The sequence below is a fragment of the Carica papaya genome, chromosome 7, assembly GCF_054855325.1.
Source record: "Carica papaya isolate Zhongbai chromosome 7, ASM5485532v1, whole genome shotgun sequence".
Taxonomy (NCBI): domain Eukaryota; kingdom Viridiplantae; phylum Streptophyta; class Magnoliopsida; order Brassicales; family Caricaceae; genus Carica; species Carica papaya.
The window spans coordinates 28,378,494-28,488,146 of record NC_142315.1 but is presented as its reverse complement, the minus strand read 5'-3'; the positions used below and the strand labels follow the sequence as shown (position 1 = coordinate 28,488,146).

The following is a 109,653-nucleotide window of genomic DNA, read 5'->3' as shown; positions in this document are numbered from 1 at the left end:
CTCATAACCATCGATAAGACTTTTTAATATATATTGCAACATCTCGACAAAAATTAAAAGGGAAAAAAAAAATAGGATAAAATAAAATCATAATTTAGATACGAAAACGTATAATAACGTTAGTATTTATATTTCTTACACATAAAGTAGCATGTCCAATAAATTTATAAAAATGTGTATTTCACAGCAGTTCAAAAAGTATAATGAATTGCATGTATATTGTTTACTTGGATTTGAATGAGATCATGAAAATGGATAGATGGAATACAAGTGAAATTTGGATGTTACATATATAAACTAAAATTGATACACATTTAAATTTTTACGAAAAAGTTATACTTTTTTACTCAGTCAGCTGATCCCGTCCTAGTAGCCATCAAGAAATATGTAGAATACAGAATTTGTAACGGCCCCGGAAAATATTAAAATGAAATGAGTATTTAAATATATCGAATGCGGAAGCGAGATCAAAATTTCATTTAACATCCCTTACACGAAAAACCAAAAACGTACTTAAAATATAAAAGATTAAACTAACTAAGAAAGAAACTCGAAAATAAAACTATGCGTATGACTACAGAGTCTCTAGGCATCCCCTTCGTCGTCCTCCTGCGGAACGGGCTCGGGAACCATGTCTTCCTGATCTGAAATGGTTAATTAAGGAGTGAGCTACACTAGCCCAGTAAGAACATCACGATATCTCACCGTCACGGAGATAAAGGTGGGTAAAAAACCACAAAAAGACCAATGGAGCATAATTTACAATAAACTCGTTTATTAACAACAAAACCTTTTATCAATAATAAAACTTTGACCATCCACTTACCTTGGTGGAATTTATGAAAACAATATGAGAAAAACAATAACATTATCATAATCATTGAATAATCTAAGCTGTAAAACATAACACTTATCACGCCTCTTGTAATTCAATCATTGTACAACATATCTTTTTCTCATTTACCAGCCTACTAGTATCCGTGGGGGTCCATAGGGGTTCCGCTACCCGTTAACCTTTAACATTCATAATCAGTTTCCAGGGCCGTCCCCATACCCCGTCCGGTATGGGCGCCAAAACCATGAACCTCAATACCCCGTCCGGTATGAGGGTGAAACGGGCCGTCCCCATACCCCGTCCGGTATGGGCGCCAAAACCATAAACCTCAATACCCCGTCCGGTATGAGGGTGAAACGGGCCGTCCCCATACCCCGTCCGGTATGGGCGCCAAAACCATAAGATCTCCATACCCCGTCCGGCATGTGAGACCACAATCCCGGTAGGGTTCCCTACGGACCCGGTCCGTCCACCATCTCCCAGGATATCTAGTCAGGCTGACCCCCATAATACAATTATCAGTTTACACAATCTTTCATTTTTCCTTTTCCCCAATCAGCATCATCAATTCACATTTAAACAAGCAAATCGTAATTCATACCAAACAGACAACATACAGTATCAGTTTTTCAGTCATTCAACCCATAATTAATAAAAACGTAGTGCATGCACACAAATCTGTAAAATGAACACATCAAACCTCATTTTGCATTTAAAGCTGTAAACAGGCCAAATAACAGTAAATCATCAATCACACTAGACTCGGGCTCCATTAGCAACCTTAAGCAATTTCACACATGCGTTAATTCAAGAAATACTGTTTTATCATTTTGAACTTTAATACCGTGATAGGAAATAGGGTGAGGGGTCCTTACTTGTTTTCGGGATCCGAATACGATTCACAGTGCGCCTGCAGGCTGTCCCTAATTTTCCCCTGAATTTTTCCCGGGGAACTGAAACACGCTCACAGTACCTGCACGGGTTCTAAAAAAATCCAAATTAGGCCCAGGGCCTCTTTCGGCCCAAATCGCAACTCCGGCACGGCGGCTCCGCCGTGCTCCGGCGACGGCGCCGCCGCTGGCGGCGGCGAGTCGCCTCGGGTTGACTGTTTTCGGCCGTTTTTGGCCGAATTCGGCCACACTCGCATTGGTCCTTGTCAGAAAACAACCCTAGGGCCCTCGGGGGGCCAAAAAATCACGGAAAAACGGAGCTTACCGGCGGCGGCGCTCTCGGGTACGGCGACTCTCCGGCGAAGTTTGTGTTTTGGTGATTTGGCTTCGGTCAACCTGTAGAGAAAAGAATGGTGATCACGGTGATATAAAAATTGCATCGAACGGAGGCCGGGAAGGGCCTCGTCGGAGGCAAAAACCGAGAGGGGGCGCGGCGGTGCCGCTGGGCTTCGGCCGCGTATTCCGGCCGTTTGGCCGGGATTTCGGCTTCGATTTGGCCATAGGAGGAATCAGTGGGGAAAAACGAGTCGGGGGTATGAAATTTACCTCGATCGGCGGTCGGAAATTTCCCCGGTGCGGCGGCGAGTGGCGGCGGGTGGCGGCGGTCGGCCTCTGGTTCGTCTTCTCCGGCGAGCGGCTGGCGGCTAGGGTTTGTGGTCTGGTGTGGAGGTTCTATTTATAACCCCTTGCCTTTTGATCACAGCCGTTCATTTTGTTTTAATCTGGGCCGTTCGTTTTTGATTGAATCTGGGCCGTCCGTGCGATTGAATCTGGGCCGTCCGATCGCGTGATTGATCTGGGCCGTCGGATCGCACCCACGCGGATCGCCAGCGTGGCTCCTTTTGGAGTGACGCGGTCTTGCCACGTGGCAGGCCCTGGTTGGCCGGGACTGCTGACCGGGCCTGCTGACGTGGCTGCTGACGTGGCCGCCCTTTTTTTTTTTTTTTTTTTTTTTTTTCTCCTCCTTTCCGGGTGCTACAGAATTAGCTTAGAATTCTGAGACTCTGCCGATGGGTTGCTCAAATTCTAAGACATGGTGTATGTTACAGGTGACAGTGAGTTAAAGAGATACATAATGACAGAGGCTCATATCTCAAAGTTTGTTATGCATCTCGAAAGCATTAAAATGTACCAAAGTATGCGACTCTGATTTTGGTGGAACGAAATGAATATTATTTTAAATATTTTTCAAGTATTCATAAAATTCATCAATCAAATTAATTTTTTTATTGTACTATTAATCAAAGCATAGTAAATTATCAGCATATATCAATTACAAAAAAAAAAAAAAAAAAAAAAAACCCTAAAAATAGAGAAAACTAATCTGTACAAAATTTGGATTTATTCACATAATTTTCTGGCGTAATTGATGGCTCCAAAAATTTCCCAAAGAAAGGAAAAAAGCCTTGTGGTGGCTACCAAATTCATATATATATATATATATATATATGTGTGTGTGCTAAACTATACAGAAAATTCATCATTCAAAAACCCTAAGAAGTCAAACAATAAATTGAAAAATTATTTAAAAAACAATAAATTGAAAAATAAAAGAGGAAGAAGAAAAAGAAAAAAATTTCTAAACCAAAAAGGTTGAATTCCCTACGATGAACATGAAGAAAAAGAAACAACCCTTTTATTAGGCAAGAGAAATGAAAAGCAATTTGCATAATTTGCAGCAAAAAAGATGATCTACACCCGACGAAGAGAAACCATTGAATGCCCGTCAACAAAAAACTGATAAATTCACCAACCCAAATTGATATTTTCAATTCTATAATTATATATATATATATATGCACAAACACATATATTATCCCTTCATTTATGAAGCTCAACTCCTGACAGACCCAACAAGCAAAGCTGTAAACTTTGCTCCCCTGTTATAATTTTCCTTGTAGCCTTCCCTTCCTTCCTCTCTTCTCCCTCTTCCCTTTGTTTTCTTCTCTGTAATTGTTGATTAAGAAAGAAAACAGTTCATGAAGCTAGAAAACAGTGAAGGGTTTCATGCTGTGATGAATTTTGCTTCTTCCCTTGGCTTATTGTTTCTTTTGTTTTGTCGGTTTTCATAAACCTGCAAAGCAAAGACAAGGTTTGTTCACATTCTCTTCTTGAAACGCTGGGCTCTTCTCAGTCCTCAAATCAAACCCACCCATTTTTTATCCGAACTCCACTGTTCAAATTTTGAGGGATTCTTTTGGGTATTATAATTTTTTCTGTAATGGGTGTTTTGATATGGTGGTGGATTTGGTAATGGTGTTGCAGAAGTTGGAGTAGGAGTGTGTTAGATTGAAATAGTTGGTGGTGGGATTGGGGGTGGGGTTCTCAACTTTTTGCAGCTTCTAGAGCTTCTTTTTGCAGCTTTTCTCAAATGGGTTTTCATTTTTTTGGTTCTGTATTGATTCTCTCACTGGTTTTCAAGCATTTTGCTTGTCAACAACCCAACACAGATGAGTTCTATGTCTCTGAGTTTTTGAAGAACATGAGCTTAAACTCCTCTCAAGCTTACAACTTTTCAGCCCCTTTCTGTTCATGGCAAGGATTATTCTGTGATGCCAAAAAAGAGCATGTCATTGAGTTAATGGTTTCTGGTTTAGGTCTCTCCGGTTCAATTCCTGATACTACCATTGGCAAACTAAGCAAGGTCCAATCTTTGGATCTTAGCAACAACAAAATCACTGCTTTACCCTCTGATTTTTGGAGTCTAGGTTCACTAAAAAGTCTCAATCTTTCTTCCAATCACTTATCTGGGTCTCTGCCTAGCAACATTGGCAACTTTGGCCTGCTCGAATCCATCGATCTCTCTGGTAATGATTTCTCTGGAGAAATCCCTGCAGCTATAAGCTCTCTTGTGAGCTTAAGATTTCTTAAGCTCGACAGAAATGGGTTTCAGTGGAGTATCCCATCAGGAATTCTAAATTGTCAATCTTTGGTGTTGATGGATCTTTCTTCAAATAAGCTAAATGGGTCTTTGCCAGATGGTTTTGGTGGTGCACTTCCCAAGCTCAAGACTTTGAATCTTGCAGGAAACAGGATTTCTGGCCGGGATGCAGATTTTGCTGATATGAAATCCATTACTAGCCTTAACATTTCAGATAACTTGTTTCAGGGTTCAGTAATGGGTGTGTTCCAGGAGAAGTTAGAGGTGATTGACCTGAGAAGGAACCAATTTGAGGGTCATATTTCTCAGGTACAATTCAATTCTACCTATAATTGGTCTCGTTTGGTTTATCTAGACTTGTCTGAGAATCACCTTAGTGGAGAAATCTTTCATAATTTGAATTCAGCCCAGAATCTTAAACACCTTAATCTTGCATGCAATAGATTTAGCAGACAAGAATTCCCAAGAATCCAAGTACTTTCTCGTTTAGAATATCTTAATTTGTCTAGGACTGGTTTGTACGATCAAATTCCTAGTGAAATCTCTCGACTGGGTAATCTGAAAACACTTGATCTTTCCATAAACCATCTCAATGGAAGAATCCCATTTCTGAATGTCAAAAACCTCCAAACCCTTGATGTTTCAAACAACAATTTGAGTGGAGAAATCCCAGTTTCTATCTTACAGAAGCTGCCCTGGATGGAGAAGTTCAACTTCTCCCACAACAACTTGACCCTCTGTGCTTCAGGAATCTCTGCTGAAACACTGGAAAAATCCTTCTTTGGAGCGTTAAATAGCTGCCCTATAGCTGCCAACCCTAGTCTCTTTCAGAAAAGAATCACTAGAGACAAGGGTCTTAAGCTTGCTTTGGCTTTAACTTTCTCAATGATCTGTTTGCTCGCGGCTTTGCTATTTCTAGCAGTTGGTTGTAGACGAAAATCCAAAAGGTGGGCAGTGAAGCAAACATCATATAAAGAAGAACAAAATATCTCTGGCCCTTTCTCATTCCAAACTGATTCCACCACATGGGTGGCTGATGTCAAACAAGCTGTATTGGTTCCTGTAGTAATTTTTGAGAAGCCATTGCTGAATATCACCTTTGCTGACCTCTTATCTGCAACTTCGAATTTTGATCGAGGAACCCTTTTGGCTGAAGGAAAATTCGGGCCTGTTTACCGAGGATTTCTGCCTGGTGGAATTCATGTGGCTGTAAAAGTTTTGGTCCACGGATCAACATTGACAGAACAGGAAGCTGCAAGAGAACTTGAGTACCTAGGCCGGATCAAACACCCTAATCTTGTTCCACTTACTGGATATTGCTTAGCTGGTGATCAAAGGATTGCCATCTATGATTACATGGAAAATGGTAACTTGCAGAATCTGCTTCATGATTTGCCACTTGGGGTACAAACAACGGATGATTGGAGCACAGATACATGGGAAGAAGATGAAACTAATGGGATTCAAAATGTTGGCTCTGAGGGACTGTTAACAACATGGAGATTTAGACACAAGATAGCTCTGGGAACTGCACGAGCATTGGCATTTCTTCACCATGGCTGCTCACCTCCAATAATTCACAGAGATGTCAAAGCTAGCAGTGTTTATCTTGATCTGAATTTGGAACCTAGATTATCCGATTTTGGGTTGGCTAAGATTTTTGGAAACGGTTTGGATGAAGAGATTGCTCGTGGGTCACCTGGCTATATGCCACCAGAGTTTTCTCAGCCCGAGTTTGACTCTCCAACACCAAAATCGGATGTCTATTGCTTTGGTGTAGTTCTATTTGAGCTAATTACTGGGAAAAAACCGATTGGAGATGAATACCCAGAGGAGAAAGATGCAAACTTGGTAAGTTGGGTTAGAGGATTGGCAAGAAAGAATCAAATTTCAAGAGCTATTGACCCAAAAATTCGTGACACAGGACCAGAAGGCCAGATGGAAGAGGCCCTCAAGATTGGCTACCTATGCACAGCTGATCTTCCATCGAAGCGACCAACTATGCAACAAATAGTTGGTCTTCTTAAAGATATTGAACCAAAACCTCATCAATGAAGAACATAGCGAAAATGATCAATACAAGTTTCTTTCTCTATCTTTTTATTTGGTCTGCTAATCTCTCATCTCTCTCTGTTTGGAGTTTTTTCTCTGATGTTTTTCTTGCTTTTTCTTTGGGGGTTGAAAGGAGGAGAGATGTATAGTAGTCCTGAAATCATGCTTTCAAATTTGATGCCTTGGTTTTTTAAAATTTTCTGATGGCATAACAAGTTCATTTTTTCTCTGTATCTTCCCATGCCAATTTTATCAGTTTTCTCATCCTTTCTAGGAATCTTAGATGCCCCCAACTCAATTTTTCTACTTTTACATATGTTAATCTTCTCCGGACAAGTATGAAAACCCGTAAGGGTTTATACATTTATTAGGTTTCGAGATGGAATTTTGACAAAATATCATAGTTGTTTTATATCTATCTCATAATTTAATTCTGTCTGGTGTGTTCTCTCTGTCCTTATATATATATATATGCGTGTATGTGTTGTAATAATCTGTGTTACAGTGGGAGAAATGAATAGAAGTATATATTTTGGTTAAAGGAAGAAGGTAGGGAGAAAGAGAAGGGTGAATGGTAACAAAATTTGATGAGTTGTTTATGAATGGCGTGTGATTGAGGGAAGCATGTTGTAGACATTGTGGGTAGTTGAGTTAGAGCAGCCATGAATATGAAAGCTTCTGCTGAAAACCCTGGACCACCGCATGACATCCAGGACCATTTATGGAGCAAATGTGGTTTATTGCAGACAAATATATACACACACACACACACACATCATATACATATGATATCATATTTGCAGTAGTATCAATTATAAATTAATATTTTAAAATAACTTTTTATTTAATTTTATTAGTTATTGAACTTAAATTTGAAAAACCTAAGATGTTTATAGGGAAAAATTCTCCCTCATGGGCAAAAATTTCTTTTCCCTCTTACCCATAAGGGAGAAATGCAATAGAAGATTTGTTACTTTAAAAAAATTAAGAAACACCCAACACTATTTAACTTTTTTCTTTTGTTTTTTCTTCCCACTTCATATAGATTGGCAGAGAATCTAGACAAACATCCAAATTATTTATAACTCTATATATATATATATATATATATGTATATATGTATGTATGTATGTATGTATGTATGTGTGTGTGTGTGTGTGAGAATTCCTAGCCCATATTGTGGAATATGTGCACAGAGAATTTCCATAAAAAGAAACAGACTTCAAGAAAACACCAAACCCTTGACTTCAAAGCTATTTTTGGCAAATTGCCTTTTGGAGAGACAGAAAAGCCAGAGGATATATAATATATTTCAAAAAAAAATACCCACACCGAATGCCAATAAGCTAATGCTCTCGAGTTTGAATTGAACTCGGTGTCATCATATCAGCACTAATGTATCAAATTTTATTATAATTTTATAATTAAACGTACTCAGACGATAATAATATTATAATTAGTGGGCTCCGGAAAAATTTTTATGTTGTACTTAATTTTTAATTATTTTTATAAATTTAAATTGAATTATATTGTCTATGTCTATAAAGTTGATTGTGATATTATATAAGTGATATTTAATTAATAACATATATATATATATATATACTCAAAAGTATATTTCCAACATATTTAAATAGATAAATAGAATAACAATCACACATATCAAACCACAATAAAAAATAATAATATAAAATATAGTTAAATAATAATTAAATATAATTAAAAAAAATTCATTCTATATATATAATATAACGAAAATGTATATGGGCTTTTCTTAATTTAAAACAAGAAGGTGTATTGAGACATATGGTTTCAATGTTTATGGGCTTTTTTGCCTTCGACTCAAAGGAGGCAAAATGGACCATGCCCTAAGTTAATAAATGGTCCAATTTGATTTTAGGACTTACTATATTTATATATATATATATAACATATATATATTTCTTGAGAAAATATATAATATATATTTGAGAAAATTAACCTATGCTAGTTGAAGTAGCTCGAAAATGGATATACTCACAATTCACAATAATTTTCATACTTTTATTTCTATATAAAAATTATAGATTCGAATTAAATTGTACTTTAATGTATAATTCACAATTTATAATAATGTATATATTTTCGATGTAAGATTAAAATATTTCAATTTAACACGAGCTTTAATTATTATTATTACTCAAAAATTTAATTTTAAATTATTATTAATATGATACATGAATTTATTTATATAAATTTTAATAATAACATTTTTTTATATGAGATTAAGATATTATAATTTGACTTGGGCTTTAATTATGACTAATGGTTAAATTTAAGTTTAAATTATTGATAGTATGATATTTGAATTTTTATATAAATTTCAATAATCACATATTTTCTGATGTAAGGTTGAAATATTATAATATGACACATACTTTGTAATACCCTTAATTTATTTTAACATAATTAAAATTAAATGTATAAATTTTTTTTATTTAATATAATAATGAAAACAAATAAGTGAATGATGAAATTGAAAATAATTTTGAGAAAAATGGGTGAAAATTTAGATTTTGAATGTGTTTTTGAAAGAAAAACGGAAACTGATAGTCAAAACGTAATTTAAAAAATTTGTAGCACATAGGACGTCCAGTCAGCAATCCCGACGAACTAGAGGGTGTTGCGTGACAAGGTACGCTGACGCGGTGCCACGCAGGAGGCCATGTTGGCGATCCGCGTGTCTCCAATCGGACGGTCTAGATTTGTTCTCGCTCGCACAGACAGTCCAAATCTGCTATCCCTTTAAAATATGATCAGACGGTTCAGATCAAATTGCGATGAACGGTTCAGATCTACTTCTTATTTAAACGCGATCGGACGATCCAGATCAAATCGCGATGAACGGTTCAGATTCACTTATTATTTAAACGCGATCGGATGATTCAGATCAAACGTGATGGACGACCCAAATTAAAATGAGACGGATATAAATAAACCTCTTCACATCAAATCCTAACCCTAACTGCCAGATCCCTCCGTCGGAGAAGAAGAGCCAGTCGCTGGGAAAAGAGTCAATCGCCGTCTGCTGTCGTGCTAGAGCCACTTCTGACTGCCAAAATAGGTAAAAAAAATTTAATTCGCTCAAAATTCAATTCTGAACACCCCCATGGCCAAATTGAAGCAAAAGAATCGGCGGATGAGTCGAAAATTGGGGGGCAAAGCCCGACGGCACCGCCACAGAAAAAAAAAAAAATCGCATATGATGAGACCCTTTCTGATTTCCTTTTCATGTAATTTTTCTACTATTATAATCACCATTCATTTTTCTACAGGTTGACTGAAGTAAAACACTCAATCGTGAAAATAAGCCGGCGGAGCTGCCGTACCGAAAAACTTCGCCACTAGTAAGCTTCAGTTTTTCAACTTTTTTCGACCAACCGATGCCCCTTAACGTGTTTTCTCGCTGGAATAGATACAAAATTGCCCAAAATAGACCGAAAACGGCCAACCCGAAGTAAACCGCTGCCGTGGATGGTAGTGCCGTCGTTGGAACACGGCAGAACCAACATGCCAGAATTTTGAAATTGGCCAAAAAGAGTTTTAAAGACTGATTTTGGATTTTTTAGAATATGTTTAGATACTTAAAGTATGTTTTAATCCCCGAAAGAAAATTCAGAGAACTCCGGGGACCATCAGTAGGCACGATTTAAAGTTTAGCATATCAGACATCAATTTGCGTAAGAATCTCTTACCTTATTTTATGTTATGGAATTGAAGTTTAATTAATAATAATACGGTATTTTGTATAATTTAGAAAATATTCATAATTAATTACAGGTCACTGATAGAGACGAAATCAGTTAGTTATTACTGTTTGCCGTGTTTAGCTGATTGGTTGATTTTACAGTTTTTTGAATGCATGATAATATATTGGAATTGGTATGATGATGCGATTGTGTTTTCTTGATACATGTATTGATTGTTTTATATAATTACAGTTAAAGTGAAAAACTGAAAATTAAAAGTAAACAGAAAATTATTTGATTAAGTAAATAGATGAACGGTAACCTTATTGAATATCCTAGGAGATGGTAGACGGATCAGGTACATAAGGAACCCTACCGTGAACGTTTCATAATACCGGACAGGGTATCGAGGATTAGTATTTTGACGCTCATACTTGATGGGGTATGGGAACAGCCCGTTTCACCCTCATGTCGGACAGAGCATTGATGGATGGTATTTTGATGCTCATACCAGACAGGGTATGGGGACCGTCTGTTAATTGAAAATGTTAAAAAAAAAAAAGTTCACGTGTAGTGGAGACATCCCTATGAACCCCAATGGATACCAGTAGGCGAATAAAAGAGAAAGTCATTGTTGCCGACTGATTACATATGAGATTATAATATTATTTATGTTACTAACTCTATAGGTTAGTTTTGAAAATCTCGCTACGATAAGTATACAGTAAATGATTTTATTTATGATAAACGAATTTACTTAAATTAAAAGCTCCATTAGTTATTTTCATAATTTTTACTAATTTTCATTTCTGTGTCGGTAAGTAGCGTGATATTCTTACTGAGTCAGTGTAATTTACTATTTCATTAACCATTTCAGATCAAAATAATCAAAACTCAGAGCCCGATCCACAAGAGAGTTGCGAGTATGATGCCTAGTTGTTTATTATTTATTTATTTTTTTAATTTTTCGTTATTTTATATAAGAGGGTTATTCCCGTAACCCTATTGGATAATTTGAATTATTGTGTAAGGAGTGTAAATCTTAATTATTTATTTCACTTTCGCATTCAATTCATATTTATTTCCTTTCAAGTTCACGAGTCGTTACATACTTTGATACTACGAATCTAATAATTTTTAAATTAAAATAATTAGATATTAAAAAGTAAAATTAAAATTATTGATAGTATAATAATATTTAAATTTTATATAAAATTCAACAATTATATAAATAACTTATCATAATTTAAATTTATATTCTGAAAATTAGAACATAGGTTATGTTCTATGCATTCATGGCGGCCACTAGCTTCGGCATCAGATGCTCATCTGGAAATTGGGAGAATTTTGTTTCATGCACATATATATATATATATGTATTTAAAAAAAAAAATAAATTTGATATTATTTATTTATCATTTTCCAAAAAAGAAGAAGTTAATTTTTTTAAATAAAAAAATAATTAAAAAAGAACGGGAAAAAGTCAACATATGGATAAATAAAATGGATTTTGAGATATATTATTTACAAATAGCTGTATTTATTATTTTTCCTTTAAAAAGTATTGATTAATATATTATTTTAATTTATTGGCCGTCAGATCAAGAATCTAAGAGATCCAACGGTGAGGATTCGATCAAGCAACTAATCATGGCTAAGAACAAGTGTGGGTCCATCACATCAGAATAGAAGAAAGTTAGAAACCAACAAAAGGTGGGATTTTCTGGAGGAGCTAAACTAGAGATTACACAAGAAAGGCGTCTTCTTCTTCTTCTTCCTCTTCAGTCTACAGAGAGAAAATCCAGAGAGATGTCGGACGAGGAACATCACTTCGACTCGAAGGCCGATGCAGGAGCCTCCAAGACTTATCCTCAGCAAGCTGGAACCATCCGCAAGAATGGCTATATAGTTATCAAAGGCCGCGCTTGCAAGGTCTCATCTCCTCTTCTCCTTCTCTATCTGCGTATATATTTATAAATTTGTGTAAAGTATTGTTTTCTCTAGTCTGATTTTTCTCGATTGTTATCTCGTTTTTGTTTCTGTTTAAGTTTGTTTGCGTTGGATTTGTTGTTTAGCGAGCGTACCTTTTTTGGGATGACACTGTTGATTTTTTGGGTATGTGTAAAGATATCTCACTATGGTTTGATATCGTAATAATCGGAAAGCATATAAGTGTAGCTATATATATGTATATTTATATAAATATAGGTCTTCCCTAAATATGATACCGATTTGTTTGCTTAAAGTTCTAATTGATACACCGGCTTTCTCAAGTTTGGGAATCTTCTTTGGCTAAGCTCCTTCTGTTTCGAACGAGTATGAGCCCTATCCTGTGTTATGGAACGAATCTAGATTTTATGTGGAATTCATTTGGAAGTGTATAATTAGTTTAACTAGAAGGCCGGGAAATCTTGATTTTTTTAGGTTATGCAGGAAGATGGTGTTTGGTAGAACTTGCCTGTGACTTAACTCATTTAGCCTTGCAGGTGCAGGTTATCGACGCCAAAACGAGGAGATTGTAGAATTAGTTCTGTATATATATACCTAATTTATTTAAAATATTTTTTTAAAAAAATCTATTTAAACTCAGATCATTAAGTTGTCAGATTCCATGAGCTGCCCTCTTCGGTTAAAATTTGCTTCTGATATTTAATTGTGTGTTGTTTTTCTGTTTGTTTGCCTTTCTGATTAAGTAGCAGGCTCGATGCGAGCTTTTGCTGTTTTAACAGGTCTATGTCCTGATATGAACTAGTAGAAGTTCTAAACTTTTTAAAGTGAGTTTGTACCTGTATGTCCTCCACGGCCTTTAAATAACTATCTAATGTTGTTGATTAAAAGATTTGGCATGTAAGGATGTTGCTTGCATAACGCAAATGGGCATAGTAGATCACCTTTACAGGAAATAATGGGCACAACTTCTTTAAACGTTCTCAGTTTTGAGAAAAGCTATCCTGTGCCTATGGCCTCAGGTTTTTAATGTACCTGTGCAGCAACTCCTCTCTATCAGGATTCCACACTTGAAATTTTGTTTATCTCATGGCATGTGAGAATACTGTTATTGTAACCGCGATTCGTTATTGTTTCTTTACCAAGAGAAACCGTGATCCATTCTTGTGTGGCAGCGCAATCTCATTTCTTATGTTTGTACTATTTCTGGCTTGTTTCAGTTTCATGATCTTTAAATTTCTTGTGTTCTTTTTTCTCATAATGGGCAGGTTGTGGAAGTTTCAACTTCAAAAACTGGCAAGCACGGACATGCAAAGTGCCACTTTGTGGGTATTGATATATTCAATGGGAAGAAACTTGAAGATATTGTTCCTTCATCCCACAACTGTGATGTACTGCTCTTCCTTGATATATTATTTGTAGCCCTTTGCTGTCTTTCTCGTTAGGTTGGAGGCTCGGTGGTCTGGTTAATTGTTGCAGTGAATTTCTTGTTACTTTTGCAGGTCCCCCATGTCAATCGCACTGATTACCAGCTGATTGATATATCTGAGGATGGATTTGTAAGCTTCTGTATTCTGTTATCTAATACTATTTCTTTTAATATACATATGTTTTAGCTTCAGGGAAACTCTATCAAATTGTTTTACTGATTGTGTTAACCTTGATACTGTAATGATATAAATTGCTGTTTCAACAATTTACCAGTGTTTCTCCATCTTCTCTCTCTCTCTGGATAAAAGCATTTCTATCATGCTTTTATGTCCTCCAGCTTCATTGGCTATTCTGTTTTCTAATGTGAACAATGCATTTGTTTTTTTTAATTAAAATACTTTCTAGCCTGTTAAACCTCTTTTTTCCCTCTCATAAGGCAAGCTGCATTTAAAAAAAAAAAAAAAAAAAAATTTAGGCGACTCTGTCTTTCTCATGATCTATGAATTTCTTCTCAAGGTGATGATACATTGACCTGAACAAAAATATAAGAAATTTAAAGAATAAAGACATTTGTGGAACTAACTAGGTGATTTTTAGGTGAGTCTGTTGACTGATAATGGAAACACCAAGGATGATCTGAGGCTTCCCACCGATGACAATCTGCTTACCCAGGTATTACTCTAACTCTAAGAATCTTTTCTCCCTTAATATCTGAAGATGTTAATGGTACCTAAAATTATTATCGTTCTTTCCTGTAGATTAAAGATGGGTTTGCCGAAGGAAAGGATCTTGTGGTTTCTGTCATGTCTGCAATGGGAGAGGAGCAGATCTGTGCCCTTAAGGACATTGGCCCTAAGAATTAATCATGTTGCTCTAGCTTTACCTATAAAGCATTGGACTCCTTTTTTTTCCTTTCTATTTATGTTGCTGAGTTTTCTCTGCTTTGTTTGGGCAGCAAACTGATCTATAAAGCTCATATAGTAGCTCTTTAATCCTTGGAATTGTGGGCGTGATGGAATTTATTATATAAAATTAGATGATGATATTTTTATTTGATTTAGCAACACCCATCAACTTCTGGTTTTAGCCAGGGACGTTATGCTATTTTTACTCTAATTTAGGTCATCATAGACAGCATGAGAGTTTATTGTGCACCTTATGAGCAGATTGACTCGGATGATATTATTGAACAATCGATTTGCTATTTATAATTGCATTGTGCAAAGATGTATTCGGGATATGTCAGGACCGTAGAGGAAGAGAATTGGCTCAGACATGAAGCGCGAGAAGAACAGACAACTGCAGAGGAAATTCCAGGATTTCATCAAAGAAAAGGGGGTACTTTGACATTTCTTTTAGTTCGAATTTGTTATTCTGTCACTTGTACTCTTGTCGGCTTCCTAGAATCTTGTTAGACCTTGCTAGGGTTTTGGATTGCTGAGTAGAAACAGGGGAAGAATGGACGAAGAAACTAGCTTTTCCCTTTGGAGATTGAAATTGAATCTAGTCAGAAATGCCCTTTTCTCTGTAAATTCTTATCTCAATCTATTCCTAACATCTCTCGATCTTATTCTGACCGTCTCCTCTTTCGAGCAAACGAATCCGGGTTTATCATAAGAATCAAACGGTGAGGATTCAATCAAGCAACTAATTATGATTAGAAAGAAGTCGGTTGATCTTCTGGTTTGTATTAAAAGTTTAAGTTTATCTTGTAAAGACGAAAAACAGTAAGTGAATCATAAATATTAAGAACTAATTCGGAGTTTAAAATATTAGTATTAAAATGTTAAACAATTTAAAAAATATTTTAAAAATAATAAAAAATTAAACTATATAATATTACATAAAATTTAAAAAATTTTAATGCAATCAGCCAATTAAATGCAAATAAATTTTTTTAAAAAATTAAAAATATTTTCTCTACGATCAAACAGGATGGGAGTATTTATTATCCAAAGTAAACGCTTAATGGGTTTAGATATCGGTGGCCTACAAATAAATTTAATGGGCGACTTTATGGTGTAATCTAACGTCCACGATCTGGGCTCTTTAAAACCCGACCCGAAACTAACTGTTTACGAATAGCCGGGCTATTGTTAACCCGACCCGCGTTCCTCATCATCTCTGTTTCTAAAAACCCTAATAAAAGACCCATCGATACGAACTTCAATGCAACTCACTGTTGGAGTAATTTCTTCGATATTTTGAAAGTATCGAAACTGAACTTACATGTATGTTCAGGTACAGTTAGTTTGAATATCCTATCTTCTATTGTTTTTTCTGGAAGTAGGCTGTTTGGTTGCTGGGAAAGTGTAGTAAAATGGATGATAACTAATGCTTCAGATATTCTCAACTCACCTTTCACTTTGAAATACCTAAGTTATACACCTTAATGATATATATATATATATAGGTATATGTATAAATACGAATCTCGTAAGAATATTACTTAAAGTTTGCCTCTGTACTCTCATCTATAATTAATTTGCTCATTCTTCTAACTACTCGCCGATTGTGTCCTCAGATTGGTACCGACCTGCAAAGGTAGGAATATTAACAAATTTCTTCCATCACTTGGATCACATTGGCAAAATTTTTCAGCAGCTGTTAATTCTTTGCAAGTTGCACCAAATGGAACTGAAAATGAGAGTAAAGGGATTGACTTCGATCTTCTTTTCCAATCGTGCACTAAGTTGCACCTTGCTAAGTGTGTTCATGCCCTTCTTGTGGTGTCAGGAAGAGCTCAAAACGTTTGTCTTTCCACCAGGCTTGTCAATCTTTATGCCTATCTTGGTAACGTCTCATTGTCTCGACAGACATTTGATCAACTCCCTGAGAAGGATATTTATATCTGGAATTTAATGGTTTCTGCTTATGTTCGCCGTGGTCGATTCCATGAAGCTCTAAATTGTTTTTATCAGTTTATGTTGGTTTCTGGACTTCAGCCTGATTTCTACACGTTTCCTCCCGTGTTGAAAGCCTGCAAGAATCTATATGATGGGAGGAAGATACACTGCTTGGTTTTTAAACTTGGTTTTGAGTGGGACGTCTTCGTGGCAGCTTCTTTAGTCCATATGTATTGCAGGTTTGGCCTTGTAGGTATTGCCCGCAAATTGTTTGATAATATGCCTGTACGAGATAGAGGATCTTGGAATGCTATGATTTCTGGTTATTGTCAAAGTGGGAAGGCCTCGGAGGCTTTAGATGTCTTGGATGAGATGAGATCAGAAGGAGTTAAGATGGATCCAGTTACCATTGCTAGTATTCTTCCTGTCTGTGCACAATCAGATGACATTTTAAGTGGGATGCTGTATCATTTGTATGCTATAAAACATGGATTGGATTTTGATCTGTTTGTAGCAAATGCATTGATTAACATGTATGCCAAATTCGGTAACTTGGGGGATGCTCAGAGTGTGTTTGATCTCATGATGGAGAGGGATGTGGTTTCATGGAACTCAATAATTGCTGCATATGAGCAGAATGAGGATCCAAATAGAGCACTTGAGCTGTTCAAGGAGATGCAACTAAGTGGAATTGAGCCTGATTTATTGACACTGGTGAGTTTGGCTTCTATTGTTGCTCAGTTAAGTGACCATCAAAATAGTGGGTCTATTCATGGATTCATCATTAGGAGAGATTTGTGGATGGAAGATGTTATAATCGGAAATGCAGTTGTGGATATGTATGCAAAATTAGGTATTATAGATTCTGCTAGAACAGTATTTGAAGGATTGCCTGTTAAAGATGTCATATCATGGAACACCCTGATCACTGGTTATGCTCAAAACGGGCTTGCAACTGAGGCTATTGAGGTATATCATATGATGGAACAGTACACCGGCATTATCCCAAATCAAGGGACCTGGGTAAGCATACTACCTGCTTATTCTCACGTTGGAGCCTTGCGACAAGGAATGAAAATTCACGGGCGAGTGACTAAGGACTGTCTTTACTTGGATGTCTTTGTCGGAACCTGCCTCATAGACATGTATGGAAAATGTGGGCGACTAGATGATGCATTGTCCTTATTTTACCAACTGCCAAGAAGGAGCTCTGTTCCCTGGAATGCTGTGATAGCTTGTCACGGTGTTCATGGTTATGGTGAGAAGGCTTTGCGGTTGTTTGAGGAAATGCTAGGTGAGGGCGTGAAGCCAGATCATATAACATTTGTATCTTTATTGTCAGCTTGCAGCCATTCAGGTTTAGTTGATGAGGGTCAATGGTGTTTCAATGTGATGCAGGAAGAGCATGGAATCAGGCCTAGCTTGAAGCACTATGGTTGCATGGTTGATTTGTTTGGTAGATCTGGATATTTAGAAAGGGCATATAATTTCATAAAGAGTATGCCGCTAAAGCCCGATGCTTCTATTTGGGGCGCTCTTCTTGGTTCATGCAGAATACATGGAAACATTGATTTAGGAAAATTTGCCTCAGATCGCTTGTTTGAGGTTGATCAACAGAATGTTGGATACTATGTTCTTTTGTCAAACATTTATGCAAATGTGGGGAAGTGGGAAGGAGTGGATGAAGTAAGATCACTGGCTAGAGAAAAGGGATTGAAGAAGACTCCTGGATGGAGCTCAATCGAAGCGAATAATAAGGTTGATGTCTTCTATACTGGCAATAAATCCCACCCAAAATATGAGCAGATTTACAAGGAGTTAAGAATGTTGAATGCAAAAATGAAGAGCCTTGGCTATGTTCCGGATTACAGTTTTGTATTACAGGATGTTGAGGAGGATGAGAAAGAGCATATCCTGACTAGTCATAGTGAGAGGTTGGCAATTGCATTCGGTATCATTAGCACTCCTCCTAAAACTACAATCCGGGTTTTCAAAAATCTGCGTGTTTGTGGTGATTGCCACAACGCAACTAAATATATTTCCATAATTACTGAGAGAGAGATCATTGTTAGGGATGCAAACCGGTTTCATCACTTCAAGAATGGAATTTGCTCTTGCGGGGACTATTGGTGAAATGAAGCAAAGATAAGTTATCAACCAAGTAAATTCAGTGAGTTGAACTATATACAGAATGATATCTTGTGAACACATTGCTAAGATTTGATTGGATCAATTAAAAAGTTAATCACTTTTCCCTGCATTCTTTGATTCAATGTATTAAGCAGTAATATGATTAATTGTACTACTAAATTGATGCTTAATGATATTATACTTAGATATTCAATAAATTTGCTTAGCGATACTTGATGACCTCTAGCAATATGGTTTCAGCTTACAGTAATAACAATTATAATGATACTTCTAATTCAATATTCTTAGTTAAATGTTGATATGATGACATTTAATTTTAAATCGATTTGTTTGATGGCATGTACTACTAAATCGCTCTGTGTAATGACGTGATATACTTTTATGTTACGAGAATAACAATTATGATGGTATTTTTGGTTCAATATATTCAAATAGTCATTAATATGATGATAAGTAATTTTAAATAGATTTGTGTTTATATGTATATTTAATGATTTATAGATGAACCTTAAAGCATATATAAACTGTAATACCTGAACAATTATGATGGTATTTTTGGTTCAATATATTCAAATAGTCATTAATATGATGATAAGTAATTTTAAATAGATTTGTGTTTATATGTATATTTAATGATTTATAGATGAACCTTAAAGCATATATAAACTGTAATACCTGATTAATTTTTGTCCACAAATACTACTATATCTACAGTTCCTTGAAGGATATTATATTTAGTTAGTGTTAAATATCACTAAACAATTATATCTATCTGTATATATTAATTTGAGTACTATGCTCTCAGAGATCAGCCAGCAGCATTTTTATTTGGAGCTGGGGCAGGTAGAAACAAAGAACACTCATCAGTAGAACTATATTGGGTTTGTTACCGTGACTTCTATTCTTTAATTTTTTTTTAAAATAAGGCTTTTATTCTTTAATGTAGATTAATTGCAGTAATTTTTAAATTCTATTTGTAATATCCTAATTTTTTTTTAGATAAATAATATCCTAATTTATATGAGAAAGAAATGTGATAATTGAACTTATACAAATGTTCAAATCACATATTACCAACATTTTGAGTTCAAATTATATTTTACTGATAATTTTTAATTTTGAAGATAAATGATTTAGATTTGAAAGTTAGTGAATAAGTGGCTTTTTTTAGTCAAGATTTTACATTATTTTTTAATTAATATAGTTGTAGACAGGATAGGAGTTACTGGTGTTAAAATTATGCTATTTGCGAGCAAATTGACTGGGATGATATTATTAAACAATTAGTATGCTATTTATCGAAGCATCGTGCAATAGATGTATTTGGGATACAATACAAAAACCTAATAACATAAGTTGAATATGATAATAGTTATGTACGGATTAAGTATGTGAATCTTTCTCTCTTTATGAAGATACATCAAGGATTTTATTAACTAGTGGAGAAGACCAACTCGAAGCTCAAAGCAAAGCTATACTCTGATATATAGGTCCTATATGAATTATACAAACAAACCCAGAAGCTAATCCCTAGAAAAGGAAAACCTAAAGCACTAGGATTACACAGAATGATTCAAAATCCAAAACATTACAGTTCAAAGAATTCAGACCTTGTAGAGCCCAGCACAAACTAAAAGACAGATAAACCAATCCAAAAAACTAGCTATAGAGGCTGAACTGTGATTGGCAGGAGGTGCTGAAACAGAGCTTTAAACAACTACAAACTTAAACCAGAGAAGTCCATTTAACACACCAAGCTGAATAAGAAACAGAGCTGGCAAAAGAGGCTGGAGCAGAATAGCAAGAAAAAAACAGTGATGAATCACAAAATCTTGTGAAGAAGGCATAGATGATCACATTTGCAACTTCCTCATGACAGCAGCAGACAGTGAAACTGGAACATAATGTGCTGAAGCATGATGGCGGAGGTAGTTTTGAAACAGAAAGAAGCTGTTAACATCAGAAACTAGAAGATAACCGGCTGGAGCATGACCTAATACAGTTTGAAACAGAAAAGAGCTGAACGATATAGATGCAGTCATTGAAACTAAAGTGTTGAGTGTAGTACACTTACTTAGGCCAATAAACTTCCTGGAGTCCAAAATCAAATATCAGATAAACCATGCAGGGTGTGGTACGTTTACAAAATCAGAAAGCAGCAAAATTGAGGGAAATTTTCGGATATAAAATTAAAGTCCAGGCTGAAAGACTAATGTTATTTTACATAAAAAAGACTCTTGGTTCTAACTTTCACAATACAAATATGCAACAATACTATATTGCTTGATTGATAGCAGTATTTGAGAAGGTGGTACCTTTAATTGTGGAAAATATGCTGAAAATATTCTATCATCAATTTCTAGACATAGGTCTCGTCTAGAAGATGTTTGGAGATGTTTGGATCATGGAGCTTGTAAGACAAACCTCCTTCTCTGACCATGTAGATGAAAAGGACAAGTGGTATATGCTTGACTTTACAATAGTCTCGGCCTCCATCAGGTAACATTGTCTGCACAAATTCTCTTGGCATGTCCCTAACTTCTAAACGTTCAAGATTTTGCAAATGGCCAATGCCAGAGGGTAGCACCTTTAGCTGTGGGCAAGGCCCAATTCGAAGGCTCTTGAGAAGGGGCAATGCCCCTTCCTCTATGATTATCTCAGTCAGTGATTTCAAGTTCCAAAGACTTAACACCTGCAGCTTTCCAAATGAGTAGTCCTTCTTGAAGTGCAAACAGTCTCCATCATATGCTTTGTTCAGGGTAAGTTTTGACAAATTAGGAAGAGTTCCAAGAGAGGTCAAAGGATCAAGCGTCAATCCTGAAGACAATAAGACAATTCTTTGTAGATTCTTGAGTTTGGGAATCCAATCTGGCAATGATTCTAGTCGCCCTAATATCCCCAGAGATTCAAGGAAAGAGGGGCAAGGCATTGATTTCAAGTCAAGAAATTCCTTCTTTTCGAGTAAGTATATACCCAATGACCGTAGGTTGCTCATATTTTGTAGCGCACTCCACAAAGTGGTAACATTCTCTGTTTTTAACCTCACAATCCCTAATTTTCTCAACTGCTTCAACTTTCCCAACTCCGTAATAAAACCACTGCCAAGGTTTGCTTCCACATAGCACAACTTTAATAAGGAATCTAGGTTCCCAATACCATCCACTGGCTTCATCCCTAGCATGCCATTTTGACCTTTGGGGTGGACAAGAAGAGTACGCAACCTACGGAGCTTGTTGATTTCAGTTGGCAACATAACCACCTGGGATCGTTTCAAATCCAAAGTCTCCAAGTTTTTCAGCTTTCCTATGGATTTGGGAATCTCTTTCACCTTTGTGTCCCTTGCACTCAAATACCTCAACTGCAAGACATTTCCGACCTCCTTTGGTATGTAATCTATAGCACAACCTTCAAAACTTAGCACTGTCAAGAACTTGAAGTTTGCAAAGATTGCTTTCATCAAGGGCATTGATAGCTCATTGGTCTCAACAAAATAAACTGTACGTGTACGACAGTCACTAATTCTCTTTGCAGCATCGCTTCTTTTGCTATAGATTGAGAGGCGTCGAGCAAACCCTTCGAGATTTGCACAAGCTGTGATTGGAACGTGTTGGAAGCTTAATTCCTCGGATCTCGAAAGAATAAGTTCGTGGATTAAATCATGAACACGACATATCTTTCTAGCTCTACCAGTAGGGTGAAATCGTGTGACTTGAACTAAGCTCCTACGAACTAGCTCAGTCAAGTATTCTTCTGCTACCTCTTCTAATGTCATACCTCCTCTTTCTCTTATAAACCCTTCAGCTACCCATAGTCGCAGCAAGGATGCATAATTGAACTCATAGTCCTCTGGCAAAATGCCAAAATACAAGAAGCAGGGCTTGAGGTAGTGTGGCAGATTACGGTAACTGAGTGATAGAATGCTTAAGATTGGTTTAAGACGTGAGTTGCATACCAGAGCTGAACCAAGACTGTCATGCAGTTTTTGCCATTCGGAGACAGTCTTGGCTTTGGTTGACAATAGACCACCAATTGTTACTATTGCTAGTGGTAATCCTTCGCATCTATAAACAATATCCTCTGAAAGCTCCTTCAACTCCTCTGGACAACTGCCTCCTTGACACTTGAATACCCTCCTGCAGAATAGCTCCCAGGCTTTGTCTTTTGGTAGGGGCGAGAGGTTGTGTACATGATAAAAAGGAGATTCTTCAGAAGAAGGAGCAACATCTTCACTGCGTGTGGTGATCAATACTCTACCACCTCTACCATTATTAAGTGGTAGAACATGATTTATGTCCTGTTCCCAAAATTCTTCACTCCACACGTCATCAAACACAACCAAATACTTCTTTTGTGCCAAATATTCCTTTAGAAATTTGATTAGCATCTCCAATTCCATTGTCTCAAGTCCATCTGGTACAGATTCCTTCCTCGCTTCATGAAATTGCTTGATCATAGTCTTCAAGAGCTCCTCCTTCTCATACGACTGAGACACAGTAATCCAAGCCTGGCAATCAAAATCTGTTATCACTCTCTGGTCACAGAATACTTTCCTGACAACAGTGGTCTTACCCAAGCCCCCCATGCCAACAACTGAAACCACACCGCGATGGGGTTCTCCATCAACCAACTTGTTTATAAGCTCATCTATGGGCATTTCAATTCCCACAAGCTCAGCTTCCTCGAGAAACAGAGAACCTATAACTGGGTCTTGGTCTTTCTTGGCTCTTCCGGAACTGCCCGATCCTCCTCCCTCTAGGGAAGTGAAGCTATATCTTTCACCTCTTTCATTGACTTCACGGACCGATCTTTTGATGTCTAGAATCTCTGTGACTAAGTTATGCCGGGCTCTCAGATTCTTGACCAAGCCAGAGATTTTACCAATGACTGCCTTGAATCCTCGTTGATCATAGTTTTTAGCCACACGAAGAATGTACTGATCAACTGCATCTTCCATTCGCCATGCTACTCTCCTTACCTGTTTCACCCAAGTTTCCAGTCCGTGGTTATTGTCTTCTTCATTCTCCATCTTTGTGTCTGCATCTCTGAGGAACGATCTGATGCTCTCCAGTTCATCTTTGATGTCAGCAACTTCTCTATGGACGCTGCCTAGTAGATTCACTTCTTGGGTTAGTAAGGGAATTAACTTTTCAAGAACTAAGTTCACTGCTGTCTCAGCCATTTTTACCTCTCTGGATCTTCTGCTAATCACAAACACCAGCTCTTCTATTTAACAATTCTGCCGGATCCCTTTACTTGTCTCTACGTTCTAAACTTTTGAGTATCTGATGCCAAAACCCTTATATTATTTCAACCATGTCGGTGTGGATGGTAAAGTAGATAAAATAATGCATCAAATCAAAAGACAAAAGACGTGATTCTCGTTGGGCGGACTGGAAAAGCAAACATGATTAAGACCTTAGGGAGCCTTATAGTCGACACCTCATTGAAAATGCTAGATCATTAGTTAATTAAAAAGTAAACTACATGGACTTTAAATAAAATTAAAAAAAAAAAAAGTGCCAGTTCTCATAATATCTCCAACTAAGGATATTAACATTGTTGACTCAGGAAGCATTATCTCTCACTATAATTTTCTAACATTTTAATGTAATTTAGTAATTTTATGAAGTAATTATGGCATTACTTACTAGATTTAATATGAAATATCAGAAAACTATTAAGGAGATATGATGCCTCCGAGAGAACATGAAAATTTTCAGCAACCAAAGTAAAGCTGTGTATCTGTGAACATGTTGTGTTCGATCATTTGCGATAAACACCATAAGTAGGAAGCTATAACAGTCTAGCTACTAGTAAATAATTGAATAATCTGGTTTCTTCCGGAATAAGAATCAATCGAAGACTTCGCTGAGGAGGAAGATTATCATGAGTGGCCTTGCTAACGGAAGAGCTGCCATAGATGTAGGAACCAAATCCCCAAAAGGTAATAATTAGGGAGAGGATCTTGAAGCCGCTCATCGGATCATGCAGCAATATGACAGCAGCGATGCTCGTGAGTGGCACTCTCACTGCATTAACGACACCTGCCATCACAGTGGAAGACAAATAAAGGACACCGGTGCCTCCCAGCACACCTAGCTGAAATGTAATTGCACCCCAGATGAGAACCTGGTAGTATGATGCTTTACCGCCCTTAAAAGTTTTAGCTTCAGATACCATTCCATGGAAATCCCTATTCACTGTGACTCCAATAGTGGTAAATACAAAGGCAAAGAAAGATACCATAACTTGTTGCTCTAGAACAACATGAAACGACCTTCTACCAAGTAACTTGACAAAAACTAACTCCGAAAGAGCAAAGATGAGCCCGTGGAGTGCAGATCCTAGGATATCCCACACAAAACCCATGATATATTGCTTGTTACTGACATAACTGTATCTATCGGAGTCAGAATCTAGTGCAATTATAGTCATGGCAGCTGTTATAATTACAAGAGCATTAAGCATAGAAGCATTCAGTTGGTTCTTCACAATAATATATCCAAATAAAGCAGAAAACACCAAGGAGGATGATGCTAGAAGAGAAGCAGTCGATGCAGGGAGGTAAGCATATGCATATGCATACATAAGGTTGTCAGCAGCACTTAGGAAACCCAGGAGGAGATAAGAAAGGATGAGTTTAAAGGTTAGAGGAGTTGGAAGAGTTTTGCGAAACAAGTATGTAAGAAATAGTATTAGAGCAGTTAAAGGCCAGCCAGCAACAGCCACCCATGAAATGATCCATTTGCTTGTGCCCCCATCAGCAAAATAAACACGGGATAGGAGGCTTGAAGCAGGAAATGCTACAAGCATTGCTCCACTACTGAAAACCAGAAGTATCCAATGAGATATTGGCTTCCTTTTGTATGCTTCCCATGCCATAGCCTTAACCTTAGAAACCCAGTCTGCCACCGGAAAAGATGGCTTGGATGGTGCCTCCTCCATATTTCCCCTGACATGAACAAAGATCACTTAAAGTCAAGGAAAAATATCAACATAAACTGTCCCAAAAAGATGTCTCCCGCAACCAAAAATGGAGTAACCTTCGACGCTCCAGTTAGAAAAAGCTATAACACAATCACTTCAGGAAAACAGATACTTATAATATAGCCAAGCTTCACTAATTAGCCAACTCAAGACATATGAATGGAATAAAAATAAACCAAGGAAAAGGAGTGTCGAATGCATTTTCTCCATTTTTCCCAAGATTGATGTTAGGCAAGACAAAAATCAGCAAACAGTGGGACCGATTAACAAAAAATGAAGCAACCACACATGAATATGTGAAACTCGTGCTAGAAGCATTATCAAAGCTATTAAAAAGTGATAAGCTGCAACTTAAATCCCACTAATTTCTATAATGGCAAACAACAATCCACTTTCAAAGGTTTATCCAACTGAGGCCGCCCTTACTTTTTAAAGTCTCTAACAGGAAACATTTTGACTTCTGAAATTTCGCCAGTCTCCTCTGGGCCCCTATTAAAATGGTGCCTAACAGCGTCTCATTCTCCCTTCTCTGCAGAGAAATTATATAATGAGCCAGGCTCGTGCTAATGTCTCCGCCAAACCGCTTAGAACATGTCATATAAGCACCACTAACAATGAGCTCTGTATCAGAGTTCCTTCATGGATGAATTAAATTTTAGACAACCCTTCACCAGACACTTTTTCATTTTCTTTTCTTTTTGTGCTTTATGATCTAGAGTTAAACTCTGTTGTAGAACACAAGTAGGAAATTTCCAGCAGACGTTGACAGTATAACTCTTCATTTCCGTCACGGGGAAAATGTATGTTAAAGAAAACTTCAAACATGAAAACTTCATTTCCGTCACCGTAGTTCGCTTTTAGTCCAGAACTTTTTCTCAAGAAATCAAGTTACCTCTAAATTTATTTCCTGAACCAATAATTTTCCAGAATCAAAGGAGAGCTTCAGTTTTCTTCTTCCTAAAATAGAAACTTATGACCTAACACTTTCTCAGCAACCAAACAGAAAGCTAATCACGCAGAAAACTAAAAACTCCCTCTAATACAACTATTCATAAACCTAACAGAACTACATGAAAACGAAGACGGCCTCAAATAATCAAGGCTAATTTAGAGCAACCATGGAAATTAAACTAAGGACAAAACCTGGTTAAAATGATAAATCAGAGGCTGCGAGAGGAACCGGACGAGCAACAATCGCAGTGAAAGAGATGCAACGAGCTCCCTACACACACAGCAATACAGTGTCAGTAATCGCTCTCGCAACTTTCCAATCTCATTCCCCATTGCTGTACCTGCTTTACATATACCTCTACATGTAGTAATATATATATACATATACATATAGTATTATATAATATGTTGACTGTATTTCTTACTTTCTTGTGTCTTATTCTAGTGGAGAACATTGAACTGTGTGATCTTCCGTCGACCACGAATTTTTCTCTTCCACTCTGATTCAGCGTTGAAAGAAAGAGATATAAACTTATTAATTACTCCATTTTTATTAATAATTTAAATAAATTAATATATAATATTTTTTACGCAATTTTATTAATATTACATCATCTTTGAATTTCCCAAATAAAAACAAAAATGAAAATGATCTCTATTTTTTTAGAAAATAAAATTATTAATAAAAAAAATTAGTGGGTGAAACGTTTCTAAAAAATGATATTTAATATTAATGAATATAATTATGTTCACATGGGTGATTTTAAATATATCTCACTAAATAATTTCATACTATAAAATATAATTTAAATAAATAATTTATTTTTTACTAAATAAGCAAAATCTCGTGCATTTATTTATTCGTATCAATCTCAAATAATTATGTAAAATACAAAAATATATAAAAATTCAAATAAATAATCATTAAATTATTAAATTTATGAATTCGGGTTATGTTTTAAAAAAGTTCGAAATTTATATTAATTTTATTGGTAAATTTATATTTGTTTTAATTATCATATGGACTTATAAAAAAAATTAATAATTGAGCATAATATAAAAATTATTTATTTTGATTTTGGATTTGTGTATTATATATTCTACCAAATTTAATAAAATTTAAAACATATTTGATTAAATTTCATATAAAGTTATATATATATATACATATATATATATAAACCCAATTTTTATTATTTTAAATAATTTTTTTTTGTTGTTAAGTATTATTTTGGTGAATATAAATTTCATATAAATTTTATATTTATTTTCAATGTATTTGAAAAAAATAATATTTAGAAATTTAAAACTTGGCTTTTTCCTCAAAAGAATATATAGCCCACAATTAAATGGATTAAATCCAAATTAATTATGGGCTTTTCCTTTTAAATGAATAACTCAAATTAAAAGGTAATAAAGTCCAATTCAATAATGGGCTTTTTGTTCACAAACCCAATTGCCTAATTAAATTACTTTACCTTAAATTGTGTATTATTAGAAACTATCAACAAATTACTAAATTAATCTCTAAAATTTATTATTTCTTATAATTTAATTTATAATATTTTTAGTACAATTTAGTATTGATATTTTACATTTTTTATTTATTTCAAAAATGTAATTTTTAAAGAAAACTTAAAATAATTAATTTATTTTGAGATGTTTTAAGAATGATTCAAAAAAAGAAAAATGGAATCATAATTTAATAACGTATTAATTTAATTAATTAAATAATTTTTTTTTTCTAATTTTTTAAATATTTAAATATAACACAATTATTTTACTTACTAATTTAATAATTTAAGCAAAATTTTAATCTTAGCACCGAATTCTCGTGAAGCAAAATATTGCAATTAATAATACATTTAATAAATTAAATTTTTTTAAAAAAATGAGAGAGAGGTCAGTGTGTCCGAGTCAAATCTGCGGAAACAAACGGCCACCTTCACCGTTACGGAACTCGTCAAGTCAACAGAACCAACGGTGATCCCCGCCCCGCAATTAACGGAATAACAACGGAAGTTTGTTACACAGAGAAACCACCTGAGTCAATTCCAGTCAAAGACACATATACCCCCCAATACGACACAACGTGCTCGCTCTCTCTCTCTTCGCTTTAAAGCAACCTTCCACTCTCTCTCTTTCTCTGTGTGTCCCCCCCCCCCCCCCCCCCCCCCCAATCTATTTTCTCTTGGATTCACTTTAAAATCAGAAAAATTTCGGTCGCTGCGGATTTCCTCTGTCTCCAAAAATCGGACTCGTATAAGTATCCGGAAACTGTTACTTACTTTACTCTCTGTCTCTTCGCGAGAAGAAAATTGGTCATGGCTGAGGCCGAGACCTGTAAAGCTGTTCAAGTGGAACGCCGGGAACGACACGAGCAGGAACCAAACGACGAGTTTGAAGAATTAGGAAATGAAGCGAGTCAACTCGGTCAGATATCACGGAGAGGTGAGTTTCCGACATCCGTGCCTCATAATGAAGCCGAGGTTGGAGACGCCTCGCTGGAAACCCTAGAGAAGGATCAGCCTGGAGGTAGGTTTTGGTTTTTGTTTTCTTATGCCGAATTTGTTTTCACGGTGACTTTGTTGTGAAAATGGTTTCTCGTTGCTGGGGTGATCTGCCAGGGTTGCAGAAGAATTCTGATGCGGAATCTAATGGAGAAGCTGAGTTGAAGGTTAGTAGCTCGAGTTCGCTCCCGCTTAGTGTTTTATTTTTGTTGTTTTTTCTTTTTTTGCACTTTTAGTTGTTTCCTTGGTTTAATATTTAAGTGCTGCTTTTTTGTTTTAATATCAGAGGAGCTTCTTTTATCTTTAAAAAGAAAAAAGAAAAACGAAAAAACAAGGTGGAAGAGCTTATTAAGTGTTCGGAATTCGTTGGTAATTCTCTTCTGTTCTCTTTACAGATATATTTGATGTTAGGGTTTTAGTGGTTCATGAGTGGAGGTTTATCAAGGGTTTATCCGTAACAATTCGTATATATATTTATTAATTCATAGCGTGGCTTCTTTTCTTAGTTTTATGGATTGTATTTAGAGTTCTATGTAAACCTTAGTATTAATCTACAATGGAATTTGTATAAGTAGATAGTTAGGGCATTTCCTGGAAGTTTGAGGGATATCATGTACCAAACAATGTTTCACTTCAGTTATATGGGTTATCTAAGAACTAAGGATATTGGAAAACCACAGAAACTTTGAGAGTAATATCGCATAAGAGTGTTTTCTGCATCCTACTACATTTAATAGAGAATTAAAAGCAGTAATTCGCAATTGGAAAAAGATGATCTCATTTGTTCATAAGGAAGCTTTAGAAAATATGAAATTCGTAATGACAGGAATTCCTTTTGAATCTGTCATAATAATTGAATTAACATCTTAGAACTGCCTTCTGAACAACACAGTGAGGAGGGATCAATATGTTGATCTTAATTGTTGAGGTAGCTAATAAGGATATTCTAGATCCCGAGGCTGGCTTTCCGAAAGAAGATTATTAGGGACTGATGAAATATTTAAGATGCTTAAATGTGAATGTAAAGGCAAATTCTGACATCTAACAAATATTTTAATATCTTGCATTGAGTGGATAGAGTGAAAAGAATGGCAAAATGCTAGAATGCTCTAGTTCAAGTTAGTGTATCTTAATTTTTTTTTTAAAAAAGGATTCTTGTTCAATTATATTTTATTTCCTGCTTTTCTATGTAAGTTGGGGAAATCTTGTAGCTCACAACTGTTTAGTACTAGACAATTGAATTTGCTTTGCTTGCTTGATACAGTATGAATAAGCAGCCTACAAAAAAGGGCAAATACATATGAAAATGACCATTAGTTTTTAATTTCTGATGTCCCAAGTATTAAAATAGTTTGATTGGGATATTGGAGGTCTCAAACAGATCGCTCATGTGAAATGTTGGAAAGGTTAATGCCTTTCATGAGCAATGGAGCTCGTCAACGAGGCAAGGAGCTTGATTGTGTTAGATAGGAATATCTCCAACTTTTCTTTTGTCATTTTCGCATAGTATTTGACTTTTGATGATATCTCAGATTCAGGAAAACATTATTCTATAAGATTATCTACCATATATAATCTTCTCCAAAAATTGTTATCTACCATTTACATCACAATGCCTTCTGTGGAAAACCATTAATAGTTGTCGAATATAAAAGCATACAGTATGCATGATGCCAATTTGGTACTGAATCTGGTTTCCTTGAAATAAGACCCAACTACTTCCTAGTTTTCAAGCTCCACTTCAGTTTTTTACAGTTGGTTGGTACATAATGTTGGTCTTTAGAAATTTAACTGGAGGTTTTTCTCCGGTAAAACCATTCTAGTGGTCTGCTATAAATCTTCTGGTAATAGTTCTCATTTTCTGAACTTCTAAATATTGGAATTGGTGGAGTTGCTATAACATGTCAGTTACCGAAGTCGTATCTGGGCTCGACGGAAGGTCCCCTAAATGAGATTGTGATCTTGAGAGGACATAATAAAAGAAAGTATGATGGTTAAAAAACTCCACTCTTGCCATTTTGGCCTAGATTAAGATGTTACTTCTCCAGGAGGAAACGGGCCATATATGCTCTTCTGAGAGTGAAATAGCATCCAATCAAAACGTAAAATGGTCCTGAAAAATTCTGCTTGGTAATAAAGGAAGTACATTTGTGGCCTCAGATCCTGTTTAAATACGCTTTTGTGGACTTTCTTGTGATGTAAGGAACTATAAGCACATATGGTATATTGTCTGAATTGGCAGTCGCTTTCTGAAAAATTTGCCAGTTACAAGTTTTTTCTGTTGCACCAATAGTTACCAAATATTTAGTACGGAATGTGGTACAGGGTACAGGGATGAAATATGATGTATGCTAAATTTATTGTTTGCAGAGGGATGGATTTCCTTGGTACATTCTTGATTCAAACATTTAGTATGTTCATCACTTGGATCATAAGTAGTAATTTAGTAATCCATTCTGCTCTAAAGGTTCTTGTTCTTTTTCTATGAGAAGAATTCTAGGATTCAAATCCTTTTTCATAGCTACAACAAAAATAGCAATGCTTCTGTTACAATTCTTAAATAATTGAGTTATGTATTATAGATTTTCAAAGAAGGTAATCAATATTCATTTAAGCTCCAAGAAAGAAAATGTTGTTTGACGGACTTTTGTTCCTCATTTGGACACCTACCTTTTCCCTTTTACCTGTGAGTAATCTCAATTTGGGAGGAAGTGCTTGTTATAATGTAAACTTTTCACTCTCTCTCTGTACCTTTTTCCTCACTATCTTAGAATCCTACTCCACCAACTTGTCCCAGTTCTTCTTAATTCAGGGTCCCTACTTTTTAGATCTGGATTGAGAACCAAAATGAATCCAAGCAAACCCATACGAGAACCAGTTCAAATAATTTGCTACGTAGATTTGTAGGGGTGGCGCTTCCATCTAATCAATTTTTTTACTGCATATACTGTTTCTTGGTTATCAGACTGCTTTTTCTATATGATCAATATTTTGTTTCTTATGTCTCTTTTAGCTATTTGGTATTTTGTCGAAAAGTTATCAATGTTTTAAAGGTATTTTAAACTCAGGATAACTAATTTGTTGTTTGTGTTCAAACCTATTTATTAGTCATGTATGCATCAGGCCTGCACTCACTCAGCTAGTTTGAGAGATGAGGTTAGGCCCTTACAGTTGGTATCCTGTAGGCCAATCCTGTATTTGATTGGTATACAGTTAACATCCTGTTGAAAGCCTGGTTAATTTTCACCAAAGCTATAATATTGTTTGTTGGGAAATAATGATTCCATGGTTTTGAATCTTTTCACTTCATTTTTGTTTATTTATTTCAGGAGAGAGCCAGGGAAATTCACCAGGAAGATTTAGCGGGTGCAACACCTCAGGGTGGTGAAGCACAGCCAGAAAATCAACTACAGTCCTCTATCTGTACAACTTCCTTGTCTGAATTATCACCAACTTCTGTTACACAATCTATATCATCTGCTCCAAGTCCAACTGTACAAGAACAAAGATTGGCCCCCCAGAAAGCTAACAGTGTATGCATGCCAGAAGATGACCAGCTAAATTCTTCAAAAGTTAAAACTCTTACTGTTGTTCCTATAATTAAGACGCCTAGCTCTGATGGTTATAACTGGAGAAAATATGGTCAGAAACAAGTGAAAAGTCCAAAGGGTTCCCGAAGCTATTACAAATGCACATATTCCAATTGCTCAGCTAAAAAAATTGAGTGCTCTGATCATTCAGGCCATGTCATAGAGGTTGTTAATAAAGGGATGCATAGTCATGATCCACCTCGAAAGAATAACTGCATGAAAGAAAATAGGCTTTTGTCATCTGCCGCGCCTGCTTTAGGGGATACTGCAACGGAACAGCCTATTAGGTTGCTTAGTGATTCAGATCCATCCACATCGACAAAAGTACCTATGCATGAAATCCCTATAATTCCTGAAAGGAAAAGGCAGAATTCGAGTGGATCTGATGGGAGTGGTGAAATAGAAGTCAAGGAGGAGCAGATTAATGAACTAGAAGCCAAAAAAAGGCAAGTTGGCCCATTATTTTAGCTCTGTGGAACTGATCCTATATTTCTTAATTTCATTGTGGAATATAATCTGACTCAACATTCTTTTCTTCTTCGTGACCAGACTGAAAAAGGGTAACTCAGCATGCCCGGATCTCTTGAAACCTGGGAAGAAGCCAAAATTTGTTGTGCATGCAGCTGGTGATGTGGGAATTTCTGGTGATGGATACAGATGGCGCAAGTACGGACAGAAGATGGTTAAGGGAAATCCTAACCCCAGGTGATTTGACTGTCTTGGTCTTTTTAATTGTAAGTTTGATGTTTTAGCCCAACAAAAAATTATTATACTTGTTCGTTTTTAGGGTTTTATTTTTCAACCATGTCTACAAGATTTTAGTTGGTTTATGTTGGAATTGTAAACTGCATGGGTTTACCTCTTATCATGTAAACTTGCATTTCTGAAAGAGGTTAGGTGGAAATGGCGGAGTATGTTTATCCACCTCAAGATGGAACTAGAACAAGATGTATACCACTTGCTTTTATGGTCTATTCATCTTTTTGCTCTTTCTGTCAAGGGTAAAATATTGCAGAACAATAAAACACTGAAATGGAAGGATTACAACTTTAAGAAATAATCATGTAATTTTGGTCTTCATATATTATTAGGCATGTTTTGCTTGCTTAGGAATTATCAAGTAGTTTAGCAGTTTATGAATTAATTAGAAACTTCATTTAGTTTTTGTTACGGCATTGATTTCCTAGACTGTTCATTTCCTTTTTGATGTTTTAGCTATACCATAAGAGTTTAGTTATCTAGAGACACTATAAATATATGGGCGATGGCCTATTTATATTCAGACTGATTATGGATAGACTTTTGTTCCCCCTCTGGAAGTGCTTATGGAGAGAATTGTCTGCGTGTTATCTCGGTATGAATTGTATGTGCATTATCTCATGGTTGGCTGCTTCACAACCCTGTGATTTTGTTTTTCTTTTGGGTCCTGTGAATCTCTTATTGGGGATTAGCATTTTAATTTTAATTTTTATCTCTTTTTTTTTTAATTTTCTATTCTGCTGAGTGCCGTGCTACATCACAGAAGGATCTGCCTAAAAATTTTCTCATCCTCATGTTATCAATTAATTTTCTGTCACTAAATTATTTAAAGTGTAATTTGGTTGAAGTAGAATTTAGGAAAAATATTAGAGCACTACAAATGACAAGTTTAAGTGGCAATGTACTATCAGTTCTGAAAATGCCAAACAAGAGGCAAAGGTCATTTGCAGCCAACCCATGTAAATTTAGTTTTGAAACATGGTTAAGTTAGATCAAATTCTATGTTCATATTTGTAAACAAGGATTTGCTTTTATGGAATGCAGTTGGAAATTTTACTTATGTGAAGTACTTTTAGCATTACACAAGATGCTTTCCTAAGCTAGAAACTAAACCCTAAATAGCTATCTTTTAAATCATCATAATTCATTTCCAAGTTCCATTAATTCTGGTGAAACTTGAAATGTGTTGTTTCATTTCTTTTTTGGAACTGAATTGCTATGTTTTCATATTTGACCAAGTATAAAAAATAAAATTCCAAACAAGTTCATAAGGTAATTCATTTTTCCAAACAAAGAATTGATTAGAAATAAATTTTTTAGCTGTAGAGCCTACCTCTTCCCTTCTTTGAGCACCTTTAGATGTCATTCATGTCACTCTTAGAAGTTTGCTGTAACTCTAGCCAAATTTTGAAGGTTGTCTTTTCTTTTCAGCTGTTTGCTACTGCACAAGCTTAAGAACGACTTTGAAAGAACATAGTGTCGTTAAAAGAGTCAGACCTTGACTACATCTCTCTGTAGTGGCAAAGGTCTCCATATGTGGAATTTAATTATGGGGTTCAAATCCTTTACTAGTGATGATAATCCTCAGATAATAGTCATGCAATATGCTTTACTTTTCTCCTAACCCGAACTTTTGGAGCTGCATGTTTATTCTTTCATGTGAGTTTTACCTTCCAATTCTGACCCTATCCATGTAAAACCTCTTCTCTCTGTTTTGATTTGCAAATTGAATGAATTTTCAGGAATTACTACAGATGCACCTCTGCTGGATGTCCGGTCCGTAAACACATTGAGACAGCTGTAGATAACACAAGTGCTGTTATTATAACATACAAGGGTGTACATGACCATGACATGCCTGTACCAAAGAAGCGACATGGTTTGCCTAGTGCTCCTCTTGTTGCTGCGGCTGCTCCTGTTTCCATGAATAACCTGCCATTTAAAAAAACTGATACAGCCCAGAACCAAAAATCATCAACCCAGTGGTCACTGGGCACAGAAGGTGAATTGACCGGTGAGGCCTTGGACCTTGGAGGTGAGAAAGCAATTGAATCAGCTCGAACTCTGCTCAGCATTGGATTCGAAATCAAGCCCTGCTGAAAACTATTACCTCACACAGAGTATCATAAAATTATCACTCGTGGGCCTTGTATGAAAACGATGCAGCTGTTCTATAAAATGATTTGGTTGTCAGGTTTGATTTTTTTTCCTTTTTGTATCTTTATTCTCTGTAGCTTCTAGTAAACAGTTGTATAATAGGTATTTGTACACCTTCTTGACTTTGTTTGGAGCAGAGTAATAGTAGAACAATAGAGAAGTTCTTGGCTCTTGGTTTCTCTACGGTTCATTAATTCTTTGATTAAAAAATAAAGAGAAATGAACCAAAATGACCCACCCTTCAAGCATTCAGACCAACTCTCAACAGTCAAACATGCAATTTGGGATAAGTTCTATATGTCCGGGATCTCAAACAAGAACGGTGAACGGATGTGAGAACCAGTAACCAGTTTATGGATCTTGCTTTTTATGTTTCTATAAGTTGACTTATATTTCACACATGAATGGAATTCAGTAGCAATTTCGAACTTATTCAATTACAGAATCCCTTTACCAGACTTGGAATAGAATCTGTATCATTGTAAACTCAGAGCATCTTGTGAGGCAGCAAAATTCAACTTCCGGGCAGTTGAGTTGCAATTCTGCTTTGATTTAACAAGGTAAGTCTTTCTGTTTACTTCTATTTTACGAGTTGTTAATTCAAGCCTATGAATTCTACTGGTCCTATTCTAAGGAAATAGCTTCTGCTTGTGCAGGGATCTACAGACATTTCGTTCCAAGTTGCTTCTCTGTTTGGTAAGAATGTAGAGACAGTGCCTAGATATTTTCCAAGACAGAGCACAGGAGACAGGGAATACCCTACACCATCTGTCAATGAGGGTCCAACTCCACAAATGTGTCTTATGATTAAGAGTCCTACTCCATCCTATGGGGACAAGACAATTGAACATTGTGCCCCCACTCCATTACTGTCAACCATTAAAAGCACAAAAATAAGACTGGTAATACCCATTTCAGCTCTAGCTGTCCAGCAAATTCTGGGGTTTGTTTTCCCCCATCGACAAGCCCCACTCCATAACTTTAAAGGCCTGTGAAACCTGATGGCGATAGATCCTACAGCAAATTTTGCTTCTCCTAATGCCCTTGTTTAGATCATTTCTACCCACTGACCGTTTCAACAACTCTGCAAAAAATTGTACATCAACCGCCTCGTTTTCAAAGGGTCCCCATCACAAGCACAAATCACCAGTTAATTTTAATTCATTTTCAGTAATCTACAGTCTAATAATCCACTACAAGTAGCAACTTCATCGAGTTTTATACACAAAATAACACATTTAGTAACGACCAAAAAGTAACCCTGAACCAGGTAGATCTGATGACTGAAACCTGGAGCTCCATCAGGCGATAACCAAGACTGTCCTTGATTCATCATTCCGAGGAGAAAGTCAGTTTGTCAATGGATATCGATAATTCTGATTCATTTGTGTCATCGTTTTTCTTATCCGCAGACTTATCCTTGATCCCATTTTCTTCCTTCCGTTCTGCGGCGGTTATACACTCCTGGAATCTAAAGCAACTGATGAGATGGTCGTTTGTTAGCCCAGCCACCTGCATGAAAGAGTAGATGACTGTAGGCCCAACACTCCGGAATCCTCTTTTTACCAAATCTTTGCTAATGACATCTGCTTTCGGAGTTTTAACAGGTACTTGCCGAGGATATCGGAATCTGCTAACTATAGGCTTGTGGTTTACAAAGCTCCAGATATACTTGTCAAATGAACCAAACTCGTCTACGACCTGGCATCAGCAAAACCTGCAAAAAGTTAGTTGCAATCATAATCAAAGCAACTAAGGAGTGTATATTTTCTCTCATTCTATATAAAACCATTAGCTTCAACTCATTATCTCAACCTTTTTCTTCTCTCTAATTTTGATTTTTCTTTAAAGTTTGAACTTCCAAAATTTCATGCCTAAAAGTTTAGATACCTACAGTGCCATCTAAAAAATCAAAATTTTACAGAAAACAAAGAACTCTACAAGGATTTAATGGCAATAAGACCAAACACAGGGCATAAAAATGTAGAATGTAGTTTACCCATTTTCTTTATCAAAAGAGAAGGCCGGTGGTCAACTTGTGAAATTGACTAATTGAGCTGGCATCCAGAGGAAAGGAATAATTAAGTCAATGCTAAAAATAGCCACAAGGACATCAAGTCACACTGCTGTTGTATTATGGTTTATATGGTTCATACAAAATACTTAAGTTTCAGGACCACAATTTTTTTTTTTACCGAACCAACCTGATCAAAATGATTGTTGATTATCGTCTTATGTGTCATTAAGTTTCCAGTACAATCAAGATAAAATAGCTCAATTAATCTTCGAACTAAATTAAGGGTATAATGATCCAACCAGGTACTATGCATCAGAAAATTTACACAAAGTGATCCTACTTGCAAATGAATTATTTTTACGGGTTCTATCATTTTGCAATACAGCAAAATGCTATAAAAAAATTTAACCTTTCAATTCAACCAGGTTTACTTTGACAAGATTCATTGTATGTTGATGTAAATATTCTGCCGTTAGCATCCAGATAATGGAAGAAATCATTGAGAACTATGAACCAAAAGTTCTTATAATACAAGGTAAACACTGTTTTTCTACCTCTTGTTCTCCATCTTTTGGTGGGGACGTGAAGAAAAAGTTAATTCAAACAAGGGTTCAGAAGGGAGTTAGAAAAAATCAAAGAAAAAGAAAGAAAGATCCTACCTTACAAATTCGGCGTGCATTCTCAATGACCGCGCGCAACTTAAGTTCGGATAACAAGGATGAGGCAACAGTCCCGGGTGCTACTATTTTCTTTTCATTAAATTTTGAGACTGCAACGGGATCAAAATCGGCAAAAACTTCCCTGAATAAGAGCACACTTGTCATACAACAACACTAACTGAAGACATCAAGAAAGGGGAAAGTAATAATGATTGTGACTTTAACATAGTAAATACACTCTTGAGAGATGGGTCTGCATAAACAAAGAACAAGATGGGAATTTGACAGAAATAATACCTAAAAATGTGCCTTTTGCTTAGAATTGTAGGCCATGTGAGTTCAGCCAAAGCACCAGAAAGTACGAGAAGCTCAAATAATCCCCTGCATAAACATGAACATAGTTCAAACAGTGTTCCGAGTGGAATTCTAAATCAGGAAACTATTTCCTTTTCAATGCAAACAAATAGGGTGGCATACTTGTCATCGTGCACTGGAACTCCCCATTCTTTGTCATGGAAAGCAGCATAACATGGATCTGATTTCAACATACAACAAATAGTCAACGCCTTATTCAAACAAGCCTCAACCAACCGTTAACACCTTGAATCAGTTTCCTCGATGAAGTTGTAACAAAGTGGTGAGCACAATTAACTTACGTATGCAACTCAGCATTTTGTGCATTAATACGTATTCCTTCATTTCAAGATTTGAATGTATGAGGGGATGTAATTTTAGATTTACGATAAACATATCTCTAGTTTTCACCAGCAAGAAGAAAAGAAACATGGATCAAATGCATGATACACAAAGTGCAATTGGCTCAAAATATCCAAATTATTGAGAAACAAAATTGAAATAAGGAGAAAATATGTTCTTTACTAACAAATATGATGCTAAAATAAAACAGTTTTGTACATACTTTTTACATTTGCATGCATATGCCATACATGCCTGGAAAAATTAATCATTGCAAGCGACAAGACAGATGTCCTTTCAGTGGGTTCCTATGGTGAAAAATTAAAATGATAACATTGGTTTCAAAATGCATATGGATCTTGCAACCAACAATAAAAAGCTTGAGGTTCCCATTTCATAACTCATTGCAACTACCCAGTTTCATATTAACACACATTATGCTCCTCATACTGTAGATAAAAAAATTTAGGCCCTCAGTAATCCTACAAGTTTTGGAAGCCATGAACCTGTCTGAACCACACTAAGTTGGATCAGGTTTGGCAAAAATGTACAAGATATCAATTTATTTGAACTCATTACTCAACACCTACTAGTCCCAAAACAGGCTGTACGGAAAGACTCAATCCAGTAAAAAGATACTCAAGAACCCGACTTTCATTTTCATAAATTATATTTTCATTTCAGAAATGGTACAACCATATTAACAACAAATCCATTTCTGGTTAGCTTTAAATGACTATTATTTCTGTTGAACATTAACCAATGAACAAGATTCATTTTATATCTGCACTCAACAATAACAAATCATTTCAAGACCAATGGATAAGAACGCACCAATATTTGGCGTAACCCATGCACATCTCTTCTCATTCTGTGAACCATTGGGTGGAGATTCCAAGCCACCTTCAGAAACAACACTTCTTGGCTTTGATGGACATAGCTTCCTCCTACTCCCAACACTATATGACCGGGTTAACCGACCAGTGGATGCTCGACTATGAAATGAATCTGTAGAGGCATCGGATGAACACGAAGCATTTAAGGATAAATTAGAGTGCAATAACTGTTCATGGCGCCGCAGCACTGAAGGAACACTAACGGAGTGCTTTTTAGGAGAAAATGCAGTAACAGTAGATGATGGATGAGCTTTCTTCTCCTCAGCAACTGTTACTTCCATGGGTGATTTCTCAACCGTTCTTAAAGGCTTCGAGGCCGGTTTAAGCATAGTCAATGACCCAGCCTTGTTCCCAGCAGGTCCCAAGACATGTCTTCCCTCTGAGTCAGCCACATTCATAGACCTCACCCTCGGACCACCAGACATGGATTACAATTCTCTTCAAATAAGCAAATATTACAGGAGATCAGCCTTCTTCCCTCAAAACCCCCAAAATTTCCAGTTCACCTACTCGTCCGCTAGATTGAATCCATAACATTACCAGAAATAGCTTTAAAAATCATCCCAAACCAACATATAATCTCAATCGAACCCCACATTTTTCCCTTCACAATACGCTGAAATTAGCTAAAAGCAGCTTAAATCTCAAATATTATTTATCTAACAGCAATACATCATCAAATAGCCTCTTGGAGCTCCTAGGAAAATATCCACGTTTTCTACCTCAAACTCTATAAATTTACACTTACACCACTGGTTTTCACCTGAAGCTTGAAGAACCGACCAACTAATCCTCAAAATCAAGCAACACCCACCTCACAGAGACCCCTAAAACCCCCCATTTTACCGTATCGTCAAGCTCCAGCCAAGCTCCAGTACCCTAGAAAAGCAGGAAGAAAACTAAATTCAATAAAATATTTCACTTTCTTTCGCAAAGCTAGCCTACATGCTTTATATACAGCTGATAGCAAAAAGACTTTTCATTGTATATTCACTGGAAGCAATTCAAACGAGCCTCGAAACACAGAGATTCCACTCTGCATTGTGTAAAACGAGAGAGAGAAAGAGAGAGAGAGAGAGAGAGAGAGAGAGAGAGAGAGATGTACTTACCTCAAAAGAAAAGTGGGTGTTTGAAACTGTATCGTTTCAGTGACTCCACATGGAGGAAAAAGCTGACACAATCCTTTACAATTCCCATGCTTCTTTTTCCCGAGAAAATGGAATATAAAATACGAAAGAAAATGCAAGAAAATGGACAGTGTGAATTCAACAGAACACTGAAGAACAATGTCGATCTAAAACTAGATAGTGAATTTCCTATCAGGAACGCGAGAGAGAGAGAGAGAGAGAGAGAGAGAGAGAGAGAGAGAGAGAGAAGTAAAGATCGAATCAGTGAAAGCGAGGGAGAAGAAGATTGGGGGGCCTTCTTTACTTATTTCGAATAACCGGAAGAACTGGTTTCCAAGAGTATATTTACCGGCTGTAGCCAGTTGATTCTGGTGGTGATTTCTTTTCTCTTTCTTTGTCTTCCGGTCGGCACGGGATTTTCAAATTACTTGATGATTTTGCTTTCACCCATTTCTTATTTGATAATTTCTTATTTATTTATTTTTCTGTAGATAAAGACCGAGAAATTAGGTGGCAGATTGGCTTTAAAGTTTAATCATACTTTTATTTATTACAAAAAATTAAATAAATAAATACTGCGAACAAAATTACAAAATAATTATTATAATTATATAAAAAACATTAAATTTTAAAAATTAATCATATAACTCTATCAATATAATAGTAAAATAAATTTTGTATCATAATTAAATATTATAAATTAATTAATTTATAATATATATATAAACTAGAAAGTATTTCACCGTCAGTAAAATTTAAATTTGTAATTTTTATATAAAATAAAAGAGTTTTGATTATTAAATTATCTTATTATTAGTAGGTTATATATATATATATATTTTTTTTGAATTAATTTATATAATCTTATGATAATATAGCTAAGATAAATAGTAATTTTAATTACATTATTATTAAGATAATAACAAAAGTTTAGGGAGTTTAAATATGATATAAATAATAAATTACCAATATTAAGTTTTAATAATCTAAATATTTAACCACTAATTATGACAAATTAACAAGAAGTTTAAAGCTAATCTTGCATGTAAGTGTGATTGATGAGGAATCTGATGATGGAGACAAATATATTTTGCATATAATTATGTGGGTTTTGTTACGTTAATTATATAAAAATAATTACAAATAATTAATTTTTAAATTTGCAAATAAATTCAAAATAAAAAGTATGAGAGGATAATAATTGAAAGCCCAAAAAAAAAAACAATTACTTTATATAAAAAATAAATTTAATTAATCATATGTGATAATTAATAAATTAATTAATTAAAAAAATTAAACATACAAACTTAATTTTTAATATAATAAAATATTGCATGAAATATTATTGGAATATTTTTTTTCTTAATTTATATTTACATATGAAAGTTATATAAGTTTTAAAACAAGTAAAAATATAATAGAAAAAAAAAAAACCAATATTATATAACTTTATCAAGAATATATACAATAAGTACGAATTATATTTAAAAATAATTAGAAATTGAGTTTTCATGTAAAATATCAAGAACACATACAAAATTAACTCAAAAATAATAAAATTTAAAATATTTTATTTCAATTAATTGCATATAAATTTAATGTTTATTATTTAAATAAAAAACTCTAGCAATTTTTTAATTAAAACAAGTATAAATTTACAAATAAAATCTATACATTTCAAATTTGCAATTTAAAAAAAAAAACCCTTTATTAATTGCTTGAAGTCTTCAAAATTTGCTAGCCTATAATGAGAATTTATCAAAAATTAAAATTAAAAATCAGACATTATATATATATGTATATGATATATCCATGACATGTGCCGGGGGTCATAGATGAAAATTGTTATAATTATAAATATATACGTACCCCCTAAATGATTGGTACGGTGCATGTAAGTCTGTGAATATTATAGCAAGAGCTTTAGTGTATATAAACTATACATTTTATATTCAATTATGGAGTGTACGAAATCAATTATTAAAAAAAAAATAACACGGGTTGTTATAATTAAATCAATTATTATAAAATAAATAAATAAATAGGTCAAATTATGTGATATATCTTTACAAAATTAATAATTATGTCAATTAATTTGATGCACATAGTTTTAATCTAAATTTTTCCAAGTAAAAAATAATAATAATAATAATAAATGCGAGATTAGAGACAAATAATTTTCTAAAGTGGTATTATTTTGTGACAATATAATATATATATAATTTAAATCAATTAATTATAAAAATTAAAAAATAAAAAACCAATTAAGCTTAAAACTATAATTAAATATTTTTAAAAACCAATTTTTTTTAAAAAAAATAAATAAATCAAATCGAACCCTTTTCCTAATTTGGTTTATGTGAATTCTTAGTCTCCTAATTAACTTAATTTTATTTAATAAAAGTATAATTAGCCATTAATTAGGTGAGTCATCTACTCTAAGTGTCATATCCATGCACCTTTCTTTGAGTCTCCTCGCAAGTGTTCGTTCTTGTCATTGCCTTTTGTAAATTAGATTAGGTAAAAGGGGTGTATTCTAACATTTCACATCTAATTACTTGCTTAATTTGTTTGTGTTTTAGATCACGATTAGAGAAATTTTATTAACTTAATGAGCTTATCTTAGTATAATTAATTAGTATTTTAGAGAGAAATATTTGGTAATAAAATATAATTTGCTAGTTCTTAAAATTTTACATTTATTACAATTTGATTATCGATAATTTCTATTTATTTCAAATACTAATAATTATTAATTTTAACAAAAAAAGTTAAAATAATTAATTTATGTTTAAGTATTTAAAAAATAATTCAAAATTTTAACTAATTAATTAAATTAACAATAATAAAAAATATATATATCTCTAATATATTATTAAAAATAAATAAATAAATAAATAAAACTCATGGTGAGTCACGTGTCAGATTGACTCCGACCCAAATATGGAATCCAAGGTTGACAGGGGAAGCATCGAAGCTACCAACCCAGTAACACGTGTAATTCTTCTGATTTACATGATGCGACGTCGTTTGTACTTCGACGAAGAGAATAACGCCATCCTCATTTATAAATGAAGATGTTAAAAACTTTACAAATATAATTGTTGGGTTTTAATTTTTTTTTTTTTTGTAATTAAAAAAAATTTTGATAACTATTAAATAATATAAAACTATGAGTGGAGCTGACAAAAAAACGAGTTTTAGAAAAAAGAGTTCGAAGGCGAACTTGGGGGGGATCAGGACCCGAGCTTAACGGGATTTGGTTGAAAATTAAGGAGATCACTTTCGATCTCAACGAGAATTTAATTAAACCAGGAGTCTAAAAAGTACAAGAGAATTGAATTTCAATTCTCCATTTCCAATCTCTGCCTCCTGCTTTTTACACTCCAGTTTGGGTCAGTATCAAATCAGTGTTTTTTTTGTTTTAAGTTGACATCAAAATCAGAGTTTGAAAACGTGTTGGTAAAGGGTTTTGGTTTTTTTTAAAAAAATAAAATAAAATACCATGAAACACCAGTGAAATGTAATTTTAATTTCAATTAAATTTTGATTAATTTTAAATTTAATGTAATTTCTAATTATAGTTTGAATATTATCGGCATTGAACCAAATCAGATTCGTCGTTATATGAGGTCTAACTTTTCTCATGTCAAAGTTCATAAGATCCTTTATCCGATTCTGAAATGCTCCGAACATAAGAAACCAAACAATGGCTCCCTTTGATTCTGCTGCACAAGAAATAGATTCACACCAAGAAAATTAGAGTCAAGCGAAACAGGTGCACATATCGAAAATGGACATGTTCGCCTAATCAACCAAGCACGGGAGAGTATTGGTGAACACAGAAAATGCATAGTACATCCATCCTGAGGAAGAAGCAGCACCGAATTAAAATGGGATGAGAATTGCCTGGCAACTGATTTGCCAAGTTACTCACCAAGTCATACGCAACTGATTGATTTGCCAAGTCATCCGCAAGGGAAACCGATCATAAGAGCCGGAGATGACATCTGCAAACATTCAAAAAGAACACGAATATAAGCAGAATATAAAAAGCCTAAATTGTCCATTCCATTTGGCTTAGAACTGACTTGCAATTATTTTGTCCCATATTTTTATTCTATATGGTATTATATTCTCACTCCTATTACATGAAATTGAAATTTGAATCCAAGTCAACTTAAATGTACATGTAAATACTGTTATGATCACATGTTTTTATACCAATAATTATATGAAAGATTTCAGAGCAACTATGATAATGAAAATGCACCGGAACACTCTTCTGTCCTTTTTTATTGTTAACTTCATTTGATTAAATAGCTAGCCTCACCTTTTGATGTCAATTCAGACAAAAAGTTTGAAACAAATGCTTAGAGAGAAGGAACAAAGATTGGTAGTTGGAAGACAATAGATCTTAACGAAAACTGATACGCACAGTTGTCTCCATTGGACAAGAAGAAAATTAGTTGAAAATGATAGACATACCCTAGTAGACCTCTGCCTTCCCAAATCCTTGGTGTCACTGTTAAATTGATCAGTGAACCTTGCCTCATGACAACAACAGAGACTCCCCTGCCTTGATTTGAATAGGCTTCAACAGCAAGCCTTTCCTGCAAATTCTCACCAGCTTCTACACTGCCAAATTTCACAATCTGATCTCCGAGTTGTAAACCATCTTCTGCTGCAGGGGATGTATTAGTTATTTCATCAACCATTGCAAAGGGCATGCGGTCAATCACATCCACGTCCATGGAACTGGAAGATTCGCTTAAAAAGTTATGTAAGGTCACATATAGAGAGCCATTGCCAGCTGCCATGTTTTGACTATTCAATCCTCCATCATTACCTGTACAATGAACAAACAAACATAGTCAATTTGTTGCATAAAAAATTGTCAGTTCAGTTTATTTCCAGAAAATATTTATAGCATCAGTTCGAGCACAGTCGTGATGTTCTTCTAACATGATGTCAACTCATCCACAGATCACAATAGATAGGCATCTGCACAACTCTCTCTCTCTAGCAAACATACAGACGGACAGGGTTAAAGTAGACAGCAATTACATCGACAAACTAAAAGAACGGCTTTTCTCCAGAAGGCAGAAGTAGAAAATGTGTGCCTTGAGCACAATGCCGGGCATATTTACTTGGACCACATAAGCAATTTTGTCATGCCATGTTATATCTTATCTAACCCAAAAATCAGCCAATCTCCTACTGCGGATGTTTCAGATCATTTTTCTCTAAAAAAAGTTCCAAATCATTTTTCATCCAGGACCAGGCAACAATTTTCCCAAAGAAGAGTCCATATTCTTTTCCATCTTAAAGTGAAACCATGGGCACGGTTGTTAAAGTTCAAAAGAAAGTTCTACTTAACAAGTTACAATCAGCGCTTCTTTACCTGACTGCAACTGCAAAAAGCATATTCGGCACCGTGCACAAATCAAGCAGCACATATCTCTAACAGGCCAAGCTTATATTGTCCAGGATATCCTTAAGGCAGCAACAAGTCATCTCGCTTCAAGGATGCGCTTGTCAAAGAGTTCATTCTTAGTTTCTAGGGGGAACGAGGTGTCGTCAGTTGAGTTAGTTAGAAATTTAAATGACTAGGAGATCCATGAGTACTCGAGGCTGTTGAAGTTATGTATGTGACACAAGCATATAGAGACGAGCCAATTTCAAAGCTGAATTCTGCATGTGTCTTCTTGGTGAAATCATTTTATTGGCATCTAAATAGGGAGATGGTGCCACAAGAAGATTTACCAGCCAACTTGATTTGAAAGGTTAGGACAACTCCGGGGGTGCTTTCTTCACCTTGGAAGTGGCAAGAGAAAGTTATTTGACTCTGGAAAAGTTGATTACACCAGAAAAATCATACAATCACATACTTCTGTGGGGTCCACATACTTGATAGGATTAGGGTGTTGACCTTGGGCGTGAGTTGAGTGATAGCAGGTTCACTAAAGGAGGAATTATGGGCTTAAAGAGGCATCCAAAGTGAAAAGAGATTAAGAGTTATGCATTTGGCTTCTTTTTGGCCTACTGAAAAGAGATTAATAATAGGGATTTTGAGGGGACATTCTAATTTTGATAAGTCCAAGGATTTTTAGTCTACCTGAGTTTTTTCTTCAGGGATTACCTACTTTGTTGTAGTGAGGATTTGGGTGATCAAAATGATATCCTGTTAGAATTGTAAATACTTTTTTGTATGGGTTTTGCACATATGTGTGTTTTTCTGAAAAAAAAATAACAACAACCTGTAAATGGACAAAGAGATTATATAAAAAATCCTTTACTCCCCCAACTTGCAGTCATACAATTTGTTCTGTCTCTTAACGGCAAAACCATAACCTAGGGTGGGAAAAAATATACTTATTAGTCCTTTTTCGTTCGACAGCTTCTGCGAATCAAATTAATTATGTGGACTACCCACAGTTTTGGCATAAACTCGAGAGAATCCAACTTCTTCGGTCGTATAAATTCAATTGCCTATCAATTTAAGGACATTTATTTATTAAAAAAAATCAACCCATACCTGGATCTCTGGATGTTGTAGAAAGCCTGGCAGAATGCAGAACTTGTATGTTTGCTTCTATCTTATCTGTTATCTCTTTATGATCATTCCGCAGCTCTGTGGATAGGGAATCAAGTTTGAGGAGAGTCAAGAAACAAAATTGTGGCTACAATGGAGCACATATAGCATTTACAAAAGCTACTTTGAAAAAATAGCATTTCTAAATGCTACTTTAAGAATATATAATTTATAAAAGTATGGCACCATCCAAGGGCCTGATAAGCATAAGTATGCACTGGATAAATTATTCTCATAACGTTTACTTTTTCCTCCCTTTTTTATATACGAAATGTTAGGTTTATATCGCGGTTGAAGCTTGAAAATAAACGCCTCCTCCTCTTCCCCAGGCATTACTAGGGAAAGGGAATTGAACTTGGAAGAACATGTGAACCTCTTTTGAACCAGGAAAACAAAATGAAACAAAATAAGCACCATCAAGAAATTCACATTGCTCTACTTCTACCATTTTCATTTTCCACTGTAACGAAAAAGACAGAAAATTTTGGTCACAGACAGGTTTACATCCATTACGAAATTCTAATGTTATGTTTGTATCCCCACCTATACAGAGAAGGATCACATCAGCACCTATAACAAACTCAAAACAGCTAATTTAAATTGAACATGAATTTAAACTGCTTATCTTCATTCAAATTCCTATTGTATTTCTATTGTCTTCCCATTCTTATTTCATAAAATTTAAATTTAAATCAAACTCAACCTAAGACAGCAAGACCATTGTTAGCGAGCACCTTCATCCCTTTCGCAACTGAGCTTAATGCATAAAAACCTATAAGCTATACAAAAGTTTTTTAAACAAGTTTAGAGCGAATTTTCACTTCATTGTGTTGAACACCACAATACCCCACCATTTCCATCATCTTTCCCCCAAACACTCGTAACAGAATCCAATCACCAAAATGAAAGTGAAGGACTAACCAGAAAGACGACGACGTTCTGCTCTCACAACTGGAATATCAATATCCGCCCGAGGAAATCCCTAACAGCAGCAAACCAGTGAATTTTAGATAATAACTAAAATTCATAACTACGCAACACCTAGGTCTCCTCGCAATTGAATAATTCTTCGAAAAATAATGTAATCAATACATTAATTGTAATTGAAAATTATTACACCTCGGCGTCAACAAGGTTTCCAGTGAGGCCAGGGCCTCCCGGTTGCCAGAGACGGTCGATGATGGAGTTCATTTCGGCCTCCAATGCGGCCCTCTTCTCCATCAAAACCATCGTCTCTGCTTTGATATCCTTTCCCACCATCGATCCTCTTATTTTTTTCGTCACAGCAAGGTGAGACTATCAACACGATCTTCGCCTCTCCTCTCTTCTCCCGAATCGGAGAGGGATTCTTTGATCTGTTCTCTGCTTCCCGATATCGTGTGTAGAAATTGTGAACCCGGCGGAGAGGAGGAGTAACCGTACAGGTGAGAATTTAAAATGTGATTTTCCACGCCAGTGGGCCGAGTTTATGTTAAAGGCCCGTTTGCCTTTTGAATTTCTACTAAAGGGCCCACTCCAATTCATAATTATTCGTAAAAATATAAATATTTGTTTTTTAAAATAAAATTTTAAAAAAATATAAATATTAGATATGTTCATCAATATATATATATATATTATTTAACAATTTTTATATTTAACATAATTAAATAAAAAATGTTGAGCATTAAATTGTGTTGACTATTCAAATTAAAATAAATTAAATGTCACAAAACGTTCATTTAATCATAAACTATCGACATAATATCTAACGGTCCATAAAATAATCTACATGTTTATGCATATATGAAAGTTAATTGGATCAATTATCATTATTGACCAATTAATTTTTGCAATTAGTTTTATCATACAAAAAAACTGCATATATAGAGCAAAGTATTAAAATTTTTAATATATTATTTTAAAATATTTAAATTAATCATTGTATTATTTTTTTATAATTATAATCTCTATACTTTTTTAAAAAAATCTTTAATTTAATATATGACATACTAATATTGTAAATGAAAATTTTACACAAATTTATATTAGACACGTGATATTTCATAATTAGATAATTATATACAATAAATAGTTAAATGTCATAATGACATAATATCTTATGTATTATATATTTTTGAAATCTATGGAATAAAAATATATATATATATATAGCGTTAATTTAAGTGAACTGACATAAAAAATAATTTTTAATATTTATGTAAATCGAATTGGTAAAGTTATTGTTGACCTTGCCTCACTAGCGTTGTGATATAATTGAGGACAATAGTTTATTGTTCGTTGAAAAAATAATTATAATTTTTATCATTTTGATTGATCTTGATTATTCTCCCAAACATATTGAATAAATATACGAAGAAATGTAACTCTCGAGCCAATCAATCGGAATTAATTCTTTTCCAAAGTGTTATAGAAAAAATAATAGTAGTGATAAGAACTTTCTCGTGCAAAAAAAAAAGTAATAGCATAAAGGAAACATCGTATTAATAAAAAAGAATAAAGAGAAAGAAAAAAAAGTATAATGTAGTCGAGGTATTCGAATAATCATTTATGCTCATTTTATTATTATGCTTTATTGTTATATTCTGCTAGATTTATTAGACTAAATTTTTCTCTATAGGTCGTGAATAATATTAAAATTAAATTAGTTTATAGTATTTATTTTAATTAATTTAATTTTACTTTATATATTGAATAAATATTTAAACATATTATTCAAAATAAATTATTAAATTAGTTCATAAATTTTGGTATTTATTATAAGTTAATTTTGATTGTAATTTCATTAAAATTCAATATCGACATTATTTATTTATTTTTAACGTATAGTTTCATTCAATTTTTAGTATAAAATTTTAAAATTATTAGGTCAAAATTGCCGTATAACATCAAATTTATATATATATATATATATTCGTATTGAACACATAACACTATGTAATTGAAAAATTTTACTAGCTGCAAGTTATATGTCAAAATAACATAACATATGGCGTATCATATTTTTTAAAATCAGCCTAATAAGAAAATAGAAAAAATATAATATAAAAAGTATAATATATTCGAGTTATACGAACGATCATTTATGCTCATTTTATTATTATGCTATATTATTATCTTATGTTATATTCATTATATTAAACTTTTATCTATTTTTTAAAAATTTGAAGAATATTATAATTAAATTAGTTTATAACACTAATTTCAATTAATTTAATTTTATTTTATACATTAAACAAATATTTAACTGTTTCAGATTAAAATAATATAGTTTCATAATTCAATCTATAAAAAGATTGTGAGTAAATATTAGATATTTTATATTTTTTATTATTTTTCTAATTTTTTGTATTTATTTCAGAGAATTCATTCCGTAATATTTGTTTAGTACTTTTAAATTATTATGTAAAGGACGTAAAACTTAAATTTTTATTTTACTTATATACTTAAATTATTATATATATATTTTTTAGATTTATGAGTTCGTTATAAAACAAACATTTAAATATTTTATTTATATTGATTTTCTTTGACATTCTTTTTTAAAAAAAATTATTTTTATGTTATTAAATCCAATAAGGTCTTTTGTTATATATCATATATATATGTACGTACATATAAATAATTACATCTACCAGCATAAAATTGTTACTAATACAACGAGAGGAAGTAAAAATATATTAATTAAAATAAATTACATACAAATTTATAAAATTTTCAATTTTATATTTTAATAAAAAAGTAAATATTATTCAATTCAGTTCAAATAAGTTCATTAAAGAATAAATAAAATATAAAATAAGACCCAATAAATTTATAAAAAATTGAAAAAAGAAATTAAATATAAAAAATAAAAATAGTAGATATTATTTTTAGTATGTAAAAAAAAATATAATTATATAGAAATAAATAAAAAATATTTAACTGCCTGCAACACAAATGGCAAGTCCACGTTTGCTTCGACCTTCCCTATGGATTGACATCGTCATCATCACCATCATCAGCATCTTGTCAAACGATTCTTCCTTTGGCCTATAAATAGCTTGAGTCTCGCTCACCCTAAAATGGCCGCTGCCATTGTAGGGTCTTTAGCCGCTTCCTTAGTAGTCATTTCTTCTTCGTCTTCTTCGTCTTCTTCATCTTCTTCTTCTCGTTGCTCATTTCACAATTCTACTGCGTCTGGATATATCAGAAGCTTGCGGTGGTCACCGGAACAGAGATATTCTTTTGCAATTTCACGCCTTTGTTACAATCGCAGAGCCAAGTTCATGGCCCACACGCTTGCTCGAGCCACTCTAGGCCTCACTTGTCCCAACTCGCTCGAAGCACCCAAGGTCATCTCCTCCCTTCTCTAAATACTTTTATGTCTGTGTTTAATTTGATATATATATGTGTATATATATATATATAGATTGATGGATTGATTGGGTATCGGGATTCTCGCCTTGTGTTTGATCTCTACCATTGATTGGGGTTAAATTTTTGTTATTGTTAAATGTTTTTGGTCCGATTTTGGGTGACTGAGATATATGCTATGTGTTTGTGAAAATGCCTGATAGATCTCCTTCGCCGCAAAGGAGACTGACGTGACAGAATGGAAAGGCGACATTATCGCAGTGGGTGTGACAGAGAAAGACATGGTGAAAGACGAGAACTCGAAGTTTGAGAACTCGATCTTGAAAAAGCTAGATGCCCACTTAGGTGGTCTCCTTGCCGAGGTCTCATCCGAGGAGGATTTCACTGGAAAAGCTGGTCAGTCGACAGTTTTGAGGCTCCCTGGTCTGGGTTCCAAAAGGGTCGGCTTGATTGGGCTTGGACAGTCAGCTTCTTCCACTGCAGCTTTTCGGGGTCTGGGCGAGGCTGTTGCAGCAGCGGCAAAGGCTTCTCAAGCAAGCAATGCTGCTATTGTGCTTGCATCTCATGAGAGTCTCTCAGATGAATCAAAGCTCAACACTGCTTCAGCGATAGCATCTGGTATTCATATTCTCATTTTGAGGGCATTGCTGTTGTACTGTTTGGTTATTCCTAAAATTTTGAACTCATCCAATGGAATCGTTTAATTGTTTTAGGGACTGTGCTGGGAGTATATGAAGATAATAGGTACAAGTCAGAGTCAAAGAAACCAGTTCTTAAATCTGTGGATATTCTTGGTCTTGGAACTGGACCAGAACTGGAGAAGAAGCTCAAGTATGCTGAAGATGTTTCTTCTGCAGTGATTTTTGGAAAAGAGCTTGTAAATTCACCTGCCAATGTACTTACCCCTGGTATATATTTAGTTCTATTGTTATTTCTCTTGATTATTGTTCCTTTTTTCATATTATACATTGATTGTCACGCGCATTAGCTTTAGCCTTGTGTCAGCAATGCATCTCCTGATGAAATATTATCTTTATGGCCTTTAGATCCTTTTCATTTTGGCAAACATGATAATTCACAGTCTAACAACTGCTCGGTTGCTTTTATATTGCAGCTGCTCTAGCGGGGGAGGCTTTAAAGATTGCTTCCCTGCATCGTGATGTCATTTCCGCGACGATCTTGAATGAGGAGCAATGCAAAGAGTTGAAAATGGGCTCCTATTTGGGTGTTGCTGCTGCCTCTGCTAATCCTCCTCATTTCATCCATTTGTGCTACAAACCTTCAAGTGGACCTGTTAAAGCCAAGTTGGCATTAGTTGGAAAAGGATTGACATTTGACAGGTGAAGGCATTTGTTGATTATTCAAGAGTGAACTGTGTTTCCTAACTCTGTTAGTATTTAGTAAAAGAGAACATATTCAAGGCTTAATGCTTGTAACTGGTTGGCGTGTTATTTGTTTTTCTCTCTTGTTGTCTGTTTCAGCTGCTTGTGGTCGAGTTTATTGAATGTTTGCCTTTTGTTATTAGTGGTGGCTACAACATTAAGACTGGACCTGGCTGTTCTATTGAGCTCATGAAATTTGATATGGGAGGTTCAGCAGCAGTTCTAGGTGCTGCAAAGGCCATTGGTCAAATTAAACCTCATGGAGTTGAGGTAAGCCATTGGTTTTGTCACTATGATTTTTCATGGCATTGGAAGATATTCGTATCTATGTTATGTTTGGTTATTTTTTTCTCTTCCATTATCGTCATTGTTACTGCTTTTTTTAAAATGTTTTTAAGTTTTGAATGTAAATGTGTAGTAAGTATGTTGTCTTTGCATATGCAGGTTCATTTCATTGTTGCAGCTTGTGAGAATATGATTAGTGGGACAGGTATGAGGCCTGGAGACATCGTTACCGCTTCAAATGGGAAGACAATTGAGGTATAGTTTCTTTGATTTACTGGAATAAATATCCATTTCCAAATCACAAGGGGTTATTTATTCAGTTGTACATGTAAGGTTTTCTGTGCCTGATGAATATTGCTATTGTTCTCAGGTAGTTGACAGAGGAATGACTAATGTCCTGAGCTTTTATCATCTGTTTTCTCGTAAATTCAAAACGTTCCTATTTTCACTTTGTTCTTCTAATTCAGGTCAACAACACTGATGCTGAGGGTAGACTTACACTTGCCGATGCTCTGGTTTATGCTTGTAACCAAGGTGTAGAGAAGGTACTACCTTTATTTAATTTTTCGTTTTTTACATTTATTTCTCCTATTTTTTGGTTTCAAAGAGCAAAAAAGGAGACCTTAGTGAAATGGGTAAACGGGAAAAGGAAAAAAATGCATAAGCAAGAGCAGAAGTACTTCAAATCTATATTCATGTTCAGTTTATATTTTAGTATTATGCCATAACACCATGTAAACTATCTTGCAGATAATTGACCTGGCAACCTTGACTGGGGCCTGTGTTGTTGCTCTTGGGCCATCAATTGCTGGTAAATTCATGCTGCGGTTTGCGGGTTTTTAAGATTTTGAATAAATATTACTAATCGGATAATTTATTTCTGAATATTTTACTGGTTGGAACATGGTTGGATGCCTATATGCGGCCACGAGAGGGGAAGGGAAGGGGGGTACTAGGGGGAATGATTTCATTTACTTGTCAATGAGACACAAGAACACAATAAGCATATTTTTGTAATGAGTGTTTTTGGTTGGAGCAGAGGTAAGTCTGAATGACTTTGCACATAAAGCATATATATGGGAATATATCAGGAATCCATGGAATTGTGGATGAGGTTACACGCCCGGTTTGGTTTTGTCCTGGCTGTAAAAAAATGGAAAATGAGAAATTGCCAAGCTCTTTTCTAATTTGTACCCTCTATAATTCGTTGCAATTAATGATGGTTGTTTACTCTTCTTTGTTAGGTGCCTTTACACCTAGTGATGACCTGGCAAAGGAGGTTTTTGCAGCCTCAGAGGTCACTGGAGAAAAATTTTGGAGGTTGCCATTGGAGGACAGTTACTGGGAATCAATGAAATCTGGAGTGGCTGATATGGTCAACACTGGTGGCCGTCAGGGTGGTGCTATTACTGCAGCTCTGTTCTTGAAACAGGTATATACTGCTCAAAATTTCTCAACTCTATTTCTTGGATTTCAATTGTCTACATATTCTGCTTGTTCTTTCCCTCTCATATATATATGTATGTATGAAGTACCGAATCAAACATTTGTAGTAACTTACTAGACTGATCAAATGATTGTCAGTGAGGCTGTTGACACATTCACTTATCTACAATTTATGACCTATCCTAAAACTGCATTCAGCAATGTTCTCCCACTTTTATGTAGCATGTTACAGGAATATGGGCGTGTATTAATAATACATTTACATATACATCTATTCATATGTGTGTTCTCTTCCCTTGTACATGGAGTTATCAGCTGATTCTAAAACTTATTAACCATGCTTTCGCAGTTTGTTGATGAAAAGGTTCAATGGATGCACATTGACTTAGCCGGCCCTGTGTGGAATGAGAAGAAGCGTTCAGCAACAGGTTTCGGAATTGCAACTCTTGTGGAGTGGGTTCTGAAGAACTCTTCATCGTAAGAGTACAGGTGATAGTTGTTGTGAAATAAATCCCCTTACCATAATAAATTTATTTGAGGGAAAAGTAGATAGCACGAGTCGGGGCGGATTTGTTTGCCAGTTGTTACTCCAAATTAGAAGAACTTGCTATTCAGCTGTGAACAAAACCTGAAACTTGGCTTTTCATTTATGCAATCTTCGGTATGCTTTTGAATCTTCGATTCAATGGTTGTTACAGTAATGCCTACCAAAATTCACACTCGGCAGTAATCCGATAACTACGCAATGTTTGATTTCTGTATAGAGTGACTGAATTGCCATAGAATAGTGTAGAAAATGGCATGGTAATTTAGAGAAGCTGTAGAATTTCTGGTGATATCATGTTGGGAAATATAACCAGAGGACATGAAAACAGGCTGCAAAAGGACTTACTGGCTTTTAAGCTGAATTGTTGTTTGAGCTTTTATTTCACGTTTCTTTTTCCAGATCAATTTTGTTGGGTGAAGCCAACAACGTAGTATGTCAACTGAAACAGGGCAGTGGGTCCCACAATTTTTGTCCTTTTCTTTCTAATTTTATTATTAGCTGTCTACTATGATTTCTTTTTGAAAAAAAAATTAAAAATTTATATTAGAAATTCATGATCTCTTATAAAATAAAAAATAATTAAATATATAAATTAATTAATTAATTAATAATTTGATCATAAATAAGATGTGTATTTTTTAAAAAGTGAAATTTATAAATTCATGAGATTTATATTTTTATTTTAAAAATAAACGAAATATATATAAATAGTGGAATTTTATTTTATTTAATAAAAAATGAGTGTTTCGTAAAAATTTGGTTGTATTTTGAAATGTTTGGTAAAATTATAAAAAAAATGAGAAATGCACAAAAATTTAGTTTTTTTTTAGTAAGCATATATATATATATTAAAAAATATAAAAAATTATATTTTATTGCATTCAATGAAAATCAATATATTTTAATCCAACGGTTATTTATATTAATATATATTATATTATATTAAAATGATATTTCGACAAATAAAAAATATATAATTTGAATTAAATATAAAATTTACTCTAAATTATAATATTCTTTTTTAATTTTATCTATTTTATATTATATATTAATTATGCGATATAAAACTAAACCTATTGGGTTTCAAACCCAAAACATACATGGGCCGAAAGTACGAGCAAAAAGACCAAAAAACCCAAGCCCCAAACTCACTTCGTGCCTGCACATCCTTAAAGTAGTCACGTTGTTTGACCTCGCACGTGCGCGGTCAAAACCCACCGTAAAGATTAAAAATAATATTTAAAAAAATTTCTTCACACGTGCGCGATTTCAGAGTTCAGACATCTACTGCCATAGTTGGAAGACCCCCGTCTTCCCTCTTTTTTCTGCTCATGTTTCTCCAAATACAAAATCTCCCTGGCACATCACTGGCTTCCATTTTCGCCTTAGTATTAAGCTGACAAGGTTAGAATATACCATTACTGTTTCTCAAGATTTTTTCCTTCCTAATGCACTCTCTGATCAATGGACGATGATCATGCGGTCTTCTCTACTGCTTTCTGAAGACACAAGTGTTTAAGAGTGGAGATTTGGGGGGAGAGAGAAAATGAGTGTTTCTTTGACTGTGATGACTTTCAATCTTCATGAAGATCAACCGGAAGATAGCCCGAATTCATGGGAGAAGAGGAGGGATTTGTGTCTCAGTGTCATCACCAGCTACTCCCCTATCATCCTCTGTACTCAACAAGGTGTCTTGCTCTATCGATTTTATATGTTTTTTGTTCGTGCATATGCAAATTTCTATGGATCTTAGGTTTATCATAGTTTGTTTATCTCAAATTGGTGATCCGAGTCTCTCTTGATTTTTTGCTTTGGAGGTGGTTTTTTTTTCTTCTTTTGAGGAGTAATGAAGTTTTGTGGTTAATTTTTTGGCAAGTGATCTGGAAATTTTTCTAAACTTGGTTTGAGGTTTTAAGAGTGGTTACTGTGCTTCGGAATAGTCTTTTGAAGAGTGTTGAGATCGGTTCAAGTTTTTTTCGTGCTCTTAAGCAACTTGTTTTCCTCTAGATATTTGCATTGGATGTGTTTAAAGTAAGACTAGCATAGGCTTTTGGTCCTCTTGATTTTGATATTCTGTTTCTCTGGTTCAGGCGTAAAATCACAACTGGATTTTCTTCAGCAGGGTTTGCCAGGTGAAGTAATCTGATGTTTATTTATTATAATTATTTGTTCTTTAACAAGAACTAAAAACTCTAAATTGAATGATCTCTGAATTGTCAAACCTAAAGCAAGAAGGTTTTTAGCTTTAACCGTTGTTTGAATGTAGACTTTGATTCTTAAAACATTCTTGATCTTAAATTTTTCCAGGCTTAGATGGGTCTAAGTTTTGGATTTGTCCATTTTGTTGTATGTAGCTAGTCATGAATTTTCCGAAAGAGAAATCTCTATTGCAGTATATGCTCAGTTTTTATCTTATTATGGTAATTTCAACTATCCGTTCCTCAAACAGTTTCAGCCATCTGTTTTTGTTCAGGTTAAGAATCTTCACTACCTACCACAAGGTTAAAAAAGTTTACAAACTAGTGGATGCTTTTTCTTTGAATTGTGAGAGATTGGATTTTGTTTTGATAACTTTTATCAATTAAATAGAGTAGTTAGGATAGTTCTAATGTGCTTAAATGAATAAACTACGGAACACAATCCAGTCCCCTACCTTAACCCTCCCAGTCAGGTGTAAGCAAGATTGAATGTTACATCCTCGTATACTACAAATGACAAGAAGTGATTTTATCAGGCAAGCTAATTAATGATAAATACAACATATTTTAGTTAAATAAATGGACATTTTTTTGTTTGCAGCAAAGGCCTGGGACTATGACTTCTTCAAACTATCCCGGGCTTTGTTATTCAAATCATACAATTTTAAAGAGAGAAGAATGAGATTATAGTGCTCAAGAAGAATGGGGAATTCCATGACTATTTGAGACTCATTTATTACATGGCAAAATGAGTGGGATATAAGGGCAAAATGTTTGGGGGAGAAAAATCGCACTTTACTTGATTACCATAAGTAGCTTGACTATTATTCTTCTGGGGCCTACATGCCGGTAATTTCTGTTTTTCCCTTTCTTTGAATATCTAATCGAAGCTGTGAATTCTGGAAGATGATGTCTGCATATTTGAGAATGAATGGTGACATACATCTATCAAGTTTTAGGAAACCTAAGTATCTAATAAGTACCATAACATTTAGGGATGTAACAGCTGAACAACAAAGGTTGTTTGCAGTCTATGAGGGAAGAAACTGACTTCATAGGGCTTTCACTTCTCTCTATTACACCCATAAAAATAAGCAGATATCAGACTCTAAGATCGGTCCAGATAATTGCTAATATGTTTACCGAGTGAATAATTGTATACTAGCAACGGCATTATGATGTTTCTTTTGTGAGAAGAAAAAGGGAATCATGTTTTAGGTATCTTACAGAAGCCTGAGAGTTACTTGGTTGCTTGATTAGGAGGCTTTGGTGGTCTTAATTTTTTCACTTAGGCTTTGTCCAATTTCTTTGGTACACTGTGTCTATGGTAAATGAATTACAAAGGAAAACAAATAAATTCATTTGCAAATCACATTTTTACGTATAGAATGTCGATTAAAGTATGTATTTGCAATGGAAATCCATACTTTTTTTGTGGAATTCGTCTGTTCCAAAGACAGTTTCTGTAACTTTTCTTTTAACTTTTTTTCCTTTAAAATAAACCTCTCATTTCTGACTATTGTATGTCTGCTGCAAAAGGGATATGAAATGAAATGTTACTAATTTTATGTTTATTTCACATGTTTCGATGAGGTTGATTTATTAGTTTTTATGAGAAGATGGTTTTATTGTTCTCCTATGATATTTTTCCAGATTTTGGGTTCTTGAATATGTTGGTATTAGAAAGGAAATCCTTTTATTTCCAGATGAAATGCTGGCTCGATGGGTCTTCTGGTCTTGGCAGGGTAATAAGCATAGGAAAAAGCGCATCTCTCTCATCTCCTTGGCTACTATTTGGGTCATTGGGATGGAACAAATAGAAGGGCCTTCAGGGACTTGATTTCTCATTTTAGTAGAGTTAGGGATCAATTGTTTCAGACAAGTGATTTTTTGCTTTAAGGGAAAGTCTTTTCTTTCAATGAGGATTTGGGGGGACCTAATCGATATTTTAACTAATTTGTTGAGCTTTTGTATCCGGGTGATATTCTCTTGGTACTCTGATGATATGTCTTTTCCTTTTTCTTCTCAAAAAATTTACTGAATATGGAATTTTCTTCTGACTGGTTCTTTTGAATCCTCAAGGTTATAATCAGTTTGGAATATCAAGAAAAGGATCCCAAGATATTTCTGATGAACATTGCACAATCTTCTATGACAAGGAAAAGGTATCATATTAGTTCTTACATTCTATCTGTAAGTGCTTTCAATCTTTCTGAGGTTAACAAATATGGGCGCAATGCCCTGATCTAATAGCAATTTCTTACTAATGAAGGTAGAGCTGATAGAGGGTGGAACTTTTTGGTTGTCGGAGTCTCCTTCTGTCCCTGGAAGCACAGCATGGGGTTCTGTAGTTCCATGTATTGCAACATGGGCGATATCCTTCATATCTTGCTTGACAAACTAAAATTGTTCTTGTGGATTCTTTATTGTTGTTGCTCTATTATGATTTAGTTTCTTTGACACAATGCCCACACATTTCAACTAAAAGGAGTTGAGCCACCAGGTTTCTCATTTCAGATAGTGAATACAAACATGGATGAATTTAGTCCTCGTGCCCGTAGACGAAGTGCTTTACTCACATGGCAACACATTGCTTCCTTACCTCCTAGCTTGCCTGTTGTATATTGCGGAGGATTCAACGCCCAAAAGGAATCAACCACGGGCCGCTTTCTACTTGGAAGATCAAGGTATTCTTCAAAAGAATATTATTTAAGTACTTGTTATAATTAGTTCTTTGTTGGGTGTCATTGAAATACCATGTTCATATTTCCTGCTTGGAATTTGGTTCATAAATTTATTAGGTTGAATTAGTTGGCTATTACAAAGAGATAAAATGGCAGGAAATTTAGAACAGGATTTCACAAAATGATTTTTTGGTCTCGTTTTTCTTATGCTCAGAGTGATTTTATTTTTGTCTATGAATTAGTGTAATGATTGTCCGAAAAACTTCCTTTTCCATTTTTTTATTCTCAGTTTTTGATATGCTATTTTGTTCTGGTCCTTGTCATATTCACCTCACCGGCTCAGTGCAAAATGAAACGAACTTCAACGATTCTAAAATTTTAGGGAACTTAAATGCCTCGTAGAGAGAGCAGTCATGTTATCTTGCAGTTACCCTGAAAAGTGAAGTAGAGCAAAGATATTTTCCTCCTTGTTGAGTCTGTCTTCATCTAAAAACTACCTTATCAGTCGTTCCTTGACAGAATTGCCCTTTTTTTTCTGCCAAGTTTCCGGAATATTATCTCTCTTCATCTCTTCCTTGTAGATCAAAATCAGAATCCAATTCCGTTCCTGTTCAAAGATTTCTTGTACTTGCTCATTTTGTAACTCCGCCTTTTTTAACATTTCTCATTTTATCAAGAAGAATAATATGGTTTAGGAATTATACTTTTTGAAGTTGGGCTGCTCACAAGTGGCTGACTAGATGCCTCTTGGTTGTTATCCATACATGCCTGCAGGGAACACGGTGTGATAGGAGACATGAGGGATGCATGGCCCAGTGCACGAGTGAGGAAAAACGTTTCCCTAATACGCACTTATCATGGATTTAAAGGTATTCTTTTTACCATGTCTACAGGGTTACGATATGTGATGTTCCCATTCTCATATATTTGTCTGTTAATTTCCAGGTGACAAGCAGGGAGCCATTGAATTTTTAAAATTGATTCTCAGAGCACTCTGCCTCTGCTGGGACCGTCAGACGCAGGATCTACACGTAGATTGGGTTCTTTTCAGAGGCAGATCTCTGATTCCCGTTTTGTGTGAAGTTGTGAGTGATAACATTGATGGGTTCTATCCTTCCTCTCATTATCCTCTATTTGCCGAGTTTATGCTTCCTCGCACAGTGAGAATGCTCGAACCACCTAGTCACACACAAGAGGAAAACTAGCATGCCGATTTTTGTTCACCCTCTTCTTGTTTTCCCTTCTTGAAAGTTTTGGGTATATTTGCTTGGTGGTTTAATTGTTGTTTGTGGGAATGGCTGTTAGGCAGGAGGATCCTTCGCCTGGGAAGAAGGTTTTCATTCCTCAGCATATAAAAAGCCGATTACAAAAAAGAATAGAGGCATTTAAAAACCGATACCCATTTGTTTTAAACTTACTGCATTTGGAATTTATTTTGTCATGGCTATTTCCCAATAAGGTTTTTGTGTAAAAGGGAAATATCTGCTTGCAATAATGTTTTCGTGATTGGTGATCCGTTGGTTTTGATTAGAGAAAGGAGAAGGTGGGAGAGTGAGTGGCAAAAGAGTATTTTTTGCCTGTTGTGACATCAAAACAGATTACTGATTGGTAAGAAACTACTCTGTAATCCACCATGTGATTTTTGATTTTGTTGCTCGGATGATAATGGTAAAAGTTTGTGCTTTACATTTTCAAGATCAGTAGTATTTTAGCAGCTCTGTATCAAATTCTATCAATCGAATCACTTTTTCAAGAAGAATGCAGGTGGAATTCTTAGACTTGATTGTTCCATTCATTGCAGATTTATAACCTCTCACTTTTCTCTTGGACTAGTCTGTTCAGGTCAACTCTTTTCTTGAATTCTTCTGAACAGAGGATTGGTTTTTTAGTCTTTTTTTTTTTTGAATTGGCATTAGTGGGTGAAATGTATTATCACGCCAAATTTTTACAAATTTACAATTTTAACTAGCAGTAAATTGCAAGGCAAGACTGACATTTTATATATATATATATATATATATTTATTCAATACATTGCCGGTAATTATGCATGAGTGCTTATACAGGAGTGCCTCCGGCAGGTCCTCGTAGGGATTGATATAATACGGCCCACTTTGATCTTGCAAGCTGTGGTGGTGTGTCACTCTCAGTCTCATCTCACCCCTCCATCACATTGTTTGGTATGCCATTTTCAATCCACCGCCAACTATAGAACACATAAATACACTTTTGTTTCTGGTTGATCTGTGATATCTTTTATATATATATATATATGTATATATATATACATATATATATATATATATAGACACACACACACACACACACACAAAGCAAATACTTTTACATATAAAATATTACGTGTATCACTTAGAAATATATAGTAAATATATATACATGGATATGTCATAATTTTTGAGGTACCATAATTTTTATTCCATAAATTATGTTTTATATGTGAGACACGTTTTCTCTTATGAGGTGTACCGACGAATATGGAATTATATATACACATATATATATGTATATATACAATGATGATGATTATGATTATTATCATGGTTGTAATTAATGCTTTATAAATATTTTGGGCTTGTATATATATATATATGTTGACACTTTATATTTATTGTAAGGTATAATTAATTTATTATATAGAAAAATAAAATTCAATGGTATAATAATGGGCCCTCATTAAATTATTATTATTATTATTATTTAAATTTAAATTAGGTGCTAGACCATAAATTTCTAGCACCTAATTTAAATTAAATTCTCGAATTATTTTATTTAATTTACATTATTTTATATAGTATAAATGCGTTGTAACAAAATATTTTAAGTTTATATATTACGAATTGATACTTTATGCTAAAATTAAAGTTTTTTAAAATTGAAATTAAAATTAACAAAGATTATCAGTGGAAGATTTTATAATTATTGTGTGATTAAACTAAATTAGTCAGAGTAATTATTTTATTTTTATGGGGATTGAAATCTAAAAAGTAAGAAACCAAAACAGAAAAATTAAAATAAAATAAATACAAAGTTGAAAGTTGACTCACCGAGTCACTGGTATTTACTTTTTTACCCTCCGATGGAAAGAAAAAAAAGTTGGTCATCATTCGACGCATGGTCAAAACATACGATCTAAGGATTTCTAAAGATCGGACGGCAGAGAATGGTTCTGATCAGTCGAAAGAGAGGTCCGGGAAATTCCCAGATCGCAAATGTATGTGAATGCGAGCGCTTTCTTATTAAAGAAAGAAAACCCAACCTCCTCGCAAACCATTACCAGAGAGGGAAGAAGAGAGAGGAGAAGAGAAGAGAAGAGAAAGTGGGATAGTCGGATCTAGATCCTGAAAAGGTTATGGCGGGTCGGAGAGGGCCAGTTTCTTTCCACATTTGGATATCTGTTTGTGCTTTACTCTTCCTCAATGCTTATTGCTTCTATCTCCCTGGTGTTGCACCTGAAGATTTCCAAAAGGTAGGTTATACGTATACGTGTAGATGATTCATATCTATGTGTATGTAAAAGTGAGCTCTGTTCATGCATGTCTCGGCAGGTTAAATTATTTAGGGGCTAGATCATTTATGATTTTTTCGTAATTTGACCTATTTCTGGTGAAAATGGTTCAGATCTGAGTTGAGTATCGCATTTGATATGCCGGAGTTTTTTTTTTCTGATTCTTTTTCTCGTTTAGCTTCGGTTTGTTACTCTGCAACTGCATGGTTTCTTGGTTAGGTTGGGGTGATTGAGATCTACGCCATGGTTATTGGCTTCATTTCTGATGTGGTCGAAACCGCGTTCTTTTGGTGCATCGTGAGCTTAGCCAGATTATAATTTGAAGTGCGTTTTTTTTGGTTGCTTCATTTTCTTAATTTGATTTTGCTTCAAATCGAGTTCGATGTCGATGGTTGCTCTGTAATAATTCCTTTATGGTAATGCTTAAGTGTACTGATAATGTCTAGGAAGGAGATCATCTTGACACCCACGAGATCACAGAGTTTCTACCTTGACATTTTGAGAAGCATTCAATAAATCTGAAACCCTTAGAAGAAAATTGTTTTCCTGCCTTTTAGTTTTTGGAAGTGAACCTTAGATGATAATATGGAAGTTTATCTTGCTCGGTATAGCAGAAACTGATGTTTTGTTTGGTCATCTTGTATGCTTCTGAGAGATTTTGCATATTTTGTTAGCTAAAAGCTCGAGGGGCGAGGAATTAATATGAAATCTTGATTCAAGCTTTATCCTCCTCAAAGTTACCCTCTGTGGCCTGTAACATAATATGCTTAATTTAAGGCTGCAAAGTCTGCTCCAACCTAATGATAAGTTGTCCTAAAATTGATAGGTTAAGGTCGGTGCAAGTGAATCTGCTCTAGATCAATTCTTTTATTCATATGCGTTTATCTTTTAAGCATTGATCTCTTCATTCTTAGACCAACAAGTAAAAACTTGAGGAGTCTGAGTGTCAAAGCCTCATTCTTTTTTCACTCATTGAAGGTAAGTTACTTTCAAAAGCAATGATGAACTTAAGAGATTTGGAAGAACTTTCTTTGCTAATAGATTTACATTACACCAGTTACATGTCATAGAATTATAGATTAAGTAAGGGCTTGAGCAAAATCTCTTTCATGTAATGGAGTTTGCTTGACATCAAAAGCAGTCATGAAATAGAGGATAATAGTAGAATTTAATTTGTTCATAGTTTTGCATATCATAGACTTAATACACAGGTCATTGATGCTACCTATGAAAGTGTTATAGTGGTCTGCGCCTCTTTGATAATCTTGTGTTTTATAAGTGCCCTTGTTACATTAGCGACCTGGTTGGGAGGTGCACTTAAAGCAGTTTCTTGAGGAACTTTGTTGACAGGTGGTTCTATAAATGCATAAAGAATTAGAGTTTCCTCCTTTTTATCATATGCTTCACATGTTTTTCTAAGTATTTTGTTGCTTTGTATATATCATGCTACCTCATACTATAGTTGGGCTTAAAATTTTTTTCTTATTATTGCAGGGTGATCCGTTGATGGTAAAAGTGAACAAATTAACCTCAACAAAAACACAACTTCCCTACTCCTACTATTCCCTGCCTTACTGTCGTCCAGGGAAAATACTTGACAGTGCAGAGAATCTCGGGGAAGTTCTTCGCGGTGATCGCATTGAAAACTCTCCGTATGTGGTACGATGGAATTCTTGTATAATTCCTTGGTCCTTCTATGTTTGTTATTCTTTAGTTGACAGAAGTTGTTTATCGCAGTTCAAAATGAGAGAACCGCAAATGTGCAGTGTTGTATGTCAGATAACACTTGATAAGAAAACTGCTAGGGCATTCAAGGAAAAAATAGATGACGAGTATCGGGTCAACATGTGAGACATCAATTCAGATGAAGTTCCTTACATACCTACTTATTTTTGTTATACATGTTTGACACGTGATCTGTTTCTGACAGGATTTTGGATAATCTTCCTCTTGTTGTTCCCATACGAAGACCTGATCAGGAAAATTCTATAATGTATCAACATGGTTTCCATGTTGGTCTCAGGGGACAATATGCTGGAGTAAGTGCAGTTCTGTTACTGTCCTTTTTAGTGTCATAGGGAAAAGTGCTATGCGCTTGTGTGGCTTATATTTTTAATCTTTAATACCACACTTGTTTGCAGACCAAAGGAGAGAAACATTTTATCCATAACCACTTAACATTTACTGTTAAGTTTCACAAAGACACACAGACTGATTCAGCCAGGATTGTAGGATTTGAAGTCAAACCATTCAGGTGATATTTTGTGATTCTTCTGTCTCATTTATGAAAATTTGTTCAAATTTTGCCCTTCAATGTCATCTAAGCCTGTAAACTAATACCATTATGATTTCAGTGTTAAACATGAGTATGATGGTCAGTGGAATGGAAAGAACCGTTTGACAACCTGTGATCCCCATGCAAAACGTGCAGTCACCAATTCTGAATCTCCTCAGGAGGTTGAAGAGGGAAAAGAAGTCATATTTACGTATGATGTTGAGTTCCAGGTCTGGTCCCTTATCTATTTGAAACAACGAGCTTGTTGCTTGCTGCCATGTGGTTGGGCCTAGGAGTGTTTTTACTTTCTTGATTTGCTTATCATTGTTTCAACTTGCAGGAAAGTGATGTGAAGTGGGCATCTCGTTGGGATACTTATCTTCTGATGGCTGATGATCAGATTCATTGGTTCTCAATTGTCAATTCTTTGATGATTGTTCTTTTCCTCTCGGGAATGGTGGCCATGATCATGTTGCGAACACTCTACCGTGATATTTCTAAGTACAACCAATTAGAGACTCAAGAAGAAGCACAGGAAGAGACAGGGTGGAAACTTGTCCATGGGGATGTTTTCAGGCCTCCAACAAACTCAGATTTACTCTGTGTCTATGCTGGGACTGGGGTTCAGTTTTTTGGAATGATTCTCGTCACCATGATCTTTGCCGTACTTGGGTTCCTCTCTCCTTCAAACAGAGGTGGTTTGATGACGGCCATGCTTTTACTATGGGTCTTCATGGGCCTGTTAGCGGGATATGCTTCCGCCCGTCTTTATAAGATGTTCAAGGGAACAGAATGGAAGAAAATCACCCTCAAAACAGCTTTCATGTTCCCAGCTAGTGTCTTTGCGATCTTCTTTGTCTTGAATGCTTTAATATGGGGAGAAAAATCCTCTGGGGCAGTGCCATTTGGGACAATGTTTGCCCTGGTATTTTTATGGTTTGGCATCTCTGTTCCACTTGTTTTCATTGGTGGTTATGTTGGATTCAAGAAGCCAGCCATGGAGGATCCTGTGAAAACTAACAAGATACCAAGGCAGATCCCGGAGCAGGCCTGGTACATGAACCCGGCCTTTTCCATCTTAATTGGAGGCATCCTTCCATTTGGTGCTGTCTTTATCGAGCTCTTTTTCATCCTGACATCAATATGGTTGCATCAATTCTACTACATATTTGGGTTCCTCTTCATTGTCTTCCTTATTCTTGTTGTCACTTGCGCTGAGATCACAGTTGTACTCTGCTACTTCCAGCTTTGCAGCGAGGACTACTTGTGGTGGTGGAGGTCCTATTTGACTTCAGGTTCTTCTGCGCTCTACCTATTCCTCTATGCTGCTTTCTACTTCTTCACAAAGCTTGAGATCACAAAGCCAGTATCTGGGATTTTGTACTTCGGATACATGCTAATTGTGTCTTACGCATTCTTTGTACTGACTGGTACAATTGGCTTCTACGCTTGTTTCTGGTTTACACGGCTTATCTACTCATCGGTTAAGATTGATTAATCAGTTGCAGTCTGAAGAAGAATTGATACCATAAATTCAACATGGGGATGGAACAAACTATCCCAGAAATGAGACTGGACCTGCAGCATGTTTTTCCGGGAAAGCATATATAATTTTGGATTCAGTTCTGGAGTCTTTGATGATAGAAATTTTTATTCTTAGTTACTTCGACACAGGTTGTTTGGCAGTTGTAGTTTCTTTTTCTTTCTTGTTGATTGTATTCTTCTCACTACATTTGCTTACTGTTCTATATGTTGAGACGATTTAGGGGATCGATAACTTCCCTATCATCAATGCCTATTCTAGAAAGTGAAAGAAAATTCGTGTATGTTTAATCCTGTTTTGTTTATGGTTTCCAGGAAAGCCTGTTTATAAAAGATGTTAATTTGATATTTGTTTTTAAGTAACGGCTTGTAATCACAAATCTTTGTTCTATTATCTTTCATGGGAAAATGAAACTTACCAAGCAAAATGTAAAATGGTGAAGTTCTTGCTATACCGAAGGCTCCGACTTCCAAATTATTTATCACGTTTCTGTTTGTGTAATCTTTTATTTAAGGTAGTTTATAGAAATTAGTAGTATTAGCAGCAGCAGCAGCAGTGTAATAGTTAACTTCTCTCTTTTGCGGAACAAAAACAAGCCATTCTAATTTATTGTTGATGTTGGAATCTTTTGTCAAATAAGTATGCTACTTTTTGCTACGGGGGATACTGAATTAAGGAGAAGAAGGTTTTGTGATCTTTTGGAATTTTGGGACGAAAAAGAAGATGTAAATTTAGAAAGAAATAATATTTTTACATAACTACACAATGTTAATATACAGTGTTCGGCTTTAAGTAAATATTCTCTGTAGATTACTGTTAAAAAGAAAAAAAACTTTCAAACAATCTGGTAATTCTTGAGGGGTTGAACCCGACGTGAATCGAACACGCAACCTTCTGATCTGGAGTCAGACGCGCTACCATTGCGCCACGGATCCCACGTTGCTGCTACCCTGTCATTATTATAAATATTATAATAATGATATCAATATATGAAAAAGCATAATCAGGAATTGAACCCGACGTGAATCGAACACGCAACCTTCTGATCTGGAGTCAGACGCGCTACCATTGCGCCACGGATCCGTTGGATGATGCTGTCCGTACAAATATAATCATAGTTGCTTCAAAATATTAAAATTTGAACTCTAATCGCGTCTTAATATACCTGTATAAAAATTCTCTTATACCTTTAGAGAAATTAGATTGTCGTGCATATACATTTAAAGAAAATGTAAATTAGTTAATAGGAAATAAAAGAAACACAAACATTTCAACTTTAGGTTCTGCTAAAAATGGGTGGATCTCACTCTGACAATATATCCTTTGTTAACAATGCAAAATACTTGCCGAAAATGTCACCTGTAGAAATATATAATGTTTTTGTCAGCTTCGAAATTCCCAATTGACTTTTACGTTTATGAAAGGCCTCTGGCCTACTTTATGCGGCTACGTTAAACATGGAGACGCAACTGCAACAAGCCAAGCTTATATAGTCTTTGTTTTTTTTTAACGTTACAACTATAGTATCAAGCTGGACAGTCTGTGTGTATTATACACTTCTCAGCTATTTTGGGAGAAAATATAATGACAAAATATTTTTTAAGTAATTGTAGTATCATACATCTGAAATTAGTCAGCATCTTCGGCGGTAAAATCAGGCTCCGGAGGCTTCTGTAATTTCACCAAGTCCCTAGCGCTTTTGGCATTCCGATTCCTATGAATGCCTCGAAGAGCATTTGCTGCAAACCTTGAAGCCAAGAATGTGGCACCGATACTGTAAGATCCTCCTCCAGTAGAGCTGCGGAGACCATCTGAACCTTCTGCTTCATCTTCTTCTTTCCGTCGAAGCTCCAAGCTTTTCCTCTTGGAATAACGACGCCATGCAGCTTGGATAAAACAAGCAGCCCAGGTACGCCATTGCTGTGAGTAAAACCGGAAGGTATGCTGGACCTGTCGACTATGAAGACGCCTGAATTGACTTGCCACAAATTTTAACTCTTCTGCTTGCAAGGCAAAGCCCTCGACCTCTGATAAAGCCTGAACTGTTCGCGTAGATGATGGGAGGTTAACACCGGATTTGGGATCCAATGCCCAGGTTAAAAGCTCTTCGCCGCAGAAATCTCCTTCTTTGAGGAGGCTGCGGTTGAAAAATCCACTCCTTCCACCATCTGTGGTAACACTTTCCAGGCGACCTCGAAGTATAAAGAGCATTTCATCAACTGGATCTCCCTCTCGAACAATGTAAGTTTGCTCCGTAAATAAACAGGGTTTCAGCCGCTCACAAATGGCGTCAAGCAATCTTTCATCCATACTCTCAAATAAAGGAACCTATTGACACCATACAAGGCATTCATAATATTGAAACAAAGTGAAATCGGACATTGTCAGTTAGAGACCGATTAAGCAGTATATAATGTAAAAAATGATAAGACAAAATAGAGATCCAATCCGTGCAAGGAGATAAAAATTCCATGTAGAAAAGCCACGGACTTCAGTGCAAAACAAATGAAACAAAAATTATTCGTCCTAAACCATGCCATGCTTGAAAATGATGCTTAAAAATCCTTGCACTATGTTCCAACCAGATGATCCATAAACAACAAAATATAGCCCCTCACCATAAGCCCTGTGCTCCTTGGTTCTCCTTATATCCCTATAGGTAGATACGATAAAATTCTCAAGAATAGGGAGGACACTAACTAATCCAGTTCACAAAATTTCGGCTCAAAAACACTAGAGAAAAAGGTTACAATTGTTCTCTAAACTATAATAACATATCAAATAAATGTCAGGAGGCAGAGCTCTATGTGATGTAAAATGGAGTAGCTATAGATTACATATATACACTAGAAATCATAATTATATAAATAAACTACTAATATTATCTAAGAGTCTATTATTATAGCTTAGTAACTTTAAAACTTATTAATATTTAGCTTCCTATTTGTATTAGTAATATTTCCTAATTCTATTAGTAGTAGTATTCCTAATTTTAGTAGTATTAATTTCTTACTTTATTAAGAGTAGTATTTCCAATCTTATTAGTTTTAGTATTTTTTAATTAATCCTATTTTGTAAAGGTTACTTAAGAAACATTGTAAATATCACTGTAATTTCACTTCCTAAAACATTTCAATTCTTCAGTTACATATTTTTGAGAAATTCCCAATGGTATGATCAATCAAATCTAACGGTAATAACTAAGAACAATAAAAGCGATATCTAGGTTTCACCCAAATAACTAAACAGACAAATTAACTCTAACTTGTACAACATCACTATGAGATCTGTCGACTTTGGATAATATCATTATTTTGATTTCAGACCTCAAGTACTCGGGTTAGAAATTAAAGGTCTACCCTTGATTTGGTTGTCTTTAGTTGCACCTCCTACAGCTTGCACAAAATGATCTTTTTTTTTCATTGTATATTACTGTAAAAAAGCTGTTCAATTCATTTAGGAAACTAGCTGTACAGTTTTACACCAAAAACTTGTGATGAAATGTATCATTCACTGTGTAAGCTGCTTTCTATATCAACCAACAGAATGTCATCTTGCTGCCAGAAAAAAGTATAGCAGGGACCAGAACAAAAAAGAATAAAGAAGTCTTACCCTTCGCACCAAAGCAAGGCAGAGATGCCGCTTAATATCTCTTCTAAGGTCCTTTGGAAGGCTCTGGACCAAATTCTCTTCATCCACCCCACGTGTTTCTAGCCACTTATACTGGTCATAACGTCTGACTCGTTCTCTAAGGTCTGGTGGCAGCATGCGATGATGCATCCACTGTTCTGAGTCACGCCTTTTGACTCTCATTTCTTCAAGCCGAATAGTAAGTGATTGAAGATAAGTCTGTAACAACAACATAGCAATCACAATTTATCAGATAATCATATCACCCAGATTTCAGCATTGATGATGGTTATAACTCAGTTTTTTTATTGACCTAAGCAATCCCTATTCAAGCACACAACAGTATGAGCTTAAGCCTGCTACTCTCCCTGCATTGTCTTCTGAAATAGGCAATTGTCAAAACTAAGGAAATAGTATCCCTCTTTTGTTTCTCCCTTTCTGATAAGCCAGCAAATGTTTTCTAAATTCCTCCACATGTTGAACAAAATATAAACTTTTGGCTTTCTGGGTATCGGAAATTGAATCTAGGCAGCATATCCGAATAGCCAGAGATGTTCTCTCCTTTTTTCGGTATTGAATGAAGGGGCAAGCTTCTACAATTTAGAGCTGAAACAAGATGCCAGGAAGTGCTAAAAACAATACAAAGGCAAGCCAGGCTTTGTTCTATACCACCAAATCCGACTAAGGCACCTTATACCACTAAACCTATGTTCCAAGTTTGGGTCCCCTCTTAAACTCATACTTCAGGAAAACAATGCCACTAATAAGAAAAATAGCATTTTTCAACATTCTAAAGCTGGTCTTACATATACCACCACTCTCACAAACCTGAGAAAAACCTTTTCCCATTTTAACTACATCTCAAGCTGTGAGTTTATTCCTTCCAGCACCGGCATGCATGATGGATCTATTGGTTTCTAATATAAATGAGAGTTGCTGAAACAAAATTTAACTATATCTGAAAGAGAATATTTTTTCTAATGCATTTGGGCACATATTTTTTAGCCAAATATCAGGCTCTGGATGCTGATGTTGCTTCTTCTGCCAGTACATCACAGATCACACACCAAACTGCCACCAGTTTGCCTTTCCAACTATTCCTTTACTGCAACAAGATCTAAATGTAATAACAAGAAACCAAAACATGCTAGTTCTGGATTACTATACGTTCTAGAGCCTAGGCCACTTTTTTTCATAACCGGAACACTGAAGGCAGAGCCACATTTTACCCAACCATGCATGGTAAACCTGGAAATTGATGCCTTAGCCCCAGAAGACACCTTCATGTTACAAAAAGTAGTGTCCACCACAAGGTATCAAACCCAAATCAGCTTATAATTGATCCAAGATTCACCCTTGACTGTGAAAGCAATTTAGACCACAAGATATAGGCCACCGTTGTTATAAGTAGATAAAAAAATTATTAAAAAGGTCTTAGCTTAAGAAAAATCAATTAGCTCCAGTTACCTGCATGTTCCCAATCAGAAGGGCAAAGAGGATAAGCCCTAAAATGGCAAGTAATATGGAGAAAATGACCTCCCCAGGATAGGTGCTCGTTTGAAGCCCCTGGCCAAGGGTGCTGCAACAAAGTTGAGAAATAGGAAGACTTCAATAGTTGAAGCATGTAGTGAAAGTCCAACTTTATAGTTGATAAACAAGAGCGAGATTAATCAAATTCGATTAACTTTTTATCCATAAATCAGTTACTATTCTCGTAAATTTGTTTTCAAACCAGCATCCATATGTCAGAAATTATTGAATAAGTGAAATCAGCTTGCAAACATTATTAGAAGATACAAGTCTCCAATATAAGAACATGTGTTCTGAGAACTATCTTCAGGTTGGGAAAAACAAACCGCAAGCAATCAAGTGACTCATGTTATTGCTACAGTAGGAAAAAAATCTTTAAAAGATACCTTAAATTCTGCAGTCCCCACCACAAACAATAGCAATATTTAGAAAGGAACTTCGTAGATGAAACAATCCCAGACGACAAAGCCTGTGTGAATATTCCAAAATCAAATGGAGGATCATCATCATCCTCATCAGCTCCGCACTTTGTTTTGAGAATAGAATCCATGATGCCACTCCATTTATCAAAACCTGGTTGATTTTCATTGCCACAGTATAAGAAACTTGTACTGCAGTTTCCAGTTCCACTCTGAAGACAAGCCCTCTGCCAACATGTATCATTACGTTCTACAGATAACAAATACCAGAATGCCCCGACTATCTGAAAGAAACACCAACAGAGAAAGAAAAGGATCGACATCAAAAAACAAAGTAACCGAATTATACACATCATGTATGTATGAATGTATTTGAATCTCCTTAAATATGTGAAGGTTCATATCAAGACATAAAAAGATTGCAGATACCTTCAAAAAGAGAAATTTTGAGAGAAGCTCTTAAACTCAACTATGCATTAAAGCCAGGATAGGAAAAAAGTGGCACACTAGAGAAAGAAGAAGCTAATTTGTCACTTCCAAAGGATAAATGACTTTCAAACAGAGAACATGATTGCTATAAATGCAAATTTAAGCAACTGAAACAGAAATTGACAAGAGCAGATCAACCAGCATTTGAATGTAAAAAAAGATAACAGAAACAAACAGGCACTTACATGACTTGCAAGCATGTACAATAGCAAATAACACACAGCACCTGCCCAAGCAGTTTCAGCAAAAACACCCGTTGTTCTTTTCAGTTCTGAAGACAAAGGTATGGTTCGAAGAAATCTAGGGATGTATTGAAACAAGACAATGTAAAACAAGGCCAGTTTTGTTGCCTGTACATCCGAACCATTTGACCTTTGAAGAAATCTCCAAACCACAATCTGCAAATAGGGACAAAAAAAAAATATAAAACAGTTATGGTTCCTAGTCTATTAAAAAAGGATGTTCAGTAACCAGCAAGTTTTCAACCAGGTTGTGAGAATGCTAGAACACTCAAAATTATTTTCCTTGTCTACCTTCCAGAGGTAATTTAGACGTCTTCACATCAAGGTCATATCTGTTTTTATCATGATAGTAAGTACACAAGTTAGCACTGCTATTACTATCTTAAAAGTCCTAGGACAAGAAGAAATAAGTTAACATGTTATGCCAGTTCGCTTCTTTAGTTTGAATATTGATGACAAATCACTCGATCGATGTCAGAAAAATCCCAACAACTAAGAGATCTCAGGAAAATCACGTGCAGATGAGAAGTGATATCTTAAACAGAGGCTTTAAGGTAAGAGAAGAAAAATTTTCTATTTATCATGTATCAAAGAGACTAGTAGAAGTTTTGGAATAAATAAATAAATAAACAACAAGTAAAATGGATTTTCATTTCAAATGGTTGAGGGGAGGAGGGTTTGGAACCTCTGTGAACAGGCTAGAAAGAAAAGCTTCAGTATTCTTTTAATATTTGGCTGAAAAAGAAATTACTTTATCAAAAATTTGATAGACCTACAACTATGTTTTCTGGATAGGCCAAAGGAAAGATACTGAGACACATAAGCGTCTTTACTTCAATTGTGAATATAGAAAACTGTTCTTAACTCAAATACAGTATCTATTAGACAAAATAAAACCTAATATTTTATCATCAGATAAATTTTGCACGTTTGAAAAACAGACACACACACTAACAGAAAACACATTATTGTCCCTTTATAAAAGAAACAAAAGAAGGAAGAACTCAGAATATCAGAAGAAGAGCCAAGCATGCAGTCCTAGATAAACAAATAAAGTCCTGGAATAAGGAAATTGTTAAACCTGTGGGAGTGGAAACACAGCAAGGAAGTCAATGATGAAATATCGCAGCAAGTATCGCTTCGCTATTTGTGCAGGATCTATCACAAGTTCACCTCGCCCAAAAACCCGAGACGAAGGGGCAATATAGGCTGTTCGGAACTGTAGGGCCATGTGAATAAGATAGAAAGCATCAACGATAGTCCGCAGTGTTGTTGCTATGATTGCTAATTTTCGATCAATATCAAGACATTTTGAGTTTGGAGAATCATTTATCACAGGAAGATAGAAAAATAGAGGGTCCACAGACACAGCCAGAATACATGATATGACAAATAGTCTATTGCACAATAAGAGGAATTTATCCTGAGGATCAAATATCTTCTTCTCTGATGCTTTAAGATCTTCTGGAAATACTGCTCGGGAAACACCAAATCTAAGAGACCGGCCAATTGACTTAAGTCCTTCAGATCCCTTTTTAATTCCCCTCTTAAAGGACCTAGAGGGTGTATTACTTCCATGACCAGAACGGCTTAATCCGTCGACACTAAACCCACATCTTTTAATACCTGTATCAGAAGAGGATGATAATCTAGAGTCCAAGTCATCCAACCTGAAAAGAATAGAAAAGTAAAAAAATGAAAAAAGAAAATTAGATGCACTTATAATACAGAATCCATGAAGCAGTAGTGCATTCATAGAAGTAATTATCAGCTTTAAATTTTCATCGCAAGAAATGAACAGCCACAAAAGGGTGCAATATTTTGAGAATGTAGACATGATAACAAGTACTTATTAGAATGATGAAGCCAAAAAGAAAACCTTTAACTAAGTCATATGCATTTACCTGTCAAGCAACCAGAATCAATGAAAACAATGAATTATATAATTACATTCTATTTTTTTTTTTTAAGAAAAGTATGATTATATATTCACGGGCACCAGGGGGATGTAACCCGAAACAAATTTACAAGTCAATTAAAATATCAATCAAGTCTCCAAAATCCTCCATAGTGTAAAGAGGAACATTAGACTAGACATCCTCAAAATCTCTCCTATTTCATTTTCCAAATGGACCAAAATGTAGCCAAAGGAATAAGGCTTGCCCTCTTATTCCTCTTGCCTCCACGTCAAGCCCTAATCTCATTGACTGAGCCAGCAATCACCCAATTGATGCCCAGCACACCATAGACTAGAGACCACAAACAGTGGGCAAAGGGACACCACAACAAGATAAGATTACACGACTCTGCATTCCTCTTACATAGATTACAAGAGTTAACCAAGATTCTACCCCTCTTGATTAACTTGTCCAGGGTGAGAATGCATTCTCTAGGGGCTTCCCAAGCGAACCCTTGGCGGTGCCATGACTTTCCATATAAGCCTGGCAGGCAGATTCAGATTGTTATCCTGCTTCTTGTTCAGGTAAATATAGAAGGACTTTACAATGAACACTCCTTTATGGTTGAGCTTCTAGATAGATTGATCGATTACAGTCCAAAATTTTATGCAGATGTTAATATGGTTATCTCTCTCTCTCTCTCTCTCACTCTCTCTCTTTTTTTTCCTGAACACCCTTTTACATTTTTTTTTTCCTGGACACATCTTACTTACCTGTGAAACACATTGGATTGAAAGCCCCAACTAGCGTCAGTTTCAATCATTCCAATGGGTGCACAAGGATTAGTAAATTTTTTTTAAGAAAACTGAAATCCCTTATGTTGAACCTTAAAAGTGGTAAAGAAAAAGAAGTGCAACATCCTAAAATTTCAAGATTTCACCAAAGATTAAACACCTTCCAAAGGAACTGCAAAGAGATTTTATCAAACTGTGTAAGCGTTACAGGCTGTTCAAAAGAATGATACTTAACCATGAAGATACATCATTATACACACTGAAAGCTTTTACTTTATAACAAAATGGAGAAACAATAAGTCGACTATACACCACAAAGTAAATATTCTTTCCCAAGTCAATATTCATACTCCATATCTTAAACTATTGGAGCATAAACTTGAGATAATAAGACACTAAGAAACAAGGGAGCAAACGGACTTAAAACACAGTTCTTATTAAAATCTACAAATTGATTTTGACATCTAAGGCAGGTTATTACAAAACTATGACTCAACTTTTTCATGCACTCTGGAAAATTTTTTAATCCCTTTATTCTCCTTAAAATAGAGGGGAAAAACTCTTCATATTTAATCAATTATCACTTTCAAAATTTAAAGCCAATGGTTTTTCTACATAAGTGCTAAGACCAGAGTCCAGTAGACACAACTCATATTTCTTTTCAGAAAAGTGAAGTCGTGATTGATGTATAAGGTCTGCATTAAATCATTATCCTTAAAGTTATATAAGCATAATGACTTAATGCAGACATTTTTCTTATTTCCTTTGGAGAAAAATTTCGTTCTACTTAAATTTACACTTGCAAATCCAGCAACACTTAGTAGAAACACATCAATCAGATGTATATGTGTACCTAACAAACTTCTCCCGCTGGCCACCCACGTACTGCGCTTTGTAACCACAATCGAACATCCTTTCATAGAAAACACATAAATGTCGCCTGATTAGAAAAAATAAAACATGAGTTAGAATTCAAAGTGCCAACAGTCGAGAACTAGATGAACCAATAAACTTCCTCTCTCCCTCCACACAACTGACAACAGCAAATAGCACTTCAAAACTTTCTTCTAGAGCAAAGAATAACTTCTATTAGGCCTGAAAAAAAATGTGTATTTCCATATGGAATTATCATATAAAGTTTGAGAGGTATTCTCATCAAAAGATAACAGGAAATATCTACAGATCATACAACTCATCAGATTGGTTACTCTCTAAATACTTAACTAGATTTCAAACTAAAGGCAACAAAAACAATATCATGTGGCTTGGGATTGTCCTCTAATGATGCTAATAACGGGTGCAGCCTTAGTAAAATTATTACAGATGACAGATAATTTCGCTCTTCTTTTACTCTAAAAAGTATTCAATATAATCAGTTCAACGATCCTTGCTATTAACTTTTCTTAAGATGTAATGAATTCCCGAACATGATTGCAAAAAGACAGATCACTTTGCATAATTCAATTGAAGCATTGGCAACGCGTACACGCTGGTTTCCTTACTCACTTTAATTTTCCAGCGTTGACCACCAAAATTCACGAACAACAAGTTGAAACGAAAATCAAAAGTTTCCTCCAAAAGAAGCCGAGATACATGTAAAAGGAATCACTATAAAGAAACATCACTGCATATTTAGAGATTGATTACCTTACGCGCTCCCCCCTCCCCCCAAAAAAAAGCCACTGTAGTCAATACATAATCCAACATTTCACAGAACAATATACACAGTAAATAAAGCATTTGATACAAATTACAAATAAAGATTAACTAAAACTTCAGAAAACTGCCAATAATAGATGCAATTACACATGCTTAAGCACATACATATCCATTAACACACTGATTTTGAAGTAAAATCATATCAGGTAGGAGAGGAGATGGATAGAGATAGAAATGAACTTACAGCGAAACCCTTGGGGTTCAGTTCATAAATCAGAGCAGTAGTAACATGAGCAGAAGGAACTTCGGGGATTACCAAAAGCGAAATAGAGATTCAGATATCAAACGCGTCCGCAGAGGAAGACAACGGAGGAGGACCAAACGAAGAAGAGAGAGAAAGAGAGAGACAGTGAAATATCTGTCTGTTACGGCACTGGGAAAGAACAAAAAGCAGTAGTCAAAAACTGAAATGACCTTTTTGACCTCGGGTTTTACTAGGTGCTTGCCGATTCTCTCGTCTCCTCCTCCCGTGACGCTGAGAACTAAGAGTTTAATCGAATAGATATTTTTCGTATTTAATCTGAAAGCGAGCTTAATAAATTTAATTAAAAAATAAACAATAATTGATACAATAAAATAAAAATATAAAAATATTTTATAATAACAACCATTTTAAAAGTTATTTATTACTTGATATATATATTTCTTTAGGAAGATTAAAAACAAATTATATATATATATATATTCATTTTCCAAAAGTAAGTAACTAATGATGTTCCCCTTTTTCAAAACATTTTTAAATTTGAGCAAAAATAATTAAAATTAAATTACTTATCTTGGAATATATTGATATTTTATTTTAATAAAATTTTATTTTATAAAATGTGATTAATGAATAGCAATATATTTACATTTAAATAACAAATAACTATTATGAATTGTTCAGATAGACATCAAATATTCAGATCATATGGATTCGATAGAACTGTAATCGAGTAACACACGAACCAACCAAACTCGTTAAAACGAAAGGATTATTAGCTAGGCTTCATTTTTGAGATGTGTTACATACTCATATTCTTGTATTATTTCAATAATTAATGTTATTTACCTTTTTAAAAAAAAAAACTATTATGTATTATAAAAGTATAGATGAGTTAGAGAAATTTTATAATTATGATTAATTTATTTATCAATTATATTTATAAGCAATGTCAATTTTAAACATTTAGTAAATTTTTCTCAATAACCGTAAGTATTCATTTTGTGAGTAATTAATGCAAAATTTATACTTCCTACATAGTTTTTGTATGTATGACATATTCAATTTGAAAGAAATTTCTAATTTTAGTGTACAATTTTTAATTTGTTTAAATCTAACTACGAAGTAAATATATATATATATATATATATATATAATACCCAAATGTTGACTTGGGTATTAAATTTATTATTTTAAAAATATGTATAAGAATTATCAAACTATTAGATATTATAATTTTTAAAATTTATGGGCAAACATAGTAGGTAATAATCTTATTTAGATTTAAAACCCTATAATTCTTATAATAACATTTTAGTACTATCAAACATTAATTATTGCATATATTTATTTAATTAGAGGGTAAATGGTTAAAAATAAAAGTAGAAAAAAGATCTTTGCCTATATTTATTTTAAGCTTCAAGAAGGTTAAAGCAATTTTACTTGCTGGAATTGGGTTTTAACCCTGATGAAAAGGCGTCCGTATGATTTGACCAGTGCAATGAATCTCGAACATGTTACGTGCTCCAAACCTCGTGTAGGTACATAATGTGGTCCACTAAATCTTGCCAACCATGCTTAGACGACTTCTTCCCTTTTGGGGGCTTCTGGCTTTCTGCTCTAATAACATTGGTTTCATGTCACTAAAAATTCTGATTGACCCAGTCATTCAGTTCATTCGCTGTTGGAGTCCCTGGTAAGAGAAAATTTACAGTGGCATGTGTGGTAACTTGATGAGATTTGAAAGGAATTCAACAACTTTGTATGGTAACTAATTAGTATTTCACAACTGGATTCCTGTATGAAATTATGAAATTACTGTAAAATGTTAGAAAATTATCAAAATCATACGCGTACAACAATGGAACCCTGTATGTAGATAGCTCCTTCGAGGTATCACAAAGGAACCATGTTCTAAATCAAAATCATACTGTCGTAGAAATCGCAAGATGCAAAGTTCAAAAACAATGGAATCCTATGGCAAAACAAAACCTGGCAGAGCGAAGAGTTTCCTCGTATGCATTAAAAGTAGGAAGCAATGGAATCCTTATTTTCTAGCTAGATGATTTGATTCTAATTATCTTTTTCTTAAATAAAATTGGGAAAAACTCTATGGGTAAGTTGTCTAGATTCTAAGCACAATATGAAAATAGAAGCCGCAACAAGCGAGCCAAAGACCACACATTTGGACAGCAGTTGTAAGTGATCAAATTGCAGAAAGAACAGCAGTCATAAACTCGATAAATGAATCCAATGCTTCCAGAAGAAATCCCAGCTACAAACATGATCCATGTGAATGAGCAATACTACTGCAATAATCTACCCGCAAGAGTGGGATCCGTTTGTTTTGTTCAAAACTGTGACAGTATCAGCTTTAAGTGAGTTAAATCTGACAGAGAGATGACAAGCTAGAAAACTGCTCATGAGTGCAGAAAGCATATTTTTGGAAAGAGCCGACAGCAAATAAACAAGCAACAAGCACAATGCTTTTAAATATGCATCTATGCAAATCCAGATCTCCAAGATTTTCCACTGACAGTTTAAATAGAACAGAATCGGAAGAAAGCAAAGTAGGCACTAAAAACCAGGAAGATCTATCTGTTGATTGGTGGTTCCCCCCCTACCCCTTTTTAACTTTTAACACTACAATAAAGATGTAAACAATCAGGTCAGGTTTTCTGGATAAAAGAAAATATATATATTAGAAAAGAAGTACGAAGATGAAAACAGAAACAAGGAACCAGGCAGAACAACTTAAAGATAGTACTTTATTCTCTTCGCAAGGTGCCAAAGAGACTTCCTGGAAAAACCATAAACCTTAAACCAAAACAAAGCCAAAATACCAATCTGTCCAAGGTAAAGAAGGGAGACTGAAGGTGAATTTAGAAACTATGATTCCTTTCCAGCCACAGAATACATAATACACATAATACAACAAATATAAAATTCCCCATAACATTTTATATTCCTTGTTCTTACCAAATCTGCATAGAGCAGATATGATAAAAACTTCAAGGGAAGGGGACAAACCCACCAAACACCAAAGATATCAAAGAGCCTATTCCAAAGCCTAATCCAGAGTAATGTAAGTACATTGCACCAATTTCTGAAGATAAAACTTGATTAAATCTACATCCCTGGTTAAATTTATGAAGGGCACAATCCAATGGGTTTGAAGAATCTGAATTAACTAGGCAGTGATTAGAAGAATTCAGATTTAGCAAAATGACAAAGCCCTAGATCTTTTTCCCTAATTCCAATCATGCAATAGGAAACTAATCAGTTTAGATCAGCATATAAAGAAACTGAGAATTCCAGAGAGAACTTTTAGCATGCTTTTTCTCAAATAAAAAAAAATCCCAGGATATGGGGAGAGAGAATAAATTAATCTATTTACCTTGCATCCAATCTACACAGTTTACTCTTTTCTTACAAAAAAGAAAAAGTATGTATATCCCAAAGGAATTAAGGAGATGCAACCCATAAACAAAAGAATTTATTAAGCTTATCAAAACATCGATATGGTCTTCTAAATCCTCGTTAGAGTACAGTAGTTGAGCCATAATAAAAAAACTCAGGGTCTGGAATCATGAATCATTAAATCAAACAAAACTAGGAACTGCCTCCTCAAAATCCCTTTTATTACTCTCTTTCCAAATGTCCCAAAAAATAGCCAAAGGGCTAAGCTTAACAGATTGTTTATTTCTCTGAGCACCTTTCCAAGCCTAGAGCTCCTCTCTCACTATACCTGCCACTACCCAACTCAACCCAAGAAGGTATATGCCAAAGACCAAAGGCTGTGAGCAAAGGACACCACAGTAAATGTGATTGCACGATTCAGCCCTGCTCCTACATAACAACCATTAACCAGCATCTTTTCCATTCTGATCAATTTATCCAAAGTGAGAATGCATTCCAAAACTGCTTTCTGTACAAAAAAGCCACTCTGGATATGTCCTTTACCTAGGCAGTTTATCTTGTTTTAGAACTTTAAGTGAACAAGGAGACACATAGTTCATGTTTGTGCTAGACTGAAAAGTTCATTTTAGGGCAATAGAGAAGCCTCTAAGCATTCACATTTACTGCCTCAAGTTCCAAAAGAATATATTAGTATGCATCAAATTCCCAAGGTTCCACGGGTATGGATAAAGAAGGACAGTAGGAGGCAAACTTGCTATGAAGAAAGACATATAGGTAGCTTACATGTCACGGGAAGATTTGCAATCTTGAAGAAGCGAAACTCATTAGTGACCATGCACCTATTCCTTCCAACTGGAAAAATGCAACCAAAACATAAGAGAATGTATTGAAAGGTGAAGAGATGACAGATAAGTGAAGAAATCATGGTATTTTACGATAGTGCTCAACTTATTACCAATGAACTATCATATAAAAGAAAAAACATTCTATCAATGAACTACAAACCAGAATTAATAATTAAATACACTGAACAGTTACTCATACCTTTTGGATTATGTTTCTTCAACACCGGATTAAGTATAAACATTGAAGTAGGCAGAGTTAGTAGCATTAGATTTCTCAGGATTGATGATTTAGCACATCAGCAATTGTGTTTCTAGCTTCTCTACATAATACATCTGCATTACTTCCTTCTATGGGCTTATGAACAACAACTTTTACTAACCCTGGATTCAAAATACCCTCCATTCCTGCAGGCATTATTTTGCCAGTTCCCATAAGAGTAATAGGTACCACAGGTACTCCAGTTTTTGCTGCTACACTGAATGCACCTTTCTGCACATGATTTCAAGATAAAATAGTGATTTCCAATAGTATTCTATTGTTTGATGTTTTTGACGGCAATCTAAAAATCACAGAAACATCAAGGAGAGATAGAGTGAAGGAGAGTGGGGAAAAGAAAGAAGCTATGCCCGCAGAGTTAGATACCCTCTGGATCTATTGTTCTAACTCTGCATAAAATTTCATAAAATTAAATTTTTTTAGTAGAATTTATACCTCTTCTTATTTGAACTAAGTGTAGATTTATAAATGACTTCTAGAAAAATTTTGGATTTGTCTGAAACATAGCCTTAAACATTAGTTCTTATATCCCTTCTCAAAAAAAAAAGTTCTTACAAGCACAGTGAGTTGCCCTATTAGTCACTTTAAATGCTCAAGTCTGTATGAGTCAAAAGGAAACCAGAAAATCTGAATGAAGCGTTGGCAAATTATGCATGTTTGTGAAGAGGTATAAATCCAAGGTCCTGTTGTTAAGAGTAGAGAAGACACCATTACCAAATTTTCTTCCACCATAAGACAGAATTTTTAATAATTTCAATTTCTATCCAATCAGCCTGAGCTATTATGAAAACCTTGGTATGAGGTTATGAGTTCACCTTAAATGGATGAAGTTCTCCATCTTTACTCCTTGTTCCCTCTGGGAAGAAGAAGACAGAGGCCCCCTTCCTGACAAGATCCATGCACCGTTTCAAGCACTCCTAAATGGGAAAAAACAAAGATAATGTCAATCCACAGAACATGCAAGAAAACAAGCCTGCCTAAATGAGGAAAATGGATAACAAATAAATTACTATAACATAATGTAGACCAAGAAACAGCAACAACAACAGTTGTGAAATTAGTATTTCAAGAAAAAGAACAACAAACATGAAATTAGGAAAGAAATGGAAATACCAACTGGCTTCTGCTATCCATGCGTTTCAAAGGAATGAGACCCATCATAAACATTGCCCACCCAATTATGGGGAAAAGAAAAATTCCAGTCTTGCTGATGAACTTGAAGGTTCTCCCAAGAGTAAGAAGTGTATATATGTCCAGAAAACTCTGGTGGTTAGATACATACACAGCAGGAGTATCTGGTGGAGGCAGATTCTCCAATCCCTCAAATTCAATTTTGAAAAAAGGAGTAACAGTTGCTGTTGCCCAAATTTTAGCAATAAAATGATGAAATTTTCTTCTATATCGATCAAACAACAGGACAAAGGGATGTCCAATTAGCATCAGCACAAAGAAAAAAATAGCTGCGACAGCAGTAATAGCATAAAAGCATATTCCTCTAATCTTGCTGCCCAATTTAAGTTCTGCATTTCAACGTTAAGAACAGAATAACTGGGGTTATAAAGCTCGATGAAACAGAAAGAACAAAATGTAGAAAAGGTTATCCAAAGGTTTGAAGAAAACCTGATAATGGATTGACAGATTCAGGAATCCCAGTTCCTGCAAGTTCAGATCTTACAATAGTTCTGGACAAGCCATTTCGGTTAGGTAATGTCTTATTATGTAATGGTCTGTTGATATCCACTTTTAGATTATGACAATACCACGACCCACCAGCACACTCCCTTCGAATCCAGAAAATGCTATTTTCAGCAGCTACAGAAGAGAAGCAGCTAACCAAAATGATTTATGGAATTCAACCCTATCTGGCTAATAAGCAGAATGCTCTATGAAAGGTGGCATTATGTAAATCCAAAATTTTCCATCTAAAGATACCAAAATTTTTCTTTTTGCTTGGAAACGGGTCAGGGACAAGAAAATTTCTAAAAATCATTATACAACATCAAACAAATAAAAAACTAACAAATGAATCATAAATCTAATACCAATTTCCCTATTCAATTAAAGAGAGGCTGAGCAATAACTGCATGGAGATTCTCTTCTTGATTTACTTATAACTTTCTCTTGTGCAGAGTTACAAAGTATCATGAACATGCAAACAATAGATCCTTAACCTTATTATATGCATGAACAAATAAACAGATATAAATAAGAACTTCATTTCTTACCATTATATGAACCCCTCAATGTTGCCCATTCATATGAAGAGAAGCCAAAATGAAGTCCCTTGAAAGCGAACAACTGCAATTTGATTTAAATCATGACCAACGTTAGAGCAATAATACTGAATATATCCTTGATAAAGAAATATTTAAAATAAATAAGCTGTAGGTCCAATTGCATTGCTCTCAGCCTTTCCCATCTGGGCATATGAGAGGAGTTCAAACAAGTGACTAGTGAATATTAAATCCTTTACTGCACGGAAAAATTCACTCCGCACTACTAATGGCACAAATAACAACGATTGAAGCTACAATCAAGGCTTTGAACGAGTTTATTGTTCAAAGTTCAATTAGAAAGGAAAACAATGTTACAGGAATTGGAAAACAATCTGTATAATTCAACTAGATCCTTCATCTTTACAACACGCTAACTACTACCGCTGGTTGCCATCAACTTGAAAATTTCCTGAAAACGATTTAATTTTATCCCGTCTTCTGTTCGGTTCCTGACAAATTAAGAGGAAATAGAGTCGTAATATCCCCGAATTTTTTACATGTTTTCCGCTTACGAAACAAACATATAATCAAAAAACAAAACTATCTTGAATCTTCTACTTCCATAGTTTTCTCTGATTTCCCCCATAACCAAACAAACAACAAGTAAATTTTAATCCACATAGGTTAAACGAAAAAAAGAGCAAAAGCGAGAAGAATAAAGACGGCAGTCACCGGCAACAAAGACGACGTAGCAGAATTCCTCGGTATTCTATAGCCTGGAAGATATAAAGGATTACGCAATCAACAATCTCAGCGAAAAAAGGTAGATAATCAATTTCTTAACTGCATATGCAAGTACATATACACATAAATCCATACAGAGCATATGATTCGTATATAAACACTGTAAATATAGACAGAGATACAGAGACGGAGAGCATACGAGGCGTAAGCGAAGAGATGCGAGGAGGAGAAGCGATTTCCATATATAAACTGCAACAATTTCACCCCAAGTCCCACTGGCCGATCCCTCTCGGTCCCGGTTATTTTATCTGCAGTTCACTATGACTTTCTATCTCCACTTCCTCCTAATCTCAGAGCAAATTGCTAGATGATAACCTTCAAAGTTCAACCTCTTTTATTCACATTTTTCAAATTTTATATACCATTTCCCGGACAACAACCGAATAATGAATTTAAAAAATATATAATTAAAAAAATGAGGAATAAACTATTATTTATGGAAAAGAATTGTCTATTTATTATTATAGTATTTGTAAAATAATATATTTATTTTTTTAATAGACGTCTTTGTTCTCGGAAAATATGTCTTTGAACTTATAGACATGATTGCGACATTTTGTTGGTAAAAATATCAGAGTCTTTAAAAGAGTCACACGTGATTATAAATTTGAACTTATCGTCATTTCTTGTAGAATTATTTAGTTCTTGAAGTGTTTTACAGTATGTTATCTCTTGCGTTCAAGACCCATAAATTATAAAAATTGATGTACAACATGTGAAGATGATTTTACTATTAACTATATCATATCAATCTGAATATACTTTCATCATTGAGGATTGTCGAATGTTGTTGGTTACAAGACCTGATGTTGTCACTGTATGGATACGTAGGCAAGGAAATAGAGTGCGAGATATATTTGTTTTAAACCTTGTTTTTATATATTGGAACGGATTTCTTTATCGATGTATTAATTGACTAAATTTTAATGAAATTGATTGTTTTTTTTTTTTAAATTATTTAAAATTAAATTATTAAAAAAAAATTATTTAAATTTAAAAAATAAATATTTATAAGCGATAAATGTAGTATTTTGGAATATAAATCTCTCACAAATTACATTAAATTTTCATTGTTTAGTAATTCGATGAACATAACCTACAAAAATATAAAAGTTAATCTTTCTACAAGTTTATTAAATTAAAAGATTAATTATTAAATTAATTTTTAGAATTTGGTACCTATTAAAATTTAATTTCTAATAATTTTTCTTTTATAATTTAATTTTTCAAAACAATTTTAAAATTATATGCTTATAGTATAAACTAAAATTTAAACTCGATGTGCAAATATTAATTAATTATTTTAGTATTTTTTTACTAAAGAATACAAAAGAATTATACATTTTGAAATAAATTAAAAACATTAAAATTTTATTATGACAAAAAAAATATCAAACTTTATTCTAACCTCGATGATATGTTAATTTATTCTGAAAGAAAAATAAGAATTTCAGAAACACGAGAGTGGACTAGTTGCGAGGATGGGTGTTGTCAGGATGAGCGACACCGGCTGTGACTTTAGCCACATCGAGAGCCGAGGCCTCCGGCTTCTTCTTTGAGTACAAGACAAAGTAGCCAATGGTAGCGGCGACCGCCAGCCCGCCCATTACCGCTCTTACCGGACAAACCCGCATCTTTCCGCGCTGGTGAAGCACCTCCGTCGACTGCTGCGCTGCTTGATCGGCTCCTGCCATTTTCTCTCTCGCTTTCTTCTTCACGTTTCTTCTTCTCCCCGAGCTTTTCCTTGATCTGTCTACCCGTGTTTTCTTTTGCGTTTCAATGGAGCCGGTTGCCTTCTGATATCGTTTGACGGGGGAAAGGAAATCGGAGGGGAAGTGTGTTGTTGTCCGACACGTGGCGGATGAAGAACGAGATTTCATCAGGTGACGACACGTGGTTATTAACACTGGAAGGAATCCCAACCTCGTACTGCTCCGCCATCGACGGGTAGCGAAGACTCATTGGTTAGGCCCAACCCGGGCCCGGCCTTTTCTTGTTTAGATAAATTATTATATTAAAATTATAATTTTATTATTTAATTTTTATAAATATTTGAATTTAAATATATAAATAATTAATTAATGAATATATAAATTTATTCAGAAAATTTATATATATTAATGAATATAATTACCATTTTATTATTATAATGATGTAAAGAAACCCAAGTTTCACGTACAATTAACTAAACACAAAACAATGGTGAAAACTGAAAAATAAAAAAATAAAATAAAATAAAAAATAAAACTTTGCTCCCAAGTAGACTGAAATTAAAATTAAATTAAATTAAAAACAAACATTAATCCTTCATTAAATCCTATAATTAACCAATAAATCAAAACCATAATCAATGAACACTTTAAAAATACTCAATAATAATACACCATTCGTCTCTCACTCCTCCACATAATAACCATGAACTCACATTACCAAAACCAGACCCGACCCGATCGCTAACCCGAAGAGACCCGCCAACCCAGCTCTCAATCCGCCGGCAGCGACATTATTATCGTCAGCGGGTGTCGGCGCCGGAGTAGTGATCGCCTGAGAATCGCTGCCACCGCCGGGTTGCTGGCGACTTTCGTGCAAGACCACTATGACCATCTTCTCACCCTTGGCGCAGTTTCCATCGGCTCCGCTGATGAAGAAATGGGGGCCGGAGTCGTCGATCTGGATCTTGGTTTTGCCGTCGTTGAACTGTTTTATGGGGTTCGATGTGCTGCAGCTGTCGTACGCCTCCTTCGTCACTTGCAGAACGGAGTCTTTGCTCGCATCGTATTCAAATACTGTGTAAAAAATTGGATTGTTTAATTATTAATTATCTGCTTAGTTTAATTAATTATGCATGATATCTACCTCGAGTTTAAATTTAAAAGGTTTAAATTTGATCCATCGTTACGCGCTTTTTGTATTGGTTGATTTAGTTGTATGACAACCAAAGATTTTAAATAAAGTTTATCGTCCAAAATATGCTGAAATACACGATACTTAATGATTGCAGAACAGTGGAAAGTAAAAGAGTATAGAGAAAATGCATGCATGAAGAAAGTTATATATATATACTATAAATCCCCAAAAAGCATATACGCAGAGATTTTTTATAATGCATGTGTGTACATACATTTATACACACACATCATGAAAAAATCAAGAGAAAATTAATCTTGCAGGAAGAAGATCAAAGCTTCAAGATAAACATGCATCAAATGCATAAGAATGAAGTGAACTAAACACACACACAAAGACATAATATAATGTGTGTGTGCATACATATATATATATATATATATATATGAAAGTAGATGAGATTGAGGAAATGGATAGAAAATCTTCCAATAGAAGAGATAAATTTTAGCTTCGACATAAACATGCATAAGAACTAAATGAAGTAAACCCATTCATATATATATACATATATATACTTACGTGCTTGAAAAAATGGCAAGAAAACCTTGCGGGAGAAAATGGATATGTATATATGAGCATGCATTATAAAATATGCAGAAGAACTAAACGAAGTAAACCCAAACGAGTAATGGACGAAGAAAATTACAGAGAACATCGCCAACTTGGAACCGTGATTTCTCAGCCCACTGATTGAGAGAATACCCAGAAGGAATTTTCCATCCAGTTTCCTTCCCGCCAACCCGAATCTCCGACGCCTGAGACGAGCAGGTGAAAAAAACCAACACTACCAGAGGCAGTAAGATTCTCAGAGAAGAAGAAGAAGAAGAAGAAGAAGAAGAAGAAGAAGAAGCCATTGATTTTGTTTTTTCAGAATTCTATAGCGTTGTTGGCGTAGGGGTTTGTGCCTTTAAATAGCCGCTCTCTTTAGTTCGGGACTCTAGGTTCGGACATTGGTTTGGATCGAACGAAGCTGGTCATGATTGACACGTGGCATTACGGCTGTTGAACGGTGTAGATTCCCTAATCTTTTATTTAGTTGACTAAATTAGCCTTCGTGCTCTTGATGCGTTTCTGTTCATTTAACGCTTTACGTACTTCTGGAATTAAGGGAATCTTAAGGGTTATTTTGGGAATTTCACAAAGGGCAAAGCCAAAAGCTCTGGACTACGTCGGTAATGATGTAAGCACGCGGAAATGCATTGAGTGTTTCACATCATCCCGAGCAAATTTAACTCCATAAATGACGTTTGGTTTGTTTTATATTTTTAATTATTGAAAATATAGTGTATATATATATATATATGTATTTTTTTTAATTTTAAAATTATACACAAAGTCTTTTTTATAATTGATAAAATCAATTAAGTTGAGATATAAATTTTAGTATTTTTAAATTACAAATTTAATTAATTTATTACTAAAAGAATAAAAAAAATTACTATATACATTTATATTAAAATATATAATTATTAAATTTTATAATTTGATTAGATAATTAGTAGTCATTTTAATTCGTATAAAAATATGAAGTACAATAATTTTTTAAGTGCAATTTTCGGTAATTTAAAATATATTTTGTTATTATTTTATAATTTTAATATTTTATAAGAGATAAGGAAGAAAGATCTTCTATAATCTTATCACATATCATTAGCAAAACTAATTAACTAAAAAGACTAATGACCTGCAATTAGGGCTTCCCTTAATCCTTGAAACAGGTTAATTACTAGTTAATTTTTCTATTCAAATTAATTAAGATAGTTACATGCATATATATATATATATACACACACACACACAGAGTTATATACAGAACTAGATGGATGGCGAACTGGGTAATCATCGAATAAGTTGTAAGGAAAAGTATTGCTTAATTAAGTTCAATTAATGAATTAATTAGCTTAATCACGTAATTAAACACTTTACTCAATTATCTCAATTGTTTCATTGTATGATCAAATCAATAATTTATAAATTCAAATCATGTTGCCTTCATCTTTTTTAAAGTACGAATTCAAACCAAGTTTACATTTTCTTTTTTCAACTTTTACTACTCATTTACAATATATATATATATATATATATATATATTAAATTCCATGCATCTATCTATTTTTAAAGTCAATTATGTAACTTTCACATTTTGGAAAGTAAAAGTTTAGATCTTATTGCATTGTTTTTTAATTTTTTTACTACTCATTTGCATAATGTACATTCTATATACATGTATACACCTATTTGTTTAAGATAATAATATCCAATATATTATATATTTTAAAAAACTACATTAGGGTTTTCTCATATTATAAAATTTGAGATAATTAACTACAAATATACCAATCAATATACAACATAAAATAACATTTAAAAAGATGATATATACAAAATCAAAATCTGATTTGAACTCATAATTATTTAAAAATAAATAAATGTATTATCGTTTAATTAATTAATTAATAGTAAAATAAATGATATATAAATATTTATCATAACACGATACAATATAATTTTAAATGGGTACGTATAAAAAAATATAATTTAAATTTATAATCTCTTTTTTTTTTTTACAAAAAATTAAAGATACTAATTATTTAACTAATTAACCAATGTAGATAATTAAATAATAATAATAATTTAAATTACTTTATTTGACAATTTATATACATACACACATACGTATATATGTATGTATAAGATCTAAATGATACCCAATAGTGGATACACCTCATCTAAGTTGGCAATATTGATTTAATTGGAGGGCTACATACATGTTTATATATCGAACTTCATGTTTTTATAAAAGATAATAATGAAGGTTTTGACTTTTGAGATTTTCAAAAGATGAATGAATCTCTGTTAATGTTTATTAATTTATTTAAGTGCATGCTCGATTAACAGGAATATCATCAATTAAACTTTTTGGTGAATTAATTATCAATTTTTGTTTTTTAAAAAAAGTGATGAGTGTTCGTAAAAAAAAAGTTTTACAGTAATTAATTATCTGGAGTAAATTAAATATTTACTATTTTTAATTATTATATACCATTTTCAAATTTTAAATATAATATATATATATATATATACACACACTATATTTTACTATACATCTTAATTATTTTAGGTACTATTATTATCTCACTAACTAGGAAGTTATCCCATAAATTTTGTTAGTAATTTGCTTATTAATTATTTATATATTTTAATATAATTATTAATTTCAACAGTAATATTGCGATATTAATAATTATAATACGATACGATAAGATATTTTACTAATGATAATTAATTAATTACTAATAGCATAATAACCGTGATAATTAATGTTTGTACATAACAAGTATTAGTTGTAGCATAGTAAACATTAATAATGATATAGTACAAACTTATAATTTACAAGATTTAAATATACACCATTGACTGTTTTTTTTTTTTTTGGTTTAGATCTCTATAGTGTATATATATATATATATGTATGTATATATATATATATGTTTGTTTTAAATTAGGTTTTATATTTTTTAAAAAAATTATTCAAAAAACCTAACCCTAATTATATAATGCTTGAAATTAGCATTGTTAAATAATTTCTTACAACACATTAATAATAAAATTAAAAAGGTTAAACGAGTTTTTCTCTTGCTAATTTTAGACATTAGAAATTAACAATAAAATGTTGATAATAAGATACAAAATTTTATTCTCACAATTTTTTTTTTTTTTTTAGAGCAAATTTTCACATCGTTCTTAGATTGCCATGTAGTTGTTGACACGAGCTTGACTTAATAAAAAAATATAGTTACTAGGGGTGAGTATTTTTTTGGAAATATTTCAGAATTATATGCATAAAATGTTACAAAATATAATATATGTAATACCCATTAATTTTAATGTATTTAAAATTAATTTATAAATATAATTTTTTTAATTTTTAAATTTTAATTTAATGTAAAAATAAAAAAAAATATGTGAAAAATGAAATTGAAAACAATTTTAGAAAAAAATGGTGAAAATTTAGGTTTTGAAAGTATTTTTGAAAGAAAAATAAAAAACTGGGGGTCAAAATGCAATTTAAAAAAGTTGAGCCACGTAGGATGCTCAGTCAACAGCTCCGACGAACCAGAACGCGCCACGTGGCATGTAACGCCCCATTTTTTTTTTTCTTAATAGCATAAGGTACGACAATTCTACGGCCACATATGAACGCGTCATTCCAAATCCACCACAAATATAGAAACCTTACCGCAATCTATTATTCAGAGTCACAGTAAACCTGCAACCCTGCATGTAATATCACAGTGAAAAAGAATCTCACAGACTCCCAGCAGACACACTATCTACCCTACTACTAGTTATTACACACTCAATCATGCCAAATAACGAAAACATTATTGCCCTGTTTCTCTATCCGCTAGGCTCGAAAATCAGCAACTCCGATCCCGACTCCATCTGTAAATAATAAGGAGTGCGTATATACAACTCAGTACAGTAAAAACTAAGTTACAAGTATCATATACAATAATAGGAAACTCAGGGGTCCTATATGTACTCCACCTACTCAACCTAATACCTACCCTTGATAATTTAAAAAAAAAACATGCATGTTAATTGTGACCGCCCCTCGATGTCCTCTAACCATACAAATACTTTCTCCCGTCACCCGTATCAGCGATCACCAATAAACCGCTTATCTCCCGACCCCTAATAGGCCACACACACACACAGATACTATTCTCACCCGCCACCAGTATCGGCGCCCACCAATAAACCTCCTATCTCTCGACCCCTAATAAGCCACAGACACACACATATTCCATTCTCACCCGTCACTAGTATCGGCGACCACCAATAAACTGCCTATTCCTCGACCCCTAATAAGCCACACACACACACACAGATTCCATTCTCACCCGTCACTAGTATCAACGACCACCAATAAACCACCTATCTCTCGACCCCTAATAGGTCACACACACACAGATTCCCTTCTCACACATCACCAGTATCGGCGACTCCCAATAAACCACCTATCCCTCGACCCCTAATAGGCCACGCTGTAGCACCCGGAAAGGAGAAGAAAAAAAAAAAAAAAAAAAAAAAGGGCGGCCACGTCAGCAGCCACGTCAGCAGGCCCGGTCAGCAGTCCCGGCCAACCAGGGCCTGCCACGTGGCAAGACCGCGTCACTCCAAAAGGAGCCACGTTGGCGATCCGCGTGGGTGCGATCCGACGGCCCAGATCAATCACGCGATCGGACGGCCCAGATTCAATCGCACGGACGGCCCAGATTCAATCAAAATGAACGGCTGTGATCAAAAGACAAGGGGTTATAAATAGAACCTCCACACCAGACCACAAACCCTAGCCGCCAGCCGCTCGCCGGAGAAGACGAACCAGAGGCCGACCGCCGCCACCCGCCGCCACTCGCCGCCGCACCGGGGAAATTTCCGACCGCCGATCGAGGTAAATTTCATACCCCCGACTCGTTTTTCCCCACTGATTCCTCATATGGCCAAATCGAAGCCGAAATCCCGGCCAAACGGCCGGAATACGCGGCCGAAGCCCAGCGGCACCGCCGCGCCCCCTCTCGGTTTTTGCCTCCGACGAGGCCCTTCCCGGCCTCCGTTCGATGCAATTTTTATATCACCGTGATCACCATTCTTTTCTCTACAGGTTGACCGAAGCCAAATCACCAAAACACGAACTTCGCCGGAGAGTCGCCGTACTCGAGAGCGCCGCCGCCGGTAAGCTCCGCTTTTCCGTGATTTTTTGGCCCCCCGAGGGTCCTAGGGTTGTTTTCTGACAAGGATCAATGCGAGTGTGGCCGAATTCGGCCAAAAGCGGCCGAAAACAGTCAACCCGAGGCGACTCGCCGCCGCCAGCGGCGGCGCCGTCGCCGGAGCACGGCGGAGCCGCCGTGCCGGAGTTGCGATTTGGGCCGAAAGAGGCCCTGGGCCTAATTTGGATTTTTTTTGGAACCCGTGCAGGTACTGTTAGCGTGTTTCAGTTCCCCGGGAAAAATTCAGGGGAAAATTAGGGACAGCCTGCAGGCGCACTGTGAATCGTATTCGGATCCCGAAAACAAGTAAGGACCCCTCACCCTATTTCCTATCACGGTATTAAAGTTCAAAATGATAAAACAGTATTTCTTGAATTAACGCATGTGTGAAATTGCTTAAGGTTGCTGATGGAGCCCGAGTCTAGTGTGATTGATGATTTACTGTTATTTGGCCTGTTTACAGCTTTAAATGCAAAATGAGGTTTGATGTGTTCATTTTACAGATTTGTGTGCATGCACTACGTTTTTATTAATTATGGGTTGAATGACTGAAAAACTGATACTGTATGTTGTCTGTTTGGTATGAATTACGATTTGCTTGTTTAAATGTGAATTGATGATGCTGATTGAGGAAAAGGAAAAATGAAAGATTGTGTAAACTGATAATTGTATTATGGGGGTCAGCCTGACTAGATATCCTGGGAGATGGTGGACGGACCGGGTCCGTAGGGAACCCTACCGGGATTGTGGTCTCACATGCCGGACGGGGTATGGAGATCTTATGGTTTTGGCGCCCATACCGGACGGGGTATGGGGACGGCCCGTTTCACCCTCATACCGGACGGGGTATTGAGGTTTATGGTTTTGGCGCCCATACCGGACGGGGTATGGGGACGGCCCGTTTCACCCTCATACCGGACGGGGTATTGAGGTTCATGGTTTTGGCGCCCATACCGGACGGGGTATGGGGACGGCCCTGGAAACTGATTATGAATGTTAAAGGTTAACGGGTAGCGGAACCCCTATGGACCCCCACGGATACTAGTAGGCTGGTAAATGAAAAAAAAAGATATGTTGTACAATGATTGAATTACAAGAGGCATGATAAGTGTTATGTTTCACAGCTTAGATTATTCAATGATTATGATAATGTTATTGTTTTTCTCATATTGTTTTTCATAAATTCCACCAAGGTAAGTGGATGGTAAAAGTTTTATTATTGATAAAAGGTTTTGTTGTTAATAAACGAGTTTATTGTAAATTATGCTCCATTGGTCTTTTTGTGGTTTTCTACCCACCTTTATCTCCGTGACGGTGAGATATCGTGATGTTCTTACTGGGCTAGTGTAGCTCACTCCTTAATTAACCATTTCAGATCAGGAAGACATGGTTCCCGAGCCCGTTCCGCAGGAGGACGACGAAGGGGATGCCTAGAGACTCTGTAGTCATACGCATAGTTTATTTTCGAGTTTTCTTTCTTAGTTAGTTTAACCTTTTATATTTTAAGTACGTTTTTTGGGTTTTTTTTCGTGTAAGGGATGTTAAATGAAATTTTGATCTCGCTTCCGCATTCGATATATTTAAATACTCATTTCATTTTAATATTTTCCGGGGCCGTTACAGTTGGTATCAATTTGGGCCGAAAGAGGCCCTGGGCCTAATTTGGATTTTTTTTGGAACCCGTGCAGGTACTGTTAGCGTGTTTCAGTTCCCCGGGAAAAATTCAGGGGAAAATTAGGGACAGCCTGCAGGCGCACTGTGAATCGTATTCGGATCCCGAAAACAAGTAAGGACCCCTCACCCTATTTCCTATCACGGTATTAAAGTTCAAAATGATAAAACAGTATTTCTTGAATTAACGCATGTGTGAAATTGCTTAAGGTTGCTGATGGAGCCCGAGTCTAGTGTGATTGATGATTTACTGTTATTTGGCCTGTTTACAGCTTTAAATGCAAAATGAGGTTTGATGTGTTCATTTTACAGATTTGTGTGCATGCACTACGTTTTTATTAATTATGGGTTGAATGACTGAAAAACTGATACTGTATGTTGTCTGTTTGGTATGAATTACGATTTGCTTGTTTAAATGTGAATTGATGATGCTGATTGAGGAAAAGGAAAAATGAAAGATTGTGTAAACTGATAATTGTATTATGGGGGTCAGCCTGACTAGATATCCTGGGAGATGGTGGACGGACCGGGTCCGTAGGGAACCCTACCGGGATTGTGGTCTCACGTGCCGGACGGGGTATGGAGATCTTATGGTTTTGGCGCCCATACCGGACGGGGTATGGGGACGGCCCGTTTCACCCTCATACCGGACGGGGTATTGAGGTTTATGGTTTTGGCGCCCATACCGGACGGGGTATGGGGACGGCCCGTTTCACCCTCATACCGGACGGGGTATTGAGGTTCATGGTTTTGGCGCCCATACCGGACGGGGTATGGGGACGGCCCTGGAAACTGATTATGAATGTTAAAGGTTAACGGGTAGCGGAACCCCTATGGACCCCCACGGATACTAGTAGGCTGGTAAATGAAAAAAAAAGATATGTTGTACAATGATTGAATTACAAGAGGCGTGATAAGTGTTATGTTTCACAGCTTAGATTATTCAATGATTATGATAATGTTATTGTTTTTCTCATATTGTTTTTCATAAATTCCACCAAGGTATGTGGATGGTAAAAGTTTTATTATTGATAAAAGGTTTTGTTGTTAATAAACGAGTTTATTGTAAATTATGCTCCATTGGTCTTTTTGTGGTTTTCTACCCACCTTTATCTCCGTGACGGTGAGATATCGTGATGTTCTTACTGGGCTAGTGTAGCTCACTCCTTAATTAACCATTTCAGATCAGGAAGACATGGTTCCCGAGCCCGTTCCGCAGGAGGACGACGAAGGGGATGCCTAGAGACTCTGTAGTCATACGCATAGTTTATTTTCGAGTTTTCTTTCTTAGTTAGTTTAACCTTTTATATTTTAAGTACGTTTTTTGGGTTTTTTTTCGTGTAAGGGATGTTAACTGAAATTTTGATCTCGCTTCCGCATTCGATATATTTAAATACTCATTTCTTTTTTAATACTTTCCGGGGCCGTTACAGTTGGTATCAGAGCCGCATTTCCTCGGACCCATCCCTTACACTATAGTCCTTTAAAGAAATACTCACCGATTGGTCGTTACTCAACCATTCCTTGTAAATGCAGGTACACAGAAATGAGGAGAGGAAGGCCCCCACTAAACTGAGCGGCCCAAGATAATTCGCTTCGGGAGGATTTGGACAGATTATATGAGATGGTGGAAGCTCTCGTAGCTGCTCAGCGAAGGCAAGAGGAGAGAAGGGAGTTACCCGGACCTCCTCCGCTAGCGCAGGTTGAGCCCCCGTTACAGCAGGCTGATCCCGAGCCACCCCGGCAGGAGCCTGTTCCTCCACAGTACCACCCGGCACCACAGCCGCGGTACGACCCGGTACCACAGCCACGGTACCAACAGGTACCGCCACAGCACATTCCAGTGCCCCCACCCCATCAGCAGGCGCCACCACAGGGTCCCCCAGTTCACCCTCAGCCGGCCCCAGTTCCTTTACCTCGGGACCCCGCTCCCTCCTTGATCGACCCTGGCTTCATAGAGAGGTACAGGAGACTGAACCCTTCTACTTTTTCGGGGGAATCCTCTTTTGAAGAGGCCCAATACTGGCTGGCGGAGACTGAGCGAGCCTTTGAGACCTTGGGAGTAATTCCTGAGCAGAGGGCTGCCATTGCCTCCTACATGCTGGTAGGGGAAGCAGTACGCTGGTGGGAGCTCAAGCGGGCCACCCTGCCTGTACCAGTTACTTGGGAGCAGTTCCTAGCGGCTTTCCATGCGGAGTATCTCCCTAAGCACATCCAACATTTAAAGGAAATTGAATTTGCTCAGTTGGTCCAGGGTAATATGACAGTGTCGGAGTATGCCCGCAAGTTCCTGGAGCTGGGCCGACATGCCCCGGAGACATTGTTGGATGAGGGCCGAAAGGCCAGGAAATTCCAGTGGGGTCTCCGCCCGGCGATCAGACAGCACTTGTTGGTGATGGAGCTCGAGACATATTCGGCAGTCCTGGCAAAGGCGCAGATCATAGAAAGGAGCTTCGACACCCGCCCTCAGCTAGCGGGAAGTTCCCGACCTTCAGCCCCGCTCCGCAGGCCAGCGCCTACCATGCCGGTCCAACCCAGCAAGAGACCCAGGCCTGCCGCTCAGGGCCCTCCTCAGGCTATGGGGGCAGCTCGTGGGAAGATCTGCCAGTACTGCGGCAGGGATCATGGGGACCGACCCTGCTACCGCCTCAACAACACCTGTCGCATATGCGGCAGTGCCCAGCACTATGCGAGGGAGTGTCCTAGGAACCAGAATCAAGGGAGACCTCCAATCCAGGGCAGAGTTTACAACCTTACCCAGAAGGATGCCGATGCAGACCCGGACGTGGTACATGGTAAACCCAAGAAGGAAGTTTGTATCCAAGAGATTCCAGTAGTCCGAGACTTTCCAGACGTATTTCCGGATGAACTGCCCGGTCTACCAGGGGACAGAGAGGTCGAGTTCACCATAGACTTACAGCCAGGAACCCAACCCATCTCGGTAGCTCCTTACCGAATGAGCCGCATCGAGATGGAAGAGCTAAGGAAACAAATCACTAGCTACAAAACAGTGGCTTCATTAGACACAGCATTTCCCCATGGGGTGCCGGGGTTACTTTTGCAAAGAAAGGAGATGGAACGTTGAGACTGTGTATTGATTATAGAAGGATAAACAAGGTAACAATTAAAAACAAGTACCCTCTCCCCCGGATTGATGACCTTTTCGATCAGTTGCAGGGTGCACAGGTCTTTTCTAAAATAGATCTACGATCAGGTTACCATCAGGTAAGAGTGAGAGCAGAAGACATCCCCAAGACGGCATTCCGAACCAGGTACGGACACTATGAGTTCCTGGTTATGCCGTTTGGGCTAACCAACGCCCCGGCCATCTTTATGGATCTAATGAACAGAATCTTCAGAGAGTTCTTGGATAAATTTGTCATCGTATTCATCGATGATATCTTAGTCTACTCAAAAAGTAGAGAAGAACATGCTCATCATCTTGCTCAAGTCCTCCAGGTACTCAGGGAAAAGAAGTTGTATGCAAAGTTGAGCAAGTGTGGATTTTGGCTCGAGCAAACCGCCTTCCTAGGACATGTTATATCGAAGGAAGGGGTGTCGGTGAACCCCGAAAAGGTTGAAGCGGTACTTGGTTGGAAAAGGCTGACAACAGTTAAGGAAATTCGCAGTTTCCTAGGGATGGCGGGTTATTACCGCCGGTTTGTCGAAGGGTTCTCCAGTCTAGCGGCCCCTCTAACCCGACTCACAAAGAAGAATGCAAAGTTTGATTGGAATGAGAACTGCGAAAGGAGTTTTTCAGAATTGAAGAAGCGACTGACTACTGCACCCGTGCTGGCTCTACCGAGTGGATCAGGAGGGTATACAGTTTATAGTGATGCCTCCTATCTGGGCCTGGGTTGTGTCCTGATGCAGCATGGAAATGTTATAGCATATGGGTCTAGACAGCTAAAGAATCATGAGAAGAACTATCCTACCCATGATTTGGAGCTTGCCGCAATCATACACGCCTTGAAAATCTGGCGCCATTATTTGTATGGAGAGACCTTTCAGATCTACACCGATCATAAGAGCTTGAAGCACATCTTCACTCAGAAGGATCTCAACATGCGTCAGAGAAGGTGGATGGAACTCCTCAAGGACTATGATTGTGACATCCTATACCATCCAGGTAAGGGCAACGTAGTAGCCGATGCCCTCAGTAGGAAGAGTGCAGGCACCCTAGCCCATCTGATGGTTTCGGAATGCAGGTCCATTGGGGCTACGCAGCAGGTTCGACTGCAAGATCTGAAGAGGGCCACATGTTTGAGCCACCTAGCAGTCCAACCCGAGCTAATCCAAAGAATAAAGGAAGCCCAGTCAATCGACTCCGCCCTAGTAAACCGCAAGAAGGATGCAAAACAGGGAGTGAACTCAGAATTTCAGATCTCTGCCGAATTAAAAAGAGACATCATGACAGAGTCCCATAGTTCAAGGTTCGCCATGCATCCAGGAAGTACAAAAATGTACCAAACTATGCGACCCCGATTCTGGTGGAATGGGATGAAGAGAGATATAGCCGACTTTGTATCTAAGTGCTTGGTATGTCAGCAGGTCAAAGCAGAACATCAACGCCCAGGGGGGTTGCTTCAGCCTTTACCGATTCCAGAATGGAAGTGGGAACACATCACCATGGACTTCGTATCGGGACTACCCAAGGCACGATCGGGACACGATGCCATATGGGTAATTGTTGACCGACTCACTAAGTCTTCTCACTTCCTGGCCATCAGAATGACTGATTCGTTGGACAAGTTGGCAAGAATGTATGTCCGGGAAATAGTCAGACTGCATGGGGTCCCAGTAACAGTGGTATCCGACAGGGATCCCAGATTCACTTCTCGGTTTTGGAATAGTTTCCAGCAAGCTATGGGAACAAAGCTGTCCCTCAGTACTGCCTTCCACCCCCAAACCGATGGACAATCAGAGAGGACAATCCGTACGCTGGAGGATATGCTCCGAGCTTGTGTCCTTGACTCCGGAGGCCATTGGGACGACCATCTACCCCTGATAGAGTTTGCCTACAACAACAGTTACCAAGCAAGCATCGGCATGGCCCCATACGAGGCGCTATACGGGCGTCCGTGCAGGTCACCGATTTGTTGGGAGGAAGTGGGCGATAGAAGATTGTTTGGCCCGGATTTAGTGGAAGAAACCACGTCCAAGATAGTTAAGATCAAGAAGAACATCCAGACAGCTCAGAGTAGGCAAAAGAGCTATGCTGATACCCGAAGGAGGGACCTGGCCTTTGAGAAAGGTGACCGGGTGTTTCTTAAAGTCACCCCCTTCAAGGGAATTAGTAGGTTCGGCAGAAGGGGAAAATTAAACCCCAGATACATTGGACCCTTTGAAATCTTAGACAAGATTGGTACCACTGCCTACAGACTTGCACTGCCCCCTGAGCTCTCCCGGGTTCACAATGTGTTTCATGTATCTATGCTGCGCAAGTACAATCCGGACCCTTCTCATGTCGTGGCTCATGAACCGCTCTCACTCCGAGAGGACTTCTCTTATGAAGAAGTACCGGTCAGTATCACGGACCGAGAAAGCAGAATACTCCGTAACCGGGAAAATATCATTTGTAAAAGTCTTGTGGCAGAACCACACGCCTAGGGAGGCGACTTGGGAGCTGGAATCAGAATTTAGGGCCCAATATCCTCATCTGTTTGATCAAGAGTAATGAGGCAAATTTGGGGACCAAATTTCTTTATGGGGGGGAGAGTTGTAGCACCCGGAAAGGAGAAGAAAAAAAAAAAAAAAAAAAAAAAAGGGCGGCCACGTCAGCAGCCACGTCAGCAGGCCCGGTCAGCAGTCCCGGCCAACCAGGGCCTGCCACGTGGCAAGACCGCGTCACTCCAAAAGGAGCCACGTTGGCGATCCGCGTGGGTGCGATCCGACGGCCCAGATCAATCACGCGATCGGACGGCCCAGATTCAATCGCACGGACGGCCCAGATTCAATCAAAATGAACGGCTGTGATCAAAAGGCAAGGGGTTATAAATAGAACCTCCACACCAGACCACAAACCCTAGCCGCCAGCCGCTCGCCGGAGAAGACGAACCAGAGGCCGACCGCCGCCACCCGCCGCCACTCGCCGCCGCACCGGGGAAATTTCCGACCGCCGATCGAGGTAAATTTCATACCCCCGACTCGTTTTTCCCCACTGATTCCTCATATGGCCAAATCGAAGCCGAAATCCCGGCCAAACGGCCGGAATACGCGGCCGAAGCCCAGCGGCACCGCCGCGCCCCCTCTCGGTTTTTGCCTCTGACGAGGCCCTTCCCGGCCTCCGTTCGATGCAATTTTTATATCACCGTGATCACCATTCTTTTCTCTACAGGTTGACCGAAGCCAAATCACCAAAACACGAACTTCGCCGGAGAGTCGCCGTACCCGAGAGCGCCGCCGCCGGTAAGCTCCGCTTTTCCGTGATTTTTTGGCCCCCCGAGGGTCCTAGGGTTGTTTTCTGACAAGGACCAATGCGAGTGTGGCCGAATTCGGCCAAAAGCGGCCGAAAACAGTCAACCCGAGGCGACTCGCCGCCGCCAGCGGCGGCGCCGTCGCCGGAGCACGGCGGAGCCGCCGTGCCGGAGTTGCGATTTGGGCCGAAAGAGGCCCTGGGCCTAATTTGGATTTTTTTTGGAACCCGTGCAGGTACTGTTAGCGTGTTTCAGTTCCCCGGGAAAAATTCAGGGGAAAATTAGGGACAGCCTGCAGGCGCACTGTGAATCGTATTCGGATCCCGAAAACAAGTAAGGACCCCTCACCCTATTTCCTATCACGGTATTAAAGTTCAAAATGATAAAACAGTATTTCTTGAATTAACGCATGTGTGAAATTGCTTAAGGTTGCTGATGGAGCCCGAGTCTAGTGTGATTGATGATTTACTGTTATTTGGCCTGTTTACAGCTTTAAATGCAAAATGAGGTTTGATGTGTTCATTTTACAGATTTGTGTGCATGCACTACGTTTTTATTAATTATGGGTTGAATGACTGAAAAACTGATACTGTATGTTGTCTGTTTGGTATGAATTACGATTTGCTTGTTTAAATGTGAATTGATGATGCTGATTGAGGAAAAGGAAAAATGAAAGATTGTGTAAACTGATAATTGTATTATGGGGGTCAGCCTGACTAGATATCCTGGGAGATGGTGGACGGACCGGGTCCGTAGGGAACCCTACCGGGATTGTGGTCTCACATGCCGGACGGGGTATGGAGATCTTATGGTTTTGGCGCCCATACCGGACGGGGTATGGGGACGGCCCGTTTCACCCTCATACCGGACGGAGTATTGAGGTTTATGGTTTTGGCGCCCATACCGGACGGGGTATGGGGACGGCCCGTTTCACCCTCATACCGGACGGGGTATTGAGGTTCATGGTTTTGGCGCCCATACCGGACGGGGTATGGGGACGGCCCTGGAAACTGATTATGAATGTTAAAGGTTAACGGGTAGCGGAACCCCTATGGACCCCCACGGATACTAGTAGGCTGGTAAATGAAAAAAAAAGATATGTTGTACAATGATTGAATTACAAGAGGCGTGATAAGTGTTATGTTTCACAGCTTAGATTATTCAATGATTATGATAATGTTATTGTTTTTCTCATATTGTTTTTCATAAATTCCACCAAGGTAAGTGGATGGTAAAAGTTTTATTATTGATAAAAGGTTTTGTTGTTAATAAACGAGTTTATTGTAAATTATGCTCCATTGGTCTTTTTGTGGTTTTCTACCCACCTTTATCTCCGTGACGGTGAGATATCGTGATGTTCTTACTGGGCTAGTGTAGCTCACTCCTTAATTAACCATTTCAGATCAGGAAGACATGGTTCCCGAGCCCGTTCCGCAGGAGGACGACGAAGGGGATGCCTAGAGACTCTGTAGTCATACGCATAGTTTATTTTCGAGTTTTCTTTCTTAGTTAGTTTAACCTTTTATATTTTAAGTACGTTTTTTGGGTTTTTTTTCGTGTAAGGGATGTTAACTGAAATTTTGATCTCGCTTCCGCATTCGATATATTTAAATACTCATTTCTTTTTTAATACTTTCCGGGGCCGTTACAACGCACACACCCAAATACCGTTCTTTCTCGTCACCAATATCGGGAACCAAACCCCTTCCGGTCAGAGTCTCTCGACCATCACCACCATCGGCGATCAACTTACTTCTTCTAAGTATCGACAACCAATATCGGCATCCCCTAATGCTACCAACCCAAAAATAATATCATTCTGTCCTTACTCCACTACCTTATCTTGAAACTCTCCTATACCTTTAACCTGTATACCTAAACCACACGCGTCTTCCCATAAGACACACACTAATACTTAACACATCCACACCAGTAATGTTCCCTTACCAACTACCTAATTTACAGTAGCTATACCAACCTATATACAACCTCTACCCTCACACCACACAACTACACCACTCATCCCCTCGCCCTACACAACTACACCCACACACCTCTAGTTCGACACTTCAAACCCACGCTATATGGCCTCTCTTTATTCCTCCTAAATTTTTTACATCCACACACTACTTCCTCTCTTACAAATATCCACCTCACTCATCAAATCCCTTCATCTCTCTCCCTCTACGGCCTACTCTAGATACTCCACTCTCAAATCCCCAAATCACCTCTCTCTCTCACGGACCTCACTCACACACTGCATTCCTCCCTCTCACTCCTCCCGTGGACTTCTCCTCATACCTCCCCTAATACTCACACAGAATCCTCTCTCCCACACGGACCTCACTCACATACCACGTTCATTCCTCTATTTCCTCTCGCGGTCCCCTCCATAAACCTCCATTCGTGCTCACACAAATCTCCTCCCTCTTACAAACCTCACTCACACGCTCCACACCTTCCTTTCGCTCCTTCCGCAGCCTCCTCCATAAGCCTCCATTCACGCTCACACACGATCTCCTTCCTCTCACGAACCTCACTCCCACACCGCACTCCTTCTTTTCTCCTCCCTCGAGGCTTAGCCTCCTCCATATACCCTGCTCATACTCTCCTTCACGGACCTCCCTCACGCTCCATATTCCTTCTTCTTTCTCCTTCCGCGGCCTCCTCCACATACCTCCACTCTTACTCACACAAAATCCTCCACCTACGGTCAAAATTTCAAATTACATCAACCAATGCATGAAACTTGGAGTTTACTGTATCTCCCGTTTCCATTTTCCTCTTTCGTTTGGCTTGCTCTGTCACCGTCCTCTGTTTCCTCCTTTCTCTCTCTTCTCGCTCCTCTCCGCCTCCCGTCTCCATTTTTCTCCTTCCTTTGGCTTGCTCTGTCACCATCCTCTGTCTCCTCCTCTCTCTTTCTTCTCACTTCTCTCCGCTCCGACTCTTCTCTCTCTCTCTCTCTCTCTCTTTCTCACCTTCTTTTTCCCTTGATCTCTCTTCTCTCTTTTCTTTCCTTTCCTCCTTTTTCTTCTTTTCTCTTTTCTCTTTTCTTTTCTTTCTTCCATTTTTTCTTTTCCTCTTTTCTCTTTTTTTTTCTTTTTTTTCTCTCATCCTGCCTGTCCATCTCAAAATGACGTCGTTTCTTTCTTTTTTTTTCCCCGTTACTACATGGCAAGGGACGATGACGAGAGGCCACGCGGGCAATCCGCGTGTCCGCGATTGGACGACCCAAATTCACTCACGCGCACACGAACGGTCCGAATGCATTTCCTCCCCAGACGTGATCGGACGGTCAGATTTAAATGCGATCAACGGTCCAAATCCACTTCCTATTTAAATATGATCGGACAGTTCAGATCAGATCTCGATGAACGACTCAGATTCACTCCCTATTTAATCGCAATTTGACAGTATAAATCAAACGCGATGGACGGCCCAGATAAAAAAAGGATGAATATAAATAACTCTCTTCACACCAAACCCTAACCCTAGCCGCCAGACTCCCCCGCCGGAGAAGAAGACCCAGCTGCCACCACCCGTCGCTGCGCCAGAGCCACTTTCGACTGCCAAAAGAGATAAAAATTTCCTTCATTGCTCGAAATTCAAATTTAAACACCCCATAACCAAATCGGAGCAAAAAGATCAGCGGATTAGTCCAAAACTGCGACAAAGTCCGGCAGTGCCGCAACGAAAAATTGTAAAAATTGCCTCCGATGAGGCCTTCCCGATTCCTGTTCTCCGTCATTCTTCCACCATTGTAATCACCGTTTCTTTCTTTACAGGTTGACCAAAGCAAAACACCCAACCGCAAAGGTGAGCTGGCAGAGTCGTCGCGCCAGAAAACTCCGCTGCCAGTGAGTTCGATTTTTTATTTTTTCAGCCAACCGATGTCCCTTAACGTGTTTTCTTGCAGGAATTGATGCAAAATCGGACGAAAATAGCTGACTTGAGGCAAACCACCACTGCAGGCGGCGGTGCTGTCGCCAGAGCACGGCGGATCCGCCATGACGGAATTCCAAAATTAGCTAAAAAGAGGTCCTGAGACTGATTTTGAGTTTTTTTTTTTTTTTAATATTTATAAGTATTTGTAGCGCATTTTAATCCCTGAAGAAAAATTTAGAGAACTAAGGGACTGCAAGTAAGCGCAGTCAATAAGTTTAACATTTCAGGCATCAATTCGAGTAAAAATCGCTAACTCTATTTTCTATTATAGAATTGAAGTCAAATTGACAATAGTACGGTGTTTCATGCAATTTAAAAAATATTTATAATTAATTATGGGTTTCTAATGGAGATAAAACTGAAAATTATTCACTATTGATTATGTTGATTAATTTTAGAGTTTGAATGCATGATAGTATCTGATTGATCGATTTTATAGTTTTGAATGCATGTATTGTTTATTTTATGTTATTACGGTTCAATTGGAAAACTGAAAATTAAAGGTAAACAAAAAATTATGTGATTAAGTGAATTGATGAAACAATAGCCTTACTGGATATCCTGAGAGATGGCGGACGGACCAGATATATAAGGAATCCTACAGTGAATGTTGACTCATACCGGACGGAGTATCGAGATTTGGTAATTTAGCACTCATACCGAACGGGGTATGGGGACGGCCCGTTTCACCCTCATGTCGGACGGGGTATTGAAGTTTAATAGTTTGACGCTCATACCGGACGAGTTATGGGGACGACTCGTTAATTGAAAATGTTAAAGAAAATAGTTTACGTATTGTGGGGACATCCCTATAAACCCCCACAAATATCAGTAGGTTAATAAAAGAGAAAATTATTATGCCAACCAATTGCATAAGAAATTATAAAATATGCTATGTCATAGATTCCATAGGTTGTTCTTGTAAATCTCGCTACGGTAAGTAGACGGTAAATGATTTTATTTATGATAAACGATTTTGTTAAATTAGGAGTCCCATTAGTCGTTTTCATTATTTCTACAAACCTTCATTTCTGTGTCGGAGAGTAGCGTGATATTCTTACTGAACTAGTGTAACTCATTCATCTATTAACAATTTCATATCAAGAAAATCAGAACCTAGAGCCCGATCTGCAAGAGGCTTGCGAGTAGAATACCAATTTTATTTATTTTCTGATTATTTCTTTAATTTTTCGTATTTTTTTGAAAAAGATCATTTCCGTATTCATACTTCGATACTTTAAGTTATTGCGTAAAAAATATAAACCCTAACTATTAATTTTCATTTTCGCACTTAATTTACGATTTATTTCATTTGAAATTTTCGGAGTTATTTTGTGACAATTTATGCAAGTAAGCTTTATCTTCTTTTTTTTCACTTATATCTTATCAGAATTTAATGAAATTGTTAATTTAATCATTAAATATTTTTCATAGAGAAAGCGTAACATCACAAATTTATTCATGACTTTATAGGCACAAGAAAAACGTTATAATTGCCACACACACTAATTTTTTTTTTGAAGCCACACTGTTCGTGCAACACTAATTGAAAGATTTAAAACGAATTTAATTAAAAAAAATCAAAGATGTTTAAAACATGATTTACAATAAGAAATCAAAAGCAATAATTTGTCAACAGACTTTTAAGTAATTTACGAATAATTACATAAGATTGTCATAAAGAAAAAATATAATCACTCGGAATATTTTATGGAGTTAGTAGATTCACAGTTTTACTTTTCTCCCTTTCTTAAAAAAATCTTTTCACTTTTTTACTTTTGTACTTTTTTACCTTTTGTTTTTAAGGTGAAAACAGAGACGGTATTTTGTAGATCAGTACAACTTCTATACGTTTTCTCGAAACCAACTGTATTTAGATACTTAGAATTTGATCAACAATAATATAACTCGGTCCAAAATAATAAGTAACTTGGAAATTACATAATCCAATATGTTTGACACGATTAAATGAAAGATCACCATAAAGATTATAAAGAGACAAAAACCAGAATCAAATAATGAAATACATGAACTTACACTGTAACTAATATTGGATTAAATAGTTATAACCCATTGCTCTTAATTATTGATTTTTTGGTAATATTATGTAGTTTAGGTTTAATGTCATCCAATAATGCCAACATGGTACCCAGTTCTAAATGATATTCTCAGGATCAACACAGTAATTACACCATGCTAATGACTTAAACTTAATGGATATATGTAAAGCATGCAATTAATGGTGTTGCTGTTACAACAAGAAGTGAGAACAGATAATGTACATATACAAACACATATATATTAGATATATCCACTAATCTGGAGATCTACAAGCACAGCTGATCAAATAATCGAAGTTCAGCAACAAACAAAATGACATCGTTGATAGTTCGGTACCAATTTCAGAAATGAAAAATTGACGCACAGAATAAATGTAGTGTACATGCAC

At 36.1% G+C, this 109,653-nt stretch overlaps 14 protein-coding genes, 1 long non-coding RNA gene and 2 other non-coding genes across 30 annotated transcripts; 7 read left to right on the top strand and 10 right to left on the bottom strand.

Annotated features, from left to right (window-relative positions):
• Window positions 1–420: 420 nt before the first annotated feature.
• LOC148253128 (uncharacterized) lies at window positions 421–2,733 on the bottom strand. The gene is made up of 2 exons (XR_015813632.1): window positions 2,051–2,733; window positions 421–1,808 (listed from the first exon to the last, which is right to left on the bottom strand). It is a non-coding gene; the product is annotated as an uncharacterized LOC148253128 (long non-coding RNA).
• Window positions 2,734–3,387: 654 nt separating this feature from the next.
• Window positions 3,388–7,152, top strand: LOC110811205 (Leucine-rich repeat protein kinase family protein). Its single transcript, XM_022037625.2, has one exon. The coding sequence runs from the start codon at window positions 4,157–4,159 to the stop codon at window positions 6,719–6,721; it is 2,565 nt and encodes an 854-aa protein (XP_021893317.1). The 5' UTR covers window positions 3,388–4,156; the 3' UTR covers window positions 6,722–7,152.
• Window positions 7,153–12,159: 5,007 nt separating this feature from the next.
• Window positions 12,160–14,875, top strand: LOC110811212 (eukaryotic translation initiation factor 5A-2-like). The gene is made up of 5 exons (XM_022037637.2): window positions 12,160–12,378; window positions 13,662–13,784; window positions 13,896–13,952; window positions 14,422–14,496; window positions 14,583–14,875. Exons 1-5 carry the CDS (start codon window positions 12,256–12,258, stop codon window positions 14,685–14,687), a joined length of 483 nt encoding a protein of 160 aa, XP_021893329.1. The 5' UTR covers window positions 12,160–12,255; the 3' UTR covers window positions 14,688–14,875.
• A 1,047-nt stretch (window positions 14,876–15,922) lies between these two features.
• On the top strand, window positions 15,923–19,913 carry EMB2758 (Tetratricopeptide repeat (TPR)-like superfamily protein). Of its 2 annotated transcripts, XM_088208054.1 has the most exons (3): window positions 15,923–16,065; window positions 16,349–18,840; window positions 19,627–19,913. In XM_088208054.1, the coding sequence occupies exons 1-2, from the start codon at window positions 16,058–16,060 to the stop codon at window positions 18,801–18,803; spliced, it is 2,463 nt and encodes an 820-aa protein (XP_088064180.1). In that variant the 5' UTR covers window positions 15,923–16,057; the 3' UTR covers window positions 18,804–18,840; window positions 19,627–19,913. The 2 variants fall into 2 exon arrangements, with proteins under 2 accessions (XP_088064180.1, XP_088064179.1); XM_088208053.1 differs by lacking the exon at window positions 19,627–19,913 and having other exon boundaries at window positions 16,349–19,046.
• Window positions 19,914–20,227: 314 nt separating this feature from the next.
• On the bottom strand, window positions 20,228–24,600 carry LOC110815633 (disease resistance protein RPM1-like). Of its 6 annotated transcripts, XM_022043493.2 has the most exons (3): window positions 24,470–24,600; window positions 24,007–24,103; window positions 20,228–23,927 (listed from the first exon to the last, which is right to left on the bottom strand). In XM_022043493.2, exon 3 carries the CDS (start codon window positions 23,845–23,847, stop codon window positions 21,181–21,183), a length of 2,667 nt encoding a protein of 888 aa, XP_021899185.2. In that variant the 5' UTR covers window positions 23,848–23,927; window positions 24,007–24,103; window positions 24,470–24,600; the 3' UTR covers window positions 20,228–21,180. The 6 variants fall into 6 exon arrangements, with proteins under 6 accessions (XP_021899185.2, XP_088063565.1, XP_088063566.1 ...); XM_088207439.1 differs by having other exon boundaries at window positions 20,228–24,103; XM_088207440.1 differs by lacking the exon at window positions 24,470–24,600 and having other exon boundaries at window positions 20,228–20,912; window positions 21,137–24,352.
• On the bottom strand, window positions 24,499–27,283 carry PUP5 (purine permease 5). 2 transcript variants are annotated; one of them, XM_088207441.1, is made up of 4 exons: window positions 27,185–27,283; window positions 26,952–27,030; window positions 26,235–26,337; window positions 24,499–25,773 (listed from the first exon to the last, which is right to left on the bottom strand). In XM_088207441.1, exons 3-4 carry the CDS (start codon window positions 26,258–26,260, stop codon window positions 24,615–24,617), a joined length of 1,185 nt encoding a protein of 394 aa, XP_088063567.1. In that variant the 5' UTR covers window positions 26,261–26,337; window positions 26,952–27,030; window positions 27,185–27,283; the 3' UTR covers window positions 24,499–24,614. The 2 variants fall into 2 exon arrangements, with proteins under 2 accessions (XP_088063567.1, XP_021899186.1); XM_022043494.2 differs by lacking the exon at window positions 26,235–26,337.
• A 1,627-nt stretch (window positions 27,284–28,910) lies between these two features.
• WRKY32 (WRKY DNA-binding protein 32) lies at window positions 28,911–35,945 on the top strand. The gene is made up of 5 exons (XM_022043453.2): window positions 28,911–29,294; window positions 29,387–29,436; window positions 32,599–33,305; window positions 33,409–33,564; window positions 35,361–35,945. The coding sequence occupies exons 1-5, from the start codon at window positions 29,084–29,086 to the stop codon at window positions 35,716–35,718; spliced, it is 1,482 nt and encodes a 493-aa protein (XP_021899145.1). The 5' UTR covers window positions 28,911–29,083; the 3' UTR covers window positions 35,719–35,945.
• A 965-nt stretch (window positions 35,946–36,910) lies between these two features.
• Window positions 36,911–41,458, bottom strand: LOC110815612 (DNA glycosylase superfamily protein). Its single transcript, XM_022043454.2, has 6 exons — window positions 41,153–41,458; window positions 39,982–40,922; window positions 38,929–38,986; window positions 38,749–38,832; window positions 38,452–38,593; window positions 36,911–37,476 (listed from the first exon to the last, which is right to left on the bottom strand). The coding sequence occupies exons 2-6, from the start codon at window positions 40,466–40,468 to the stop codon at window positions 37,108–37,110; spliced, it is 1,140 nt and encodes a 379-aa protein (XP_021899146.1). The 5' UTR covers window positions 40,469–40,922; window positions 41,153–41,458; the 3' UTR covers window positions 36,911–37,107.
• A 3,407-nt stretch (window positions 41,459–44,865) lies between these two features.
• On the bottom strand, window positions 44,866–49,191 carry LOC110815677 (26S proteasome regulatory subunit). 3 transcript variants are annotated; one of them, XR_015813471.1, is made up of 6 exons: window positions 48,885–49,191; window positions 48,687–48,747; window positions 47,709–47,804; window positions 45,659–46,019; window positions 45,108–45,180; window positions 44,866–45,036 (listed from the first exon to the last, which is right to left on the bottom strand). XR_015813471.1 is itself a non-coding variant. In XM_088208052.1 (5 exons), exons 1-5 carry the CDS (start codon window positions 49,023–49,025, stop codon window positions 45,159–45,161), a joined length of 681 nt encoding a protein of 226 aa, XP_088064178.1. In that variant the 5' UTR covers window positions 49,026–49,190; the 3' UTR covers window positions 44,866–45,158. The 3 variants fall into 3 exon arrangements, 1 of the variants encoding a protein (XP_088064178.1); XR_015813472.1 differs by having other exon boundaries at window positions 44,866–44,898; XM_088208052.1 differs by having other exon boundaries at window positions 44,866–45,180; window positions 48,885–49,190.
• Window positions 49,192–51,712: 2,521 nt separating this feature from the next.
• LOC110815675 (leucine aminopeptidase 1-like) lies at window positions 51,713–55,908 on the top strand. The gene is made up of 10 exons (XM_088207717.1): window positions 51,713–52,099; window positions 52,325–52,739; window positions 52,835–53,029; window positions 53,236–53,461; window positions 53,647–53,773; window positions 53,948–54,043; window positions 54,256–54,333; window positions 54,539–54,599; window positions 55,033–55,220; window positions 55,584–55,908. Exons 1-10 carry the CDS (start codon window positions 51,830–51,832, stop codon window positions 55,713–55,715), a joined length of 1,788 nt encoding a protein of 595 aa, XP_088063843.1. The 5' UTR covers window positions 51,713–51,829; the 3' UTR covers window positions 55,716–55,908.
• A 1,155-nt stretch (window positions 55,909–57,063) lies between these two features.
• Window positions 57,064–62,441, top strand: LOC110815713 (DNAse I-like superfamily protein). The gene is made up of 7 exons (XM_088207059.1): window positions 57,064–57,469; window positions 57,872–57,913; window positions 60,062–60,144; window positions 60,252–60,354; window positions 60,453–60,666; window positions 61,438–61,532; window positions 61,609–62,441. Exons 1-7 carry the CDS (start codon window positions 57,328–57,330, stop codon window positions 61,866–61,868), a joined length of 939 nt encoding a protein of 312 aa, XP_088063185.1. The 5' UTR covers window positions 57,064–57,327; the 3' UTR covers window positions 61,869–62,441.
• A 1,421-nt stretch (window positions 62,442–63,862) lies between these two features.
• Window positions 63,863–68,296, top strand: LOC110815759 (Endomembrane protein 70 protein family). Its single transcript, XM_088207058.1, has 7 exons — window positions 63,863–64,149; window positions 65,683–65,847; window positions 65,926–66,035; window positions 66,119–66,227; window positions 66,330–66,442; window positions 66,543–66,693; window positions 66,804–68,296. The coding sequence occupies exons 1-7, from the start codon at window positions 64,033–64,035 to the stop codon at window positions 67,959–67,961; spliced, it is 1,923 nt and encodes a 640-aa protein (XP_088063184.1). The 5' UTR covers window positions 63,863–64,032; the 3' UTR covers window positions 67,962–68,296.
• Window positions 68,297–68,869: 573 nt separating this feature from the next.
• On the bottom strand, window positions 68,870–68,941 carry TRNAW-CCA (transfer RNA tryptophan (anticodon CCA)). The gene has a single exon. It is a non-coding gene; the product is annotated as a tRNA-Trp (tRNA).
• Window positions 68,942–69,017: 76 nt separating this feature from the next.
• Window positions 69,018–69,089, bottom strand: TRNAW-CCA (transfer RNA tryptophan (anticodon CCA)). Its single transcript has one exon. It is a non-coding gene; the product is annotated as a tRNA-Trp (tRNA).
• Window positions 69,090–69,476: 387 nt separating this feature from the next.
• Window positions 69,477–79,168, bottom strand: LOC110815760 (putative cyclic nucleotide-gated ion channel 5). 4 transcript variants are annotated; one of them, XM_088208390.1, is made up of 9 exons: window positions 78,912–79,100; window positions 78,656–78,690; window positions 77,862–77,948; window positions 75,398–75,986; window positions 74,260–74,472; window positions 73,553–73,869; window positions 73,104–73,215; window positions 71,619–71,855; window positions 69,477–70,334 (listed from the first exon to the last, which is right to left on the bottom strand). In XM_088208390.1, the coding sequence occupies exons 3-9, from the start codon at window positions 77,918–77,920 to the stop codon at window positions 69,636–69,638; spliced, it is 2,226 nt and encodes a 741-aa protein (XP_088064516.1). In that variant the 5' UTR covers window positions 77,921–77,948; window positions 78,656–78,690; window positions 78,912–79,100; the 3' UTR covers window positions 69,477–69,635. The 4 variants fall into 4 exon arrangements, with proteins under 4 accessions (XP_088064516.1, XP_088064515.1, XP_088064518.1 ...); XM_088208389.1 differs by lacking the exon at window positions 78,656–78,690 and having other exon boundaries at window positions 78,912–79,168; XM_088208392.1 differs by lacking the exon at window positions 78,656–78,690 and having other exon boundaries at window positions 77,862–77,921.
• A 1,073-nt stretch (window positions 79,169–80,241) lies between these two features.
• Window positions 80,242–86,850, bottom strand: ATS2 (Phospholipid/glycerol acyltransferase family protein). Of its 2 annotated transcripts, none has more exons than XM_022043535.2 (9): window positions 86,631–86,850; window positions 86,420–86,463; window positions 85,697–85,769; window positions 85,092–85,283; window positions 84,585–84,991; window positions 84,287–84,388; window positions 83,394–83,684; window positions 83,133–83,201; window positions 80,242–80,622 (listed from the first exon to the last, which is right to left on the bottom strand). In XM_022043535.2, exons 1-7 carry the CDS (start codon window positions 86,671–86,673, stop codon window positions 83,469–83,471), a joined length of 1,077 nt encoding a protein of 358 aa, XP_021899227.1. In that variant the 5' UTR covers window positions 86,674–86,850; the 3' UTR covers window positions 80,242–80,622; window positions 83,133–83,201; window positions 83,394–83,468. The 2 variants fall into 2 exon arrangements, with proteins under 2 accessions (XP_021899227.1, XP_021899226.1); XM_022043534.2 differs by lacking the exon at window positions 80,242–80,622 and adding an exon at window positions 80,732–81,286.
• A 1,901-nt stretch (window positions 86,851–88,751) lies between these two features.
• LOC110815688 (early nodulin-like protein 15) lies at window positions 88,752–90,290 on the bottom strand. Its single transcript, XM_022043592.2, has 2 exons — window positions 90,045–90,290; window positions 88,752–89,277 (listed from the first exon to the last, which is right to left on the bottom strand). The coding sequence occupies exons 1-2, from the start codon at window positions 90,250–90,252 to the stop codon at window positions 88,913–88,915; spliced, it is 573 nt and encodes a 190-aa protein (XP_021899284.1). The 5' UTR covers window positions 90,253–90,290; the 3' UTR covers window positions 88,752–88,912.
• Between the last annotated feature and the right edge of the window lie 19,363 nt (window positions 90,291–109,653).

Excerpts from the sequence above, each read along its gene's own strand:
- LOC110815759 (XM_088207058.1), top strand. The coding sequence starts at position 64,033 with ATGGCGGGTCGGAGAGGGCCAGTTTCTTTCCACATTTGGATATCTGTT. Across the intron at positions 66,443-66,542 it reads TTTGAAGTCAAACCATTCAG|TGTTAAACATGAGTATGATG; the intron begins GTGATATTTTGT and ends TTATGATTTCAG. Across the intron at positions 66,694-66,803 it reads CGTATGATGTTGAGTTCCAG|GAAAGTGATGTGAAGTGGGC; the intron begins GTCTGGTCCCTT and ends TTCAACTTGCAG.
- LOC110811205 (XM_022037625.2), top strand. The coding sequence starts at position 4,157 with ATGGGTTTTCATTTTTTTGGTTCTGTATTGATTCTCTCACTGGTTTTC.
- PUP5 (XM_088207441.1), bottom strand. The coding sequence starts at position 26,260 with ATGTTTCCTGTTAGAGACTTTAAAAA. Across the intron at positions 25,774-26,234 it reads CCTGTTAGAGACTTTAAAAA|GGGAAATATGGAGGAGGCAC; the intron begins GTAAGGGCGGCC and ends TGTTCATGTCAG.
- LOC110815760 (XM_088208389.1), bottom strand. The coding sequence starts at position 77,920 with ATGTTCGATTGTGGTTACAAAGCGCAGTACGTGGGTGGCCAGCGGGAG. Across the intron at positions 74,473-75,397 it reads CTGTGTTTCCACTCCCACAG|ATTGTGGTTTGGAGATTTCT; the intron begins GTTTAACAATTT and ends CCCTATTTGCAG. Across the intron at positions 70,335-71,618 it reads GCCTTGCTTTGGTGCGAAGG|GTTCCTTTATTTGAGAGTAT; the intron begins GTAAGACTTCTT and ends TGGTGTCAATAG.
- LOC110815612 (XM_022043454.2), bottom strand. The coding sequence starts at position 40,468 with ATGTCTGGTGGTCCGAGGGTGAGGTCTATGAATGTGGCTGACTCAGAG. Across the intron at positions 38,594-38,748 it reads AGCAAAAGGCACATTTTTAG|GGAAGTTTTTGCCGATTTTG; the intron begins GTATTATTTCTG and ends GCTCTTATTCAG. Across the intron at positions 37,477-38,451 it reads ATGCACGCCGAATTTGTAAG|GTCGTAGACGAGTTTGGTTC; the intron begins GTAGGATCTTTC and ends TGCTGATGCCAG.
- LOC110815633 (XM_088207439.1), bottom strand. The coding sequence starts at position 24,000 with ATGGCTGAGACAGCAGTGAACTTAGTTCTTGAAAAGTTAATTCCCTTA.
- LOC110815688 (XM_022043592.2), bottom strand. The coding sequence starts at position 90,252 with ATGGCTTCTTCTTCTTCTTCTTCTTCTTCTTCTTCTTCTTCTTCTCTG. Across the intron at positions 89,278-90,044 it reads CCAAGTTGGCGATGTTCTCT|TATTTGAATACGATGCGAGC; the intron begins GTAATTTTCTTC and ends TTTTTTACACAG.
- ATS2 (XM_022043535.2), bottom strand. The coding sequence starts at position 86,673 with ATGGAAATCGCTTCTCCTCCTCGCATCTCTTCGCTTACGCCTC. Across the intron at positions 85,284-85,696 it reads ATTGAGGGGTTCATATAATG|CTGCTGAAAATAGCATTTTC; the intron begins GTAAGAAATGAA and ends TCTCTTCTGTAG. Across the intron at positions 84,389-84,584 it reads TGGATAGCAGAAGCCAGTTG|GAGTGCTTGAAACGGTGCAT; the intron begins GTATTTCCATTT and ends TTTCCCATTTAG.
- LOC110815713 (XM_088207059.1), top strand. The coding sequence starts at position 57,328 with ATGAGTGTTTCTTTGACTGTGATGACTTTCAATCTTCATGAAGATCAA. Across the intron at positions 57,470-57,871 it reads CATCCTCTGTACTCAACAAG|GCGTAAAATCACAACTGGAT; the intron begins GTGTCTTGCTCT and ends TCTCTGGTTCAG. Across the intron at positions 60,145-60,251 it reads TCTTCTATGACAAGGAAAAG|GTAGAGCTGATAGAGGGTGG; the intron begins GTATCATATTAG and ends TTACTAATGAAG.
- WRKY32 (XM_022043453.2), top strand. The coding sequence starts at position 29,084 with ATGGCTGAGGCCGAGACCTGTAAAGCTGTTCAAGTGGAACGCCGGGAA. Across the intron at positions 29,295-29,386 it reads AGAGAAGGATCAGCCTGGAG|GGTTGCAGAAGAATTCTGAT; the intron begins GTAGGTTTTGGT and ends GTGATCTGCCAG. Across the intron at positions 33,306-33,408 it reads GAACTAGAAGCCAAAAAAAG|ACTGAAAAAGGGTAACTCAG; the intron begins GCAAGTTGGCCC and ends CTTCGTGACCAG.
- LOC110811212 (XM_022037637.2), top strand. The coding sequence starts at position 12,256 with ATGTCGGACGAGGAACATCACTTCGACTCGAAGGCCGATGCAGGAGCC. Across the intron at positions 13,785-13,895 it reads CTTCATCCCACAACTGTGAT|GTCCCCCATGTCAATCGCAC; the intron begins GTACTGCTCTTC and ends TTACTTTTGCAG. Across the intron at positions 13,953-14,421 it reads ATATATCTGAGGATGGATTT|GTGAGTCTGTTGACTGATAA; the intron begins GTAAGCTTCTGT and ends GGTGATTTTTAG.
- LOC110815675 (XM_088207717.1), top strand. The coding sequence starts at position 51,830 with ATGGCCGCTGCCATTGTAGGGTCTTTAGCCGCTTCCTTAGTAGTCATT. Across the intron at positions 52,100-52,324 it reads ACTCGCTCGAAGCACCCAAG|ATCTCCTTCGCCGCAAAGGA; the intron begins GTCATCTCCTCC and ends AATGCCTGATAG. Across the intron at positions 54,600-55,032 it reads TCTTGGGCCATCAATTGCTG|GTGCCTTTACACCTAGTGAT; the intron begins GTAAATTCATGC and ends CTTCTTTGTTAG.
- LOC110815677 (XM_088208052.1), bottom strand. The coding sequence starts at position 49,025 with ATGGTGGGAAAGGATATCAAAGCAGAGACGATGGTTTTGATGGAGAAG. Across the intron at positions 48,748-48,884 it reads GAAACCTTGTTGACGCCGAG|GGATTTCCTCGGGCGGATAT; the intron begins GTGTAATAATTT and ends TGCTGCTGTTAG. Across the intron at positions 47,805-48,686 it reads AGAACGTCGTCGTCTTTCTG|AGCTGCGGAATGATCATAAA; the intron begins GTTAGTCCTTCA and ends CCCTATCCACAG.